Source organism: Pituophis catenifer, unplaced genomic scaffold, assembly GCF_029215685.1.
Source record: "Pituophis catenifer annectens isolate HBS135680 unplaced genomic scaffold, rPitCat1.0.hap2 SCAF_6, whole genome shotgun sequence".
NCBI classification, from domain to species: Eukaryota; Metazoa; Chordata; class Lepidosauria; order Squamata; family Colubridae; genus Pituophis; species Pituophis catenifer.
This window is the reverse complement of record NW_027256886.1, coordinates 2,205,723-2,340,636: the sequence shown is the minus strand read 5'-3', so window position 1 is coordinate 2,340,636 and position 134,914 is coordinate 2,205,723. Positions and strand designations below refer to the sequence as shown.

The window sequence follows — 134,914 nt, the reverse complement described above, 5'->3', positions numbered from 1 at the left end:
TATTTAAGATAGCAACGAAACCTGACAGTATTTTCCAAAGCACCAGAAGGCAAAAGAAGCAATGGATGGAAACTGAACAAAGAGAGAAACAACGTAAAACTAAGGAGAAACTTCCTGACAGTGAGAGCCAATATAGGTGCAGAAATATTTCAGTCATAATTTCACATATAAAATAGCCATTCGTGTAATACAACCTGCCTATTGTTCAAAAGAGTCATTAGTATGATGGCTGATGTTTGACAGCAAGCCTAAAAGTTAAAGATCACAAGAGTGCTTCTTTCTCTGTATGTATACAAAACATCCACATACCAGGAATAGCATATTAAGATGGACTTATATACAACCTGATATACAAAATAAACACATACATATTTATGCTCTGGACTATAGACATTGAATGCATGTAAATACCTGAAAAATATGTGGTAGCCCTGGGCAAAAGAAAGGCAGTAAAATCATTCTAGGTGTAGGGACAGTGTAAAATATTAACACATGATAAATAATGGAACAATTAAAAATAATAGCACAGAGGTTTTTTTTCTTTCTCCCTCCTTCTTTCTCTTCTCTCTCTCCTTCCCTCTTTCTTTCTTTCTTTCTCTTTCTTCTCTCTCTCACATACACACACACTTCCTCTTTCTTTCTTTCTTTCTTTCGTTCTTTTTCTTCTCTCTCCCTCTCCATCTCTCTCTCACACACACACACACACACACACTCACGCACGCACACACACCTGGTCTGGGCACAAAGTATCTGTTGTTACAGAAGTTCTCATTTCTCTCTATAATACACCTGATACTAATCGATACCCTATCTCTCAACTACGTAAAGCCTATGCATGTTTACTTGGCAGTAAGGCTACTTTCTTTCAGTGGGATTTACTCCTAATCAGTGGTGGGTTGCCCCCAGTTCAGACTGGTTCGCAAGAACCGGTAGTAAAACTGGTGGGAGTCTCTGCCTACCGCCCTGGATGTCTGGCGATCTGTGCATCAGTGGTGGGTTGCTCCTGGTTCGCACCAGTTCGCAAGAAACGGTAGTAAAAATTTGTAGTAGTTCAGAGAACCAGTAATAACATTGGCTGGCCATGCCCCTGAATCGGTCCCTGGCCCGGTCGCCGCTCGCTTATCCCGCCCACCTTATCAGAGGCTTTATTATTATTATTTTTAAAAGCATTTTTTCTACAACCTCTTCGGCCAAAAAAATGCTTTTAAAAGTAAAAAAAAAAAAAGCCTCTGATAAGCGCGTGTCTCAGCTGGGATCGTCAGAGGCTTTTAAAAGCAACCTCTTCAGGTGAAGAGGTTGTAGGGAAAAAAATGCCTTTAAAAGCCTCTGGCGATCCCAGCTGAGTGGCCTGATCGTCAGAGGCTTCTAAAAGCATTTTTTCTGCAACCTCTGAAGGTTATAGAAAAAATGCTTTTAAAAGTTAAAAAAAAAAAACGTTGGCCACGCCCACCCAGTCACATTACCCCCCCACCAAGCCACGCCCACCAAATAAGCCACGCCCACAGAACTGGTAGTAAAAAAAATTAGAACCCACCCCTGCTGCACATGCGCAGAAGCTTCCCATTGCGAACCAGTAGTGAAGGTAAGTAGAACCCACCCCTGCTCCTAATAGATACACATGATTGCAGGCAGCCAGCTAGCTCCGTTGTTTAATAGGCTGTAAGTAAAATTTCCACATTAACAAAATTTATTTATTTATTTATTTAAATTTCTATACCGCCCTTCTCCAGAATAGGACTCAGGGCGGTGAACAGCCAGAGTAAAAAACAATACATACAAAATTTAAAAACAATTTAAAATAATTAAATATTATTGGCCGTAAATTAAAATAACCCAATTTAAAATCAATTTAAAATTAACTCAGGCCAGCCTAAACAACAATATAGAAGCAAAAAATCATAGCAATAGTCTGAGTTATGCTTTTGTTCTTTTGTTCTTTAAATGGAAATATTACCCATTTTTAACCAGACATTAAGACTAATTGGTGGCCTTCCGGGTGTGATTCAAGGTGTTGGTCACCACCTTTAAAGCGCTCCATGGCTTAGGACCGGGGTATATACAAGACCGCCTTCTGCCACCGACAGCCTCCCACCGGCCAATACGCTCCCACAGAGAGGGGCTCCTCAGGGTGCCGTCGGCCAAACAATGCCGATTGGCGACACCCAGGGGGAGAGCCTTCTCTGTGGGGGCACCAGCCCTCTGGAATGAGCTGCCCCTAGAGGTTCGTATGATCCCCGACCTGCGTACCTTTCCCCGCGCCCTGAAGACTCTTTTATTCCAACAAGCCAGGCTGGCCTAATAGGAATTTTATAATGGGCGTATGTTAGTTTTTTAATTCTGTGGGCCAAATTTTCATATATTCGGTTTTAAATTGTTTTTAATTTATTTATTTTTTTTAATTTGATTTATATGCCGCCCTTCTCCGGAGACTCAGGGCGGCTTACAAGGCGCTAAGCAATAGCCTTCATACTTTTGTATATTTTATATAAAGTCAGCTTATTGCCCCCACAACTGGGTCCTCAATTTACCTACCTTAGAAAGGATGGAAGGCTAAATTTAAATTTTGTAAATCTATATGTGTTTTAATATGGCTGTACACCGCCCTGAGTCCTTTGGGAGAAGGGCGGTATAGAAGTCCAAGAAATCTAATCTAATCTAATCATTATTTTGGAATACTAGTACGGCTTGCACTGAACCTTGGCAGTACTTGTTTTCCTTACAAACGAGCTCAACTTTGTTTCCTTTAAATCTTGCTTTCATTACACACTGCCCGCTTCGGACCAAGAGCTCCGTTTTTAGGGAAAGAATGGACCGGGGGTGGGGGGGGGGGGTGTCTTTGGAAATAAAAGCACAGCAAGAGAAAAGGGGAAAGACGCGCTCTGGATTCCGGACTCTGAGCCTTCCCTCAGCCGGGAAGCCCTCCTCGTTCTCATACTTTTTTTTATTTTTTTTTTAATTTGATTTATATGCCGCCCTTCTCCGAAGACTCAGGGCGGCTTACAATGTGCTCAGCAATAGCCTTCATCCTTTTGTATATTTTTACAAAGTCAGCTTATTGCCCCCACAAACTGGGCCCTTAATTTACCTACCTTAGAAAGGATGGAAGGCTGAGTCAACCTTGAGCCTTGGCGAGATTCGAACCCTGCAGTAATTGCAGGCAGCTGGTCTTAATAACCAGCTTAATAACAGGGTGCCTTAAACCCCTGTACTACCAAGGCTTACTTCCCAATCCCTTCCCACTCCCGGATCCTTCTCCCCCCCTCCCTTTCCTCCCCCCCCCCGCTTCCTTTTGCTTGAAACTCCTTTCAGGGTGAGAGGGAAAACCAAATAAAAACGGCTGAAGAGGTTGTAGAAAAAATGCTTTTAAAAGTTAAAAAAAAAAAAAAGTTGGCCACGCCCACCCAGTCACATTACCCACCACCACCAAGCCACGCCCACCAAATAAGCCACACCCACAGAACCGGTAGTAACAAATTTTACATTTCACCCCTGCTTTGAACAGTCACGGACTGAACTGTTGTAAGTGGGGGACTAGCTACAACATTCTCCTGCCCTTCTGACTTTCTAACCCTAGCATCTGTGGTAGAGCTTACGCTACACGTGCATTTCTCTGTGGATTTTTTGCTTTCTTCAGAGATGTTTCAGAGCTCAAAACATCTTTGCTACCACGCCTTCCGTATTCTTTCAAAATTAACATCTCAGTTAAACATCTGTGGAGATTCTCAGGTCATGGTTGCCCTAAAGGTGCAAAAGGCGACTGGATTTTGTTTTTCCTTTTTTTTTTTTTTTTTTGCATAATTTTGAAGGGAAACAATAATAAGGATATAATAAATAATGCTAGGATATGATATACTGGTATTCTAGATTCTGTAACCATTAGGTCCTTGTAATACACATATGCCTTTGTATTTGTATCACATATATTATGCCTTTATATTTGTATCTCCTGTAACAAACATATTCTGTTATTAGGCCTGTAATGTATCTGGTATTTGTCAGACATATGTCCCTGCCATTTGACCTGAACCCATATTAATCTTCTCCCTGTTTCTTTCTTGTGCCATCTAAGAGCATGGTACTATCTCAGTCTTAATTTATGTTGATCTGGATAGACTCCTACTTTCCAGGGCCAGGGGGCCTAAGTGGCCAATTGAGTAAACAAAGAAATGCTCAAGATGACTAATTGGGAAGTTTCTATTCCCCCTTGCAGGGCAACAAGGAATGCACGGGCCTGGATTGGGAGGCCAGAGTTGGGTACTAAGCTGACGTCTCTGAGGGTATAAAAGGACGCCATACCTTCCCCAAGGTGTGGCTATCTCCTCGCATGCATTGTATCTGTATGTTCTGGATATAGTTCCACCCAGTATTTTGTTTTTGGCCATAAATAAAATCTGTTTTTTTGCAAGCCTCGTCTTGAGTCTCTCTCTTTGGCATTCTGGTGACTCAAGTGTATTTTGGGACCTTACATTTCTGGTGCCCGAACAGGGACTTGAAGGCAAAGTTTCTTCAAGGTGGCTGCATTCAGCTTCCCACAAACTGAGCCGCTTTGAGGCTTGGTGGCCTTCATTAAAGGCAGACGGAAGAAACCAGCTTGGACCAGTACTGAAGTCAAGAGCGCTCCTGGAAAAATTTATCCAGTGACTTTGATCTGGTCATTTGCTGGCAGGCTCCGATCCTGCCTGTCCTGAACGCCTAACAAAGAGGCTTGCACTGTGGGGGGGGTATGGAACTGAGCTCTTCTGGGTGAGTATATTTTTTTTTTCTCTTGGGAAGGGGAGTGTTGCTTTGTGAGTGTGTGAATGAGATGAGGGAAATTCCTCAGAGGTTTGCCCTCGAAGCGATGTGCGGAGATCCAATCTGCGTTTCTGATTATCCGAGAGGAGATCAGCCAGAGAAGATCGCTTTGAAAGGAGTGTGACTGTTGGAATAAGAATCTGTAGTGCAGGAGAGGGCTCTGACCAAACTTCGGACCCGCAGGGGAGGTCTGGGAAATCTCTTAGGGAAAAAGAGATGGTTTGGTTAGGCTTCGCACCGACGGAAAGGTGTGGGAAATCTCCTCAGGAAGAAAGAGAGTCTAGTCAGGCTTCGAGCTGACAGAAAGGAATCCTCTGCGAAAAATGGGCAACCATGCTGGTAGCCTGTTTGGAACAAATAACTAGTAACAAGAATTGGGCCGTGTTCTCCATTTGGCTATGTTAGCCCACTGGAACACGTTACAAACAAGTTGTGAAAAAACAAAACAAAAAAAAGAGTATAAAAAAAAATGAATGAAAAATGTTGTGGCAGTAAAAGTTGTCTGTAAAAAGAAAAGTGGAGTTCAAACTTGCTCATGAGAGCCCTGGCTAAATGCAAACGATGTGTATACCTCTTATACATCTTGATCTTTAAAATGGGCCAGCGATTGCTGAGAGGTCCAAGTTAGAATGAGAACACACAGAACACCCCCAGGGCAGAGGCACGTAGTAACAATCTAGTGTCTAAAGAGAGATCTATGGGTGGCAAAGAAATATTGCAATGTTATAAAGATCTTGATAATTTACCATTCTCAAAAGAGCCAGAGAAGTCTGAAAGAACTAAGATGTAGAATTGATTGTGATATGTCTGGCCAGCCTGCAAATTAAGTAAACATCTCGGCTTGGAGCTGTGGGAAACGGAAAGTAGTTAGGGCCCACAATCATATTTATGATTTAAACTGCTCTCTGAGTTTTCCCACTTCTTTAAGAATAAGCTATAGGTTGCCCAAGGAAATAAAATTAAAACAAAAAACAAAAAAATAACCTCCACAGGTCTGGAAATGTTTGATGGTATGTGTGTGTATGTGTATGTATGTAATCATTTCCAAACCTGCAGGAGACCCTCTAACAACAGTACACAAAAAGCTATTTAGAAAATGGAGCGCATTGGCTTGTGAAAAGCTCCCTGAAATAATTTGGTTTGCATGGAGGAAGCATTAAATGAAATTTTTGTATGTGAAATTGATGTATACAAAAAGTCTGATTGCAGTACAAATGTGAATGTGTGTGTGTGAGATGTCCCGAAGCTCATAAAGTAAAGTGATCCTGAGACCTGTGAATGCCTGTGTGTTGAGGTTACAGAGAAATGCAGAGGGTTGTTTTGTTGAAAGGATGCTGAGAGATGAAAGGAGGAGAGAAGCAGGAAAAAGGGGAGCTGCGGGCTGGTTCTCTGCTGAACCAGCCTGAAAAAGGCAGGATAAAGGGTGATATCTGATACCAGCCTTTGCAGTTTCACTGTTTTTGGCTCGGAATGCAATTTTGACAAGGTGCTCTATCCTATCCGTTTGTTTGCTTGTTTGCTTGCTTGCTTGCTTGCTTGCTTGCTTGCTTGTTTGTTAGCAGCACAAGTTGCTGCCTTTTTAGGAATTGTTACAGAGATGAGTTAGAAATTACAATATGTAGTAAGAGAGAGTCAGTGGCATTTTTGTCTAAAATGTTAGATCCTGCCTGTTAAGGATTTCCAGTTTGTGTTCAAGCAGTGGCAGCTATGGCAGTGTTAATGAAGGAAAGCAGAAAGTTGACTTTTAGAGGAGCCCTAGTGCTCCTAGTTAATTTGTTTATAGATGGGAAGAGAAAGTGGTAGCAGGTAAGAGAAGACATTTAGGTAAGTTGGTTTGCACAGGCTTGTGAAATCAAGCTTTGAATTTCTTTGAAGCTTGGAAGCCAGGAGGGCAGCTGCAGAAAGAACTGAATGTTTAGTGTTAGGTGAGAAGTACTAGTTAAAGAAAATGTGAGCAGTAGAAAGAGAAGGTAGGGCTACTTTAGTGTGAGACCATTTCAATGCATTTGAGTTGATTTCATTAGACTAACTTAAGTGGGGAGACTTAGATATTTATTGGTGATAGTGGGTCACATGACTGGATGGGTTGAGGCTTATCCAGCCATGAGAGCCACTCAGCAGTAGTCACCAAAATTAACAGATAATACCTATATTATACCTATACCTATATATACCTATATAGTAGAAGTAGAAGCTATAGACAGCAACCAAGAGACTCATTTTATTGCAAAAGTGCTTCAATTAATAATGGAGGCAGTGGGAATGTCATGTTCCATGGAATGCAAAATCATCTCTGCTGTGAACCAAAACTTTACCCTTGCCTTGCCTTGCCAAATGATGTTTGGATTACCACGTTTGGACAGAATGGGGGAAATTCCACAATATGAAACTAAAGACATGTTTGTAAAGAACTGTATACTTGGCCTCTATTCTTCTTTATCTTACCTCAGAATCAAAGGACTCCTAGCTCAAACCCTACCTCTCGATTTTGCTGTTCATAAGTTCCAGCCTGGTGATTGGGTCCTGATAAAACCTGATGTGAGGACAAACTTAGCCAAGCCTGGGACAGGTCCTACCAAGTCCTGCTGACTACTGAAACAGCAGTCCAACCTAAAGACAAAGGGTGGACCGTGTAAAAGGACCAGTGGAAGAACTTAAAGAGTGGCAAGTGATTCCTGAAGAAGACCTGCTGAGAATAAACTTTTCCAAAAACTGCTGTGGTCATTGTGGTATGAATGGGTTTTGTTTGTGATTTTTCTTGTTGCAGGAGTAGCAACTTTTTGGACTTTCCAGCCTGAGTGGTGGCCTCTCTTATTCCGTCTGAAGATCCCAACAGCAGCTGTGCAACTTCACACTCTCCAGATTGTGTTGGTCCCGTGATTGTAACTCTATCACTGAATGTTATTGTTACTCTTGTTGTAATTGTGAACTTATACACACCTGTGGGGAATAATAGGACACTGTGCTTGTGTAAATGTGCAAGGGATTGCTCCCCATAGAAACTCTATTCCTATGTATATATCTATCCTACACTGGAGAATTGAGACGTTGAATCAGGTCAATCTGACTTGAACACAGTAGTCCTAGGAGATAGTGATATCATGATCCCTGAAGATATAGATATCAATTCTATATTTGATTTAATGCAATGGTTCAATATTTGGGACTAATTTTCTTATGCATAGGACTAATATGAGGAGAATATAATGCAATGATCAGTGTGAAAAATCATTTTACATGTAAGGGTGTTTTCTTTGCTTATTGTTACTTTTCAGTCTGGAATTAACCTGACACAACCTAGTAACCCATTTGAAAATATACCTAGACTGAGTGGGTTATGGACGGATGTGGTAACTCTTAATTGGCATGCTCCAGATGGCTTATATTGGATAAATGGAAAATTTGCCTATGTGCAATTGCCTAGCCGATGGTATGAAGCATGTGTATTAGGAACTGTGAAATCTATTTTTCTTCCTTTTTCTACTGACAATACAACAAGGTGAAAAACTGGGTATACCTATTTATGTGGATGTAGGCCATAGAAAGATGAGTGGCCTCCAGAAATAATAGTTCAGGTATACGGACCAGCCACCTGGGCAAAAGATGGTATAGAACTCCCTTTATATGCTGAATAGAATTGTAAGGTTACAGCCAATGATTGCAATGATACCTAATACAACTGCTAGTGCTCTAAATTTCTTAGTTAAACAGCACTCTCTGTTTAAAACAACACTCTGTTGAAAACAGCAATATCCCAGAATAGACTTGCTGTTCACTATTTCTTAGCAAAAGTAGGTGTGTATGGAAAAATTATTTCCACAAATTTTGTTTGCAAAATTGATGATTGTTAACCCTTGGAGGTTTCCTTCTTCTCCCTTGTCTCATTCCTTTAATCCAAAGAATAGTCACATGATTCCCGCGATGGAAAGCATTCCATCATTTAAATAAAAAGTGTGGAATGAAGGGAAACAATAATAAGGATATAATAAATAATGCTAGGATATGATATACTGGTATACTAGATTCTGTAACCATTAGGTTCTTGTAATACACATATGCCTTTGTATTTGTATCACATATATTATGCCTTTGTATTTGTATCTCCTGTAACAAACATATTCTGTTATTAGGCCTGTAATGTATCTGGTATTTGTCAGACATATGTCCCTGCCATTTGACCTGAACCCATATTAATCTTCTCCCTGTTTCTTTCTTGTGCCATCTAAGAGCATGGTACTATCTCAGTCTTAATTTATGTTGATCTGGATAGACTCCTACTTTCCAGGGCCAGGGGGCCTAAGTGGCCAATTGAGTAAACAAAGAAATGCTCAAGATGACTAATTGGGAAGTTTCTATTCCCCCTTGCAGGGCAACAAGGAATGCACGGGCCTGGATTGGGAGGCCAGAGTTGGGTACTAAGCTGACGTCTCTGAGGGTATAAAAGGACGCCATACCTTCCCCAAGGTGTGGCTATCTCCTCGCATGCATTGTATCTGTATGTTCTGGATATAGTTCCACCCAGTATTTTGTTTTTGGCCATAAATAAAATCTGTTTTTTTGCAAGCCTCGTCTTGAGTCTCTCTCTTTGGCATTCTGGTGACTCAAGTGTATTTTGGGACCTTACAATTTTTTTAAAATTTTATAAACAAACAAACATACAATACATAATCAATTCTTCAGTGTAACTAGAGGATGCTTAAGAACTCAATGCATTGCCCCACAGTCCCAAAGGCCAAGTGAAACACACCCTATTCTCACATGCCTTCCACAACATCAAAAACTACACAAGAAAAGACTGTACTTTGAAGAATAATTTTGTTCTTACCCGGAGGCCTCAAAACAGCACATCCTATTCTTGCACGGTTTATGCAGCGTGCAAAACTCCTGCAAGAACAGTATGTGCTTTCAGGAATAATTATTATTTGATGTTAGGGTATCAACACTAAATATCCTGGCATTGTCACCTTTGGTGGGTGAGTCATAGGATCGTCCAGTAGTAATGAAGTATAAGGCCTAAGATACTCATTGCTGGAGTCTCCCTTTCTATTTTGGATGTGTTTCTTCTATTGTTCCCCCAGTGCCAAAAATGGCATTTGGAAACTGGACAAGTATTAATCTCTCTCCATTAAGATCCTTTAAGAAAGCACTTAGAGGCCTCTCCTTGTTATATGACACTAGCTTTCCCAGCTAGGTTCATTTCAGACCCCTTGAACTACAACTCCCACTAACCCCTGACATCGAGGTCAAAGTCCTCTCCTTCTGCACAACTCCAATCTGGAGAAAAATTACAGGTAGTCCTCACTTTATGACCATAATTGAGCCCAAAATTTGTGCTAATATTCGAGACAGGTATTAAGTGAATTTTGCCCCATTTTACAACTTTCTTTACCATCGCTGTTAACCGATAGTTAAAATAGTTGTTAAGTGAATCTGGCTTCCCCATTGACATTGCTTGTTAGATGGTTCACAAAGGGGATCACATGACCCCGGGACACTGCAACTGTCATAAATATGAACCAATTACCAAGGATCTAAATTTTTGTCATCTGACCATGGGCATGCTGCAACGGTTGTATGTGTGAAACAGGTTGAAGTCACTTTTTTCAATGCCACTGTAACTTTGAATGGTTGCTAAATGAACTAGGTAAGTCAAGGATTACTTGTACTTATGGGGTCACTAGAGGTCGAAAGCAACAATATTCTCTGCAGTCTTAACTCTGATTTAATTCAGAAATAACAATCATAAGTGTAAAAAATGATCATTAGACACTTTTTCAGTGCCGTTGTAACTTCCATCACTAAACGAATGGTTGTAAGTTGAGGACTACCTGGACCCATGTGGTTGCTAGGAGTCGAAAACAAAAATATTCTCAGGAGTCTTAATTCTCACTTAATTGCATTGAAGCATTCATGGGAATGCTGCAACAGTTGTAAAAAAACAGTCATAAGTCACTTCTTTTCAGTGTCGTAACTTCAGCCACTAAACAAATGGTTGTAAGTCGAGGACTACCTGTATTTATGCTGAGAGACAAAGCAAATTGGAGATGAAGCCTGTCAGGGTAATGATTTAAGAGCTGACCGGGTGCTATGATGATGTATTGCTGGGAATGAGTCAGCAAGTTTTTTGGGCTGATATCACTTTAAGAGCCTGTAATAAGAAGAGGCCCTCTCTATCTCTCTCTCTCTCTTGTGTGTGCTTAATTGCTGTAATTGCTGATTGCTCTTTGTTTGAGGTCTGACTAAAGTACGTGTATGTATATATTCCTTGTAGATAAAACCACTATTTAAATACAAACCTCTGTTTATTGTATTTGCTCCTGGGTTGTCTCACATAGTCACACTGTGCGCACTCTGACAAAGCCATACGTAACGCTCACGACTCTTCCTGTTGCCTTTCTTCCTGCCACTCTGGTGTAGGTCAGCGAGCCTGCTTGGGAGAAAACCTGGTCAGAATGGATTTTTTTCTCCTCTTCGCCAACCTGCTGAGAAGGTTCCATTTCCGGCTGCCTGAAGGAGTGACCTAAGTGAACACAAAATAAATTAAAGGCATGACATTGCAACCACCTCCGCAACTCCTCTGTGCTCTCCCTCGCTAGCTGAATTTTGCCTTGCGGGTGACTTAAAAACCCACTGTGGTGGTCACGTACTCATCGGTAGGTGGTGTCACCATAATAGAATAATAACAGAGTTGGGAGGGACAGAGTTGTAGGTCATCGAGACCAACCCCATGCTCACATAGGAGATCCTACACCATTTCTGTCCAGTCTCTTCTTGAAAGCCTCCAGCGATGAAGCGCCCACAACTTTTGAAGGCAACATCTGTTCCGTGGGTTGATGGTTCTCCCTGTCAGAAAATTTCTCCTTATTTCTAGTTTGAATCTCTCCTTGATCAATGTCTATGGAGATCCTCAGTCATCCAGGTCATGGTTATCCCATAGTTGTGCTTTTTTAGAGTCAGCTCTGAAGAAGTTTCTTAGATGTGAAGCGAAACATCTTCAAAGAAAAACCAGAAAGTCCAGATGCCTCTTGAAAAAAAGCACCTTTTAGGATTCTCCTTGATCAGTTTCCATCCATTGTTTCTTATCTGGCCTCCGGAAAAATAGCTGGACCCTCTCCTCTCTGTGACAGCCCCTCAAATATTGGAAGACTGCTATCCTGTCTCCCCTGGTCCTTCTCTTCACTAGATTAGCCATGCCCGGTTCTTGAATGGGCTGGACTGGAGATTGATATTTGGACATAGATCTTTTTAACATTTGTATTTTATTGTGTTTGCTAGATAAAATTATTAACATGTAGCTAATCCAAGTATGATGTGCCATACACTAAATAAATAAATCTAAGGTATCTTGGATTATCTCTTCTATTATCTATTAAGATCATCTCTTCTTTCTTTGTCTACCTGTTTGGCATCCTCTGGGAGGAAGTCTCATATTCAAGGTGTTAGTTATCACCTTTAAAGCGCTCCATGGCTTAGGACCTGGGTATCTACAAGACCGTCTTTTGCCACCAATAGCCTCCCACCAACCAGTTCGTTCTCACAGGGAGGGACTACTCAGGGTACCGTCAGTCAAATTATGTCGACTGGCGACTCCCAGTGGGAGGGCCTTCTCTGTGAGGGCTCCAACCCTTTGGAATGAACTGCCCCCGGAGATACGGAATATCCCTGATCTCCGTGCTTTCCGCTGTGCCCTCAAGACCCTGATGTTCCAACAGGCGGGGCTAAACATATGAACATGTGAATGAATTTTTTAAATGTTATCTAATTCTGGGTTTTATTTAATTGACCAAACTAAGTAATAATTTTAATTAGCAATTTTATGATGTTTGTGTGTCTATATTTTTCTTGACTGTACACCGCCTTGAGTCCTATGGGAGAAAGGCGGTATAGAAATATAATAAATAAATAAATAAAATAAAATATAAATATGAGATGAGATTCAAGGTTCTGGTGATGACCTATAAAGCCCTACATGGCTTAGATCCAGGATATTTGTCGGACCATCTGCAACCAGCAACAGCTCCCCATCGCCCGGTGCATTCTCACAGGGAGGGCCTACTCAGGGTGCCGTCGGCTAAACAGTGTCAACTGGCAACCCCTAGAGGCAGAGCTTTCTCTGTGGGTGCTCCCACCTTCTGGAACCAACTTCCTCTGAGGCTCCGGTTGGCTCCTGACCTCCGCACCTTCCGCCACGACTTAAAGACATGGCTGTTCAGCCTGGACTGGGGGGGGGGGGTAACGTATATTTTAACACGCTTTTATTCGGATATTTTATTGTTGTGAGCTGCCCTGAGTCCTATGGAGATAGGGTGGCATATAAATCAAATCAAATAAATAAATAAATAAGTATGTAAACAATAAACACCTTAAAAAGAAACCAACAGAAAACAAGATTCTTACTATGAAACACTCAAAGGCATTTATCAAAGTTCTGATGGCTGCATAGACACCCCGCAGTTCACCCGATCTCATTTGGGGGGAGAGGCTTGGCAACTGGCTCGCTTTTATGGCCGTTTGCAGCATTCTCCTGTCAGTCTGTAGAAATTCTCCATCATCTAAGTCATGGTTGTCCCAAAGGTGCTTTCTCAGGAGGCAACTGGACTTTCTTGTTTTTTCTTTCGAAGACATTTCGCTTCTCATCCAAGAAGCTTCTTCAGCTCTGACTGTATGGTGGGGAACGGAAGGATTGATGCTCCTTGCAGACAGCTGGTCATCTGCATCCTTTTAGAGGGTCGTTGAGGCCATTTGGAGGTTTACCTGCTGCTACCGACGACCTCCCATCGTCCCGTGCGCTCCCACAGAGAGGGCCTCCTCAGGGTGCCATCAGCCAATCAATGTAGGCTGGTGACCCCCAGGGGGAGGGCCTTCTCTGTGGGGGCACCTACCCTCTGGAATCAGTTGCCCCCAGAGATAAGGAGAATCCAAGACTTTAGTGCCTTCCACCGTGCCCTTAAAACCCACTTTTTCCAGCAAGCCGGGCTGGCTTAAGAAGAAATTTTAAATGTTTTAATTGGTTTGTATTTTTAATTTTGGGCCAAATTTATATATATTTTAATTGTTTTTTAATATTTGTATTTTATGTTTTTTAATTCTGGCTGTACGCCGCCCTGAGTTCTCAGAGAGAAGGGCGGTATATAAATTTTAAATAAATAAATAAATAAATAAATAAATAAATAAACAGCTGCAGTGATTCGCTTAACAACTGTGACAAGAAAGGTTGTAAACTTTCACTTAATAACTGTCCCAGTTAGCAACAGAAATTTTGGTTTGAATTGTGGTCATAAGTCGAGGACTACCTGTGGTCATAAGTCGAGGACTACCTGTGCGGATAATGTAGCTGATATTTTAATTCTGTTAGTGTCTAACAGAAATATTTTATTTCTGTTAATGTCTCTCTTCCCTTTTAAGGGACCTGCACCCTCTAGTGGCATTTCTTATACATTACAGTAAATAAGAATATTAATATATTGGAAGCTGTGGGGTCCTTTGTCCCAATGTTGGTCTAATATTGGAGTTTTCATCACATCTTCTGACTGCTAGTTGGTATTCATGGTTCGTACATGAAAACAGCTTAACTTCACAACACTTGACCATAATTTCATTTGGGAAACTCTGAGCATCCTAGACCAGGGATCAGCAACCTGCAGCTCTGGAGCCGCATGTGGCTCTTTCACCCCTCTGCTGTAGCTCCCTGTCACTCAAAATATGCGTCACAACCGCCAATGTGCGACACCCACCAGCATGTGATTTATTGAGCTTTTCAACCCCCGGTAGGCCAACCGTGGATAAATCCAAGAAAAGAAAAGTTTCAGAAGAAAACAGAACATTTAATTAATAATAATAATAATAATAATAATTTTATTTCTATACCGCCTTCTCCCGAAGGACTCAGGGCGGTGTACAGCCAATTTAAAAACACAAGACACAACAATGATTAAAAATTAAAATAATTAAATAGATTTGGCCGATTTAAAACCCCAGAAATTTAAAATACCCCAATTTAAAATTATTATGTTGATAGCCCTGCCTGGCGGAACAACAGGGTCTTCAATGCGCAACGAAACACCCGGAGGTCGGAGATCTTACGTTCTAATTCAACTACATATGCTAGTTTTTGTGGCCGCTCACGAAATAGTCAGGCACGGGAAGGGTTTTGTGGCTCCCGGCGTTTTCTTTTCTGTGGTGAAACAGGTCCAAATGGCTCTTTGAGCGTTTAAGGTTGCTGACCCCTGTCCTAGACCAAGCCAAGTCCAAAAACGTTAGAAGCCTGGCACTCAGACAAATCGGCCATCAACAGGCACATAGACATCAGCAATGTGTACGCGCCATTCAAAAGAGACAATCAAAAGGCTGAAAAAGAAACAAAGAGGCCAAAACACTTCTCCCACCAGCAGTCAACAACTAGATGAGCACCAAGACTAACATTAGAGCAACAATCAAGAGGCAAATCCAATCAAGGAACTGCCAATCAGGCTAAAGCAAATAACAGCCCAATCAAGAAACCACACGGACCACACCCACTAACAGTGGTTTGGCAAGCCGCTAGTATATAAATTGAGAGGAAACCCCACTCCCTTCTAGCACTGATGATGTTACCTAGTTGGGTAATGAAATGTCTTCAAGAAAACAACCACGCTCTGAGCACCAAAGATCCCATGGTCCTTATCTTCCTCTTCCTAATAGAATCCTTGGTTGTATAAGGAGAGGCATGAGCCAAGGTGGCGCAGTGGTTAGGGTGCAGTACTGCAGCTACTTCAGCTGACTGCTCATTCAGCAGATCAGCGGATCAAATCTCACCGGCTCAAGGTTGACTCAGCCTTCCCTCCTTCCGAGGTGGGTAAAATGAGGACCCAGATTGTTGGAGGGCAATATGCTATTTAGTATACTGTCTTTGGTGTAAGCCGCCCAGAGTCCTCGAAGAGTGGGCGGCATAGAAATATGACTAATAAATAAATAAATAAAATAAAATAAATAAATAGAATCAAAATCACGTGAAGTATTCGTACCGCTTTATAAAACCTTAGTAAGGCCACACCGGAAATACTGCATTTAGTTTTGGTCACCATAATGTAAATGAAGCGGGCTCTGATAGATGACCACTGGATAACTTTCTATTCACTCTATTCTAAAAAGCAGAAAATGCATCCGGTTGGAAAAAGTACAAATTCAGCCAAAATCCTTTTGGTACCTCTAGGAGGCCTCTAGGTTGTCAGAAGAAAGGAACATTCTAATGACATAAAGCTTAAAGGTTGGTTAGGTCAAGGGGATCCACATGAGTTAAAAGTTGTCTATCGTCAGAAGATGATTTGAGTCTATGCTTCAGTACAGAAAAGATGTTGAGACTTTGGAAACAGCGCAGAGAAGAGCAACTAAGATGACTAAAGGCCTGGAGACTAAAACATATGAAGAACAGTTGCAGGATTTGGATTTGGCTAGTCTAGAGAAAGGATAGACTTAAGGGTGACACAATAGCAGTATTCCAGTATTTGAGAGGCTGCCACAAAGAAGAGGGGGTCAATTTATTTTCCAAAGCACGTGAAGCAGTGGTCGGTTGCTACCGGTTCGCCCCGGATCCGGCCGGATGCTTCTCAGCATGCGTAAAAGCGGGGCATGCATGCCCATGAGCAAACCAGTAACGACGGATTTTATTTATTTATTTATTTTATTTATTTATTTATTATATTTCTATACCGCCTTTCTCCCGTAGGACTCAAGGCGGTGTACAGTCAAGAAAAATATAGACACACAAACATCATAAAATTGCTAATTAAAATTATTACTTAGTTTGGTCAATTAAATAAAACCCAGAATTAGATCACATTTAAAAAATCATTCACATGTTCGTATGTTTAGCCCCGCCTGTTGGAACATCAGGGTCTTGAGGGCACGGCGGAAAGCACGAAGATCAGGGATATTCCGTATCTCCGGGGGCAGTTCATTCCAAAGGGTTGGAGCCCCCACAGAGAAGGCCCTCCCCCTGGGAGTCGCCAGTCGACATAATTTGACTGACAGTATGGTGGGACAGGTAACAAATAAAATAAAATAAAATAAATAAAAACACGAATCCAGTTAGATAGTCACTGAAGGGCCCTCTTTGTTCTTAATATTGTAAGAGAGAAATTGCTTGCAATTATATTAGAACACAGGCAGGGACATTCCTTTGCAAGGATGCTTACTTCAAGGCCTCTCAGTTGTCACAGATAAGAACAGTCTACGTGATTTACACCTTGAGGTTAAAGTGACAGAGATGTCCACTTTGTTGTTTCAACAAAAGATAAAAGATATGCTTCAGTAATCTACAAAAAGAATTATGACTGTTTTGCAAAGAAACTCTGTAATGTCAACTAAAATTGATAAATGTATAGGACCATATGAACTGCTGACTTCAAAGAATCCTTTGTCTAGAAGGGTATAAAACCATTGTACCTAATTCCTGTCTTTGTTCAACGCTTCATGTACAGAGCCTTGAACCTATTGCGCAATATATAAAATCTGTCTCTGATTAACCCAAAAGTTGTGTTTGTCTTATTAAATCCACAACAACGGTACCCTGAGTAGTCCCTCCCTGTGAGAATGAACTGGTCGGTGGGAGGCTATTGGTGGCAAAAGACGGTCTCGTAGGTACCCAGATCCTAAGCCATGGAGCGCTTTAAAGGTGATGACTAACACCTTGAATCGCACCCGGAAGACCTCAAGAAGAACATGATTTTGAAACTTGCCCCTGACATGAAGACGAGACAAGAAACAATGAATGGAAACTAATCAAGGAGCGAAGCAACCTGGAACTAAGGAGAAATTTTCTGATAGTTAGAACAATTCATCAGTGGAACAACTTGCCTCCAGAAGTTGTGAATGCTCCAACACTGGAGGTTTTTAAGAAGATGTTGGATAACCTTTTGTCTGAAATGGTGTAGGGTTTCCTGCCTGAGAAGGGGGTTGGACTAGAAGACCTCCAAGCAGTGGTGAAATGTAAAATTTGTTACTACCAGTTCTGGGGGGGGGGGGGTGTTAATATGACTGAGTGGGTGTGGCCAACTTTTTTTTTTTTAACTTTTAAAACCATTTTTTCTACAACCAAGAGGTTGTAAAAAAATGCTTTTAAAAGCCTCTGACAATCACTGCTGTCTTGCCTGATCGGCAGAGGCTTTCTTTTTTTAAAAAAAAAGCCTCTGACGATCCCAGCTGACTTGCCTGATCGGCAGAGGCTTTTTTTCCTTTTAAAAACATTTTTTCTACAACCTCCTTGGCTGAAGAGGTTGTTTAAAAAAATGCTTCTAAAAGCCTCTGACAATCACTGCTGTCTTGCCTGATCGGCAGAGGCTTTCTTTTTTTAAAAAAAAAAGCCTCTGACGATCCCAGCTGACTTGCCTGATCGGCAGAGGCTTTTTTTCCTTTTAAAAACATTTTTTCTACAACCTCCTTGGCTGAAGAGGTTGTTTAAAAAAATGCTTTTAAAAGCCTCTGACAATCACTGCTGTCTTGCCTGATCGGCAGAGGCTTTCTTTTTTTAAAAAAAAGCCTCTGACGATCCCAGCTGACTTGCCTGATCGGCAGAGGCTTTTTTTCCTTTTAAAAACATTTTTTCTACAACCTCCTTGGCTGAAGAGGTTGTTTAAAAAAATGCTTTTAAAAGCCTCTGACAATCACTGCTGTCTTGCCTGATCGGCAGAGGCTTTCTTTTTTTTAAAAAAAAAGCCTCTGACGATCCCAGCTGACTTGCCTGATCGGCAGAAACTTTTTTTCCTTTTAAAAACATTTTTTCTACAACCTCCTTGGCTGAAGAGATTGTTTAAAAAATGCTTTTAAAAGCCTCTGACAATCACTGCTGTCTTGCCTGATCGGCAGAGGCTTTCTTTTTTTAAAAAAAAGCCTCTGACGATCCCAGCTGACTTGCCTGATCGGCAGAGGCTTTTTTTCCTTTTAAAAACATTTTTTCTACAACCTCCTTGGCTGAAGAGGTTGTTTAAAAAAATGCTTTTAAAAGCCTCTGACAATCACTGCTGTCTTGCCTGATCGGCAGAGGCTTTCTTTTTTTTTAAAAAAAAGCCTCTGACGATCCCAGCTGACTTGCCTGATCGGCAGAGGCTTTTTTTCCTTTTAAAAACATTTTTTCTACAACCTCCTTGGCTGAAGAGGTTGTAGAAAAAAATGCTTTTAAAAGCCTCTGATGATCCCAGCTGAGCCGCGCGATTATCAGAGGCTTTTTTTTTTGTTGTTACTTTTAAAAGCATTTTTTCGGCCAAAGAGGTTGTAGAAAAAATGCTTTTAAAAATAATAAAAAAAAACCTCTGATGATTGCGCAGCTCAACTGGGCATGGGGGGGGGTGGGCAGGGATTTTTGCTACCGGTTCTCCGAACCGCCCGCCTCCATCGCTACTGGATCGGGTGATCCGGTCCGAACCGGGAGCATTTCACCCCTGCCTTCAAGGTCTGTTGCACAACCCCATCCCAGGGAGCAGCCCCCCCCCCTCCCACACACGCGTTATTCCTTGATGGATTGCGGGATGTTCTGCCTGAAGGTTTGAAATGTGGACATTCCTTGGAGTAGCAGGACCATCTGCTACTACTTCTCTTGCCGATGCAACACTCTTAAATGTCACAAGTTTTGCTGATGGATGGTGGGAAAGCATGAGGGCGTGCTGAAATTTGTTTCAGGGGTTCCTGAGCTCCAGATGTATTCATAAGTCTCCTACCGAACGGCAACTCCACTAAAAGGGAATAGGCTGTCATCCATGACGGATATTCCAAAGCTTCCTGGCATAAGGGGTTTTAATGGGAATTTTAGATTCTTTTATTGTTTGAATTTTAATTTGGACTTGTTGTTGCTTATTGCTGAGACCCGCCCTGAGTCCTTGTGGAGAAGCCATGTGATCCTGTGCACCATTAAACCATCTTTCCAAGCAGTCTCCATGTTTCCAGTGTCTGTTTCCCCACTTGGAGCAGAACCTAGAAGGATGTTTCTTCCAACAATACCTACCGTGCTCTTAGACGGCACAAGAAAAAACAGGAAGGAGATTGATATGGGTTCAGAACAAATGGCAGGAACATACGTTTGACAAATAGCAGAGACATTACAGAGGCCTAATAACAGAATATGTTTGTTACAGGAGAAACAAATATAAAGGCATAATATATGTGAATACAAATACAAAGGCATATATGCATTACAGGAACCTAATGGTTACAGAATCTAGTATACCAGTATATCATATTCTAGTATTATTTATTATATCCTTATTATTGTTTCCCTTCACTGGTAACCACCTTAACAATTGCAGTGATTCACTTAACAACTGTGTCAGGAAAGGTCATAAAATGGGGCAAAGCTCTCTTGACGAATGTTTCGCTTAACAACAGAAATGTGGGGCTCCATTGTGGTCGTAAGTCGAGGACTACCTGTATCTGCCAGCAAGAAAGCTTTATTTCTGTTTATTTTCTAAGCCCGTGTCCCTGTAAACATACGTAAGCCGCTCAGGGAAAGCCCTGTCAAATGGCCCAAAGATGCACCGGTGATGCTATCTAGCCCACAAATATCAAAATATCAGCAGGAAGAAGACTAAGAATCCCAACTAGCAGGTGTATTTGTACAACGTGCTAAGCTTGGCTACTGTCTGGTGAAAACTGCTCCTCTGATTATCCTCAAGCATATTTTGTGTGCTCAGAATGTGAGTTCGTTCAGGGGTTGGACTAGAAGACCTCCCAAGGTCCCTTCCGACTCTGATGTTTAATGTTCTATATAGTCTAATTCAGGGACCAGGTTAAGCGGGCGTGTGGTGCTCTAAAATGCCCGCAAGGACAGCTTTAGCTGACTGAGCCACGTAGGAATATAGAATCACAGAGGCCGAAAGGACCTCGGAAGTCATCTAGTCTAACCCCCTGCTCGAACAGGAGAGCTTATCCAGGCGTGGGCAATTGTGGCTCTTTTACAACCTGTGGACTTCAACTCCCAGAATTCCTGAGACAGCCAAGCTGTCTCAGGAATTCTGGGAGTTGAAGTCCGTAGGTTGTAAAAGAGCCACAATTGCCCTGCAGTGTTAACCACAATTTCTGAAGCCACACTCAGCCTTCAGCTTCCCAGCCCTCCCCACGTAGCGCAAAACCTGCTTTAAAGAATTGCGCATATCAGCATTGCCTTGATTTCTACGTTCTCAGATTTTGAAACACGCGACCCCGGAAACAACCTATCCGCTCAAACGGAGGCGGCTCCTCTTCTAACTTTGCTCTACGAGACTTCACAGCACAAGGGATGACGAGAGCTAGAGGGACCAACCATAGAGCGCCGCAGTCAAGAAAGTCCCGAGGAGCCGGAGTGCTACCGGCTTCTCGGGCCGAGCAGAACCCGCCGGCCTAAGGACAAAGGTTCCGCCGGGCCGGAAGTGGGGGAAGACTGCGAATGGAAGAGAGGAGGCAGGCCGCTGAACGGAAGTCGTGCGGCTGAGGGGAAGCGAAGCGGCTTCGAGTGACGGAGCGAGGAGGATGAACAACAAATTCGACGCGTGAGTGAGTCGGGACGCCGCGGCATTGCGGGGCAAGGGCCGAGGGGGAGATCTTCGCGTCGGCCTCCCGGTCTCGGAGGGGGGGGCGTGTGGGGGGGGAGGCCGCGGCGCGTGCGCAGTTGGTCCCCGGAGCGGGTGGGGGGGAGGGGAAAGCGGGGTTCGCCGAAATAACCCCCCCCCCTTTGCTCCGGGCTCCCAAAGACGCTAAAACCTGACAGGCTTCGGCTTCCTCAAGCCAGAGCCAAGGTTCTAGTCCTCATTGTCATAAATAAAGACACCCCCCCCCCCCAAAGCCAGCAGGAATGTCAAAGCAGCTGTTTCCGGAATGTGGGGGAGGGGGAGGAGGGTACAGGTAGTCCTCGACTTACGACCCCAACGGAGCCCCACATTTCTGCTGTTAAGGGAGACGTTTGTCAGGTGGGCCTTGCCTCATGTTACGACCTTCCTAGCCACGGCTGTTAAAGTGAATCGCCGCAGTTGATAAAAAGTCAGTAACCCGGTTGTTAAGTGAATCTGACTTCTCCCTTGACTTTGCTTATCAGGAGGTCACACACGTCTCATAAATATGACAACAAACGGTCATAAACACGAACCGTTTGCCAAGCACCTGATTTCTGATCACGTGGCCGCGGGGGATGCTGCAAAGGTCGTAACTGTGAAAAATGGTCATAGGTCACCTTTTTTCAGTGTCGTCGTAACTTTGACCATGATACGAACTGATGTAAGTTGAGGACTTACCTATATGGAAGCCAAATCGCAGCTCCTCCCCAGGAACCCTCAGAAGGGAGACCACCAGGAAATCCCGGGGGGGTGGGGGGAACAACTCGAACCGCATGGCCAGAAAAGGCAGTGAGGGGGCCCTTCTCTCTCATGGCTGAAGGCAGTCTTGGCTTTCTCCATGGACATACAGGTAATCCTCACCTTACGACAACAATAGACTCCAAAATTGATGTTCCTAAGTGGGACATGTGTTAAGTGAGTTTTGCCCCATGTTACGACTTTTCTTGCCACAGTCGTTAAGCGAATCGCTGCACTTGTTGTTAAATCTTGGTTGGGAAATTGTTACATCATGGTTGTGAAGCGAATCTGGCTTCCCCGTTGACTTTGCTTGTCGGAAGGTCGCAAAAGGGGATCATAGTACAGGCAGTCCTCGAGTTACAATGGTTCACTTAAGTGACCGTTCAAAGTGACGACGTCGCTGAAAAAAGTGACTTAACGACCGTTTTTCACAGTTACGGCCTTTGTAGCCTCCCCATGGTGACGTGGTCAAAATTCAGAATGCTTGGCAATTGATTCATATTTATGGCCGTTCGAAGTCATGGGGTTCTCTTTTGCAACCTTTTGATTCACTTAACCCTGTTGCCAACTTAACGGCTGTGATTCATTTAACGGTCGTAAAATGGGACAACAGTCACTTAACTGTCTCACTTAACAACATAAATGTTGCGCTCAATTGGGGTTGTACGTCGAGGACTATCTGTACCTTGGGACACTGCAGCCATCATAAATGTGAATCAGTTGTCAAGCATCCACATCAGTGGTGAAATCTAAAATTTGTTACTACCGGTTCTGTGGGTGTGGCTTGGTGGAGGTAATGTGACTGGGTGGGCGTGGCCAATTTTTATTTATTTTTTTTTTACTTTTAAAACCATTTTTTCTACAACCTCTTCGGCAAAGAGGTTGTTAAAAAATGCTTTCAAAAGACTCTGATGATCCCAGCTGAGTTGCCTGATCAGCAGAGGCTTTTTTAAAAACTCAGCTGGGATCGTCGGAGGCATTTAAAAGAAAAAAAGGGTTTTTTTTCTTTTAAAAGCCTTTGAAGATCCTAGCTGAGCTGCGCGATCATCAGAGGCTTTTTTAAAAAAACTTTTAAAAGCATTTTTTGGCCCAAGAGGTTGTAGAAAAAATGCTTTTAAAAGTTAAAAAAAAAAAGCCTCTGATGATTGTGCGGCTCAGCTGGGCATGGGGGAGGGGGGGAGCAGGGATTTTTGCTACCGGTTCTCCGAACCACCTGTCTCCATCACTACCGGATCGAGCGATCCGGTCCGAACCGGGAGCATTTCACCCCTGATCCACATGTAAATCGCATGATCATGGGGGATGCTGCAACGGTCATAAGTGTGAAAAATAGTCATCGGTCGCTTTTTTCAGTGCCGTTGTAAGTTCGAATGGACTCTAAGCAAACTGTTGTAAGTCAAGGGATACCTGTGGCTGGTCAGAGTCATATGAAGCTCATGGCAGCCTTGGGGTCCCCGCAGGTGGATGGCTGTCAGAGGGTCTGCAGGAGTCAATTTTCCCAAGCCTGGGACAGCTTTTATTTGGGTGGGGAGTCTTGCCAGAAGGCCTGGATTCAAGTCCTGGATCTTTGCAGCTCCTTCCTCCCCCCTGAGCAGCCTTCAAGAGCTGCCTCCAAGGTCCCTCCTGTCATTGTCTTGCCCATCAAGAGGGTCTTGGGTGAGTCCACAGCTTCTGCTGTCTATGGAGATTCTTAGACATCCATATCATGCTTGTCTCAAAGGTTGTTTTTTTTTTTCAAAATGACTCCCCTCCAGAAGTTGTGGGTGCTCCAACACTGGAGGTTTTTAAGAAGAGATTGGACAACCGTTTGTCTGAAATGGTGAAGGATCTCCTGCTCGAGCAGGGGGTTGGACTAGAAGACCTCTGAGGTCCCTTCCAACTTTGGCATTCTGTTAAAAGGCAACTGGGTTATGTGTTTCCTTGAAGGAGGAGGAGACATTTCATTTCTCGTCCAAGAAGCTTCACAATCCTTCCACTCTCCCCCACCCCCCACATCCATCCAGACCTGATGAAGCTTCTTGGATGAGAAGAGAAACATCTACCACTTCTTCTTCCTCGAGGAAAAACAGTCCAGTTGCCTTTTGAAAAAACACCTTTGAGACAGCTCTGCTGTTTCCTAGTGGTCTCCTTTCCAAGGACTCGAAAAGTCCTGGCCTTTTGAGGTCAACCGAGGACCAAGTACGGGTAGTCCTCGATTTACAACCACAATTGAGCACAACATTTATGTTGCTAAGTGAGAAATTTGTTAAGTGGGGTCTTGCCCTGTTTTACGACTTTTCTTGCCACCTTTGCTAAGTGAATCACTGCAGTTTTTTAAATTAGTCATACGGTTGTTAAGTGAATCTGGCTTCCCCATTGTCAGAAGGTCGTAAAAGGGGATCACGTGCCCCCCTACCCAGGAGACTGCAACTGTCATAAATGTGAGTCGGTTGTCGAGCAATCCGAATGTAAATCACGTGACCATGGGGATGCTACAAGGGTCGTAAGTGTGAAAAATGGTCATCAGTCAGTTTCTTCAGTGCTGTTGTAACTTCAAACGGTCACTAAGCGAACAATTGTAAATGGAGGACTCCCTGTATCAGGGGATGCAAAAGAGCTCAAGCCCAGCCCAGCCATAAGAGAGAAATTGTCAGGCTTAATTTACTATATTTATGTCAGCTGGCATTAACACAGCTTCTTTCCTCGTGGTCCTTGTTAAATACCATATTTTTCGGAGTATAAAACGCACCGGAATATAAGACGCACCTACCTTTTTTGGTGAGGAAAAGAAGAAAAAGAAATCTCCCTCTGCCTCTGAGCAATTTTGCCTCATTGCAGCAAACAGCCTGCTTTACTTTCAGTTTCGTTTTCAGCATAGCTTGATTAGCACAAGGGAAAAAAAATCTGCTCCAGCAATTTACCTCTTTGCAGCAAGCAGCAGAGCCCTGTGCAAAACAGCTGAGAGCAAAACAGCTGAGAGTCGGGAGGCGATCCAATCAACTTGTGCTAATTAGGCTGTGCTGAAGCTGAAAGGAGCTGTTTCTTCTTGCTGTTTGCTTGCAAGGAGGTAAACTGCTGGGAGGCATAGGCCAAAGGGTGGGGGCCAGTGGGTGGGTGGGGCTACATTCGGTGTATAACATGCACCTAAATTTTCACCCCCTTTTAGGGAGGAAAAAGGTGTGTCTTAACTTTAAGGGGTAACAGATGCCAAAGAACCTTTTCTTCTTAATAACTATTGTGCATCAAAGAGAGATTTTTATAGTTATGCCTATTGAAACTACTACTTCCACTAGTTCCTTTATCTACCACAACAAATATTTATTTGCTGTGTCTTTCAGTTGTCAAGCTTTCCATTTTTAATTTCGTAACCCTGATGTATTATTATGATCCAAATTGAGAGAGTAGAGCGTTGTTTTTTTTAAAACGTTTGCTTGTTCAGGTAAATTCAGATTTACCACTTAAAGAAGGAACCTGTTTGGGAATGGATGCATCTGCTTTAAAATTAGATGCTGCTTTAAAGTTAAATTTCCCTTGCTGACATCCTCCGGCTGTGTTGGACTACTGTGCCCATCGTCTCTGTTAAGCAGAACAGGATATCTGTGGACTTGCTGATGGGAATGAGATGAAATCAAGCATGGTCTTAAATATTGGAGACATATATATATATATATATGTATATACAGGCAAATCTGACATTTTTAACATAAAATATCCCCAAAGAAGAGAGACAAAGGAATGTAAAACTAAACTTAAAATAATCTTTATTTTTTTTTCCTTCATAAATTAGGCAACTAAGTAGGCTGGTACATATACAATAAGGCTATGTAGGGCTCAGGGTGGATTTGATTTAAATCACGATTTAAATCACTAGCAAAAAGGCTTCATTTAAATCAACTCGATTTAAATCATAATTTTTAAAGAGCAACTGTCATCTCTCCTCTGACTCGCTGTTGACTTACTGATAGTCCCAATATTACAGAATATACAGCCTCAGCTACATACCTTCATGCTGAATAAACTAAATTATGTATCTTAAATAGAAAACTATCTTTAGATAGATTTTTACTCCAAAATCATTTTATTAAAATAAATCTGATAAAAATAAAAAAAATCCAATTTAAATTTTTTAAAAAATCCAATTTTTAATTTTTTTTTTTATTTTTAAAAAAATCAATTTTTATCCACCCTGGTAAAGTTTCATATTTGAGAGCTAGCTTGGCCCAGGGATTAAAGCATCAGGCTAGAAACCAGAAAGCTGTGGGTTCTAATCCTGCCTTAGGCATGAAAGCCGGCTGGGTGGCTTTGGGGCCACTCCTTTTTCCCTCAGCCCATGATGTGAGACTTGAGTGACAAATTGGTCGATCAATCCCTGTCACAATCAAAGGTTTAACACTCGGTTAATCTGAAGAAGAAGGGAAAAAAGCACAGCCTATATACTTTTAGGGGAAACACTAGCTGCTTTGTGTTTGATACGCTTTGAGTGCTGCCAACATATTAACTATCTAAAGCAGATGTGTATGTGGCTGATCTTTGCAGGTGCTCTGTGATCTTTGAATATACAGCTGCTGTGAAATATTGTGACAGGTGCTGAGCCAAGTCTTCAAAGGATCTCTGGAATCAACTGCGAAGGATTTCACAGTCCTAACAGGCTGGTCCAGCCTTTGAAGCTTAAAGTAGCATCTGGTTGCAGAGACAGAATATAGGAGAACGATCCGTCACAGATCTTCATTGGAAGCGCGATCTCTAGCAGCCTGCCTTTTATGAATTGGGGGACTATCAGTACAGCTAGTCCTCGATTTACGACTAAAATGGAGCCCAGCGTTTCTCTTGCTAAGCAAGACAGTTAAATGACTTTTGCCCCCATTTTACCACCTTTCTTGCCAAAGTCGTTAAAGCGAATCACACCGTTGCTAAGTTAGTCACACGGTTGTTAAGTCCACAAGTCTTACGGTTTTGCTGGCTGAGGAATTCTGGGATTTGAAGTCCACAAGTCTTAAAGTGGCCAAGGTTGGAGACCCCCGATAATGATAAAAGGAGAAGCTTGTTGATTTTTTAAAATACCTTTTAACCATTACCTTAATGATTTATAATCAGCAGCTAGCTCAGTTTGCATTCTCAGGTCCAGCCATAAGAGTCATGTGAAGAAGAGGGGGGAAAATAGGCTTAGATGGAATAATTTGTCCGTCAACGAAGGCCAATCTCTAAATTTCACTCCGCTTGTCAGGATTGTGGGAATAAATTCATTTAGCTCTTGGACAGCGGCTTTGAACCAGCTCTTCTTGAACAGAAGTTATTATTGTCATTCACTCTTCTTGTTTTTCTCAATACAGGACATATAGTCCCCCTTGTCTTTCTCAAAGTCCTGTTAGGTAAGTTACGAAGGTCAGTGAAAAAAGCTTTCACTGAGTAGAGATTCCAACAGAACTGGTTTTTTTTTTTCCTCCTTCACTCCACCAGACTTCCAAGTCGGGCATGTAATTGTCACCTGTGTGAAATTAACGCCTTGCAACGAATGCCTTGGCCCATGCTTGTAATTTTTTTTAAAAAAATGGAAATGATGCTAAAATAATCTCTCCTTCCTCTCCCTTCCACCTCCCTCTCACGGTGATGGGTATTTTCTTGCCTTGGAGAAAATAAAAACGCTGCTTGATATAACCACGGGAAAACAATTCTACTTGGTCCAGGAAAAAGGTTTCTCAAAAAAACCTACACACCTCCGATTGTTCCTCTGTCGTTCACATTCACCCCTCTCTTCTGCACTTAGAAATAAATAAGGAAGCTTGGATAAAGTTGAGACAGATAGCTAAATTATTGCTTTAAAGCAGAGGTCTTCAAACTTGGCAGCTTTAAGACTTGTGGACTTCAACTCCCAGAATTCTCCAGCCAGCTATGTTATGCTGGCTGGAGAATTCTGGGAGTTGAAGTCCACAAGTCTTAAAGCTGCCAAGTTTGGGGAGCCTTGCTTTAGAGACTTATGAATTTAACCCTCTCTGCCTTGAGAAGGGAACGTCCGCAGTTTCTCCCCTAAGTGGCATTGATTAGCTTCTGAAGTTGGGAAATAATTTGACCGAAAAGTTGAAAGATGAAACGGGTTGGTGCTTTCCCGCTGTGTAGGATGACAAGCCCTCTAATGAAACCCAGGAATCCTTTTTTTATTTTATTTTTTAATATCTAAGGCCATCAGACAAAGTTATTATTTTTTGGCTTTGACTCCGTGTATCACCGGAACACATGTATTTATTAATGCATTGTAAGCCGCCCTGAGCCTCCGGAGAAGGGCGGCATATAAATCGAACTAATAAATAAAATAAATAAAAAAAAAAATTTTTTTTTAAATCAAACAAAGCACACTGGGTGGTATACCTCCTGTAGCTTATCCAACCATCCCTGAACTCAAAGTCACAAAGGCTTTTTTTTTTTTTTTCAATCTCGAAGCAGAAGCAGGACTTCTCCCTTTCAAGCTACTTTTTCTTTCTTTCCTTTCCTTTTTTTTTGCTAGTTTGAAGGATGACGACAGTGGCGATCATGACCAGAATGAAGAGAACAGCACACAGAAAGATGGTGAGAAGGAAAAAAACGATAAAGACAAACCCCAAAACAGCACCAAGAGGAAGGTATGTCCCTGTCTTTTCTCTAGAGACTATAGATCAGAGATCAGTGGATTACAGTTCTCAGAAGGTGATCCTTCATCCCCAAGCTGGGGCCCTCCAGATCAGTGGGAATTGCAACCCTCAGCCCTTCTAACCAGCTCCTGGATCATAGTCTGATAGATTTGGAGGAGCTTCAGCTAAACTCTTAGAAGGGTCTGCATCAACTGTGGGCAAAATACAGGGAGTCCTCAACTTACGACCCAAATGTTGAGCCCAACATTTCTGTTCCTATGTGAGATGGTTGTTAAGCGAGTTTTGCCCCCATTTTGTACGACCTTTCTTGCCACAGTTGTAAAATGAATCACTTGCCGCTGTTAAGTTAGTAACGCGGTTGTTAAGTGAATCTGGTTTCCCAGACACCGATTTAAACTCAAACCCCATCACCATGAAGGTGGCTGTTTTGTGAGCACTGCAGGGAAGATAGGATTTCAGGCTTCCAAAAAAAAAAAAAAGTCATTATCATGGTGGAAAGAAAAAGGCTTCTCTCCGGGAGCTTTTACTTGGCCTACGTTTTGGGAAAGAATTTATAGCAGATCTTGAGCCATGGTGGCGCAGCGGTTAGAATGCAACATTGCAGGCTCACTCCGCCCACTGCCAGGAGTTTGATCGTGACCAGCTCAAGGTCGACTCAAGTCTCCCAGCCTTCCCAGGTCGGTAAAATGAAAACCCTGATTGTTGGGGGCAATAGGCTGACTTTGAAATAAAAAACTTCCAGTTTTTTATGTTTGATTAATAGTAGTAGAGCTGTGGTGGCGCAGTGGTTAGAACGTAGTATGGCAAGCAAACTCTGTCCACTGCCAGCAGTTCAGTTCTGACCGGCTCAAAGTTGACTTCCTTCCAAGGTCGGTAAAATAACGACCCAAATTATTGGAAATGGAATGGAATGGAGTGGAGTGGAGTGGAGTGGAATGGAATGGAATGGAATAGAAGAATAGGATAGGATAGGATAGGATAGGATAGGATAGGATAGGATAGGATAGGATAGAATAGAATAGAATAGAATAGAATAGAATAGAATAGAATAGAATAGAATAGAATAGAATAGAATAGAATAGAATAGAATAGAAAATATGGAATGGAATAGGATAGAATAGAATAGAATTCAATTCAATTCAATTCAATAGAATTCAACAGAATAGAATTCAATTCTTTATTGGCCAAGTGTGATTGGACATACAAGGAATTTGTCTTTGGTGCATATGCTCTCAGTGTACATAAAGAAAAAACAAAATATATACAACACTTAGTGATGGTCATAGGATACTAATAAGCAATCAAATCATACTAGGAAACGATAAAACAATATAAATTGTAAATGTTAAGGATATTGTTGTGTTAACCAAACAGCAGAGCGTAGAGCACAGGGAAACGGTGCTGAGAGCAATAAATAAAATACATTCAAACTGGTTTATCAAAGTTTTTACTTTGTAGCGAAAAACAATCTCATAGTCTTTAATCAATCCAAGTCTTTGCCAGTCAAATCAGTCCAGTGATACAAAAGTCTTCTTACCATACAAAACAGCAGTAGGTAATAAACAGCAACACATTCACGCTGGTAACAGGTCACGCTGGTAACATATCCACCCACGATGATAGCATATCCACCCACGATGGTAGCATATCCACCCACGATGATAGCATGTCATCAATGACTACATTTCAGCTCCCTTCTTAAATACAGTTACAACAGAGCTTACCAATCAGGATGCAATGACTCAGCATTACAATGACTCAGCAGTACTTCTTAAAGTCATAGAATACATATTCATGTTAAAGTCATAGAACACATATATTGTCCATATATTGCCTGGACAACCTGTTAGGCTTACACCATATCCTAACAGTAAAGATACAAGCAAGATGGATATAGCCATAAGTGATAGGGAAGAGATAGGTACTAGGAAGGATGAGAACAAGAACAGTAATACAGTCTTAGTAGTTAATTTGACAGTGTTGTGGGAATTAGTTGTTTAGCAGAATGATGGCATTCGGGAACAAACTGTCCTTGTGTCTTGTTGTTCTGGTGTGCAGAGCCCTATAAGCGTCGTTTTGAGGGTAGAAATTGAAACAATTTATACGCTGATTCTGTAAACCGCTTAGAGAGGGCTGTAAAGCACCGTGAAGCGGTATATAAGTCTAAGTGCCATTGCTATTGCAGGCTAACTCTGTTCACTGCCAGAAGTTCAGTCCTGACCAGCTCAAGGTTAACTCAGCCTTCCATCCTTTCAAGGTCGGTAAAATGGGGACCCAGATTGTTGGGGGGCAATATGCTGACTCCGTAAACCGCTTAGAGAGGGCTGTAAAAGCACTGCGAAGCGGTATATAAATCTTAAGCACTATTACTATCGCTATTTTTGATTCCCCCTTTATTCGTTGGGAGCTATACTTCTGACTTGGCCTATTCAGGAAATCTAAAAAACCGAGCAAGTTGTTAACCGTGGTTTGCTTAAAAACCTCCTGTGGCGTTTGTCAGAGCAACTCAATTCCATCTGCTCCCTTACGCCAAGGCAGGGAAACAAATTCCTCGTTGCCTCGCAAGGTTGTTTTCATTTAAGAGCTGTTCTCCTCCAACCAGAGGCACATAAAGGCGTGTAAGCAGAGTTCGTGAACTGGCCTTGTGCAACGAGCCACTTTTAAGATGCCTCTCAGGAGCCTCGTCCGCTGCCAATTTGGAGAAACTCCAGCAAAGCACCCCGTGCCGCTAATCTCCGACTTGAAATATAGTCAGTTTCTGGCAGACTAAATGGTCTGTTTCGAGCTAGCAAGAGAGATGGAATTTCAGGAAGAAAATGAAGCTAAAACCGGCAGGGAACAAGGCAGGTTGCTAATGCTTGCCAATGTCTCTTTTGAGAAAGGCGTCGGGTTAAATGAGTGCTTTGAATTTCACCCGCAGGCTGCGGTTCCAGGACCGGCTGAGCACCCTCTGCAGTATAACTACACCTTCTGGTACTCCAGACGGACACCGGGAAGGCCCACCAGCTCTCAGAGTTACGAACAGAACATCAAGCAAATTGGCACCTTTGCCTCCGTGAGTGCATTTCGGTTGTGTGGTTCCGACAAAGCTTGAATGGGTGGGATAGGCGTACCAAGAAGAGAATCAAGGGATACGCTGTGACTGTTTGGGTTGTCATGATGTAAAAAAGATGTTGAGATTCTAGAAAGAGTACAGAAAAGAGCAACAAAGAGAATTAGTGGACTGGAGGCTAAAACATATGAAAAACGGTTGCTGGAATTGGGTATGTCCAGTCTAGAGAAAAGAAGGACTAGGGGTGACATGATAGCAGTATTCCAGTATTTGAGAGGTTGCCCCAAAGAAGAGGGAGTCAAGCTATTCTCCAAAGCACCTGAGGGCAGGACAAGAAGCAATGGGTGGAAACTAATCAAGGAGAGAAGCAACTTAGAACTAAGGAGAAATTTCCTGACAATGGGAACAATTAACCAGTGGAACAACTTGCCTCCGGAAGTTGTGAATGCTCCAACACTGGAAATTTGAAAGAAGAGATTGGACAACCATTTGTCTGAAGTGATGTAGGGTTTCCTGCCTGGGCAGGGGGTTGGACTAGAAGACCTCCAAGGTCCCTTCCAACTCTGTTACTCTATACCAGCCTTAGATATAAAGTCTTTTCTTCCAAGATGAGACTCCAGTGAGCCATTACCAGTTAAAAGGGAAAGTCTGACCCTGGAAACAATTTAAATATTGTATTCCCAGGCTACATCAGATCGTTTATATCTTACAGTCTCCTTTTATGGTACAGGCAGTCCTCAACTTACAACTGTTAATTTAGTGACCGTTCTAAATTACAACAGCAGGGGGAAAAGCAACGTATGGCCATTTTTCACACACACCACCGTTGCAGCATCCTCATGGTTGTCCCAAAGGTGCTTTTTCCAAGCGGCAACTGGACTTTCTTTGTTTTTCTTTGAAGACGTTTCTCTTCTCATTCGAGAAGCTTCTTCAGCTCTGACTGGATGGTGGAGAATGGAAGACAGGAAAGTCCACATTCTGGACAGGAGAGGACCGCTGGTTTGAAAGAGGGGTCAAAGAAATGGTATAGGGTTTCCTGCCTAACCAGGGGGTTGGATTAGAAGACTCCCAAGGTCCCTTCCAACTCTACTCTACTCTACTCTACTATTCTATCTATTCTATTCTATTCTATTCTATTCTATGGCCATCTGTATCCAAATTGAACAGCCCTCTCTCAACAGAGGGGGAGGGATACGACATCATCTATCTCCAGTCTACAACATGTGTCAAGTTTTGTGGTCGTCTCGAATAAAATGCATTTCAAACAAAATCTTTGAAGAAAAAACTCCTTTTTATTGAGCACGACATCCTAACCTGACTCAAAACGAAGCCAACACTGACGTCCAGCCCCAAAACCCCCCCTTTCTGTTCCCCACTCCCCTGCACTCATTGGCCATCTTCCAAGTCATTCTACCCCTAATCTACTCCAACTCAAAGGAATTCCCCCCTCCCATCCCATCTCCTATGGGACATTATCTCCAGGGAAAATAAGTAGGTGAAAAGTCAGCTGTCCCTTTCCAGACGCCTTCGCTTCTCCTTCTTATGTCAGCACTAGAGTGAATGCAGGTTGAAGTGCTGACAACATGGTCCTTTCAGCAGCTCCAAGAAGGCTCCACACCCATTTGCACCACTCAGGTAACCCTGAGGACACAGACAAACCTCCAAGCGGCCTCAACGACTCTCTAAAAAGGATGCAAATGACCAGCTGTCTGCAAGGAGTATAAGTCCTCTTCCCCACCATCCACTCAGAGTGGAAGAAGCTTCTTGGATGAGAAGCGAAACATCTTCAAAGAAAAACCAGAAAGTCCAGTTGCCTCTTGAAAAAAAGTACCTTTGGGACAGTCATGACCTGGATAATTGAGACTCTCCATAAATATTCACCATCTCCTGGTTTCTACGCCGATGTCTTAACCAGAAAGCCAAACTGGCTCTCACATATGAAGCACTTCATAACCCAACCTATATGCAAATGGGTTTCTCCTCTTATAGGAGAGCCCTGTTAATCTGGGAAAAAAATAATCAGGAGTCTGGTAGCATTTTTTCCGACAAACTAATTTTTATTAAAAGGTACTACTTCAGTGTTTTTTTCCCTTTACAGCTTTTATGGAGTTTTATCTGTGCAAGATGCTCAATTTTATTTTATAAATGAATATTAAATTGATGGGTAAAATCTTTCATTTGAGTTCTTATTTGTTGCCTTTAAATTGTAAATTTTTATTTTAGCTGACAAAGAAATGTTTCTGCGGTGTGCCCAACCAATGTGGGCTGTTCCAGCGTCGATAAACTCCACAACCTCTCAGCTTTAGCTTGCATAATCAGCTTATACAGATCCCATCAGACAGGATAGGTTCTGTAGTCCAACAACTTTTGTTTCCTCTGATGTGAAGTATCCAGAAAAGTTTTGTGTCACAAACATGATGTGAATTTTCAGAGGATAAGGATAAGCATAATTTTTATTTCTATACCGCCCCTCTCCCGAAGGACTCGGGGCGGTGTACAGCCAGGTAAAAACACAATACAAATCACAATTTAAATTTAAAAAAGAGATTAGTTTGACCAATTCAGGTTTCTCTTTGTATACAAATAAATATAAATACCCTGTTTCCCCGAAAATAAGACATCCCCTGATAATAAGCCCAATCAGGCTTTTGAGCGCATGTGCTAAAATAAGCCTCCCCCCGAAAATAAACCCTCCCCAAAAATATTTAAACACAGAGCTGGAAATCAGGTAAGACGGCAAGAGGAGCCCCGTCTTGCTTCACGCACCCCAAAACAAGACTTCCCCAAAACTAAGGCCAAGTGCTTATTTCGGGTTCAAAAAAATATAAGACGGGGTCTTATTTTTGGGGAAACGTGGTATATGTACCAGGGCCTGGTGGCTCAGCAGACTAAAAGCATTGTGATTAACACCAGCTGTCTGCAATTACTGTAAGTTCGAATCTCGCCAGGCTCAAGGTTGACTCAGCCTTCCATCCTTTCTAAGGTAGGTAAAATGAGGACCCAGTTTGTGGGGGCAATAAGCTGACTTTGTATAAATATATATACAAAAGTATGAAGGCTATTGCTTAATGCACTGTAAGCTGCCCTGAGTCTCCGGAGAAGGGCGACATATAAATCAAATAAAAATAAAATAAATAAATATATTAACATATTGTGATACATGATCATAAATACTGTACAGATACTCCTCGACTTACTACCACAATGGAGTCCAAAATTCCTGTTGTTAAGTGAGACATTTTCCCCACTGTACGACCTATCTTCCTGCAGTTGTTAAGTGAATCACTGCAGTTGATAAATTAGCAACCCGGTTGTTCAGTGAATCCGGCTTCCCCATTGACTTTGCTTGTCAGAAGGTTGTAAAAGGGGATCATGTGACCCCAGGACACAGCAGAGGTCATAAATACGAGCCAATTGCCAAGCGTCCGAATTCTGATGGCATTCGAGTTCATAAGTAGGCCGTAAGTATGAAAAACTGTCCTAAGTCACCTTTTTCAGTGCCGTCGTAAAACTTCGAACGGTCACTAAACAAACTTGTAATTCGAGGTTTGTAGTTTGTGTTATAAGCAAGATGAGAGTTTGAGTAGGAAAGATGAGTTTGCCTGTTGCAGTTTGAATTGGCAAGATGAGAAGGAAGGAAGGAAGGAAGGAAGGAAGGAAGGAAGGAAGGAAGAAAGAAAGAAAGAAAGAAAGAAAGAAAGAAAGAAAGAAAGAAAGAAAGAAAGAAGAGAAAGAGAGAGAGAAAGAAAGAAGAAAGAAAGAAAGAAAGAAAGAAAGAAAAGAAGAAAAGAAGAAAGAAGAAAGAAAATCTTACCAAACCAGTTTGATTCACCGAAATGCCACATTAGACAGTAGAAGTAGAAGGTTACGTAAATACTGTTTGGGAGGTTTACCGGGCAACCTTCTTAAGATTTAATCAGAAATAAGATTTGGTCCCTAGAGGGCAGCAGGACTCTCTGGAACGGCTGGCAGATGCTTGCAACATCTGCTGAAGACCCCGGCAGCAGGAGTCTTTTTAACGATGAAGGAAGGCGAATAATAGACGTGTCCCAGGGTAATGTTCCAGGATCCGATCTGGGTGGGTCACCAGGACAAGAGGTTTTATCTTCCCAGCCTTTGGACTGCTGCTGGAGCCCATCCTCAGGGAACTTTTCTCTCCAGCAATAGAATAGGAGATGGATAGGATAGGATAGGATAGGATAGGATAGGATAGGATAGGATAGGATAGGATAGGATAGGATAGGATAGGATAGGATAGGATAGGATAGGATAGGATAGATAGATAGATAGATAGATAGATAGATAGATAGATAGATAGATAGATAGATAGATAGACAGATGATTGATTGAGAGAGAGAGAGAGAGAGAGAGAGAGAGAGAGAGAGAGAGATGGATAGATAGAGAGATAGAGATACCGTAGATAGATAGATAGATAGATAGATAGATAGATAGACAGACAGACAGATAGATGATTGATTGAGAGAGAGAGAGAGAGAGAGATGATAGAGATGGATAGATAGAGAGAGATACCGTAGATAGATAGATAGATAGGTAGATAGATAGATGGATGGATGGATGGATGGATGGATGGATGGATGGATGGATGGAAGGAAGGAAGGAAGGAAGGAAAGGATAGGATAGGATAGGATAGGATAGGATAGGATAGGGCAGGGGTCAGCAACCCGCAGCTCTGGAGCCACATGTGGCTCTTTCATCCCTCTGCTGCAGCTCCCTGTCGCTGGTTGGCTCCACAATTGATAGGACTTTTGGTTAGGACAGGTAGAGGAAAAAGGACGCCGTGCTAGGAGGAGACTCTATGGTGGGGGAACCGGGACTTCCGGTTGGCTCCAGAATTGAATGGGGGGGGGGGCTTCCAGTTAGGACTTTTGTGGCTCTTTGAGTGTTTAAGGTTGCCGACCCCTGGGATAGGGTGTAGAAGATAGGATAGGATAGGATATAGGATAGGAGTGGATAGGATATAGTGGATAGGATATAGGATAGGACAGTGATGGCTAACCTTTTTGCCATCGCGTGCCAAAAGCGGGGGGGGGGAGCACGGGGGGGTCATGCACGCGCGTGCCCACACCCATCATTCTATGCACCCCGCCACCCCTCTCGCTCTCCCCGTTTTTGGCACGTGATGGCAGGGTGGGCCCATTTTTCGCCTTCCCCATACTCTTTCTAGGAGCCTGGGGAGGGCGAAAACAGCCTTCCCCACTCCCCCGGAGGCCGGAAACAGCCCGTTTGCCAACTTCCGGCCATTGATCATGTGACCTCAGGGACGCTACAACACTTGTAAGTGTGAAAAAAAGGGTCCTAAGATACTTTTTCCAATGCCATTGTAACTCTGAACGGTCACTAAATGAACTGTTGAAAGCCGAGGACTGCCTGTATTCCAACTCGACAAGCCCATCACGGGCAGGACTGCTCTGGGCAGGACGCTTGAATGGATCATTGAATATCAAGCATGATATTTCATAATACATTCATAGGTCCTGCCCAGAACAAATGTCAAGCGGACACGACTTATTATCTTCTCTCTCCTGGAGGTAGGATCATCCTCCTTCTCTCCCAGTTTTTTTGTGGCTTTGTCATCTTTCAGGAATCCTCCAAGTTTAGTAGAAGGGGTCCTGTTCGTTCCTTCCGTATTCTGTAATCCATCTGGCCCTGTTCATTCAATCCCTTCATTCTTCTTTATTTTATTTTATTATATAAAATGCAAAAAAAGAAAAGAAAAGAGGAAATTAAGGGAGGGAAAGGGAACGGGGAAAAGGGGGTGTGAGATATAAGGGGGAAGAGAAAAAGAAAGAAAAGGGGGCATTGACTTCCAACTCTTATTTATTTATTTATTTATTTATTTATTTATTTATTTATTTATTTATTTATTTATTTATTTATTTATTAAATTTATATCCCGCCCTTCTCCCTGAAGGGACTCAGGGCGGTGAACAGCCAAGAATTAAAATAACATACAGTATAAAAGTTAAAAAAATTAAAAATAAATTAAATTAAACGGCCGCCCCAATTTAAGACCCCTAGCGATACAATTAAAAAACCCCTAAAACCTATTCAGGCCAGGCCGGCTTGCTGAAATAAAAACGTCTTCAGGGCCTTACGGAAAGTGCGGAGATCCAGAATCAGCCGTATTCCGGGAGGTAGCTCGTTCCAGAGGGCGGGTGCTCCCACAGAGAAGGCTCTCTTCCTAGCACAGCACAAGATACACGCGCTCCGACCTCAACTTTTTGCTTTTACACATTAATATATAACCAGCCATTTCTATAACACCAAATCTTTCTAATCAACAAAAACCAAGATCAAAGTTTCATATATATTTTTTTTTGCTTCTTCACAAGCACAAATTCCAGAAGCGATATCCAAATAAGAACCTATTTTCCTCTTTAAATAAAGTAATCAACTTAACCATTCCTGCTTTATCTTCCTTGCTAGGGAAAGAATGTGTACTTCTACTTGCACCGAGTAATCTTTATGAGCTGTCACGCATTTTTATTTGCAAAATTTATTATTTTCTTTCAAATTCTTTAGCCTTACTGAGAAAAAAAAAATGAATGGGGGGTGGGAAACCTTTCTTTCTCACTCTCCTCTAGCCCTGTTCATTTAAATTAACCTCATTTAAATTAGAACAATTAATCAGTGGAACAACTTGCCTCCAGAAGCTATGAATGCTCCAACACTGGAAGTTTTTAAGAAGATGTTGGATAACCATTTGTCTGAAGTGGAGTAGGGCAAAGCAAAGCTGGCTGAGGAATTCTGGGAGTTGAAGTCACACGTCTTCAAGTTGCCATGGTTGGAGACCCCTGATGTAGAGTATCCTGCCTAAGCAGGGGGTTGGGCTAGAAGACCTCCAAGGTCCCTTCCAACTCTGCTATTCTATTCTATTCTATTCTATCTACTCTACTCTACTCTAACTCTACTCTACTCTACTCTAACCCTTAACTTGTCCTCCTTCCTTAGGGACAAGGGCTACATTTCCTTTCTGAGAGACATAAAATAAGATTTAAGCAGTTCTGCCTTTTTACCGATTTGCCCTTTTTCCTCGCAGTGGATCTATGCTGTCTTTTATTCTGAACGTATCCAAAGTAATCCTTTATATTGGTTTGGTATCCTCAGCTTTTTTTAGCGCTTTTACCTTTCCTGACGGGGTTTCCTACAGTTTCTGGTGATTTATCTTATAGGACTTTTTTTTTTTTTTTTTTGGGATGATGTGCCTCCCCTTCCATATCCCAGTCACGTTTCATTTTTTCTCTTCATTTTATTTATTTATTATTTATTTATTTTTAAAAAATTTTATACCGCCCCCTTTCCCGAAGGACTCGGGGTAGTGAACAGCCAAAATTAAAAAACATACAATATAAACATTAAAATACTATAAAAACAAAATTAAATTTATATTGGCTTCCCCCAATTTAAAACCCCTTACCCATAAAATTCAACAATTAAAAGATTTTTAACCCAGCCCGGCTTGCTGAAATAAAAAAGTCTTCAGAGCCCGGCGAAAGGTCCGGAGGTCCGGGATCAGTCGTATCCCTGGGGGTAGCTCATTCCAGAGGGCGGGTGCCCCCACAGAGAAGGCTCTTCCCCGGGGGGTCGCCAGCCGACATTGCCTGACCGACGGCACCCTGAGGAGACCCTCTCTGTGGGAGCGTATTGGCTGGTGGGAGGTTATCGGTGGCAGAAGGTGATCTTGTAAATAACCGGGCCCTAAGCCATGGAGCGCTTTGAAGATGAGAACCAATACCTTGAAGCGCACCTGGAAGACCACCGGAAGCCAATGCAGCTCGCGCAGAGGAGAGGTGTAATTTTAGAGAGCGCAGTATATATCCCTGCTGGACTCTAGATTTTTCCCCTTTTTCCTTCTTTTAGGAATTGATTGGGATTCAGAAATAATGGAATAACACAGTTGGAAGATCTTCTAGTCCAACCCTCTGCACAAGCAAGAAATTCTATACCACTTCAGACAAATGGTTGTCCAATCTCATCTTAAAATTCTCCAGTGTTGGAGCATCCACAACTTCTGGAGGGAACTGTCCCACTGATTCATTGTTCTCGCTGTCAGGAAATTTCTCCTTAGTACTAAGTTGCTTCTCTCCTTGGTTAATTTCCACCCATTGCTTCTTGTCCTGAATAGATTGACCCCCCTCTTTTTTGTGCCAGCCCCTCAAATACTGGAAGATTGTTATCGTATCTCCCCTAGTCCTTCTTTTCCTTAAACTAGACATACACAATTCCTGCAACCATTCTTCATATGTTTTAGCCTCCCGTCCCCTAATCATCTGTTGCTCATTTGTTGCTCTTCTCTGCACTTTTTCCAGAGTCCCAACATCTTTTTTGTATCGTGGTGACCAAAACTGGATGCGTGTATTCCAGATGTGGCCTTACTAAGGTTTTATAGAGCAGTACTAATACTTCACATGATCTGTGCCTCTGTTTATACAACCAAGGATTGTATTACGTTTTTTTGGCTGCTGCCCAGGGGTGAAATCCAGCAGGTTCTGACAGGTTCTGGAGAACCGGTAGCGGAAATTTTGAGCAGTTTGGAGAACCGGTAGCAGAAATTTTGAGTAGTTCGGAGAACCGGCAAATACCACCTCTGGTACCACCTCTGTCACGCCCACCAAGCCACAGCCACAGAACCGGTAGTAAAAAAATTTGGATTTCACCACTGCTGCTGTCACCCACTGCTGGCTCAGGTTTAAGGGATTTGTTAGGTTTCGATGTCATCTCAAATAAATTGCACTCCCAAACAATTAATCTTTGCTGAAATATTCCATTTATTGAGTACGACAGATCTGGCCCCCTACGACTTTGTCGTAGCCGATACTAACCCTCTGACCCCCAAACCCTTCCCTTTCCGTTCCCCAATTCTCATCTTCTCATTGGCCATCTTCCAAGTCAGTTTCCCCAGCTTCTGACCTTACCCCACAGGAATGTTCCCCCCACCATCCCATCTCCTAGGAGATATTATCTACAGAGAAAATAAGTAGGTGAAAAGTCAAGCCTTGTCTTTTTATGGCAGCATCAGAATGCTGACAGGATTGTCCACTAGGACTCTGAGGTCCCTCTCACAATTCCTATTTTTGAGCCAGGTTTCGCCTAATCTGTACTTGTACTTTTGATTTTTCCTGCCCAGGTGTAAAACCTTGCCTCAATTTGTCCTCAACTTACACCCGCAATCGGTACCAGGATTTCTGTTAACTAAGCAAGGAAATCAGTTGTGCCTGATTTTACAGCCTTTTTGCCACTCTTAAGCAAATCACTGCAGTTGTTAAGTGAATCATCTGGTCATTAAGCAAATCCAGCTTCCCCCAGTGACTTTGCTTGTTGGAAGCCAGCCAAGGGAAGTTTGCAGTGGTGATCACATGATCCTGGGAACTGTCATACATGCTGCAGCTGTAGTAAGTGCGAGGAATGGTCATCCTCAGTCACTTTTTTCCCCACTGCCGTCATAACTTTGAAAGGTGGCTATGTGAATGGTTGTAAATCAAGGACTATCTGTACCATATTTTGACATATTAACCATGGACAATTCCAGAGGGCAGATCCAGGAAGGTAGTTGCTTACAGAATCAGAATTCTGTGGAGCTAAACAGTTCAGTCACTTGCTCCTACCCAGCCATATTGTGATATTTTTTATGGAGATTCTTATCATAGATCGATGGCGATGCTGATGAAACCAGATGAATTCTGCATCTGTTATCTTTTTTCGTCTGGCTGGGATAACAGATTCGTTATTTAAAGCAGCCAGATTGTCTGTGATAGTTTGTAGAATGGGACTGCAATTAACCATTGATTAATTTTCAGTGTTTTATGTGGGTTGTGTAATAATAATAATAATAATGTTGATTTGTTCCTTTTTCTTGGATTGCTTTTAGTCCAAATTATGGAGGAAATTGCACTGTTCCTTCATGATTGGTGTAATCTTTAAACCCAGTAAAATAAAATAAAATAAAATAAAATAAAATTATAAAATAAAATCAATAATAATAATAAAGAATTCCTCTTTGATGATCTTAGTAACTTTTGGTCATGATATGATTTGTGCATATTGGCTTGATGTTTAAGTTTCTCTCTCTGACCATGTAAACTGATTAGATTTATTTTCATTTATTTATTTTCATTTATTTATTTAATTTATTTATTTTAGTTGTCACATTAGCCAATGACAAAAGTGAAGAGAAATAAATAAGAGCATCATTTGCCCCTACAGTGACCCCCAATACAGGTGATCCTCGACTTATGACCCACAAATGAACCCAAAATATCAGTTGCTGAGACCTTTGTTAAGTGAATTTTGCCCCAATTTACGACCTTTCTAGCCGCCGTTGTTAAGCGAATTGTTGCACTTGTTAAATTAGTAACACAGTTGTTAAGTGAATCTGGCTTCCCCATGGACTTCGCTTGTCAGAAAGTCACAAAAGGTGATCACAGGACCCCGGGACACCGCAACCGTCATAACTATGAGTCAGTTGCCAAGCGTCTGAATTTTGATCATGTGACCTCAGGATGCTGCAACGGTTGCAAGTGTGAAAAACTTGTCACATTTTTCCAGTGCCACTGTAACTTTGAACGCTCACTAAATGAAACGTCTGTCAGCACTCCAAACTACATTCGTTCCAGTGCTGACATGAGGAGGAGAAGAGGGGGGGCAGCTGGCAAGAGGACGTTTGACTTTTCACCTACTTATTTTCCCTGAAGATAATATCCCCTAGGAGATGAGATGGGAGGGAGAACATTCCTGGGAGCTGAAGTAGTAGATATGGGGAGAGTGATTTGGAAGATGGCCAATGAGACGCAGAGAATTGGGGAACAGAAAGGGAAGGTTTGGGGTCAGGAAGTCAATGTTGGCTACGATATGATCAGGGACAGATTGTCGTGCTTAATAAATGAAAGATTTCATCAAAGATTCATCAAATTGTTTGGAAATGCAATTTATTTTGAGACGACACTGAAACCTGACAATGTCGTAAGTCGAGGACTTGCCTGTATTAACTTACCAACTGTAGCGATTGACTTAAACAACTTTGGCGAGAAAGGTCGTAAAATGGGGTTAAACCCCACTCAACAGCTGTCTCACTTAGCTGTAGGTATTGCAAGTCCATATGTACGATATGCCATGTGCTAAATAAGGTAAAGGTAAAAGTTCCCCTCGCACGTACGTGCTAGTCGTTCCTGAGTCTAGGGGGTGGTGCTCATCTCCATTTCAAAGCCGAAGAGCCAGCGCTGTCCGAATACATCTCCGTGGTCATGTGGCCGGCATGACTCAACACCAAAGGCGCACGGAAAGCTGTTCCCTTCCCACCAAAAGTGGTCCCTATTTTTCTACTTGCATTTTTTACCTGCTTTCGAACTGCTAGGTTGGCAGAAGCTGAGACAAGGAACAGGAGCTCACCCCGTTACGTGGCACTAGGGTTTCGAACCACTGAACTGCCGGCCGACCTTCCGATCGACAAGCTCAGCGTCTTAGCCACTGAGCCACCGCGTCCCTATATGCACTAAATAAATATATACAAATGAATGTCTTCCAGGTGGAACAGTTCTGGCGGTTTTACAGCCACATGGTCCGTCCTGGGGACCTGACAGGCCACAGCGACTTCCATCTTTTCAAAGAAGGGATTAAGCCGATGTGGGAGGTGAGTCTGAGGCGAGCTTTGCTTGCTTCCTGGGACTGACATTTCTGCTGTGGAAGTAAGCCGGGCTCAAACCCATTCTGTAGTCTGTCGGGATGCTCTCGCTGTTCCCCGTTGTTCATCCGTTTTTCACCCATTTTCTTTGGTGGGAAGGGGGAGCCTTTGGCCAACGATCCTGCCAAGGTTTCCACACTGCATTGGTTCAGAATGCTCTGGCCTATAAATTATTGGTTCGATTTTTCATCTACCTTCATTTACTTTATCAGGAAGTCAAGATGGCGGACATTACCTAATACTCTTTCCTCCCTCTTATTTTCCCCTCAACAACAACCCGGTGAGGTGGATTGGGCTGAGAGAGAGGGACTGGCCCAAAGTCACCCAGCCAGCTTTCGTATCCAAGACGGGACTAGAACTCACCACCTCCTAGTGATTGGCTCAAAGTCACCCTGCCAGTTTTTCCCGCTAAGGCGGGACTAGAATTCACCATCTCCTAGCGATTGGCCCACAGTGATCCCGTTGGCTTTTATGCCTGAGGCAGGACTAGAACTCACCACCTCCTGGTGATGGGCCTAAAATCACCCAGCTGGGATTCATACCTAAGGCAGGACTAGAACTCACCCTCTCTGAGTGATTGGCCCACAGTCACACTGCCGGTTTTTGTGCCGAAAACGGGACTAAAACTCAACGGTTTCCTGGCTTCTCAGCCAGCAGCTTAACCGCTGCACCAAACCGGCTCTCCGTAAACAGGTGCTGTTTATAGGAACTGCCGCCCACTTTCACACGTCAAGTTTGCAAAAGAGGGAATAGACACGTCTTCTGTTGAAGAATAGAATAGAGTGAATGAGCTGGAAGGGATATTGGAAGTCGTCTAGTCCGTCCCTCTATTCAAATAGTGACCCTATACCAGTGGTGGGTTCCTCCCGGTTCGGTCCGGTTCGGCCGAGCCAGTAGAGGTGACGATATGATGTCACCAAATCGGTTCTCGTCCCCCCCTGCCCTCCCACTCCCCCACCCCGCCACGTTATTCTTACCTTTTATTTGGTCCCACCCCCAATCTATTGCTGCCTCCTGAGTCCCAGCTGATGACTAGAGGGAAAAAAACTGTTTAAACTCTTGCCGCGGGGCTTCAAAGAGCCGTCCTCAGTGTTAAAAGCAAACAAATGAGTCGGGTCGTAAGTGCGAGGACTGGTTGTAAGTGTGAGGACCTTCCAGAAATGATCCTGACCAGCTAGCCACGCCTACCTAGTCACATGACCTCCAAGCCACACCCACAAAATAAGCCACATCCACAGAACCAGTAGTAAAAAAAATTAGAACCCACCCCTGCCCTATACCCGTGATGGCGAACCTATGGCACACATGCCAGAGGTGGCATATAGAGCCGGTTTCTAGCTGGTCTTCACGGGCGCCGGGGCGCCGGAAAACAGCTCAAAAAAACGGACCAAAACAGCAAAAAAATAGGCTGCTTTCAGGCAATTTTCAGGCTGTTTTTCGAGCCGTTTTTCGGGCTGTTTTTGGCCCAAAAACGGCTTTAAAAATGGCCTAAAATGGCCAAAAAACAGGCATGCGCATGCCAGCCAGCTGGTTTTTGGGTTTCTGGCGCTCTGGTGCATGCACATGCACATTCCGGCTTGGGCACTCGGTGCCGAAAAGATCTGCCATCACTGCCCTATACAAATGGATGTCCAGTCTCTTCTCAAAAGCCTCCAGTGATGAAGCACCCACAACTTCTGGTGGCAAGCTGTTCCACTGGTTAGTTGTCCTCACTGTTAGGAAGTTTCTCCTTAATTCCAGGTTGCTTCTCTCCTTGATTAGTTTCCAGCCGTTGTTTCTTGTCCTGCCCACTGTCAGAAGAATTGTCTTCTTTTGTCACAGACCCCCCCACCCCATCAGTACAGCATCCTTGCTCTCTGCAACCTTAACCCTCAAGCCCTTGTTAAGTTGACCATTAATTTTCTCCTTCTCCCTCTTCCCAGGACGATGCCAACAAGAACGGGGGCAAGTGGATTATCCGCCTGCGAAAGGGCCTCGCATCTCGGTGCTGGGAGAACCTCATTCTGGCCATGCTGGGAGAACAATTTATGGTGGGGGAAGAAATCTGCGGGGCCGTCGTCTCCGTCCGTTTCCAGGTGAGTCGCCGGGGGGTTAACGGGGGATGGCTGCCAATCTTGACCACAGGGCTGTCCTGTCCCAAAGGTGCTTTTTCAAGAGGCAACTGGACTTCCTTGTTTTTTTTTTCTGCTTCTCATCCAAGAAGCTTCTTCGGCTCTGTGTCAGTTTTGGAAACTATATTAAGCCGGAAGCTTCCATGCTGCCACCTTCTCATGTGCGGGAAAGTAGGAGGGGGGATTTATTTGAGGGTTTTGAATTTAGACAGAATATCATTCTTCCTGTCGGTCAAGGTCAGGCCGATCCTGCATCTGGAGAAGGAGTGGTCGGAGTGCTGAGTCGAGAAGGGACGGACGTTGATTGGAGCATGCGATCGACTGAGGAGAAGGGGAATGGTTTTGGGGAGGGTTGACTTACTGAAGGAAAACCCGGACCTCTCAAGATTCGGGTTTTCCCAGATGTGCCAGTTTACCTATTCTAGTAAATACCGTGTTTCCCCGAAAATAAGACCCTGTCTTATATTTTTTTGAACCCCGGAATAAGCGCTTGGCCTTATTTTCAGGGAGGTCTTATTATTTTGGGGCGCGTGGAGGAAACCAGAGTAAATGGCAGGGACTGGCTGCACATGCGTTTAAATATTTTCAGGGAGGGCTTATTTTCAGGGGGGGCTTATTTTAATGCATGTACTCAAAAGCCCAATTGGCCTTATTTTTTTTTATTTTTTATTTTTTTAATTTGATTTATATGCCACCCTTCTCCGGAGACTCAGGGCGGCTTACAATGCTTTAAGCAATAGCCTTCATTCTTTTGTATATTTTATACAAAGTCAGCTTATTGCCCCCACAAACTGGGTCCTCATTTCACCTACCTTAGAAAGGATGGAAGGCTGAGTCAACCTTGAGCCTTGGAGAGATTCGAACCAGCAGAAATTGCAGGCAGCTGTGTTAATAACAGGGTGCACTAAACCCTTGTACTATCAATATTATCAGGGGATGTCTTATTTTAGGGGAAACAGGGTAGAACTTTGAAAAATGCTTGCGTCAGAGTCTTTACTTGGAGTTGGGGTTTTTCTGGAATGCTGACTCTCTGACTGGATGGCGGGGAATGGAAGGATTTATATTCTTTGCAGACAACTGGTCATTGGCATCCTTTAAGAGAGTTGTTGAGGCCACTTGGAGTCTCAAAGGAGCTTTTTCAGGAGGCAGCTGGACTTTCTTTTGTTGTTTCTCTGAAGACGTTTCGCTTCTCATCCAAGAAGCTTCTTCAGCTCTGACCGGATGGTGGGGGAATGGAAGGATTTATCTACTCCTTGCAGACAGCTGGTCATTTGCATCCTTTTTAGAGAGTCATTGAAGCACCTGGAAGTTTACCTGTGTCCTCGGGGTCACCTGAGTGGTGCAAATTTCATTTCATTTCATTTCATTTTTCATTTTATTTAATTTGTATACCGCCCTACTCCCGAAGGACTCAGGGCGGTGAACAGGCACAAGATAAAACACATAGAATACAAAAATTTAAGAGCAGAAGTAAAATCAAATTAAATCAATTTAGCCCAAGACAAATTTAAAACCCCAGGTTAAGAACAAATTAAAATTTACATTAAAAAGAGAATGGGAGAGGTTAGGCCAGACCAGCCTGGTGAAATAAAAAGGTCTTGAGAGCGCGGCGGAAGGTGCGCAGATCCGGGATCCTCCGTATCTCCGGGGGGAGCTCATTCCAGATCGTCGGTGCCCCCACAGAGAAGGCTCTCCCCCTGGGGGCCGCCAGCCGACATTGTTTGGCCGACGGCACCCAGAGGAGTCCCTCTCTGTGAGAGCGTACCAGCCGGTGGGAGGCCGTTTGCGGCAGGAGGTGGTCCCGTAAATAACCAGGCCCTAAGCCATGGAGCGCTCTAAAGGTGGTAACCAAAACCTTGAAGTGAACCCGGGAGAAGACCACCAGGAGCCAGTGCAGCTCGCGCAGGAGAGGTGTTACATGGGAGCGCCACGTTGCTCCCATAACCACCTGCGCGGCCGCACTCTGCGCCAGTTGGAGCCTCCAAGTGCTCCTCAAGGGGAGCCCCATGTAGAGAGCGTTACAATAGTCCAGGCGGGAAGTGACGAGGGCATGAGTGACCGTGTTTAAGGAGTCAAATGGTTCCTGTCGTCTGCAATTTTTCCTCTGGAAATCCATTCCTACTCCCACATCATTCCAAGGGTCCCAAATTTTATAGCTAAAAGTCTGTAGAGATTCTCAGCCATCCAGGTCATGGTCGCCCCAAAGGCTGTCCTCTTTTCATCGTCTCCTGACGGTTCTCCCTGCAGGAGGACATCATCTCCATATGGAACAAGACGGCCAGCGACCAGGCCACCACGGCCCGGATCAGGGACACCTTACGACGAGTCCTCAACCTTCCCCCCAACACCATCATGGAGTACAAAACGCACACGGACAGCATCAAGTACGTGCTGCGGCGAGGGGGGAGGGCTGGCGGGTTGCTGGAATGCGCTTGGTTCTGTGTCCTTACGGGCCGAAGGTTGCTTGAACCCAAAAACGTAATGTGTGCATGTTCTGTTGCGGGGGGGGGGATGTCTCGTCAGGGCTGTGAACCCCCTAGCTCAGCAATTTGCAAGCTCTGTATCCTGAAGAGCAGAACTGTGACTGCTCCCCTCAGGAATGTGCTCTGCCCCAGAGATCCTAGGACAGTGATAGCTAACCTTTTTCTCGTTGTGTGCCGAAAGCGCACGTGCCGGCACCCATAATGCAAGGCGCGCACTGCTCCCCTGCCCCCCCACGCACGCAAACCCCCCCCGCTCCACCACCACCCCCGTGGATGCGTGCACGACCATCCATGCCACCTCTGTGCATGCACACAGGATACCCCCCCCCGCCGCCGCCAGGGATGGGTTCTACTTACCTTTACTACCGGCTCGCACGCATGCGCAGAAGCGTTTTGATGACGTTGGAGTGGGTGGGCGGAGCCTCCCTCCGGTTTTACTACCGGTTCTATAGAAGCGGTCCAAACCGGGGGCAACCCACCACTGCCCCCCGCTCCCCCCAGCCCCAAGTGCATGCACATGTGACACCCCCCGCCCCCCGTTTTGGGCCTAGCAGGCCTTCCTACAGCCTTCTGGGCCCAAAAATGGGATGGGGGGTACGCCCCTGCCCCCGTGCACTATCCCTGCCCTGCCACGCATACACGAGTCCCCCCTGCACATGTTTGCACATCTCCTGCGTGTGCCCCACACATCCCAAAAATCAGCTGGCCAGTGGGAGGTGCACACACACGCATGTGCGGTGGAGCTGAGCTGGGCGACGGCTTGCATGCCCGCAGAGAGGGCTCTGCGTGCCAGCCGTGGCACAATTGCCATAAGTTCGCCATCACGGTCCTAGGACAACTTTTTCTGAATTCTCCTTCACTTCTTTCTGACTGACAGGCAGGGAATCGGTTATGGCCTTTCATACCATCAGGAACTTGACATTTATACAGATAGTCTCTGACTTAACGACCACGATGGAGCCCGAAATTTGTGTCGCTAAGCAAGACAGTTGTTAAATTGCCCCATTTTACGACCTTGCTTGCCACAATCATTTAAGTGAATCACTGCAGTTGTTAAGTCGGTAAACACGGTTGTTAAGTGAATCTGGCTTCTCCCTTGACTTGGCTTGTCAGAAGGTCGCAAAAGGGGATCACATGACACCCCCCCCCCCGAGGACACTGCAACCGTCATAAATATGAATCAGTTGCCAAGTGTGTGAATTTTGATCACGTGACCGCGGGGATGCTGCAACGGTCGTAAGTGTGAAAAATGGCCATAAGTCACTTTTCTCAGTGTCGTCATAACTTCGAATGGTCACTAAATGAACTGCTGTAGGTCGAGGGCTATCTGCATTAAGCTATCTCTAAGCCAGCATTTCACAACTTCGGCACTTTTAAGATAAGCTTGGCCGCTTGAAGACTTGTGGACTTCAACTCCCAGAATTCTCCAGCCAGCTCTGCTCTATGTCAGAGGCCTTCAAACATGGCCGCTTTAAGACTTGTGGACTTCAACTCCCAGAATTCTCCAGCCAGCTATGCTCTATGTCAGAGGCCTTCAAACATGGCAGCTTTAAGATTTGTGGACTTCAACTCCCAGAATTCTCCAGCCAGCTATGCTCTATGTCAGAGGCCTTCAAACATGGCAGCTTTAAGACTTGTGGACTTCAACTCCCAGAATTCTCCAGCCAGCTATGCTCTATGTCAGAGGCCTTCAAACTTGGCCGCTTTGAGACTTGTGGACTTCAACTCCCAGAATTCTCCAGCCAGCTCTGCTTTTTTGGACATGCTGGCTGGAGAATTCTGGGAGTTGAAGTCCACAAGTCTCAAAGCGGCCAAGTTTGAAGGCCTCTGCCTTACACAACTCGAATTTCCCATAGTCACCAGGCTGGCAACTTTTAACATTCTTCGCGTTTGGGAGGCAAAAACGGCAAGAGAAAAAAAAAATAACGTAGCGTGACCACCGCTCTGCATTCCTGGAGGAAATTGAAATACAAAAAACTAACGAGGATTTATAAGCCCATTAAGATTTATAAATGCTCTCAAGAAGGCACTATGTAAATTGACTTGCGCCGGCACAAATGATTTCTGAGCGTTACAAATGCTGTATATTAAATTTCCCCCAGCTCCTTCAGTGACAAGGGCTCTTTAACCAGAACAGAGGATAGTAATATATGGAGGAGACGGCGGTATTTTAAAAGAAGGCTGTTCTGGTTTACCAGAGGAGACCATTCAAGATGACGTTTATTTTCTCGCCAAATGATAAAAGATTGCCACTTATTCAAGAGCTTGGCGTGAAAAATGTGAAAAACACCTCAATGCTCTGTAAGCAAAAGAGGCCGGTCGGATCATGAGGACTGACGTTAAAAAAAGAAAAAAAATACTAATCGGAGTAAAAGAGACAAAACAGGACCGAAAATAAAATTCAACCCTGAGGAGAGTAAAATGGGGTAGAATCTTCTCCCTGACAGGACGCTTCCCTCACGTCCAAAAAGAATTTTCCGGTAAGATCAGATCAAAAGCCCTCAACTTACCGTAACCGGGTTACAGGTAGTCCTCGGCTTACGACCACACAATGGAGTCCAAAAGTGACACTGCTCAGTGAAACGTTTGTTAAGTGACTTTTGCCCTGCCACCATCGTTTCCTGCCACCGTCGTTAAGTGAATCATTGTGACTGTTAAGTTAGTCACACGGTGGTGAAGCGAACCTGGCTTCCCCGTTGACTTTGCTTGTCAGAAGGGTAGCCAAAGGGGATGATGGCATGACCCCCCCCCCCCCCGGGACACTGCGACCGTCATAAATATGAACCGGTCAGCCCAGCATTTGAATTTTGATCATGTGACCACGGGGAAGGCTGCGACGGTTGTAAGTGTGAAAAACGGTCCTAAATCATTTCATTGCCGTTATAACTTTGAATGGCCATTAAATGAGCTGTTGTAAGCCGAGGACTACTTGTATTAACAGTGGCAGCAATTTGTATAATGATGGTGGCAAGTAAAGTTGTAAAACGGGTCAAAATTCACTTAACAACAGTCTGGCTTAGCAATGGAAATGTTGGGCTCAATTGTTTAGGGAGATTCTCATGGTTGTCCCAAAAATGCTTTTTTTTTTTTTTTTTTTTTTTTTTTCAAAAGGCAACTGGACTATGTTTTTTTTCTTGAAGATGTTTAGCTTCTCATCCAAGAAGCTTCTTCAGCTCCGACCGGACTCCGGGGTCGTAAATCGAGGACTACTTGTAATTATATTGATTGGTTGACTAATCATCAGGTCATTTTTGACACTTAGCAACCACATAGATAGATTTTCTCCAGGACTCTCTGTCCCTAACCAGGTCCACTATAACTGAGTCCATCTGCCTTGGGGCTGATCGTCTTCTTCTGTTTCCTTACACGGGAGGAGGAAAATGCTGGCCAAGCGTTGGTCACTGGGTTAGATTTCCACCTGGGGGTTTGGCAATCTAGCTGAACCCCCAAATTCCAGTGAGAGAAATTCCTTTCTTCCTTCCTTCCTTCCTTCCTTCCTTCCTTCCTTCCTTCCTTCCTTCCTTCCTTCTCCGTCCCTCCCTCCCTTCCTAACTCACTCACTCCCTTCCTTCCATTTCCCTCCCTCCCTCCCTTCCTTCTCCATCCCTCTGTCCCTAACTCCTTCCCTCCCTCCCTTTCTTCCTTCCCTCATCTCCCTTCCTTCCTTCCTTCTCTGTCTCTCCCTCCTGCCGTCTTTTCCTTCCTAACTCACTCGCTCCTTCCTTCCCCCAATCTCCCTCCCTTCCTTTCTTCCTTCCTTCTCCATCCCTCCCTCCCTTCCTAACTCACTCCCTCCCTTCCTTCCATTTTCCTCCCTCCCTTCCTTCTCCGTCCCTCCGTCCCTAACTCCTTCCCTCCCTCCCTTTCTTCCTTCCTTCCCTCATCTCCCTTCCTTCCTTCCTTCTCTGTCCCTCCTCTCTTCCTCCCTTCCTTCCTAACTCACTCACCTCTTCTTTCCTTCCATAGTCCTCCCTCCCTTCCTTCATAACTCCTTCCTCCTCCTTCCCTTCCTAACTCCCTCCCTCCCTCCCTCCCTTCCTTCCTTCCTAACTCACTCACTTCTTCCTTCTTTCCTTCCTTCCATACCCCTCCCCCCCTTCCTTCATAACTCCTCCCTCCCTCCCTTCCTTACTCACTCACTTCTTCCTTCCTTCCTTCCTTCCTTCCTTCCTTCCTTCCTTCCTTCCTTCCTTCCTTCTATACCCTCCCTCCCTCCCTTCCTTCATAATTCCTTCCTCCCTCCTTCCCTTCCTAACTCCCTCCCTCCCTTCCTTCCTTACTCACTCACTTCTTCCTTCCTTCCTTCCATATTCCTCCCTCCCTTCCTAACTCCTTCCCTCCCTCCCTCCCTTCTTTCTCCCATCTCCTTCCCTTCCTTCCTCTTTCCTCCCTCCCTCCCTCCTGCTTGCCTGCCTTCCTCCCTCTCTCCCTCTCCCTCCCTTCCCTTGCAATGACTCACCAGCAGAAATTAGGCACCGGTGCGGTGGAGGAAGGGGGTAGGTAGGTCCCTCTTGGTTCTCTCCATCCGCTCCACTAGACATTGTGTTCAAGGTTCCCCCAGCTAATGATGATGACACCCCTGGAGGTCGCCGTACACTGAGAGCAGTTGCAATGGTGTTTTGTTTTGTTTTTTTCCCCAGACTGAGGAGGCTTGTGCAGACAAAGCAGGAATTCCGTCCACATTTGGGGTTTTATGGTTTTATACCTTTTATTATTCTCTCTGCTGCAATCCGGCATCCATCCCAGATTTTGCAGCCTAGTTTATTCATGGGGGGGGGCACGTATATGTCGTACAACGGTATATATTATTTTAGGGAGACGCGGTATCGGCAAATTTGGGGTGTCAAACCAAAGGTAGGCAGACCATTGGAAGGTAGAGCCGAACTGAATGTTCCTTTGTTTCTTCCATTTCCTGGGCTTTTTAGATCAATGGTGAAATGCACACAGGCACACACTATTTCCTGCTTTCAATGCAGCCGCAGGCTCTTTGCAGCATCCCCTTGCGCCGGAGAAACAGATTGAAAATGGAGCAAATCCCCCCCCCCCATAATACTTCATAAATAACCTAAGCATAGCTGCAGACTTCTGGTTGTCTGAAGGGAGATTTGAGAGGGATGCTCAGAAACGGAGGGAAACTGCCTACTTAACAGGAAAGGAGATTTATTAACGGATCGGTTACTGGCAGCTCAGAACATTTGGGTGCTCGGCCACCACTCCGGTGGCGCCCACCTGTTCAAGCCTTCCCCAGCCGTGCGCTCCCCGAACGCCTGCGGGTGGCTGAAGCCATCCTGCCTGCATAGGATGCGCATCGCTTTCTAGCACATCTGGAACAGCCCAGCCGACATGTGTTCGGCAAAATGCCATCAAATAAATAACCAGCGCGGAAATCAGTGCACGGAGAGGCTCATCGCCCGGAAAGCGAATTTGGCTGTGCAGCTGGCTGTGCCCGAGATATCCCCCGTCCCCCCATGGCTGATTATAACTGTCAGCCTCCCTTTTCAGCCGTGTAATTCTAGCCGCTTTCAGCACGGAACCAATTTGGCCCCCAAATAAGGAAACACTGAAGGAAAAAAAAGAGCACCAGGACAAGAAGGGAGTCAATTGGACTTGCTCCTTTTAGGTCTGTAGAGCCTCCGGAATTTCCTCGGAACGGTCGGCTTCAGAGAAATCCCAATTCCGCGGTTAATTCGGGAAGAAAAATTGGCTGAATGTGTAGAAAATGCTCCGTAGATCATTTTAATGGGCTCTTCAGCTGCTGGCTTTCTAATCCCCAATCCTTCCACCACGTCCTGATTTATACCTTGAATGCAGGTAGTCCTCGACGTACGACCACAGTTATGAGCCCAAAATTTCTCTTGCTGAGCGAGAAATTTGTGAAGTGACTTTTGCCCCGTTTGACGACCTTTTCTTGCTACGGCCGTTAAGCGAATCACTGCAGTAATTTAAGTTAGTGATGCGGTTGTTAAAGGAATCTGGCTTCCCCCGTTGATGTTGCTTGTCAGAAGGTCGCAAAAGGGGATCTCGTGACCCCCGGGACTTTGCCACCGTCATAAATGTGAGTCAAGCATCTGAATGTAAATCACGTGACCATGGGGATGCTACAACGGTCGTAAGTGTGAAAAACGGTCATCGCTCACTTTTGCCAGTCCCGTCGTAATTTTGAACTGTTAAATGAACTGTTGTAATGTACCTGTATTAAGTAGAATCACCACCGTTGTTAAGTTAGTAACACGGTTGTTAAGTGAATCGGAACTCCTCCATTGACTTCGCTCGTCAGAAGGTCGCAAAAGGGGGATCGCATGCCGCGACCGTCATAAACGTGAGCGCGTGCTCCGAATTTTGACCACACGACCCTGGAGATGCTACCGCGGTCGCAAGGGTGAAAAATGGCCATAAGTCACTTTTTTTTTCCCGGTACCGTTGTAACTTTGAACAGTCACTAAACAAACGGCTGTAAGTTGAGGACTACCTGTGCCCGTAGCTGCTGTGTGTCTCAGGAATTCCTCACCTGTACGTCCACCCCACTCCAAGTGGCTTTCTAATCATTTCTGCTCTGCTTTGGAAGGCTAGCTCAGAGGCAAGGAATCTGCGGGACGTTCCCTGTGGCGGGCCAGGCTTCCCGGGTGCTTATGGGGTTCGTAGTCCCCCTTCGACTTGCCAGTGCCCCCCCTTCCCCCAATGCCGCCTTTGCAAAATCCAAATTAAAGCGGTTATTGCAATCTTAAAAACCAATGGCCCAGCCAGGACAGATGGACACCCACTTTGTATGGTGAGGCTTTATAATGTGTGCCAAGTTCACCCAGAGATTTACAACCCAGACATTATGGTCATCTGTCTGTAGTGGAGAGTTAGTTTTTCATTTGCCCTCCTCCCCACGCCTCCTCCTTTCCCCATCTCCCCCTCCCCCTGGCAAATTGTCCCAAGTTATTTGTGTCGCTAGCTTAACCACTGCAGAGATTCACTTAACAACTGCGGCAAGGAAGGTCGTAAAACGGGGCAAAGCTCCCTGAACCACTGTCTCAGTTAGCCGCAGACATGTGGGGCTCAATTGCGGTCGTACGTCGAGGACTTCCTGTACAGCAACGGGAGCTCTGTTGCTGTTGGGAAGGGAGCGTTTAGCCTGCAAGCAAGGAGACAGCCGGGAGTCTGCGACAACTCGCCACGGGACAAGAGTTACATTAATCTCAAGGAAAATGTTGAGATCGAATCACGAACGAAAAGATACAAGAGGAAGGACGCGAGGGAATGCGGATGTCAAAAATGAAAAGAGTTTTTTAAAAAATATGTTAATTCTTTAAAATAATTGAAAAACTTTTTATTTTTGTGACATTCACAGGTCGCTGTGTGTCAATTCCATTTAGTTAATTTGTTGGATTTAATTGGCCGTGGCTAGTTGGCAAGTTGTGCCATCCCACTCCAGGAGACTGGAGGCTAAAACATATGAAGAACGGTTCCTGGAATTGTGTATGTCTAGTTCAGGGGTCAGCAACCTGCGGCTCCAGAGCTGCATGCGGCTCTTTGGGCCCTCTGCTGTGGCTCCCTGTCAGGTGATCCCACCACTGGCTGGCCCCGTCCCTCCCAGTCATTCCTCGCCTGGCCTGAGAAGGTTTTTAAGAAGAGACTGGACAACCATTTGTTTGAAATGGTATAGGGCCGTGATGGCGAACCTATGGCACGTGTGCCAGAGGTGGCACGCTGAGCCCTCTCTGTGGACACACGCACCGTCACCAGCTGGTTTCTGGAAAATGGCCCTGAAAATGGCCTGAAAATGGCCCAAGAAACAGCTGGAAAACAGTCCTCAAAATGGCCTGAAAATGGCCCAAAAATGGCTTGAAAACAGCTTGAAAAATGGCCCAGAAAACAGCCCCAAAACGGCCTGAAAACAACCCAAAAATGGCCTAGAAAAAAAGGCCCCAAAATGACCTGAAAATGGCCCCAAAACAGCCTGAAAACGGCCCAAAAACAGCCCAAATAAGGCCTGAAAATGGCCCAGGTTAACAACCCCAAAAATGGCCTGAAAACACCCCAAAAATGGTCTGAAAATGGCCCCAAAACAGCCTGAAAACAGCCCCAAAACGGCCTGAAAACGGCCCAAAAATGGCCTGAAAAATGGCCCAGAAAAAAGCCCCCAAAATGACCTGAAAATGGCCCCAAAATTGCCTGAAAACGGCCCCAAAACAGCCCAAATAAGGCCTGAAAAATGGCCCAGGTAACAACCCCCAAAATGGCCTGAAAACACCCCAAAATGGTCTGAAAATGGCCCCAAAACGGCCTGAAAACGGCCCAAAAATGGCCTGAAAAATGGCCCAGAAAAAAGGCCCAAAATGACCTGAAAATGGCCCAAAAATTGCCTGAAAACGGCCCAAAAACAGCCCAAATAAGGCCTGAAAAATGGCCCAGGTAACAACCCCAAAAATGGCCTGAAAACACCCCCAAAATGGTCTGTAAATGGCCCCAAAACAGCTTGTAAACGGCCCAAAAATGGCCTGAAAACACCCCCAAAATGGTCTGTAAATGGCCCCAAAACAGCTTGAAAACGGCCCAAAAATGGCCTGAAAACGGCCCAAAAAATGGCCCAGAAAACAGCCCTCAAAATGGCCCCAAAACAGCCTGAAAACGGCCCAAAAAAACCCATCCGGGAAATGGCCCAAAAAACGGCCCGAAAACAGCCTGGAAAATGCCCCCAAAACAGGTATGTGTGGTCCGACCAGCTAGTCTTCGGATTTCCGGCACTCCAGCGCACATACATGCACGCACGTTCCGGTTTGGGCATTCGGTGCCGAAAAGGTTTGCCATCACTGGTATAGGGTTTCCCTGCCTGAGCAGGGGGTTGGACTAGAAGACCTCCAAGGTCCCACCCGTAACTTTGTTACGTTCTATTCCTTCCGCAACCAGAAGAAACTGACCCAGGAGATGAAGAAAGATGACCAGGAGTGATCAGTGGAGACCATCTCCGGTGCCTCCCTCTCCCATTTGTCTAGCTTTGCTAAGCAGGCAGGCTGGATCTCATCCTCCCCCCCCCCACCTCCTTTCCTTTTCCCCATCAGCAAGAAAAATAGCCCCAGCAGCCGCCCCATTAGACCCATTCCCTGAGATTTATCGGAAAGCACTTTGGCGGTACATAGCCGGAGCGCATTTTTATGTTTATTGTGGGTGTCATTAGCAAAGCAGATTTAAAGCAAGCCGTGACTGGTAGCAATTGGCTTTTTTTTTTTTTTCTTCTCCCCTTCCCAATCAAAAAATGGCTCTATTAACGGATTTGTGTGCAGCTTGCAAAATGATGCATTGGCCCAGGTTGTGCCAAGCCTTGGAGGGGTCAGAAAACATGGATTTTTTTTTTTTTTTTTTTGGGGTGTGTGTGTCTGGTTAACAGCCTGCATGTTGCACCAGCTTAGGAAACATAAGAGGGCAGTTTATATTCAGACAGAATTGACAGTATTGGTCGGAGAGGTGATAGGCAACCAATTTTCCTTTTCCTCAACTTTGGAAAGTTGCAAGGCTGCCACAAAGAAGAGGTGGTGGGGGGGTTTCAACCTGTTCTCCAAAGCACCAGAAGGCAGGAGAAGAAGCAACGGATGGAAACTTAACCAAGGAGAGAAGCAACCTGGAACTAAGAAGGAATTTCCTGACAGTTAGAACAATTCATCAGTGGAACAGCTTGCCACCAGAAGTTGTGGCTGCTCCATCAATGGAGGCTTTTAAGAAGAGACCGGACAAGCCCTTGTCTGGAATGATATAGGGTCTCCTGCTTGAGCAGGGGGTGGGACTAGAAGACCTCCAAGGCCCCTTCCAACTATGTTACTCTTTTATTCTGTAGAATAATAGTTATTCTGAGACGGTAGAAGGATTTCAGAGAAGAGCAACCAAGACGATGAGGGGACTGGAGGCTAAAACATATGAAGAACAGTTGCAAGAACTGGGCATGGCTAGTCTATAGCTAGTCTGATAGCAGTCTTCCAATATTTGAGGGGCTGTCAGAGAGAGTAAAGGGGTTCATCCTATCCTCCAAAGCACCAGAAGGCAGGACAAGAAGCAATGGATGGAAACCAATTAAGGAGAGAAGCAACATGGAATTGAGAAAATTCCTGTCAGTGAGGACAATTAACCAGTGGAACTGTTTACCTCCAGAAGTTGTGGGTGCTCCATCAATGGAGGCTTTTAAGAAGAGACTGGACAAGCCCTTGTCTGGAATGATATAGGGTCTCCTGCTTGAGCAGGGGGTGGGACTAGAAGACCTCCAAGGTCCCTTCCAACTATGTTACTCTTTTATTCTGTAGAATAACAGTTATTCTGAGACAGTAGAAGGATTTCAGAGAAATCTGAAATTTCTCCATTGCTGGAGGTTTTTAAGAAGAGACTGGACAGCCATTTGTCAGGTGTTCTGTCCCCGTCTCACACACGCACACAAACAGACAGCCGGGGGTTAAATAAACTGGCAGACAACCAATTCTTTCGATAAGAGGATTGGCAGCAACCCAGTAGCTGCTTGCCAAGAACTTTACTCATAAACAAAATACACACAGTTCAAGAATTGTCAAGTCCAGTCCGTAATTAAATCCAAGGCAGATAATGTTGTTTCCAAAGATGCAATGTGACTCGATAGTAGTTAGTTTTGTCCGTCACAGAGTCTGAATGGCCACCTCATCCCCTTTTATACCCTGTGGGGTGTGGTCCAGTGACTCAGCTTAATCTCTGGCACGCCTCTTCTTCTGTTGCACGCGCTTATCTCTGCGACGCTGCCGAGGGTCCAGCCAAGACTCATCTCCCTCATTACTGTCCACCTATGGCTGCATGGACATGCTTGGCCCCGGGCCTATCTCTTGACCTTCGGCGGACACCGAAGGCATTGCCAGAGAGGAGGGTCCTGGAGAGGGAGGCCTTGCCAACTCCCCTCCTTCACTCTCGGAGTCCTCTCCTGCCGATGACACAGGCTCAGGTAACGGAGCCACAACATCAGGGATGGTACAGGTAGCCCTCGACTTACGACCACAATTGAGCCCCAAATTTAAGTTGCTAAACGAGACATTTGTTAACGGAGGTTTTTGCCCCATTTTGTGACCTTCCTTGCCACGGTTGTTAAGTGAATCCCTGCAATTGATAAGTGAGTAACCCGGTGGTTAAGTGAATCTGGCTTCCTCATGGACTTCGCTCATTCAGACGGTCACCAAACACAGCAATGGTCGTAAAGATGAACCAGTTGCCAAGCGTCTGAATTTTGATCACCTGAACACGGGGGGTGCTTCAAAGGTTGTAACTGTGAAAAAGGGTCCTACGTCGCTTTTTTCAGGGCCGTTGTAACTTTGAACGGTCACTAAACGAACTGTTGTAAGTCGAGGACTACCTGTATAGGAGATTGGACTAGAAGACCTCTAAGGTCCCTTCCAACTTTATTCTGTAGGAAAGTGTGTGGTGGTCCTGTCCCCTGATATCACTGAGGAGGAGACTTGGGGGGGTGTCACCCTTTGTTCTTGCATTAGGACAATGTTGTGTGTGTGTGTGTGTGTGTGTGTGTGTGTGTGTGTGTGTGTGTGTGTGTATTTTGGGACCTCTTCTCATGCAAATGCATCTGGATTTGGCTTATACTAAAATAGCATAAAAGCAAGCATTTCATCACCCTTTGTTCACTGATATACAATTTCCAGTTGTATGGCTGATTCAGACCACGAAACACTTAAACCAGGATTCCCATGGCCATACCAGAAGGGCATGGGGGAACACAATGCAGGTATTCTTACGACCGCAATTGAGCCCAACATTTCTGTTGCTAAGCGAGACAGCTGTTAAGTCAGTTGTCGAGCCTCCAAGTAACATGTCCCCAAAAAATAAAAAGTCCAAGGCATCCATCTTCCTTTTCAAATCCATTTATTAGGAACACATTAAATTGGCAAGGACTTGGTGCAGGGGTGGGCTGCTCGTATTTATGACGGTCGCAGTGTCCCGGGGTCACGCGATTCGCTTTTGCGACCTTCTGACAAGCAAAATCAATGGTGGGGGAGGGGGGGAGCCCGATTCGCTGCCGTGATTCATTTAACAACTGCGGTAAGGAAGGTGGTAAAGTTGGGGCAGAACCCAAACTTGACCACTCACCGGTTTAAGCCCCAGAAACGTTGGGCTCAATGGTGGTCGTAAGTGGAGGACCCCCCCTGTATCCCAAAGACCCTTGCTCCAAGTCTTGTCGTGAACGACCGGCCTTAGGTCTGTCCTTCAAGGCAAGCATTGTTGAGGCTGTGCACACTTTGGTGGTGGTGGGGGACGATGTTGTTTCATCGGCAGCAACAACACAACTGTCGGTCCAGCTTCTTGGTGGGGTGGGGTGGAGGGACACGGGGGTCCTTCACAGCCAGGTAAAAAGGTAGGCGTGCGAAGAAGGACTTTGCAGTCCAATTCCTGGAAAGGTGGGGGGAGCTTACAAGGATGGGGGGCAGAGGAGAAGGGAGATGAGGAACTAAGCAAAGGGTGGGTGTGAGCCAGATCCCCCTGCTTCATGTGGGGTGGGCAAGGGGGGGCCATCCCGGCACCCAACTTAGAAAATTTTCCCCTTTTTTAAAGCAAAAAAATTGCTTTAAAACAGGAGTCTCCAAGCTTGGCCACTTTAAGCCTGGTGGACTCCAACTCCCAGAATTCCTCAGCCAGCTTTGCTTTAAGACTTGTGGACTCCAACTCCCAGAATTCCTCAGCCAGCTTTGCTTTTAAGACTTGTGGACTCCAACTCCCAGAATTCCTCAGCCAGCTTTGCTTTTAAGACTCGTGGACTCCAACTCCCAGAATTCCTCAGCCAGCTTTGCTTTTAAGATTTGTGGACTCCAACTCCCAGAATTCCTCAGCCAGCTTTGCTTTTAAGACTTGTGGACTCCAACTCCCAGAATTCCTCAGCCAGCTTTGCTTTTAAGACTTGTGGACTCCAACTCCCAGAATTCCTCAGCCAGCTTTGCTTTAAGACTTGTGGACTCCAACTCCCAGAATTCCTCAGCCAGCTTTGCTTTTAAGACTTGTGGACTCCAACTCCCAGAATTCCTCAGCCAGCTTTGCTTTTAAGACTTGTGGACTCCCAACTCCCAGAATTCCTCAGCCAGCTTTGCTTTTAAGACTTGTGGACTCCAACTCCCAGAATTCCTCAGCCAGCTTTGCTGACTAGGGAATTCTAGGAGTTGAAGTCCGCCACGCTTTAAAGTGGCCAAGCTTGGAGACCCCTGCTTTGAAAACCATCCGTGATTATCTTTTCTCTTATTCGGAGTTAAACTTTTGGTTTGAAGTGCTTGTGTTCTTTTTCTTTTCTTTTGTGTGTATGTTTCCCCCCCCCTTCTTCCTTCTTCCCCCCACCCCACTGGTTTTCTCCCACCCCCCCCTGCCCCCCCCCTCTGGCTTGCCAGGGCCTGGGAAGACTTTCATGGCCTGGTGAACAACAGCGGCCGCTGAATGAGCGTCCTCCCTCCCTCTCTCACAGGCCCAGGGTAGGGCACCATCTTTCTTCTTAACCATTATGGGATGTACCTCTCGGCCAGAGTTCTGACCTCTCTCTCTCCTGCCCCCCCTCCCTCCTCCTCCTCTGGCACCATTCGCACTCACACCCGCTCCAAAGGAGCAGCAGTTCGTCATCTTCAGGCTGGTGTTCTCGGCTTCGTGCTTCTAGGAGCAATTGCTCCTAGAAGCACGAAGCCGAGAACACCAGCCTGAAGATGACGAATGAGACTTCGTCGAAACGTTGCCAAGAAACCTCCAATTTTACGCAGGAGAAAACCCGAATAACCAAAGACCTACATACAAACACCCGCGAAAACCTCAGAAAATATATATGATCCTTTATGGGGGTCTCATGCAAGAGGAGGTTATTTGGGGGGGAGCCCATGCTAAATTCTGGGGGTGTCCAGGCCCCTTAAACACCTTACCTGCCCCCCCTCCCCCTTTGAGAGAGCGCCTGGCCTGTTGCCGAGGCCCTTCTTGAGGCCGAGAGGTATATCCTTAGCTTGCTTGTGTTGTGTGGATGTGGGGCCCATCGAGTGCGGAGGGAGGAGGGCCCCCAATCCAGCCAGCTTGCCACCTCACCCGCCAACACAGCTGGCAGACTGGCAGTCCGGACACAACCCGCCAGCTCCAAATTACCCCTTCTCGGCTTCTAAAAACACCACACCACAAACTGGGAAGGGCTTCTGGCAGGGGTGTGACCACGTCGTCCCAGCGTCTTCCATCCAATTTGGCTCTTTGACTTGCTGCAAAAGCCCAACTTTGCTGCCACGAAAACGTGTCCATCTCTGTAGAACTGAGGCCCAGCGAAAGAATAGCAATAGCACTTAGACTTACATACCGCTTTATAGTGTTTTACAGCCCTCTCTAAGCGGTTTACAGAATCGGCGTATCGCCTCCAACAATCTGGGTCCTCATTTGGGAAGGACGGTAAGGCTGAGTCAACCTTGGACGGGATTGAACTGCTGGCAGCGAGCAGAGCCAGAATTGCCTTCTAACCACTGCGCCACCCCGTGGTTTAAAGAGGGAGGGAAGAAGAAACAGGGTGCTTAGAGGAGCTGTGGTGGCACGTGGGGTTACAAGGCAGCATTGCAGGCTGACTCTGCCCACAGCAAAGAGTTCGATCCTGACCGGCTCAAGGTCGACTCAGCCTTCCAGCCATCCGAGGCGGGTAAAATGAGGACCCACATTGTTGGGAGACAATATGCTGACTCCATAAACCACTTACAGAGGGGTGTAAAGCACTATGAAGCGTATAAGTCTGTTCTTGCTATTAAATGACTATGCCCCGAAGACGGAGGGGGCCAGAGAGCATCGTCAGCGCCCATTGAGGGTCACCCAATGGTGGTCCTCCCCCCTCAAGTTTCAGGAAGGAGGAGGACCAGGGGACCATCCCAAAACAAAATTAGCCAGGACAAACCCACTGGGCTGCTCCGGGGCTCCCTTTGATTTCATGTTGTTTTTTTAATTTAATGTTTTCTTCATTTCATGTTGCTGCTGTTGCTGTTGTGAACGCATGTGCTGCCTGTGGCAAGGTGCTCGCGACGCAGGGCGAGTTGGGGGGCCGGGCTCATCCCTGATCCTGAGGAGCAAATTCCCAAGCTAGCTTTGATCTGCCTTCGTGGTTGGCTTTGACGTTCCAACTACGAAGATCTTCCTCCCGGGTGCAATTGACGGGCCTTTCCTTCTCTGCGGTCGCTGCGTGTGTTTCATTTCTAAGCGTCCGGCCGGTCATAATGGGAGGAAGAAGGAAGACCCCACTTAGAAAAGTTTTGTATCAGGAGTGCCTACAACAGGGTTCAACCAGGAGTGAAATGCTCCCGGTTCGGACCGGATCGCTCGATCCGGTAGCGATGGAGGCGGGTGGTTCGGAGAACCGGTAGCAAAAATCCCTGCCACCCCCCATGCCCAGCTGAGCCGCGCAATCATCAGAGGCTTTTTTTTTTAATTTTTAAAAGCATTTATTTTACAACCTCTTCGGCTGAAAAAATGCTTTTAAAAGCCTCTGATGATCGCACGGCTCAGCTGGGATCGTCAGAGGCTTTTAAAAGCATTTTTTCTACAACCTCTTCAGAGGTTGTAAAAAAAATGCTTTTAAAAGCCTCTGACGATCCCAGCTGAGTTGCCTGATCGGCAGAGGCTTTTAAAAGAAAAAAACCCCTTTTTTTTCGTTTAAATCCCTCTGACAATCTAAGCAGAGTTGCCTGATCGGCAGAGGCTTCTAAAAGAAAAAAAACCTCTGCCGATCAGGGAACTCAGCTGGGATCGTCAGAGCCTTTTGAAAGCATTTTTTTACCACCTCTTCACCAAGGAGGTTATAGAAAAAATGGTTTTAAAAGTTTTTTAAAAAAATTGTCCATGCCTACCCAGTCACATTACCCCCCCACACACACCAAGCCACGCCCACAGAACCGGTAGTAACACATTTTAGATTTCACCACTGGGTTCAACCTTGGCAACTTGAAGACTTGTGGACTTCAACTCCCAGAATTCCCCAGCCAGCCCAGTCCAATTTAAGCCCCTCCCTCCCCGGGTTTTATACACATCATACACGAACGTTATGCTATTGTGACCGCTGTCCGCCATCTTGACTTTCATTTGCCTTGCCTTGTGGGCTCCCCTGCTTTTTCCGATCGCTAGTTAATCTCTGAACCATAGATTGCAGGAACGAGCAACTCAGCTGACAAAACGACAAAGCTCTTGAGGGGGAGGGGGGGAGTGAGGATGCCTGGAACAACAACAACAACACACACACACACACACACACACACACACACACACACACACACACACAAAAGAGCAGACCTCCCAAGGCAGTCCAGGAAGAGAGCCTGACCAGGTGTTGGTTTTATTACCTTCCATCAGTAACAAGCTTTGTTGGCATTGTGCAACAATTACACAGGAACTCAAATCACCTTTTATGAGTGAAATGTTTGGTTGCCCACGTATCTGCTCCTCTTTTTTTTTTTTTTTTTTAGCAGTCACAGCGCAAGGTTGCCTTGAGATGAGCTCCAGCCTTACCTTTTTTTTGAAGAAGAAAAATATATTATTTCCCTCCCAGTGTTCCCTCTTATCCAGCTGTTGCCTTTGAAGTCAGCGGAAGGAGACAGCTCACTCCCCGATAACTCGCTGCAGAACAATTTCGACAATTCTGTTTTAATTATTTGAAATCATTTTAAAAAATACTTTGAATTTTTGTCATTCCCATTTCGTTTTGTCCTTCCTTTGGCCTCCTTTTTATTTATTTATTTATTTATTTATTTATTTATTTATTTATTTATTTATTTATTTATTTATTTATTATTTATTTATTTATTTATTTATTTATTTATTTATTTATTTATTTATTTATTTGATTTGATTTATATGCCGCCCTTCTCCGGAGACTCAGGGCGACTTACAATGCTTTTAAGCAATAGCCTTCATACTTTTGTATATACCTGCTTAGTAGGGCTTTTTGGCCCCCCCTAAACGGTGTTCTTTTTTATACAAAGTCAGCTTATTGCCCCCACAAACCGGGTCCTCATTTGACCTACCTCGAAAGGATGGAAGGCGGAGTCAACCTTGAGCCTGGTGAGATTCGAACTCGCAGTAATTGCAGGCAGCTGGCAGCTAAATACTACTTTAACAGTAGTTTAGTCCACTGCACCACCAGGCTAGCTAATAGCACTTAGACTTGTATGCCGCTTCATAGAGCTTTACAGCCCTCTCTAAGCAGTCTATAACAAAGGTCCCTAACCTCTGGGCCACGGCCCACTACCGAGCCACTGCCTATTTGCAACTGAGCCACGTGAGTCGCAGGCCGGCATTTACCTGTGTACACGCAGCTCGACTCGCACAACTTGAGTTGCACATTCATGTGCGTGCCGGCTCGGCGAATCAAGCTACACACACATATGCGCCGGCCCGATGCTCATGCAGCCCAGTTCCCCTCTCCTGCCCCCCTCCCAAACTGGGCTGCCAAACTGCAAAGTTTGGGGACCGCTGGTCTACACACTCAGCATATTGCTCCCCCAACAATGTGGGTCCTCATTTTACTGACCTCAGAAGAATGGAAAGCTGAGTCAACCTTGAGCCGGTTAGGATCGAACTGCTGGCAATCGGCAGAGTCAGCCTGCAATACTGCATCCTAACCACTGAGCCACTTTGGCTCTTTAATGATTCTATTCCATCATTTCTTCAATATTGGTAATAACTCTGGTCTGGCGGCGAGTTGTCCTGCAGCGAGTTGGCCATGGCAAGGTGTCACAGAGCAGGGATCTCAAACTCAAGGCCCGGGGGCCGGATCCAGCTCATGGGGTGCTTAGATTTGGCCCGTGGGGCAGTCCTGAAAACAGTGAAGGCCTCTGTGGGGCCTCTGCCAGTGAAAACGGAGCTCAGGACGGCCGCAGGTGACCTTGCAGAAGGCTATCGCAGTCGAAAATGGAGCTGGGGAGCCCGTTTTCGCTGGCAGAGCGCTTGGCCCGCCACAGGCGGCCCCAACAGAAGTGATGTCGAGCTGGCCACGCCCACGCTGGTCCCCCCCCCCGAGGTCAAACACAACCCTGATGCGGCCCTCAGTGAAATCGAGTTTTGACACCCCTGTCCTAGACCCTGAAGTCTCGTAGTCTCACCCAGGCCAACCACATTGGATGCCCCAAGCACTGTGCCACCCTGCAGCCAGGCCAAGGAAAATGGATCCTTTGGAGTGGGGGGGGGGTGCTTTCTGGGTTTGGGGAAAACGATTGGCACCCTTCCGGCCGCCTGCAGGCTGCTGAGGCTGGCTGGCAAAGGGCTCCGTGTCTATGTGAGGACTTAGCCTGCTACACGCATCGTCCCTTCCTCCCGTAGGGAGCCGTGAGTTACGTCTGCTCTGCTGTTTCAAAGAGAGACCCTCTGGATAGAAGTCGCAAGGCAGGAATGGGCCAGGAATGGGCGGATGTGCACAAAAGAGAGAAAGATGAAACCAGAGTGGTCAGCTTCATTGGGGAAACGGGGGGGGGGGGAATTCAGTCCCAGGAAAGGAGAGTTTGCAGGCTGACCGTTTTGACGTGGCAGATGCCTCCCAGATCTCTCACCCCAGAGTTCCCCCACATTTCTGGCTTTTTGGAGCAGGGGGAAGATGGTTCCGTGCGAGCAACTGGCAAGTGCACACACGTGTGCAGCTCCATTTACTCGAACGGCACGCACACCACTCACTTGACCGGAGCGCACACGCTCGCCCGCTTCTCGCACAAATGAGGGTGTCTGTGCATGACACGCGTGCTCTTACCAATCATTTCTGCGGTCCTGTTGCAAACCCATCCCGGCCTCCTAGTGGGGCCACCGTCCACAGGTTGGGGACCCCTCTCTTAAGACCACCATCACCCACACACCCCGTTCTTCCATCCAGCAGAACCACAAGAGAGATGATGCTCTGCGAGGCTTGGAGGGCATCCAAATTGGGGGAACAGTTAGCCGCCTCCTTCCCGCCTCGCATCAAAGCCAGTTCGGCACTCCCATCATCTCGTTTGCGCCGGGACTCTCTTTATCATGCAAAAGGCCATCAACTCTTAACAAGCCGGCTGGCCGGCAATTTCCCTGCCCTTAATGGGCTGTTAGCTGCATTCATGCACCCTCAGGGTCCGAGCAGAAAGAGCCGCTTGGCAGTGTGTAGCACACCCTCGACAGGCGGTCTCCCCGGCGGGGCCTAATGGGTTCCAGGAAGTATTTTGCTGCTTCTGCGAGGGAGAGACCCCCCCCCTCTTCCCCCCCACCGCACCCCCAAGCATAGCTCATTAGTTGCTTGGCGCTCACAAACTCGGTTGCGGCTGCTATGTCTTAGCGGGAAGCCTTACGGTCTGTTTTCCTCCTCCTCTGTGTTGCAGGGATAACTCCAGCTTCCGAAACACCAAGATTACATTGTGACAAGGAAGTGAGGATGCACCACCAACCAGCTCCTCCTCGGTCCGGCCTGGAGACGGAGGGAAGGCGCCACCCTCGACGCCCTGCAGTCAAAGCTTGCGGGACGGCCTGGACCCTTGACCCTTCAAGATGTCCTTTACACCCGTGTCAAAGACTGACCTTCCGGCAGACCAGGGACCTGCCAGACCGAGCAGGGAAACTGTCCTCGGCGTTCCTCAGGACCCTTCCCACCCGGCTTCTCTCCGGGCAGCTCCTCTTGTTAAGGGCCCACGTCTGCCCGGAGGGTTTCCAGTATTATGAGGGTCTCCGCTGCGGCAGAGGCTGTCGGAGAATTGGCACCCCTTCCTCTGCCAATAAACCATTAGGCTCCTACTTGGTGGTTCTCCTCCTCCTCCTTGCGTCTTGTTTATGAAATGGGGCGTGTGGGAATCTGGTTTAGAAAGCTGGCCGAGCTCGCGACGGAAGCCCCTTCTTGGATTTGCAGCAGATCAGACCGGCGAATGCAAATGAGGGGCCAGGCTGCATTAATTTGGAATTAATTGTCAAGAGCCCTGGTGGCCCAGTGGTTAGAGTGCAGCATTGCAGGCAAATTCTGCCCACAGCTAGGAGTTCGATCCTGACCGGCTCAAGGTTGACTCAGCCTTCCATCCTTCTGAGGTCGGTAAATTGAGGACCCCAATTGTTGGGGGCAAGAGGCTGACTCTGTAAACCGCTTAGAAAGAGCTGTAAAGCACTGTAAAGCAGTATATAAATCTTAAGTGCTAATGTTAGTGCTATTTGGCCACAGCAGGGGTCCTCAAACTACAGCCCGTGGGCCGCATACGGCCCGCCGAAGCTGGCCCACGCAGGATCACAAGGCTGCCCCGCCCACATCGCCCCACCAACCCTTCGGCTGAGCGCAGGACTTGCCTTCGCGAGCCCCGCGGGCTGGAACTGGAAGGTAAGGCCAACTTTTTTGGCCTGCAGAATGCTTCTGGAGGTGGGGGAGGTGATAAACAGGGCGCACGGAGGCAGATAGACAGAGAGAGAGAGGGAAAGAGAGAGACGAGATGCAGAGAGAGGGGAAGAGAGAGAGAGAGAGACGAGACACAGAGATAGAGAGATAGGGAGGGAGGGAAAGAAATTGAGATCTCCAGTGATGGAGCACCCACCACTCCTGAAGGCAACTTCTGTTCCACTGGTTAATTGTCCTCACTTAGGAAGCTTCTCTCTTTGATTAGTTTCCATCCATCGTTTCTTATCCTGCCCTCAGGTGCTTTGGAGAACAATTTGACCCCCTCTTCTTTGTGGCAGCCCCTCAAGTACTGGAATATTGAGGAGTCTGAGTGGCGTAGGAGGCTAATGCCTCCTAAGGCAGCATTTAACATCCAGCTGCCTGCAATTACTGCGAGTTCAAATCTCACCAGGCTCAAGGTCGACTCAGCCTTCCATCCTTTCTAAGGTGGGTAAAATGAGGACCCAGTTTGTGGGGGCAATAAGCTGACTTTGTATAAAATATATAAAAAGTATGAAGGCTATTGCTTAACGCATTGTAAGCTGCCCTGAGTCTCCGGAGAAAGGCAACATATAAATCAAATTAAAAAAAAAAATACTGCTATCATGTCACCCAGGAATGAAATCCAGCAGGTTCTGACAGGTTCTGGTAGCAGAAAGTTTGAGCAGTTTGGAGAACCGGCAAATACTATCTCTAGTTGGCCCCAGAGTGGGGTGGGAATGGAGATTTTGCTGTATCCTTCCCCTGCCACGCCCACCAAGCCACGCCCACAGAACCGGTAGTAAAAAAAATTGGATTTCACCACTGATGTCACCCCTAATTCTTCTTTTCTTTAGACTAGCCAGACCCAAAACCTATAGCCATTCTTCATACGGTTTAGTCTCCAGGCCTTTGATCATCTTTTTTTAATTTGATTTATATGCCGCCCTTCTCCGGAGACTCAGGGCAGCTTACAATGCGTTAAGCAATAGCCTTCATCCTTTTGTATATATTTATACAAAGTCAGCTTATTTCCCCCACAACTGGGTCCTCAATTTACCTACCTTAGAAAGGATGGAAGGCTGAGTCGACCTTGAGCCTGGTGAGGTTCGAACTTACAGTAATTGCAGACAGCTGGTGTTAATCGCAATGCTATCAGTCTGCTGAGCCACCAGGCCCCTTTTAAAGTTTTATCTTAGTTTTAAAGTTGCCAAGGTTGAGAAAGACGGCTCTGGTGTCCCTTATTAAAAGAAGCCATTGTCAGAGTTAGGAGCCAGCAAGTCTTGACCGAATTTCCTTCTCGTAATTTAAATGTGCCGAGCATCCGAAAGACGCTCAGAGCAAAGAGCCTAGCAAAACGCCATTGATTTTTCTTTCCTCTTTTTTGTTATTGCTTATCTATTTGGTGGTATGTGTCTGCCTGCAGAATCACACAATCATTACACAATTGTAATGGGAGGGGGGGGTTGGTTTCTTTGCCATTATTCCCCTGCTCCCCTGAGAAATGCCCGACGCATCTCCGATGCCTTTTTTCTGCGACTCAGGCTCACGGTGACCAATGGAAGGAAAGTGAAGCTTGATCGGTTGTTAACCATGACAAGGATGGAGAGGCAGACAAGGAGCTGGGAAAGCGTGGGAAAGAAGGGCTTTGCAAGAGACGGGGGCCAGGCATCCAGCAGTGGGCCAGGTGCCAATGTAAGCCACAAGAGAAGAGAAGAAAGAAAAGGAGGGAGGGAGGGAGGGAGGAGTGAGGAAGGAAAGGAAAGAAAGAAAAAGAGGAAAGAAAGAAAGAAAGGAAGAAAGAAAAGCCCATTTAGAAGACGGAAGATTGGAATTGTTATATGATTACTGGGTAAGAGAGAAAGAGGGAAGGGAAGGGAAGGAAGGAAGGAAGGAAGGAAGGAAAAAAGGAAAAAAGGAAAAAGAAATAAAAAAGCCCATTTAGAACACGGAGGAATGGTATTGTAAGGTTATGATTACTGGGTAAGAGAAAGAGAGAGAGAGAAAGAAAGAAAAAGAAAAGGGGAAAAAAAGGAAAGAAAGAAGACTTTCTTTAGAAAGTCTTTGAAATTTAGAAGACTTTAGAAGACGGAGGAATGGTATTGTAAGGTTATATGATTACTGGGTAAGAGAAAGAGAGAGAGAGAAAGAAAGGAAAAGGAAAAGAAAAAAAAGGAAAGAAAGAAAGAAGCCCATTTAGAAGACGGAGGAATGGTATTATAAGGTTATATGATTACTGGGTAAGAGAGAAAGAAAGGAAGGAAGGAAAGAAAGAAAGAAAGAAAAAGAAAAAGAAAGAAAGAAAGAAAGAAAGAAAAAGAGAAAAAAGGAAAAGAAAAAAAAGGAAAGAAAGAAGCCCATTTAGAGGACGGAGGAATGGTATTGTAAGGTTATATGATTACTGGGTAAGAGAGAGAAAGAAAGAAAGAAAGAAGAAAGAAAGAAAGAAGCAAGCCCATTTAGAAGACGGAGGAATGGTATTGTAGGGTTATATGATTACTGGATAAGAGAGAAAGAAAGAGAGAGAAGGAAAGAAAGAAAGAAAAAAGAAAAGCCCATTTAGAAGATGGAGGAATGGTATTGTAAGGTTATATGATTACTGGGTAAGAGAGAAAGAGAGAAAGAAAGAAAAAGGAAAAGGAAAAGAAAAAAAAGGAAAGAAAGAAGCCCATTTAGAAGACGGAGGAATGGTATTATAAGGTTATATGATTACTGGGTAAGAGAGAGAGAAAGAAAGAGAAAGAAAGAAGAAAGAAAGAGAAAGAAAAAAGGAAAAGAAAAGGAAAGAAAGAAGCCCATTTAGAAGACGGAGGAATGCTATTGTAAGGTTATATGATTACTGGCTAAGAGAGAAAGAAAAAGAAGGAAAGAAAGAAAGATGGCCACCACTGAATCGCTCTCCCTCCATCCTGCTCTCTCTTTAATACAAACAACCAAAGTAAAAGCAAACTTGACTCACGCACCCATCTCTGAAATAAAGTTGCAGAAAAATCTCAGAAACGGCTTTGATTAAGGGAGCCGCAGAGTTTGCCAGCCCTCCAGCTCTTGGGATCAAAGGACCATCGCCTTACCCACCCCGAGACTTTTATCTCTGCTTCAATGGTGGTTCTACTCTTTGTGGTGAAAGCTTCCCACGAACCAGGAGCAGCTGAAGAAAGTAACGAGGGAGATGAAAACAAGGTTTTTCATCATATGTATACAAATATCCTAGCCGCCTTTTGACACGGCATCCTGAGCTCGTTCATTTGCGGTGTGCAAACATCGCTCAGTTTTGGACTCCCCTGGATCAGCCCTGGATTCAGTGGGGGGTTTCAAATTTTTTTACTACCGGTTCTGTGGGCGTGGCTTGGTGGGTGTGGCAGGGGAAGGATACTGTAAAATCTCCATTCCCTCCCCAATCCAGGGGAAGGATACTGCAAAATCCCCATTTCCTCCCGATCAGCTGGGACTCGGGAGGCAGAGAATAGATGGGGGCAGGGCCAGTCAGAATTTTTACTACCGGTTCTCCGAACCGCTCAAAATTTCCGCTACCAGTTCGCCAGAACTGGTCAGAACCTGCTGAAACCCACCTCTGCCTGGATTGCTTTAGCATCCATGGATTGGGATGCTACGCAACCGAATATACTCAACATCAGGCCAATGAAACCCATACACGGCTAACGCTAAGCAAGCATCACTTGTGAGTACAGGAAGTCCTCGACTTATGATCACAACGGAGCCCAACATTTCCATTGCAAAGCCACTCGGTTGTTAAGTGAGTTTTGCCCCCATTTTACAAACGTTCTTGTTAAGTTAGTAACACGGTTGTTAAGGGAATCTGACTCCCCCATTGACTTGGCTTGTCAGGAGATCCCAAAAGGGGATCATGTGATCCCCCCAGGACTGCCTGTAATTTGATGCACCCGTAGGGTATGGAATGAATAAATTTGTTTCTTTGTAAGGTGAGCAATATGTGCCAGGATCCCGTGAGCCCCTGTTAAGCCTAAACTAGATCTGGGAGGGAGAATGTGGACCCACCACCACCACCTGCACCTCAACCACCAAAAAAAGCCACCGCAGCAGTTCATCAACAGAGGGATAGATCGAGAGGTGGTATTCAGCCGGTTCGAACTGGTTCGCCCGAGCCGGTAGCGAAGATCACAGGTGGTCTAGTCCACCCACCCTGGCACTCAGTGGTGGGTTTCAAATTTTTTTATTACCGGTTGTGTGGGCGTGGTTTGGTGGGCGTGGCATGGCATGGCTTGGTGGGCGTGGCTTGGTGGGCATGGCAGAGGAAGGATACTGTAAAATCTCCATTCCCACCCCACTCCAGTGGAAGGTTACTGCAAAATCCCCATTCCCTCCCGATCAGCTGGGACTCGGGAGGCAGAGAATAGATGGGGGCAGGGCCAGTCAGAAGTTTTACTACCAGTTCTCTGAACTACTCAAAATTTACGCTACTGGTTCTCCAGAACTGATCAGAACCTGCTGAAACCCACCTCTGCTAGCACTATGCCGTCCTATTTAGCCAAGTTTCCGAGGCCGGGCGCATGCACGGAAGGCGCGCACGCGAGCAAAACGCATGCGTGGAAGGTGCACGCATGTAGCGAGCATGTGGGGAGGAGGCGAACCAGTGGTAACAATATCTGAAACCCGCCACTGCATAGATCCCGTGAAGATGATTCCATGAGGTGTTAATATCACTTTATAGTGGCCTTGGTAAGGCCATACTTGGAATATTACATCCAGTTTTTAATTATTGCAATATAAAATTAATGTCGAGACTCTAGAAAGAGTGCAGAAAAGAGCAACAAAGATGATTAGCGGGTTGGAGCAGGGGTGAAATGCTCCTGGTTCACACCGGATCAGCCGAACCGGTAGCGATAGCAGCCGGTGGTTCAGAGAACTGGTAGCGATGGCGCGAGGTTCCACCCACCTATCCGGTCATCGTTACTTTCTGGTTTTAATCAGGAAGTTACCTGTTTTTTACCCTCTCCGCATGTACAGAAGGATTTGCACACATGCAGAGGGTCCACGCCCGCAAGGGATACGCGCAAGCGAGCAAAGCACACATGACGCACGCACGCACTTCCGAACCGGTTGGGAAGGTAAGTAGATTTCGCCCCTGGGCTGGAGGATAAAACATACAAAGAAGATTCCTCACCATCCAGTCAGAACTGAAGAAGCTTCTTGGCTGAGAAGCGAAACAAATTCAAAGAAAAACCAGAAAGTCCAGTTGCCTCTTGAATAAAAAAAGCACTTTGGGATACGAAGAAGAGTTGCAGGAATTGGGGATGTCTAGTTCAGGGGTCTCCAACCTTGGCAACTTTAAGACTTGTGGACTTCAACTCCCAGAATTCCTCAGCCAGCAAAACTGTAAGACTTGTGGACTTCAACTCCCAGAATTCTTCAACCAGCAAAACTGTAAGACTTGTGGACTTCAACTCCCAGAATTCCTCAACCAGCAAAACTGTAAGCCTTGGGGACTTCAACTCCCAGAATTCCTCAGCCAGCAAAGACTTGTGGACTTCAACTCCCAGAATTCCTCAGCCAGCAAAGACTTGTGGACTTCAACTTCCAGAATTCCTCAGCCAGCAAAACTTTTAAGACTTGTGGACTTCAACTCCCAGAATTCCTCAGCCAGCAAAGCTTGAAGACTTGTGGACTTCAACTCCCAGAATTCCTCAGCCAGCAAAACTGTAAGACTTGGGGACTTCAACTCCCAGAATTCCTCAGCCAGCAAAGACTTGTGGACTTCAACTTCCAGAATTCCTCAGCCAGCAAAACTTTTAAGACTTGTGGACTTCAACTCCCAGAATTCCTCAGCCAGCAAAGCTTGAAGACTTGGGGACTTCAACTCCCAGAATTCCTCAGCCAGCAAAACTGTAAGACTTGTGGACTTCAACTCCCAGAATTCTGGGATTTGAAGTCCCCAAGTCTTAAAGTTGCCAAGTTTGGAGACCCCTGGTCTAGTTTAATGAAAAGAAGGACCGGGGGGACATGATAGCAATCTTCCCATATCTGAGGGGCTTCTACAAAGATGAGGGCTCAATTTACGACAGCCGTTAAAGTAAAGATATGTTATTACTGAAAAGAAAGACTGTTTAATGAAAAGAAGGACTAGGAGTGACGTAACAGCAGTCTTCCAGTATTTGAGGGGTTGCCCCAAAGAAGAGGGAGTCAAGCTATTCTCCAAAGCACCTGAAGGCAGGACAAGAAGCAACGGATGGAAACTAACCAAGGAGAGAAGCAAACTAGAACCAAGGAGGAATTTTATGACAGGGAGAATTAACCAGTGGAACAACTTGCCACCAGAAGTTGTGGGTTGCTCCATCGCTGGAGGCTTTTAAGAAGAGACTGGACTGCCATTTGTCTGGAATGGGATAGGGTCTCCTGCTTGAGCAGGGGGTCGGACTAGATGACCTCCAAGGCCCCTGCCAAGTCTGCTACTCTGTAATATTCTGCAACAGCCTCCTGCACCCTTAACTGCACCCCTCGCCCCATCCCGATGCAGGATGTGGTGTTTTTTTTTTCCATGCTCTTCGCCACTGCAGCATTTCGGCATTTATTATTCAGCTAAACACACGACCCCCGCTGTCTCCAATATCGGTTATGGTGAGATTTGCGTTCCGCTTATAATAGCGCTCCGGTGCTGTAAGCCGACGAAATACCCATGTAAAAGCGGCCTGATGCTGCCAGCTGTGCTCCCTTTCCCGCCACCGTTGCATTAATTGTTTTGCAAATGATGGCATTTAAGGCTTTAGTCTCGCTCCCGAGCCCAGCTGTGCGCTGAACAAGTTTGCTGCTGCTTCATTTGCTCCCTCGCCAACTCGGCGTAGCAGCTCATCCCAAGCTCAACACGAGCAATCCCGTTCCTGCTGAGCCTGGTAAGGAAAAGGAGGGTTTGTCTCCATTCGCTTCTCGTCTGAGCCCCTTGTAGACTTCAGGCTGGCTGCATCTTAATTTCCCTTAAAAAAGAAAAAAAGAAAAGGAATGAAAAATGATTTTCTTTCTAACGTCAAATCTGGCGTTGAAGGAGGCTGGAGTCCTTGGTGCTGTCTGAGCTGGGTTGTGTTTCTTGCAGACGTTGCACGCCGTGGTGGGATTCAAATAATTTAACAACCGGTTCTCTGCCTTAATGACCAGCTGGGTAGGCGTGGCTCGATGGTCATGTGACCGTGTGGGCGTGGCCAACTCAACGTCACTCACGTCGATGGGCGCTTCGCCTTAGCTGTTACAATGTAACAAGGGTTAACCAGAGAGGCAGTTTCTGTAAGCAGGGCAATAAAGATTAGGCTAGAAATAACACCAGAATGTTTCCTTCATGCCTTCCTTACAGGATTAGCCCTGCAAAGTGGGGAAAAAACAAAATAAGATTTCTTCCAACAACCGGTTCTCCGAACTGCTTAGAAAGTAATATTTTAAAATTTAATATTTTAATATTTTTAATATCTTTATACTCAAAGTTTAAATTTGTTTCAAATTGATTGGGGTTTTAATCTGTCTGGGCCAAACTATTTAATTCGATTTTATTTCTGCTTTTTAAGTTTTGTATGTCTGTATTTTATTGCTGGCTGTTCACCGCCCAGAGTCCTTCGCGAGTAGGGGGGTATACAAATCAAATAAAAGTAAAAAGTAAAGTAAAAAGTAAAGTTAACAACCAGTTCTCCCAAATAGGTGCGAACCGGCTGAATCCCACCACTGGTTGCATGACCCAACTAGGTAACATCATCAGGGCTAGATGGAGGGGTGCTATTCAGCAGGTTCTGACAGGTTCTGGAGAACCGGTAGCGGAAATTTTGAGTAGTTCAGAGAACCGGCAAATATCACTTCTGGCTGGCCCCAGAGTGGGATGGGAATGGAGATTTTGCAGTATCCTTTCCCTGCCACGCTCACCAAGCCACGCCCATAGAACCGGTAGTAAAAAAAATGTAAATTCCACCACTGGCTAGATGGGAGTGGAGTTTGCCAAGTGGAGGAGGATTGTGGGTCCTTGGTGCTCTCTGAGCTTGGTTGTTTTCTTGCAGACATAACCCAACTAGGTAACATCATCAGTGCTGCAAGGGAGTGGGGTTTGCAGGGAGCAGGAGGAGGAAGAGGAAGAGGACGACTGTGGAGTCCTTGGTGCTCTCTGAGCTTGGTTGTTTTCTTGCAAATATTTCATTACCCAACTAGGTAACATCATCAATCCTAGAAGGAGGAGGGACAGTCTAGTACATATTATCCATCCACCTTTCCTCAAATTCTGGGTGACTCAAGGACTGGTATAGTTCAGCTAGAAGCTTTGCAGAGAACTCTTTGCATGGCCAAGGGTTAGGCCTAGCTGAAGGTGCAGGGGCCAATCTGGGCTCGACCAGACTTTAGACTAATTCGTGGGAGTTGAAGGCCACACGTCTTAAAATTCCCAAGGTTGGGAAACAAAGATTGAAAGCGTCAAGGTAGAAACCAGGAACGAGCCAGCTACAAATCATCTGGGTGACTTTGGGCCAGCCTCTCTCTCGAAGCCCTGGGGAAGATGGCAATGGCAAGCTAGCTACTTCTGAACACCTTGCCAAGAGAACTGCAGAGTCTTTCCCAGGCTGTTGCCAAGAGTCGGCAAGACTGGCTTGACTCCAAAAAGCTTGGATTTGAGCCTTAGCAAGATTCCCAAAGCAGTCAGCAGAGGGAGCTGTTGCACCACACCTGTGAAATGGACTGTTCCCAAGTATCACTGGAGACCATCAGTTCTTTTGGGAATAATCCAGTGCCCATTTCTGTTTCTCCCTTCCAAACGCATATCTTTCCAGGTTGGGAAGGAACTGGAAAGGGGAGGGGAAGAGAATTAAATTTGGGAAAATCAATTTAAATCATCGGAGGCTTTTAAACAAGCCCATTGCAGGTAGTCCTCGATTTACAATGTTCATTTAGTGACCTTTTGAAGTGACAACAGCCCTAACGAAAGTGACCGGTCCTCGTACTTACAACCGTCGCAGCTTCCCAATGGTCATGTGATCAAAATTTGAGCGCTTGGTGTGTTTACGACGGTGGCAGCCTCCTGGAGGTCATGTGATCACTAGTTGCGACCTTTCCCACCGTCTTCTGACCAGCAAAAATCAATGAGGGGGACACTGGATTTGTTTAACGACTGCCTAATTCATTTAATAACCGCAGTGGTTTTACTTTAACCACCACGGCAAAAATGCTGTCAAATCAGGTGCGGTTCAACAAAATGCCTTGCTTAGCAACAGAAATTGTGGTCTCAATTACGGTCGTAGGCTGAGGACTACCTGTAGCAGGATGTAACGAAGGGGAAGCTGCCCCACTCCTTTTCTTTCTGTATTGCTGTGGCTGCCTTCCGAATACTGATACAGGTGGTCCTCGCCTTACAACGGTTCGTTTTGTGACCATTCGAAGTTACAACGGCACCAAAAAAAAGGGGCTTATGACCATTTTTTCACACTTACGACCGTGGCATCATCCTGATCATGGTCACCTGCTCAAAATTCAGACTGGCTCATATTTATGACGGTTGCAGTGTCCCAGGGTCATGTGATCACATTTTGCCAATGAAAGTCAACGGGGAATGCCAGATTCACTTAACAACGGCATTACTCATTTAACAACGGCAGCGATTCACTCAAATGTGGCAAGAAAAATCGTAAAAGGGGGAGAAACTCACTTAACCAATTTCTCGCTTAGCGACATAAATTGGGGGTTCAATCGTGGTCATAACTCAAGGACTACCTGTACAGGACCAGCTACCTGAATCTTTTCCATAATCTATTCTGTAATCTCTTGCGGAAGCCTGGAATTCCGGTTCATTCCGTTTTCCAGCAAAAATAAAAAACAGACCGTGGAGAACAATTTGTTTAATGACCTTGGTGTTTGCTTTTGACTACCGTCTTTGCTTAATGACCGCTGCAAAAATAAGGTCATAAAATCGGATCAGCGCACGATGATCTGCAAGTCCTATCTAATTACTTTAGGGTCCAATCCAGTGCATCCGTGTTATATGCTTCATAAGAATGCATCCGTGACTTTCTCTGCCTTGCTTTTCTAAACGCTTCAGGAGTTTAGTCTGTACCAAATCTGCCTGCAATTCTTTATTGACTTTTAAATTTCCTAACGCAGCCAATAATGAAATTCGTTTCTGCAGATTAGAAAGTTACTTTAAAACATGGAAAGTTTCTAAGATGTAAACAATTAAAAGGGGGGGGCGTGGGGGGAAAGAGAGAAAAACCAGCCTAACAACAACAGGCTGCTAATGAATAGCAAAGCATTAAAAGCTATTATTCCAGCGTAGAGCGAACTATTAAAATGGAATCGAGTCGGAAATTATAGAAATATCAGCGAGGGATGGAAAGTTATTGCGACGCACTAAAGATGTGCAAAAAAAAAAAATTCAAGCTGGGTGGGAGGAAAAAAAAATATTCCGGAGAATTCACGACATTCTGTTTCTCCTCTGGGGAATTTCCCAGAACTTCATCCTTCAAAGCAGAATCAGTTTGATATATTTGAGAAGGTCTCCGCTCGGCTTTGCCAAAACACCAGCTGAGAACACATGAACCGTTCCTAACATGAGGTTTTACAACACCTATGTCAGATCTGGGCCTTTGATGCCCCCTCCCCCAGGTCACATCAGACCCTGTGACTGTCCCTGTCCGGCCCCCATGAGGTCAGTTGGAAATGTACCAGAGCAGGGGTGTTCTGTCCCCAACCCCACGCACACACACCAACAGACGTTCAAGAGTTAAAGACCAAACCAGCCGGCAAAATCCTTTTCCTTATGATAACGGAACTTGGCAACAACCTAGTGGCTGCCTGCCAAGAGTTTATTATTTACGAAGAGGAGAGATAACTTCTCCCCACTTCTGGTACATCAAAAGAAACAGCTCAATAATTACGGAGTCAATCAAGTCCAGAGATAATCCAGCAAAGTCTATAGCAAAAGTCCAGCAATGCAGAATGGCGTGGAAGCTTTCAGCTTTCTTCATCATAAGGTTTGACTGGCCATCACGTTCCCTTTTATATCCTGTGGGGTGTGGTCCAGTGACTCAGCTTAATCTCGGGCACGCCTTTTCTTCTGTTGCGCGCGCTTATCTCTGCGACTCTGGCGTGGATCCAGCCAAGACTCATTACCCTCATCACTGTCCCTCTGTGGCTGCGTGGACGTGCTTGGCCCCGGCCCTATCTCTTGCCCTTCGGCGGACACCAAAGGCATTGCCAGAGAGGAGGGAGAGGGAGGCCTTGCCAACTCCTCTCCTTCACTCTCGGAGTCCTCTCCTGCCGATGACACAGGCTCAGGTAACGGAGCCACAACAAGGGGTCTCCAACCTTGGCAACTTTAAACCTGGCGGACTTCAACTCCCAGAATTCCCCAGCCAGCTCCCATTCTGGGAGTTGAAGTCTGCCAGGCTTAAAGTTGTCAAGGTTCAGAGGTAGTTTTCAGCCGGTTCAAACCGGTTCGCCAGAACCGGTAGCAGAAATCATGGATGGTCACTGCAGCTCTATGTCATCCTATTTAGGCATGTTTTTGAGGTTGGGCATATGCACTGAAGGCGTGCGAACAAAGCACATGCCAGAAGACCGAGCGCATGTCCGGAAGGCAGGCATGCGTGCAAACCGGGGGCGCACGTACAGGGCAAACTGGTAGTAACATAATGTGAAACCCACCACTGCCAAGGTTGGAGACCCCTGTATTTATTTATTTATTTATTGGTTCGATTTATATGCTGCCCTTCTCCGGAGACTCAGGGCGGCTTACAATGCATTAAGCAATAGCCTTCATACTTTTGTATATACCTGCTTAGTAGGGCTTTGGCCCCCCCTAAGCGGTGTTCTTTTTTATATACAAAGTCAGCTTATTGCCCCCACAATCCGGGTCCTCATTTTACCTACCTCGGAAGGATGGAAGGCTGAGTCAACCTTGAGCCTGGTGAGATTTGAACTCGCAGTAATTGCAGGCAGCTGGCAGCTAAGTGCTACTTTAACAGCACTTTAGTCCGCTGCGCTACCAAGGCTCCTACACCTGTACTAGAGAGCGTCCCCTTAAATATGAGCCAGCAGTGTGCAGCAGCCGCCAAACAAAGCTAATACAATCCTTCGTTGTATAAACAGAGACGTAGAATCAAAATAAGGCGAAGTATTAGTACCACTTTGTAAAGTCTTTGTGAGGCCACACCTGGGATACGGAATCCAGTTTTGGTCACCACGTTACCAAAAAGATGTTGAGATTTTGGAAAGAGTGCAGAGAAGAGCAACAAAGATGATTAAAGGCCTGGAGACTAAAACATATGAAGAACGGTTGCAGGAATTGGGTATGGTTAGTCTGGAGAAAAGAAAGACTGGAGGGTGGCGTGGGGGGACATGATAGCAGTATTCCCGTATGTCGTGGCCCGTACACGGCCTGTGTGGCTGGTGGCTGATTCGGACAGTGAGGAGGCTGGTGTGGTGCTGCACCAGCAGCCTGTGCAGCTGGCACTCGAGTCGGACAATGAGGAGGCTGGAGAAGATGTGGTGCCAGAGGCAGGGATTCAGCCAGGGCCTTCAGAACCTCCAGAAGCTCCCTTAAGTGAAGAGGACGAAGAGGAGGAGCCTCTTCTCGATGCACGGGCACGCAGACAGAGCTGCCAAAAGGCAGGAGTGGCTCCTCAGGAGGAGGTCTCCTCGAGAGTAAGGCTTGGGGCTAATTGGCCACTCCCTTAGCCTATTTAAGGAGGAATGCCGACTGAGGCAATTTTCAGGGAACAACTTCGTTCACTCTCCTTCACGTCCTGATCTTAGTTCTCTGCAAATTGCTTCTGGGCTTTCTGCCAATCATAGTAAGATTAAGATTAAGATTATTTATTCTTTGGATTTTTGTAGGCTGTTAAGAAAGTTAATTAACGGCCTTTGTTTGGAAAAAAAACCCTTATTTAATTTAGTAAACTAAGGTTTGTACAGACTTTGTGTGTGCTGCGTTCTTTGGGGTCCGTAGCTGGGGCAGAACACCGTGTTTGAGGGGCTGCCACAAAGAAGAGTTTATTTTCCAAAACACCTGAAGGCAGGACAAGAAACATGGAAACTCATCAAGGAGAGAAACAACCTGGAATTAAGGAGAAATTTCCTAATAGTGAGAACAATTAACCAGTGGAACAACTTGCCACCAGAAATCATGGGCACTCCATCACTGGATGTTTTTAAGAAGAGGCTAGATAGTTACTTATCTGAAATAGTATAGGTTCTCCTGCTTGAGCAGGGGGCTGGACTAGAAGACCTCCAAGGTCCCTTCCGGCTCATTCATTCTATTCGTCAGTGGAACAACTTGCCTCCAGAAGTTGTGGGTGCTTCAACCCTGGAAGTTTTTAAGAAGAGACTGGACAGCCGCTTGTCTGAAATGGTATAGGGCAGGGGTCAGCAACCTGCAGCTCCAGAGCCACATGAGGCTCTTTGGGCCCTCTGCTCTGGCTCCCTGTCGGGTGATCCCACCACTGGCTGGCCCCGCCTCTCGCCCTTCCCTCCCAGGCACTCCTCTCCTGGCCTGAGAAGGTAAGGGTGATGGCAGGGGATGGAGAAGCGGCCAGGGCAGAGACAGAGAGATACAGAGAGAGGGGGAGAGAGAGAGACATAGAGAGATACAGAGAGAGAGGGAGGGGAGAGAGAGACATAGAGAGATACAGAGAGAGAGAGAGAGCAGGGGAGAGAGAGAGGGAGGGGGGAGAGAGACATAGAGAGATACAGAGAGAGAGGAAGAGCGGGGGAGAGAGGGAGGGGAGAGAGAGACAGAGATACAGAGAGAGAGGGAGAGCAGGGGAGAGAGAGGGAGGGGAGAGAGAGACATAGATACAGAGAGAGGGAGGGGAGAGAGAGACAGAGAGATACAGAGAGAGAGAGCGGGGGAGAGAGAGAGGGAGGGGAGAGAGAGAGATAGATACAGAGAGAGCGGGAGAGCGGGGGAGGGAGAGAGGGACATAGAGAGATACAGAGAGAGCCGGAGAGCGGGGGAGGGAGAGAGGGAGGGGAGAGAGGGACATAGAGAGATACAGAGAGAGAGGGAGACCAGGGGAGAGAGAGAGGGAGGGGAGAGAGAGACATAGAGAGGTACAGAGAGAGAGGGAGGAGAAAGAGAGATATGTCAAACGGTTTTTGTGGTTCCCGGTGTTTTTTTAACAACTGGTTCTCTGCCCTAATGACCAGCTGGGTAGGTGTGGCTAAGGAGGGGGGTCATGTGACTGGTGGAAGTGAGTGACATCGAGTTGGCCACGCCCACCCAGGTTTTGTGGCTCCCGGTGTTTTCTTTTCTGTGGGAAACGGATCCAAATGGCTCTTTTGAGTGCTTAAGGTTGCAGACCCCTGGCGTAAGGTCTCCCGCTTGAGCAGGGGGCTGGACTAGAAGACCTCCAGAGTCCCTTCCAGCTGTATACTGATCGAAATTAAATGTAAATAAGTGCACCATGCATGCAATTCATCTCTATAGCTTTTATTTTGAAGGCAACTGCTCCTTTTTTTCAGCTTATGTATGTTCGTGCGTGCGGTGCCTACACACTTTCACGGCCTTATTAGTCTGCTCTCCAGAACAGTCCGGGTTTCTCATTGTAGCCCGTTGGGAAATTTAATTGCACCCCCCCCTCCAAGTTATGTAGTACCCCAGAAGGATTAACATGGATCCCAGGCTAGGCTCCTTGGCAGAGGTGGTATTCAGCAGGTTCTAACCAGTTCTGCAGAACCGGTAGCGGAAATTTTGAGTAGTTTGGAGAACCGGTAAATACGATTTCTGACTGGCCCCACCCCCAATCTATTCACTGCCTCCTGAGAGGAAATTGGGATTTTGCAGTATCTTTCCCCTGGAGTGGGGAGGGAATGGAGATTTTACAATATCCTTCCCACCAAGCCACACCCACCAAGCCATGCCACGCCCACCAAGCCACACCCACAGAAAGTAGTAAAAAAAAATTTGAATCCCGCCACTGCTCCCTGAGGAAGAGATTTCCCACACCAAAAAGCCTTCAAATTCTTTTAACTCCCCCCCCCGACAGACATTTTTTATTTGATTTTTCTCCTTTTTGAAATAATATAATTTATAGTATCTTTATCAATAGGAAATGAATCCTGCCTCCTTTTGGGATAAAACACCCTTAGAAACCCTTGCAATAAATCACCTGAGGGCATTTTAAAGAAAACCCTCTTTTCAAAAACGTCCGTAAGAATTATTATTGTGATAGGCCGCACCGTCAGCCAGATGTCGAACTTCGATTTGGCATTTTTATCCGCCTGTCGAGTCTTTCCTACGGATCTGGGACAGGCAGATGTTATGTAATGATATTAAAAGGATCCCTTGCCGGATATAAGCTGTTTCATATTACAAGTTGTCCTCGATTTACAACAGTTCACTTAGTGACCATTTGAGGTTACCACGGCCCCAAAAAAGTGACGACTGTTTTTCACACCCATGACCCTCACAGCATCCCCCAAGGTCTCCTGATAAAAATTCAGATGCTTGGCAACTGACTCACATTGTGACAGTTGCAGTGTTCCTGGGGGGGTCCCATTGACAAGCAAAGTCAATGGGGAAGCCAGATTCACTTAACAACCTGTTGTGGCCCGTCAGCGGCCTGTGCAGCTAGTAGCTGATTCCGACAGCGAGGAGGCTGGTGCGGTGCTGTGCCAGCAGCCTGTGCAGCTGGCGCTCGAGTCGGACAGTGAGGAGGCTGGAGAAGATGTGGTGACAGAGGCGGGGATTCAGCCAGGGCCTTCAGGACCTCCAGAAGCTCGCTTAAGTGAAGAGGACGAAGAGGAGGAGCCTCTTCTCGATGCACGGGCGCACAGAGCTGCCAAAAGGCAGGAGTGGCTCCTCAGGAGGAGGTCTCCTCGAGAGTAAGGCTTGGGGCTAATTGGCCACTCCCTTAGCCTATTTAAGGAGGAAGGCCGACTGAAGCAATTTGCAGGGAACAACTTCGTTCACATACCTTCGTGTCTTGTCTTGCTTATCTTATCAGCTTCCTGCAAATAGCTTCTGGGCATTCTGCCAACCACAGTAAGCTTTCAGTTATTCTTCTTTGAATTCTTGGCGGCTGTTAATGCAATTAATTAACAGCCGTTGTTATAAAAGACTGGTTTATTCAGTAAACTAAGGTTTGAACGGACTTTGTGTGTGCTGCGTTCTTTGGGGTCCGTAGCCGGGGCAGAACACAACTGTGTTATACTAACTTAACAACTGTGGCAAGAAAGGTCAAAAAATTGGAACAAGCCCATTGTGAAAAAGCCATTGTGAATTTTGCCCGCTATTACGACTTTTATTGCAAGAGTGGTTAAATGAATTCACTGCACTTGCTAAGTTAGTAATGCGGTTGTTAAGTGAATCTGGCTTCCCCATCGACTTTGCTTGCCAGAAGGTCGCAGAAGCTGATCACATGATTCCCCCCCCAAGGCACCCCAACCGTCATAAATATGAGTCAGTGGCCAAGCATCTGAATGTTGATCATGTGAGCAACAATGGGTTTCACATTTTGTTGCCACCGGTTCGCCGCACGCATGCTCACTCGCTTCGTGTGCACGCGCAGTTTCCATACATGTCCCCAGCCTTCCACGCATGTGTTTTGCTCATGCACGCGCCTTCCATGCATGCGCCCATCCTCAAAACCGTGCCTAAATAGGGCAGCGTAGAGCCGGGAGGGGTGAGCGGGCCCACCTGAGATCTCCGCTACAGGTTCGCCTGAACTGGTACAAACCGGCTGAATATCACCTCTGCACCAGGGGTGAAATCCAGCAGGTTCTGACAGGTTCTGGAGAACCAGTAGTGGAAATTTTGAGTAGTTTGGAGAAACGGCAAATACCACCTCTGGCTGGCCCCCGAGTGGGATGGGAATGGAGAGTTTGCAATATCCTTACCCCAGGAGTGGGGTGGGAATGGAGAGTTTACAATATCCTTCCCCTGGAGTGGGAAGGTAATGGGGATTTTGCAGTATCCTTTCCCTGGAGTGGGGAGGAAATGGAAATTTTGCAATATCCTTCCCCTGGAGTGGGGAGGGAATGGAGATTTTGCAGTATCCTTCCCCTGGAGTGGGGAGGGAATGGAGATTTTGCAGTATCCTTCCCCTGGAGTGGGGAGGTAATGGGGATTTTGCAGTATCCTTCCCCTGGAGTGGGGTGGGAATGGAGATTTTGCAGTATCCTTTCCCTGCCACGCCCACCAAGCCACGCCCACCGAACCGGTAGTATAAAAATTTGGATTTTCACCACGCAAGCCCGGGAATGCAGCAATGGTTTGTAAGTGTGAAAAATGGTCATAAGTCGCTTTTTTCAGTGTCGTCGTAATTTTGAATGGTGACTAAATGAATTGTTGTAAGTCAAGGATTACCTGTATTTCTGCAAGATGGCGGAAGTCCAGAGTTCCTAGGTTAGACTCCCCCCCGCCCCCCAAGCCTTGCATTGCAGCCTAGCTCTCTGTATGAAATTCCTCCAAGGAGAGGACCCAACTGAGATCTCTGGATCTAGTTCCTGGCTCACTCCTAGGGCAGGAATAGCCTTGGATCTCCCACAAAAGGCGCTGCCGGAGGTTGGTTGAAATGCGCCATCAGGAAGACGCCAATGGTGCCGAAGATAAAAACGGAGGCCATGATGAGGAAACAGACACGGTCAATGACTCTGCCCACCAGGATCCATTCTTCGTTTTCCTGGAAAGAAAGAAAGAAAAATAAATAAATCGAGGGAACCCAAAGGAAAAGTTTATTTATTTATTTATTTATTTATTTATTTATTTATTTATTTATTCATTCATTCATTCATTCATTCATTCATTCATTCATTCATTCAATTTGTATCCCGCCCTTCTCCTAGTGGACTCAGGGCGGTGCACAGCCAGAACTAAAACACATACCAATACAAAATTTAAAATTATTAAAAGAATGATATAACTGTGGCCCAAAATTTAAAACATTGAAACTAAAACCCATTTGACAATTTAAAAAGCTAAAAAAAGCTTTAAAAAGGGGGGGGGGGGTTTCACGCCAGCCCTGCTTGATGGAAAAGAAAAGTTTTCAGGGCACGGCGAAACACCCGGAGATCCGATATCCTTCGTATCTCCGGGGGCAAATCGTTCCAGAGGGCAGGAGCTGCCACAGAGAAGGCCCTCCCCCTGGGGGTCGCCAGCCGACATTGCCTTGCTGACAGCACCCTGAGGAGTCCCTCTCTGTGGGAGCGTACTGGTCAGTGGGAGGCTATCGGCGGCAGAAGGCGGTCCCGCAAATACCCAGGTCCTATGCCATGGAGCGCTCTAAAGGTGGTAACCAAAATCTTGAAGCCCACCCGGAAGATCACCGGAAGCCAATGCAGCTCATGCAGGAGAGGCGTCACATGGGAGCGCCCCCTCGCTCCCATAATCCCCCGCGCGGCCGCATTCTGCACCAGCTGGAGCCTCCGGGTGCTCCTCAAGGGGAGCCCCATGTAGAGAGCATTGCAGTAGTCCAGGCGGGAAGTGACGAGCGCCTGAGTGACTGTGTGTAAGGAGTCCTGATCCAGAAAGGGACGCAACTGGCGAATCAGGCGAACCTGATGAAAAGCCCCCCTGGCCACGGCCGTCATATGCTCTTCTAAAGACAGCCATGCATCCAGGAGGACACCCAAGTTGCGAGCCCTGTCCGTGGGGGCCAATAACTCGCCTCCAATAGCCAGCGATGGCACCAGCTGGCTATATCGGGATGCCGGAAGCCACAGCCACTCGGTCTTGGAAGGGTTGAGTCGAAGCCTGTTACTCCCCATCCAGGCCCGCACGGCCTCCAGGCACTGGGACATCACTTCAAGGGCATCGTTGGGGTGGCCTGGGGTGAAGATGTACAGCTGCGTATCATCAGCGTACTGATGGAACTCCACCCCAAAGCCACGGATGATCTCACCCAGCGGCTTCACATAAATGTTGAACAGAAGGGGAGAGAGGACCGACCCCACAAACAAGGAGCCTCGGGGTCGACCTCTGCCCCCCTGCCAACACCGACTGCGACCGGTCGGAGAGATAGGAGGAGAACCACCGCAAAACGGTTAATTTTCCTGGAAGGGAGGAAAAGTCAGGGGAACCGCAAGGCGGAAGTTCTCCGAATGTTGGGGTGGAGAAGAATGGTAGGCCCTGGAGAAATCCTTATAACCATGGTTGTATAATGTCGAACCATAGTTGTATGCCATCCAAGGCTTTCTGGTCCTTTCGAAAAAAAACTTTCCGAAGACTCAGATGCAACTCAAATTCTGCCTCCCCGCAGAAGAGTCAAAAAAGTCAAGATGGCAGCCACGTATGTACGACACAAGTAAAACCTAGAGTAGAATTTCCATCATGGTGGCAGCTCCCATCGTTTTTTGACACACACACATACACACACAGGAAGATCCAGCTTTTTTCCTCACATATGTGGGCTTCACAGCATGGACCTGTGTGGACTTCAACTCCCAGAATTCCCCAACCAGCTATGAATTCTGGGAGCTGAAGTCCATGCCATCTTAAAGTTGCTTAAAGTTGAGAAATAAGGCTGAGAAATAAGGCTAAGAAATTCTGAGCTAGAGGCTATCTTTGGAGGATTTTTGAGAAGATACAATAAGAGTTATTTCATTTATTTAAAATTTAGCAGGAGAATCTATTAATTTATGAAATTTATCTGCCATCCATCTCATTTCGAAATGACTCTAGATGGCTTTGTACGGGAGGAAGGAAGCCGGATTACGGTAATATCTCAGTTGTCTCCGTCTTAAATTCAGATGAATTTCTGTTAATTCTGCCTCTTTTCCTTCCCAGCTCATCCTCATCCTGCCCCCTTTTGCCATATTCTGGGCACCCTTTCTGAAAACACCCAAAGATTGATACACACATTTCCTATAATTTTTACTCACATTTTCTGCTAAGGTGTATGATATTTAAATCTGGCGGGTGCCTTTTTAAATCTGCTAGTTTCTTAAAACTCACGACATTTTGCGTTTCTTAAAAGAGTGGTCCTAGGACATCTGGGAGACACCCCCCCCTCCCGAGACTCCCCCCGAGAACCTCCATTTTGGCCTGCAACGTGCCGGGGGGAGGCCTGCGGAGGTCCGAACGGAGCGTCGGAGGGGCGGGCACGGCTAAGAGGCTAGAAAGGAGACTTCTTGCTAGATCTTCACATGGTAAGTGACCTGGCGCGGCAGATTGGGTGGGTGGGGGAAGCAATTGTGGGGGAGCATGAGATATTTCAGTAGGTTGGGGAGGCCTTGGGTGGTCTTAGGCAGGTGGCCTAATCTATCATTAGCCCTCCCCCACCCCCATGGCCTTCCCCACCCTGAAATACTTCATGTGCACTTAACGAACTTCGTATTCGATTAGCGAATATGTGGGTAAAGGAGGGAGTGATCCCCTTCAAGGTACGAGATTCACTCCCACCAATCCTTGGGTTATGAACGGACTGGGCAGGCTCCATTACATTCGTAACTCCAGGGCTATCTGTGTTCTGTTCTGTTCTGTTCTGTTCTGGGCATTTTCTCTACTCTACTCTACTCTACTCTACTCTACTCTACTCTACTCTACTCTACTCTACTCTACTCTACTCTACTCTTGTTACATAACCAACTGGTAAAGAATCACCTTAGCCCATCAGAACTCCCCCAGTTGACCAATAGGAGAGCTAAGAGCCACAAGGTCCCACCTCCTGAGGTACCATAGCACCTGAAGGTGCAAAACTCTTATCGCTTTGACTCCACTGCAAAGAAGACAACCTTTGGTACACCCAGCACTGGCTCCCAGTGGTCTTCCGGGTGCGCTTCAAGGTGCTGGTTATCACCTTTAAAGCGCTCCATGGCATCGGGCCTAGCTATCTTCGAGACCGCCTGCTGCTACCAACGGCCTCCCATCGTCCCGTGCACTCCCACAGAGAGGGCCTCCTCAGGGTGCCATCAGCCAATCAATGTAGGCTGGTGACCCCCAGGGGGAGGGCCTTCTCTGTGGGGGCACCTACCCTCTGGAATCAGTTGCCCCCAGAGATAAGGAGAATCCAAGACCTTAGTGCCTTCCGCCGTGCCCTTAAAACCCACTTTTTCCAGCAAGCCGGGCTGGCTTAAGAAGAAATTTTAAATGTTTTAATTGGTTTGTATTTTTAATTTTGGGCCAAATTTATATATATATTAATTGTTTTTTTTAATATTTGTATTTTATGTTTTTTAATTCTGGCTGTACACCGCCCTGAGTCCTCAGGGAGAAGGGCGGTATATAAATTTAAAATAAATAATAAAAAAAAATGTGCGCAAGAGAGGTGGGGCTTCGATCGTGACAATGCACCCCTCATCTTTCCAATTTTGACACACGCACACACCCTCCACAATGTCATTGTTGGAGAAAGAGATAGCCAGTGGTGGGATTCAGCCGGTTCGGGCAAACCGGTAGTTAAATTGCTGGCTGGCCCCTCCCCTTACTGCCCCACCCTTTCCAGGAGTCTCCCCGCAGCCCGTTTTTGCTCCCAGGGGGCTGCAGGAGGCCGGGTGCTGACTGTTACACACCCTTGGCCATGCCCACTATCAGTGGTGGGTTTCAAAAATTTTTACTACTGGTTCTGTGGGTGTGGCATTGTTTGGTGGGTGTGGCTTGGTGGGTGTGGCAGGAGAAGGATACTGTAAAATCTTCATGCCCACCCCACTCCAGGGGAAGGTTACTGCAAAATCCCCTTTTCCTCCCGATCAGCTAGGACTCGGGAGACAGAGAATAGATGGGGACGGGGCCAGTCAGAATTTTTACTACCGGTTCTCTGAACTACTCAAAATTTCCGCTACCGGTTCTGCAGAACTGGTCAGAACCTGCTGAAACCCACCTCTGCCACCATGGCCACACCCACCCAGCCGGTCATTAGGGCAGAGAACCGGCTGTTAAATTATTTGAATCCCACCACTGGAGACAGCTAACCAAAGTTTCCACGGGCTGGAAAACTTTGTAAGGAAGAAAGCGGGATGGGGAAAACCTTTCTTTTTACAGAGAAAAAACTAATATTTTTTTCAGGGGCTGTGAAACAGCCGACAATTTGGACACCTTTCCTGCACAAAAAACACGAAACAAAATAAGTTTCCCCGCTGAACAATTTGTTTTCCAGCACTTTAAATCTAACTTATTTATGAAGTCCAAATGGGGGGAAAAAACTGCTGAGGGAAATAAGGAGAGAGAGGTTGAAAATACAATCTGATGATCAATTTCGGCTTGCCAGAGAGAATAGATGAATGTGGTTTCTGATTGCTTTCTCCGATTCGGGTCTAAGAGAAATGCTGATAAATGTCTATTTTCTTTCCAAAGGAATGAAGCCGAATGGCGAGATTTCCAGTTTTCCTTTCTTTTTTTTTTTCCAAAGATTTTTTAACCTGCCTCTCAAGAAAACATGGAAGGACAGGCGGTGAAGCTCCAGACGTGAGAATCAATCTTCATAAACATAAAAATCAGGGGTGAAATGCTCCCGGTTCGGACCGGATCACCCGATCCGGTAGCGATGGAGGCGGGTGGTTCGGAGAACCAGTAGCAAAAATCCCTGCCCCCCCCATGCCCAGCTGAGCTGTGCGATCATCAGAGGCTTTTTTTCTTTTAAATGGTTCTGACAATCCAAGCTGAGTTGCCTGATCAGCAGAGGCATTTTTTCTTTTAAATGCCTCTGACGATCCCAGCTGAGTTGCCTGATCAGCAGAGGCATTTTTTCTTTTAAATGCCTCTGACGATCCCAGCTGAGTTGCCTGATCAGCAGAGGCATTTTTTCTTTTAAATGCCTCTGACGATCCCAGCTGAGTTGCCTGATCAGCAGAGGCATTTTTTCTTTTAAATGCCTCTGACGATCCCAGCTGAGTTGCCTGATCAGCAGAGGCATTTTTTCTTTTAAATGCCTCTGACGATCCCAGCTGAGTTGCCTGATCGTCAGAGGCTTTTAAAAGAAAAAAAAGCCTCTGCCAATCAGGCAACGCAGCTGGGATCGTCAGAGCCTTTTGAAAGCATTTTTTTACAACCTCTTCGCTGAAGAAGTTGTAGAAAAAATGGTTTTAAAAGTAAAAAAAAAAAAAATTGGCCACACCCACCCAGTCACATTCCCCCACCACCACCAAGCCACGTCCATAGAACCGGTAGTAACAAATTTTACATTTCACCACTGGTGGTGACCAAAACTGGATATGGTCTTACTAAGGCTTTATAGAGTGGTATTAGTATCTCACTTGATCTTGATTGTATCCGTCTGTTAATGCAATTTAGGATTGTTGTTAATACAACTTAGGAAGTTGAACCTGCTCCAGTGAACGTGGCTTTCCCTCTTTCCGTGGCACTTACGCTATCAAAATCATTCTTCTCTCTCAAAGTCTTGGTGATGTGGTTGCAGGCCTTCACACAAGACTGGATTTCCGGAGCGGCGTGGCGTAGGCTGTTGCAGAAGTCCTGGGGGCCTCCATTCTCCAAGCCTTCTCCTTGAAATGGAAATCAAAGTAGAGAAAACATCAAAGACGAAGAACAAGGAGTAGCTCCGAAGAGTTGGCAATTTCTGCCTGAACGTCTAATACGCTTCTGTCGGCGCAGCACTTGCGTTGACACCATGCTCGATGTGCGACCACAATGGCGGCTGGAATCGCCATCGCTAATGGAGGCAACGGGTGGAAACTAACAGGGGTAGGACTCACTTACTTTCCCTAACGGTTCGCAAATGTGAGGCGTGCGCGCATGCACACGTGCTTCTGCGCATGTGTTTGCTCATGTGTGCACCTTCCAATCTCAAAAACATGCCTAAATAGGACGGCATAGAGGTGGGGCGGGTGGGTGCCGAAAGTGCATGTGTGCGCCCTATTGCACACGTGTGTGTGCCTACACCCATAATCCAATGCCCCCCCATGTGCCTGCCCCATTCACATGCATGCACGACCCCCCCGTGCGCTCTCCCACACATGTGCACACCCGTTTTGGGCCTAGCAGGCCTCCCTGAAGCCTCAGGAGGCCAGAAACGGCCCATTTCCAGACTTCCGGTAGGCCCATTTTTCGCCGTCCCCAGGCTCCAGAGCAGGGGTGAAATGTAAAATTTGTTACTACTGGTTCTGTGGGCGTGGCTTGGTGGGGGGGGGTAATGTGACTGGGTGGGCGTGGCCAACTTTTTTTTTTTTAACTTTTCAAAGCATTTTTTCTAATGCTTTGAAAAGCCTCTGCCGATCAGGCAACTCAGCTGGGATCATCAGAGACGTTTCAAAGCATTTTTTTTACCACCTCTTCGGCCAAGAGGTTGCAGAAAAAAATGCTTTGAAAAGCCTCTGACGATCCCAGCTGAGCCACGCGATCATCAGAGGCTTTTTTTTAACTTTTAAAAGCATTTTTTCGTCAGAAGAAGTTGTAGAAAAAATGCTTTTAAAAGTAAAAAAAAAAAGCCTCTGATGATCGTGCGGCTCAGCTGGGCACAGGGGGTTGGGGGCCCGCAGGGATTTTTCCTACCTGTTCTCTGAACTACCCGCCACCATTGCTACCGGATCGAGCGAACCGGGAGCATTTCACCCCTGCACCAGAGGCTTCTCTTGAAGCCTGGGAAGGGCAAAAACAGCCTCTCCCTCTCCCCCAGAGGCCCTCCGCAGGCCGAAAACGCCCTCCTGGAGCCTCCGCGCGAGCCCTGTACTTACCTGGCATCCAAAACGGGCCGCGTGGAGACTCCTGGGAGGGGAGGAGTGTCGTCAGTGTGACCAGCTAAAAATCAGCTGGCCAGGGCACGCATGCGCGCTGGAGCTGAGCTAGGGCAACGGCACGCGTGCCATAGGTTCGCCGTCATGGGTATAGGGCAGGGGTGGGTTCTAAATTTTTTTACTACTGGTTCTGTGGGCATGGTTTATTTTGTGGGTGTGGCTTGGAGTTCATGTGGCTAGGTGGGTGTGGCTAGCTGGTCAGAGTCATTTCTGGAAGGTCCTCGCACTTACAACCAGTCCTCGCACTTACAACCCGACTCATTTGTTTGCTTTTAACACTGATCAGCTGTAGGGCGGCCCTTTGAAGCCCCGCGGCAAAAGTTTAAACAGTTTTTTTCCCTCTAGTCATCAGCTGGGACTCAGGAGGCAGCAATAGATTGGGGGTGGGACCAAATAAAAGGTAAGAATAACGTGAGGGGGGGTGGGAGGGCAGGGGGGGGAGAACCGGTTCGGTGACATCATATCGTCACCACTACCGGCTCTGCCGAACCGGACCGAACCGGGAGGAACCCACCACTGGTATAGGGTTTCCTGTCTGAGCAGGGAGTTGGACTAGAAGACTTCCAAGGTACTTTCCCGCCCTTTTTGTAAGATCTATTCTGATCTTCCCAAACCGTTGCCCGTTAACCCAGCCAGGCTCCCCTCCGGCCTGCCACAAGCTCACCGATCTTGGCCAGGAGGATCTTCATCAACCCGTCCCGTTCCTTCTGCCTCTCAAACAGGAGTTCGCTTCGGGCTTTCCACAGCATGTATTCCTCGGCTTTGGCCATCAGCCCCAGGGAGCTCCGTCGCCGCGCGAGCCGATTCCCAGCGGGGAGCGAGATGCGTCTCATGTGCATGCCCAGGTAATGGGGCACCAGGTGCAGGAAGACCTACAGAGCCAGGCGCTAAAACACGTTGGGAAGCGGGAGCAGAAAGGAACGCCAGGAAAACTTTCCATTTGTTCACGGGAGGGAGGGGGGGGCAGGGAAGAGACCAAATACAGGTAGTCCTCGACTTACAACAGTTCGTTTAGTGACCGTTCAAAGTTACAACGGCCCTGAAAAAAAGTGATTTATGACTGTTTTTCACACTTGTTGCATCCCCCTGGTCACAGCATGGCTGGCTGGGGAATTCTGGGAATTGAAGTCCACAAGTCTTAAAGTCACCAAAGTTGGACATCTCTGGTCTAGACGGTCGTTTAGAATCGGGGGACTTCTAAATTAGATCGATGAATGTAAATTAATCAACCCCTTATTTAAAAAAAAAAAACACGCCGCCAAGCTTGAGTCAAAGGTACCAAAACTAAAACCAAACCTCGGGGGAAAATGGAGGAGAAGGCCCAACACTCATCCCTTGCAGGTGGAAAGCAGAGCCTCCTTCGGACTCACCTGCCGGATTCGCTTGGACATCGAATGGGTGTTGGGCGTGCGCAGAGAAACGTTGAGGACAATCACGGCGTTCACCACGATAGCAATGGTCACCACCAGAAGGAAGGTTAAGTACCTTTCAATGGAAATGGGATTGTGCTGTTTATCTTATTGATATCTATCTTCATCTATCCATCCATCTCTATCTCTATCTATCTATCTATCTATCTATCTATCTATCTATCTATCTATCTATGGTATTTCCCTCTCTCTCTCTCTCTATCCATCGCTCTCTCTCGATCTGTCTATCTGTCCATCTCTCTCTCTCTGTCTCTCTCTATATATATCTATCTCTATCTCTCTATCTCTCTATTATCTATCTATCTATTTATCTATCTATCATCTATCTATCTATCTATGGTATCTCTCTCTCTTTCTCTATCCATCTCTCTCTCTCTCCATCATCTATCATCTCTCTCTCTATCTATCCATCTCTATCTCTCTCTCTTTATCTCTAGTTATCTATTATCTATCTATCTATCTATCTATCTATCTATCTATCTATCTCTATCTATCTATCTATCTATCTATCTATCTACGGTATTTCTCTCTCTCTCTCTCTCTCTCTCTCTCTCTCCATCGCTCTCTTTCGATCTATCTGTCCAGCTCTCTCTCTCTGTCTCTCTCTCTATATATATATATCTATCTCTCTATCTCTCTATTATCTATCTATCTATCTATCTATCATCTATCTATCTATCTATCTATCTATCTATCTACGGTATCTCTCTCTCTATATATATCCATCTCTCTCTCTCTCTATCCATCATCTATCATCTCTCTCTCTGTCTATCTATCCATCTCTCTCTCTCTCTCTTTCTCTATCTCTAGCTATCTATTATCTATCTATCTATCTATCTATCTATCTATCTATCTATCTATCTATCTATCTATCATCTATATCTATCTATCTATCTGTCAATCTATCATCTATCTTTCTTTGGTATCTCTCTATCCATCTCTCTATCTCTATCATCTCTCTCCATCATCTATCATCTCTCTCTCTATCTATCTATCTATCTCTATATATATATCTATCATCTATCTATCTACGGTATCTCTCTATCCATCTCTCTCTCTCTATCATCTCTCTCTCTCCATCATCTATCATCTATCTATCTATCTATCTATCTATCTATCTATCTATCTATCTATCTATGGTATCTATCTATCTATCTATCTATCTATCTATCTATCTATCTATCATCTATCTATCTATTTATCTATCTATCATCTATCTATCTATCTATCTATCTATCTACGGTATCTATCTATCTATCTATCTATCTATCTATCTATCTATCATCTATCTATCTATCTATCTATCTATCTATCTATCTATCATCTATCTATCTATCATCTATCTATCTATCTATCTATCTATCTATCTATCTATCTATCGATCATCTATCTATCTATCATTCACTTCCTGCTCCAGTATCCAAATTTTGTCCATGTTGCAAAACACTCACTTTCCAATGAGAGGCACCGACTGAGATGTTTCCGGCACCTTTTTTGCAATCAGGAAAAGGAAGACGGTCTGGGCTAAGAGGACGTTGATGGAGACCGTGCACTTCTGCCCACCGGCTGCAGAAATAAGAGAGCGTTGGTTCTTCTTGGAAGAGGGAAGGGAAGAAGGAAAGAGGAAGGAGAGAAGGGAAGGGAAGGGGAAAGGGGGAAGGCAGAAGGCAGAAGGTGGAAAGTGGAAGAGGATAGGAGAAAGGAGGAAAGGAAAGGAAAAAGAAAAGGAAAAGGAAAAAGAAAAAGAAAAAGAGAAAAAGAAAGGAAAGGAAAAAGGAAGGAAACAGAAAAAAGGAAACAGAAAAGGAAAAAAGGAAAAGGGAAAGGGAAAAAGGAAAAAGGGAAGGGAAAAAGGGAAGGGAAGGGGAAGGAAAAAGGAAAGGAAAAAGAAAAGGAAAAAAGGAAAAGGAAAAAGAAGGAAAAAAAGAAATGAAAAAGGAAAGGAAACAGAAAAGGAAAAAAGGAAAAGGAAAAAGAAGGAAAAAAAGAAAGGAAAAAGGAAAGGAAAGGAGAAAGGAAAAGGAAAAAGGAAAGGAAAGGAAAGCAAAAGAAGAAAGGAAAAAGGAAAAAGAAAAGGGAAAAAGGAAAAAGGAAAAAGGAAAGGAAAGGAAACGGGAAAGGCAAGGGAAGGGAAGGGAAGGATTATACTATCCCAATATTCTCATTCTCTGTTACGCTGAGACAAAATATTTGGGAAATTGGACCAGGGATCCCTTCCAATCGTATCCTGCTCTGCCACTGAACCCCAGCAATTTTAGAAGAGGCCCCGATGGACCCCAATTCATGCTGTCTCAATACTACAGTATTTTTAAACTTTTCCTCCCCTGCTTCATTAGGGGATCTCCAGGTTTCCCCTCTGTCTGATGATTCCAAGGACTTCTTCCACGAGGCCACCAGGACGCTGACCTTTGGCAGGCAGGAAGTAGACCAGCAGGGCCACAGAGGAAATGAGCACGCAGGGGATGATGATGTTGACCACGTAGAAGAGAGGCTTCCTCTGGATGATCAAGAAGAAGACAATTTGCTGGTACCCGATGTCGCTCGGGGTGGAGCGTTCGGCATTCACAACTTTCTTGGCCGGCCGGTGTTTGATCGCCCACTCGCCATTCTCTGCAGGAAGGAGAATCGGATCAGCCGTAGCACATCTCACGCCCTGGAAGGTCTAGGAAAACTCACCGCGTACAACTTACAGCATACAACTCACCACAGCCAACTAAGAGCCTTGGTACTACAGAGGTTTAATGCACCCTGTTATTAACACAGCTGCCTGCAATTTCTGCAGGTTCGATTCTTACCAGGCTCAAGGTTGACTCAGCCTTCCATCCTTTCTAAGGTAGGTTAAATGAGGACCCAGTTGTGGGGGCAATAAGCTGACTTTGTATAAATATACAAAAGGATGAAGGCTATTGCTTAACGCATTGTAAGCCGCCCTGAGTCTCCGGAGAAGGGTGGCATATAAATCAAATTAAAAAAAAAAAAAAAAAACTCACCACAGCCAACTCACCACAGCCAACTCACCACGACCAACTCACCACAACCAACTCACCACGGCCAACTCACCATGGCCAATTCACCAGGGTCAACTCACCACAACCAACTCACCATGGCCAACTCACCATGACCAACTCACCATGGCCAACTCACTATGGCCATCTCACCACAGCCAACTCACCATGGCCAACTCACCATGGCCAACTCACCATGGCCAACTCACTATGGCCATCTCACCACTGCCAACTCACCATGGCCAATTCACCAGGGCCAACTCACCACAACCAACTCACCATGGCCAACTCACCATGACCAACTCACCATGGCCAACTCACTATGGCCATCTCACCACAGCCAACTCACCATGGCCAACTCACCATGGCCAACTCACCACATACAACTCACCATTGCTAACTCACCATGGCCAACTCACCACGGCCAACTCACCACGGCCAACTCACCATGACCAACTCACCATGACCAACTCACCATGGCCAACTCACTCACCACAACCAACTCACCATGGTCAACACACCATGACCAACTCACCATGGCCAACTCACCACGGCCAACTCACCACGGCCAACTCACCATGGCCAACTCACCATGGCCAACTCACCATGGCCAACTCACCATGGCCAACTCACCATGACCAACTCACCATGGCCAACTCACCATGGTCAACTCACCATGGCCAACTCACCACGGCCAACTCACCACAGCCAACTCACCACGGCCAACTCACCATGGCCAACTCACCATGGCCATGACCAACTCACCACGACCAACTCACCATGGCCAACTCACCACGGCCAACTCACCACAGCCAACTCACCACAGCCAACTCACCACGGCCAACTCACCATGGCCAACTCACCACGGCCAACTCACCACAGCCAACTCACCACGGCCAACTCACCACAGCCAACTTACCACGGCCAACTCACCACGGCCAACTCACCACAGCCAACTCACCACAGCCAACTCACCACAGCCAACTCACCACAGCCAACTCACCACAGCCAACTCACCACAGCCAACTCACCATGGCCAACTCACCACAGCCAACTCACCACGGCCAACTCACCACAGCCAACTCACCACAGCCAACTCACCACGGCCAACTCACCACAGCCAACTCACCACGGCCAACTCACCATGGCCAACTCACCACAGCCAACTCACCATGGCCAACTCACCACAGCCAACTCACCGCAGCCTGAAATTTTGTCTCAAATAGTACAGGGTTTCCTGGCTGAGCAGGGGGATGGACTGGAAGGCCTCCCAAGGTCCCTTTCAGCCCTACCATTCTATGTTCTATAAGAAAGGCTGAAGCAGAAGCCCGCTTGGGGTCTTGAATGAAGGATCCCAAAGCGAGAAGCGAGAACCCGAATTCGGATTCTAGAAGGACTCCTCCCTGAAAGGGGATTTCAGCCAAGCGCTGGGCTGAGATGCAACATGGAAGCTGCAGAGCCCCCAAAATACATCATCAGTCTATTCATAATGTTACCTAGTTGGGTAATGAAACGTCTGCAAGAAAACCACCAAGCTCAGAGAGCACCAAGGACCCCACAGTCCTCCTCCTCCTCCTCCTCCTCCTCCTCCTCCTCCTCCTCTTCTTTCTCCTCCTCTTCCTCCTCCTCTTCATTCTCTTCCTCTTCCTCCTCCTCCTCCTCTTCCTTCTTTCTCCTCCTTTTCCTCCTTCTTCTCTTCCTCCTCCTTTTCCTCCTCCTCCTCTTCATTCTCTTCCTCTTCCTCCTCCTTTTCCTCCTTCTTCTCTTCCTCCTCCTTTTCCTCCTTCTCCTCTTCCTCCTCCTTTTCCTCCTCCTCCTCCTCCTCCTCCTCCTCTTCATTCTCTTCCTCTTCCTCCTCCTCCTCCTCTTCCTTCTTTCTCCTCCTTTTCCTCCTTCTTCTCTTCCTCCTCCTTTTCCTCCTTCTCCTCTTCCTCCTCCTTTTCCTCCTCCTCCTCCTCCTCCTCCTCCTCCTGTTCATTCTCTTCCTCCTCCTCCTCCTCTTCTTTCTCCTCCTTTTCCTCCTTCTTCTCTTCCTCCTCCTTTTCCTCCTTCTCCTCCTCCTTCTCCTCCTCCTCCTCCTCTTCATTCTCTTCCTCCTCCTCTTCCTTCTTTCTCCTCCTTTTCCTCCTTCTTCTCTTCCTCCTCCTTTTCCTCCTTCTCCTCCTCCTTCTCCTCCTCCTCCTCCTCTTCATTCTCTTCCTCCTCCTCTTCCTTCTTTCTCCTCCTTTTCCTCCTTCTTCTCTTCCTCCTCCTTTTCCTCCTTCTCCTCCTCCTTCTCCTCCTCCTCCTCCTCCTTTCTGCAAACCCCACTCCCTTCCACCACTGATGATGTTACCTAGTTGGGTAATAAAACCTTTGCAAGAGAACCTCCAAGCTCAACCCCTCGTGTCAACCCTGAGCTACAAACATTTTGCTTTATTGTTCCACGAGATCTCCAAGGTGTCTCTTAGGAAAAAAAAAAAACCCCAAAACCTCTCTTTTCTTTCCATCTCTCAGCTGCGGTGCCAACACCAGGCGGAAACGTATTATTAAGCTGATGGTTTCCTGCGTTGTGTCTCCCAGCCCATGTCATCTGCTGGAGCGACAGCTTTTTAACAGGGCGAAATGACTGGCTTGTAATAAAAAAATAAAAATAAAAACCTCTCGTTGCCAGAAGACGCGGCTTGGGTTTTCAATCTGCTATTAACACATGACGGAGCCTCTGCAGGGGCTCAGAATTTGGGGAGGGGGAGAGGGAGGCCCCTGAGAAAGCAGCGTCAACCTCGCCATCAGCTCTAGGAGCAAAGGGAAATCAAGCCTCTTGCTGCAGAGACTTATTAAGATGCAGCAGATTCACACACGCCAAGGAGATTTTGTCAATCTCTTTAACCAGCTGGGGTAAGGACCTACCAGCTGTACTAACATGACAGCCAAAGTCTGCCGAACTCTAAATCTTGGTTGGCCGCAGAAATGTGTGGATTATGCGTGTGGTTGAAGATACTGCACCAATCCAACAGCGCAGGATTTTTTGCACTCGGCAAGGGTCGGGCTAGATAACGGAAGAACAGAACCACAGAGGTGGAAGGGACCTTGGAGGTCATCTAGTCCAACCCTCTCCCCCCCAGGCAGGAGACCCTACACCATTTCTGACAAATGACAGTCTGGTCTCTTCTTGAAAGCTTCCAGTGATGAAGCTCCCACAACTTCCGAAGGCAATTTCTGTTCCATTGAATATAGAATAACAGAGTTGGAAGGGACCTTGGAGGTCATCTAGTCCAAACCTCTTCCCCCCCCTTAAGCAGGAGACCCTACACCATTTCTGACCGATGGCAGTCCCGTCTCTTCTTGAAAGCTTCCAGGGATGAAGCTCCCACAACTTCCGAAGGCAACTTCTGTTCCATGGGTTGATTGTTCTCACTGTCAGAAAATTTCTCCTTATTTCCAGGTTGAATCTCTCCTTGGTCAGTTTCCATCCATTCTTCCTTGTCTGGCCTTCCGGTGCTTTGGAAAATAGGCTGACCCCCTTCCTCCTCTCTGGGGCAGCCCCTCAAATATTGGAAGATGCTCTCCTGTCTCCCCTGGTCCTTCTCTTCACTAGACTAGCCATGTCTTCTGTCCATCTATGGTTTACTCAGATGTCTGTCTTTCTTTTTCTTTCTTTCTTTCTTTCTTTCTTTCTTTCTTTCTTTCTTTCTTTCTTTCTTTCCTTCCTTCCTTCCTTCCTTCTTTTCTTTCTTTCTTGTGCTTTGGAAAATAGCTTGACCCACTTCCTCTCTGGGGCAGCCCCTCAAATATTGGAAGATGCTATCCTGTCTCCCCTGGTCCTTCTCTTCACTAGACTAGCCATGTCTTCTGTCCATCGATGGTTCACTCAGATGTCTGTCTTTCTTTTTCTTTCTTTCTTTCTTTCTTTCTTTCTTTCTTTCTTTCTTTCCTTCCTTCCTTCCTTCCTTCCTTCCTTCCTTCCTTCCTTCCTTCCTTCCTTCTTTTCTTTCTTTCTTGTGCTTTGGAAAATAGCTTGACCCCCTTTCTCCTCTCTGTGGCAGCCCCTCAAATATTGGAAGATGCTATCCTGTCTCCCGTGGTCCTTCTCTTCACTAGACTAGCCAGGCCCAGTTCCTGCAACCGTTCTTCATATGTTTTAGCCTCCAGTCCCCTCATCATCCTGGTTGCTCTTCTCTGCACTCTTTCTAGAGTCTCCACATCTTTTTTACATCGTGGTGACCAAAACTGGATGCAGTACTCTAGGTGTGGTCTTACTAAGGCTTTATAGAGTGGTACCTCCCATTATTTTGATTGTATCCTTTGGTTAATGCCATTTATTTATTTATTTATTTATTTATTTATTTATTTATTTATTTATTTATTTCCATTTTTATACCGCCCTTCTCCCGAAGGACTCAGGGCAGGTGCACAGCCGACATTAAAACACACATATACAAAAAAATTTAAAAGCAATTTTAAACTATATTAAATAATTTGGCCCCAATATTATTAAAAAACTAAAACGACCATTAAAATTCATGTTTAGGCCAGCCCAGCTTGTTGGAACAATAACATCTTGAGGGCACGACGAAAGGCACGTAGGTCAGGGATCATCCGTATCTCCGGGGGCAATTCGTTCCAGAGGGCAGGTGCCCCCACAGAGAAGGCTCTCCCCCTGGGGGTCACCAGTTGACATTGTTTATTTAGGATTGCATTGGCATTTAGATGTTTAGAGAAACACGGTGCCTTCCGCCGTGCCCTTAAAACTTTCTTTTTTCAGCAAGCCGGGCTGGCCTAACACTTTTTAAAAATGTTTTTAATTGTTTTGTCATTGCTTTTAATTATGGGGCCAAATATATATATATTTATATCTTTTTAATTGTATTTTAATGTTTGTAGTTTATGTTTTTACTTTGGCTGTACACCGCCCTGAGTCCTCAGGGAGAAGGGCGGTAAATAAATTTGATATAAAATAAAATAAAAAAATAAAATCTCAAATGTCCCTCTCAACCCATGCATTCTATGATGCCATGATAGAAGAGGCTGGATCAGAAGAAGCAAAGGTATTACAGACCATCCCGCAAATATCTGGTAGGTGATGAAAGAGGCAGGGAAGAGGCTTATTTTGGTCTTATTGATTAGAGGTAATCCTTGATTTATTAGAGGACTGCAGGCTAAGACATATGAAGAACGGTTACAGGAACTGGGTATGTCCAGTCTAGAGAAAAGAAGGACCAGGGGTGACATGATAGCAGTCTTCCAACATCTCAGGGGCTGCCCCAAAGAAGAGGGAGTCAAGCTATTCTCCAAAGCACCTGAAGGCAGGACAAGAAGCAATGGGTGGAAACTAATCAAGGAGAGAAGCAACCTAGAACGAAGGAGAAATTTCCTAAAAGTTAGAGCAATTAATCAGTGGAACAGCTTGCCACCAGAAGTTGTGTGAATGCTCCAACACTGGAGGTTTTACAGATGAGGTTGGAGAACCATTTGTGTGGAGTGGGACAGGGTTTCCTGCTTGAGAAGGGGGTTGGACTAGAAGACCTCCAAGGCCCCTTCGATTATTCTCCTCTCCTCTTATTCTGTTATGACTGCAATTGAGCCCAATAGTTTCGATGCTAAGCAAGAAAGTGGCTAGGTGAAGTTTGCCCTATTTTACAGCCGGTCTTGCCCCAATCACTGCACTTGTGATTGATTTGATCATTTGGTCATTAAGCGAATCTGGCCACCCCCATTGACTTTGCTTGTTGGAAGCCGGCTCGAGAAGTTATAAAAAGTGATGCCCATGACCCCAGGATATTGCAACCGTCATAAATACAGACCAGTTGCTAAAGATCTGAATATTTTGATCACGTGACCGCAGGGGAATGTTGCAACGGTCGTAAGTGTGAAAAACGGTCATGAGTCACTTTTTCGGTGCTGTCGTAACTTTGAACAGTCGCTAAATGAATGGTCGCTAAATGAACGGTTGCAAGTCGAGGACTTTGGGCTCTGTAGATCGCAGCAAATTGCGGCTAACGTTTATTGAGTTATTTTATTTGCCCTTGGGGGAGGATTTATCGGAGGCCAGGAAGCTGCAGTTAGAAGAGAATAAGGAGCAACTAAACAGTTCAAAATTGGGGAAAGAGTGTGTTAGGGGCTATATATCCATCCCTTGATTGATTTAATTTCTATGTAATGAAATCTAAATGCTGTTTAGTTTATTGATTTCTAAAAGAGATGAGACGCACGCTAGACTGGGAGAAAAATGGAATTGAAAGGGCTGCGAGAAACATCCGCCACCTCAAATACGCTGCGGATAAGAAGGAAGCGAAGATGACTTCAACACCAAAAAAATAAAATAAAAAGGGAGACAATACAATAGCCCATCTGCTCCTCCATATTAAAAAAAAAAAATTACAATTATGCCACAGATAATGAAACCCAGCGCAGAGAGGCGGAGGAAAAAGTAGGAGCAGTTTTATCTTCCTAGCCTCCAAAACCCAGAGAGATTGGGCCAAGCGATGCTAAAATAAAAGAAAAACGCATTTCTACTAGTGAGGAGAAAGACTTTTGAAAAATCGCGACGAACGATTAAAATGCAGAGACGTTGCATTCCCCGACAAAGGGATGTATTGTCAAAATTTGGATTCTTCCAGCTGGAGCATCTGCCTATGGAAACCTGCCAATCAGAAAAGCTGAGCAAAGGGCAGCAAGGATGAAGAACCTTCCTCCGAAATCTCTGGACCACCGGAAGATCAACTAATTCAGGACTACAGTAGATAAGGAGATGCTAATGGAAACACAAGGAATGCTGACACGTCGTGGATCCCCTGCGAAGAACTAGAGGCCGGTTTGATGGAGTAGAATAAAAAAAAATAACAGAGTTGGATGGAAGGGACCTTGGAGGTCTTCTAGTCCAACCCCCTGCTTAGGCAGGAGACCCCATATTATTCCAGACAAGGGCTTGTCCAGTCTCTTCTTAAAAGCCTCCATTGGTGGACACCCACAACTTCTAGTGGCAAGCTGTTCCACTGATGAATTGTTCTAACTGCCAGGAAATTTCTCCTTCGTTCTAGGTTGCTTCTCTCCTTGATTAGTTTCCATCCATTGCTTCTTGTCCTGCCTTCAGGTGCTTTGGAGAATAGCTTGACTCCCTCTTCTGAGATATTGGAACACTGCTATCACGTCACCCCTAGTCCTCCTTTTCTAAAACATATCAAGAACTGGTTGCAAGAACCGGGCATGGCCAGTCTAGTGAAGAGAAGGACCAGGGGAGACAGGATAGCAGTCTTCCAATATTTGAGAGGCTGCCCCAGAGAGGAGGAAGGGGGTCAAGCTATTTTCCAAAGCAAAAGGAAGGATGGAAGGAAGGAAGGAAGGAAGGAAGGAAGGAAGGAAGGAGGGAGGGAGGGAGGGAGGGAGGGAGGGAGGGAAGGAAGGAAGGAAGGAAGGAAAGAAAAAGAGAAGAAAAGAAAGGAAGGAAGAGAGAAAGAAAGAAAGAAGAAAGAAAGAAAGAAAGAAAGAAAGAAAGAAAGAAAGAAAGAAAGAAAGAAAGAAAGAAGAAAGAAAGAAAGGAAAGAAAGAAAGAAAAAGACAGACATCTCAGTGAACCATGGATGGACAGAAGACATGGCTAGTCTAGTGAAGAGAAGGACCAGGGGAGACAGGATAGCATCTTCCAATATTTGAGAGGCTGCCCCAGAGAGGAGGGGGTCAAGCTGTTTTCCAAAGCAAAAGGAAGGATGGAAGGAAGGAAGGAAGGAAGGAGGGAGGGAGAGAGGGAGGGAAGGAAGGAAGGAAAGAAAAAGAGAAGAAAAGAAAGAAAGAAAGAAAGAAAGAAAGAAAGAAAGAAAGAAAGAAAGAAAGAAAGAAAGAAAGGAGAAAGACAGACATCTGAGTGAACCATGGATGGACAGAAGACATGGCTAGTCTAGTGAAGAGAAGGACCAGGGGAGACAGGAGAGCATCTTCCAATATTTGAGGGGCTGCCACAGAAAGGAGGGGGTCAAGCTGTTTTCCAAAGCACCTGAAGGCCAGACAAGGAATGATGGATGGAAACTAATCAAGGAGAGATTCAACCTGGAAATAAGGAGGAATTTCCTGACAGTGAGAACAATCAATCCATGGAACAGAAGTTGCCTTCAGAAGTTGTGGGAGCTTCATCACTGGAGGCTTTCAAGAAGAGACTGGACTGCCCTCTGTCAGAAATGGCACAGAGGACAGAGAACAAGGAGGAAAGTGACTTTCGACAAGAGGCATCAGGTCGATCACTAATGGTACTAATGCTAGGATGACATTCCGGATGTTGCAAGATCCGAGTCATATCACGCAATCCTTCCTCCCACCTGCTTACCTGTGAAAGCTTTGGTATCGATATAAATCCATTCAATGGTTTTTCCGTCTTCGGTGGTCAACAAGAGGTTGATTTCAAGGGCATTGTAGGTCTGAGATCTTGCAAGGAGAAGACACACAACTAGGATCAATTCATGGCATTGGTGCTGCTGGAGTAAGGTTGTAAACTCCTCCTCCTCCAACTTCTCCTCCTCCTCCTCCTCCTCCTCCTCCTCCTCCTCCTCTAACAATTCCAACTCCTCCTCCTCCTCCTCTAACTCCTCCAACTCCAACTCCTCCTCCTCTAACTCCTCCACCTCCTCCTCCTCCACCTCCTCTAACTCCTCCAACTCCAACTTCTCCTCCTCCACCTCCTCCTCCTCTAACTCCTCCAACTCCAACTCCAACTCCTCCTCCTCCAACTCCACCTCCACCTCCTCCACCTCCTCCTCCTTTAACTCCAACTTCTCCTCCTCCTCCAACTCCTCCTCCTCCTCCTCCAGCTCTTCCTCCTCCAACTCCTCCTTCTCCACCACCCCCATCACCTACCCCAGCCCTTCTTCCTCCTCTCCTCTCTATGATCTGGACCACTCAGCCAATGGCAGCATTGGAAGGGACTACCTGAAAGTCCCACCGGATTTGAAAGTCCCACCAAGTGTAGCCCTGTTTTAATGGCCATGCTTTAATCTGGAGACCTTCGCCCAAGGCCACCGAGAAGCTCTTGAAGGCAACTCACATGAGGCTTCCCTTCCCCATCCTACTCCTTCCTTCCTCCCCATCCTCCCCCCCACCACAAAGGGAGCACTCACTGGAACACCATGGAGCAATTTTGCCAATCGAAGGGGAAGTAGGTGACGAAAACGGAGCAGACGCTCCGATAAATAGCTGGGGGCAGCCAAGTGATGCTCCCATCAGGAGACACCAAAGCGTTGGTGTACAAGGTGACGTCAAAGACCCCGTTGATGCTGCAAGAAAAGAAGGGTGGAAGGAGATCGGAAATGAGGGGCCCTTGGTGCTCTCCGAGCTTGCTTGTTTTCTTGGAGATGTTTCATGACCCAACTAGGTAACATCATCAGTGCTACCGATAGTAAGGAGTGCTATTTGCTGTCAGTTTTGATTCTGATGACTTGTCTGTGGGGGTGGGGGTGGTCTTAGGGATTCTTTGACTGGGCTGTTTACTGACAGTTTCTTATTTGGGGTATCGTTTACTTAATTGTTGGTCTGAAGCAGTGGTGGGATTCAGCCGGTTCGGCTGGCTCAGGCGAACTGGTAGTTAAATTGCTGGCTGGCCCCGCCCTGCCTCACCCCGCCCCTTCCAGGAGTCCCCACATGCCCCATTTTGGCTCCCAGGTAGGTGCAGGGAGGCCTCCTAGGCCCAAAATGGGGCCTATTATTTGAATCCCACCACTAGTCTGAAGTTGACCTTGGAGTTAATCTATACTGATCTGGATGCTGATTACTGGTGGAGAGGTACTGGAGCAGGGGTGTCAAACTCAAGGATGTGGCTTAGATCTGGCCCGCAGGGCCGCCCTAGAAACAGCAAAGGACCGTCCCGTGGTGCCTCTGCCAGCGAAAACGGAGCTCGTGGCCCTCTCAGGCTCCGTTTTCGCTGGCAGAGGGAAAGGAAAACAAACTCAAAACAAAGCAAAAAGAGAAACGGTTCCCCTTTTTGCATTTGAGCATGCAAGAAGGGACAGGAGAGGAGCCTGGATAGCTCAACAGACTAAGCACTGTAATTTAACACCAGCTGTCTGCGATTGCGTCCCTTTCTGGATCGGGACTCGTTACGCACAGTCACTCACGCCCTTGTCACCTCCCGCCTGGACTATTGTAATGCTCTCTACATGGGGCTCCCCTTGAGGAGCACCCGGAGGCTCCAACTGGCGCAGAGTGCGGCCACGCGGGTGGTAATGGGAGCGTCATGGCGCTCCCATGTGACACCTCTCCTGCGTGAGCTGCACTGGCTCCCGGTGGTCTTCCGGGTGCGCTTCAAGGTTTTGGTTACCACCTTTAAAGCGCTCCATGGCTTAGGACCTGGTTATTTATGGGACCGCCTACTACCACCAATAGCCTCCCACCGGCCAGTACGCTCTCATAGAGAGGGACTCCTCCGGGTGCCGTCGGTCAAACAATGTCGGCTGGCGACCCCTAGGGGGAGAGCCTTCTCTGTGGGGGCACCTACCGTCTGGAATGAGCTCCCCCCAGAGATACGGAGGATCCCGGATCTGCGCACCTTCCGCCGCGCTGTGAAGACTCTTTTATTCCATCAAGCAGGCTTGGCCTGATCTCTTCCCTTTTTAAATATATAAATTTTAAATCTGTTCTTAAATTATTGGGGTGTTTTAATTTGTCTGGGCCAAAAAATGATTTAATTCGATTTTAACTGGTTTTTTAAATTTTTGTATTTATGTATCTTATTGCTTGGCTGTTCACCGCCCTGAGTCCTTCGGGAGTAGGGCGGTATACAAATCAAATAAAACAAAAACAAACAATAAAACAAACAAATTAAAGTAAGATCGAATCTCGCCAGGCTCAAGGTCGACTCAGCCTTCCATCCTTTCTAAGGTGGGTAAATTGAGGACCCAGTTTGTGGGGGCAATAAGCTGACTGTATAAAATATACAAAAGGATGAAGGCTATTGCTTAACGCATTGTAAGCCGCCCTGAGTCTCCGGAGAAGGGCGGCATATAAATCAAATTAAAAAAAAAAAAAAAGGGGAAAGAGGAAAGACAAAGATGCGAAGATGGGAAGAGAGCAAAGAAGGAAAAAATAAGGAAAGAGGGGAAGGAAGAAGAAAGGAGAAGGAAGACGGAAGGAAAAAGAGAAGGAAGGAAGGAAGGAAGGAAGGAAGGAAGGAAGGAAGGAAGGAAGGAAGGAAGGAAGGAAGGAAGGAAGATTTTAAAGAGAATCTTTCTGAGGGAAGTCCTGCCTTAGCACTTGGCCACCAGAACTGCCCCCAACACCAGTGATGTCGAGCTGGCCACACCCATCCAGGCCATGCCCCCAGCCTCCCCCCCCCCAAAAAAATCAAACATAACCCTGATGCGGCCAGCAATGAAATCGAGTTTGACACCCCTGTACTAGAGTCTTTTTTCTCTTTTGGGCTGGTTGATTGGCTCTTTTGCATAGTCTGTAGATGTCATTCATGTCTATGTGTCTGTTGATGGCTGATTTGTCAGAGTGCCAGGCTTCTAGAAATTCCCTGGCGTTTTTGGGACTTGGCTCGTCTAGGATGGTCACATTTTCCCCATTGAAACTGTGGTTTAAATCGGTCTATATGTTGTGAAATTAAAGGGTTTCCATCATGTTTATTTATTTATTTATTTATTTATTTATTTATTTATTTATTTATTTATTTATTTTATTTTTAATTAGATTTATATGCCGCCCTTCTCCGGAAACTCAGGGCGGCTTACAATGCGTTAAGCAATAGCCTTCATACTTTTGTATATTTTATACAAAGTCAGCTTATTGCCCCCACAACCTGGGGTCTCAATTTACTTACCTTAGAAAGGATGGAAGGCTGAGTCAACCTTGAGCCTGGGGAGATTTGAACTTGCAATAATTGCAGACAGCTGAATGTTAATAACAGGCTTTTAGTCTGTTGAGCTATCCAGGCTCCTTGTGTTCATGGATGTGTTCTGTTTGTCCTACATAGAGATTGTTGTAGTTCTTACATTGTATAAGAACTCCTTTAAGAGAACAGAAAGGTTTGGGGGCTTCCGTTTTCTGTCCAGCTGGCCTCACTGAGGAGACAGCTGGTTTTCTCCATTTCATCTCTCTGTCATCTTCTTTTAACAACTCCATAATCCCTTGCGGGGTGGGGTTCTGGGCAACTGAATGGAGCTAGCTGAGTGTTTACTGGCCAGATGCCCTTCCTGTCACCAATGCGGAGTTTTGTTCAGCAGATATTTTCTCATTCTGCCCAGAGAGAGAAAAATATCTGCCTCTACCTAGGATTGAACTCATAGCCTCCTGATTGTGAGGCGAGAGCTCCACCTCTAGGACGCAGTCACTCATGCCCTCGTCACTTCCCACCTGGACTACTGTAACACTCTCTACATGGGGCTCCCCTCGAGGAGCACCTGGAGGCTCCAACTGGCGCAGAGTGAGGCCGTGCTGGTGGTTATGGGAACAACATGGCGCTCCCGTGTGACACCTCTCCTGCGCGAGCTGCACTGGCTCCCGGTGGTCTTCCGGGTGCGCTTCAAGGTTTTGGTTACCACCTTTAGAGCCCTCCATGGCTTAGGACCTGGTTATTTACGGGACCGCCTACTACCACAAACAGCCTCCCACTGGCCAGTACGCTCTCATAGAGAGGGGCTCCTCCGGGTGCCGTCAGCTAAACAATGTCGACTGGCGGCCCCCAGGGGGAGGGCCTTCTCTGTGGGGGCACCCACTATCTGGAATGAGCTCCCCCCCCCCCCGGAGATACGGAGGATCCCGGATCTACGCACTTTCCGCCATGCTCTTAAAACTCTCCTATTCCAGCAAGCCGGCCTGGCCTAATTTTCTCCCCTGTTTTAAAATTCTTTTAAATCAAAATTTTTAATCTGTTTTTAAATTATTGGGATTTTTAATTGTCTCGGGCTAAATTATTTAATCTGGTTTTAATTATGTTCTTAACTTTTGTATCTATGTATTTTATTTTGTGCCTGTTCCCCGCCCTGAGTCCTTCGGGAGTAGGGCGGTATATAAATCTAATCAAACAAACAAACAAATCGCACCACTCATTTCATCTCTCTGTCCCTCAAACCATTTGGTTCCTTTCTAACAAATGCCCTCAGGGATGCCCTGAACGCGTCACCCAGTGAGGGATTGATCCCCTATGGATCCATGGAAGGCTCCAACTAGATTATGACATATATTACACAAAGGGCTGCCATCAGAGGGAAAATGGAAAGCAAAACCAACTTTTGCAGACTACTGACTTGTTCTCCAGGACTATATCTGGCAGCCAGATCAACGTCGAAGGGATCCGTAAACAGCTGATGTTGCCATACTCTTCTGGGTCCCACTGCAGACGGTAATCTCTCCATTTCTGGCAACAACAAACTTGATTACTCATATTGGCTTGGCAAATATCGACAAGATCGATATTTTAAAAAGTTAAAAAAAAAAAAAAGCCTCTGATGAGGTGGGCGGGGTAAGCGAGCAGCAACCGGGCCGGGGACCAGTTCGGGGGCGTGGCCAGCCAATGTTATTACCAGGTACGTATGGAATTCCACCTTTGCGTTCACAATCAAACATTCTGGGGTCATTCTCAAAAGTCCTGTGCGGTTTTAAATTTATTTGGGGGCCGGAGATAACCGGGAACTGCAGTTAAGGTGCCTGTTTAATAGGAGTCAGCAACATTCCCACAAGAACACGTATTAATCCTGGGTCTTTACTTACCATCTCTACCCATACATTTGTTGTGAGAGCTTCGTCGATCTCGTTCTGGAAAAGCACACAAAAAAAATTGGGATTACAGCTAGTCCTTGATTTACGACCATTCACTTAATAACGGTTCAAAGTTACGACGGTTTCAGCAAGAGTGACTCATGAACCATCTGTCAAATTGCAACCATCGCAAAATAACCCCTGCGGCCACGTCTTCATAACTGGGGCACGGCCACGGGTTCGAATTTACGACGGTTGCCGCGTCGTGCGGTCACGACCTGATTTGCGACCTTCCCAGCTGGCTTCTGACAAGCAAAGCCAATCGAGGAATCTGGACTTGCTTAAGGACCAGGTGGCTCGCTTAACAACCATGCAATTTGCTTAATGACTGCAGTGATCTGGTTAAGAACCACAGTAAAAATTCCGTCCACAACCACTTCTGGAATCTTGCCAAGAACATTGCAGCGACGTCTCCTGGCAATCACCAGGCTTCAAAACTGATTGGATGACTTTGGGCCAATCACCAGGAGACGATGAGTTCTAGCCCCGCCTTAGGCATGCAACTTGGCTGAGTGACTTTAGGCAATCACCAGGAGACGGTAAGTTCTAGTCCTGCCTTAGGCATGAAAGGCAGCTGGGGGACTTTGGGCCAATCACCAGGAGACTGGGAGTTCTAGTCCTGTTTTGGTAATGAAAGCCAGGTGGGTGATTTTGGACCGGTCGCTCACTCATTCTCTCAACCCAATCCATTGTAGGAAGTATGCACCCACCCCTTTCCTGAAAGAATGAAATATTTTAGGAAATATTAAAAAGGCAGAATATTATGTTTTCCTGGTTGAGAAATGGAGAAACATATTTTAAAGACAAAGCAGCTCCCACCTCCCTGCCTCCCAACCCCCTTTGTTAATGGGCCAGAGGCAGAAACTCAATCTTTGTGAATGGACCATCATCTGCAACACAATAGGACCCATCTAGCAACAGAAACTCACCACACGGCACCTGGGAAGATTACATCAGCCAGCAAGGCTAGCTAAGACCCCCACCCCCTGGGAGTCTGACAACCAATCAGGATACTCTTTCTGGGCCCCAGGAAGTTCAAAGCCAGAGAGAGCATAAAACCCGGGGACTTGCTGTATCTCGCCCCTTTTTCTGTTCAGGAACTCAAGCCATGTGATCCTGTCCACCATTAAACCATCTTTCTAAGCAGTCTCCATGTCTCCAGTGTCTTTTTCCCCACTTGGAGCTGAACCCAGAAGGATATTTCTTCCAATACCACCTCACAGAGTTGTTGTTGTGGGAAAGTAGCAGTAGAGGCTTTGTTGGATATGTTTGCCATCTTGAGTGATTTATAAAATATAATAAAGATGGGACATAAATGAATAAAACAATTAGTGTGTAGAACTTCAAGGAAGAAAATGAAAATGAAAACCTCCAACTGATATGCAGGAAGTATACATTCTCCAGCCGTGTAGAACATCCGGTGTTTCTGTTTTCCTCCTTAGACCGGGGCAGGGGGGCGAAATGGTGAAATGCTACCAGCTCACGCCGGTTTGGGCAAACCGGTAGTTTAAAAAAGCTACCAGTTTGTCTGAACCGGTATTTCCGACGATCAGCTGTGCCGCACGGTTTATATTAGCTAGAAAGCAGGAAATCCTGCTTTCTAGCAAAACTATATTACGCAGCATAGCTGTTCCCCCACCCTTGCTGTTCTACTTACTTAGTGAAGTCTTCTTTTTCTGCACGAAGCACGCATTTGTTTGTTTGTTTGTTTGTTTGTTTGTTTATATTTATATACCACCCTTCTCCTGAAGGACTCGGGGCGGTGAACAGCCAACAGATAAAACACAAGAAATACAAAATTTAGAAACAGTATTAAAATCCAATTAAATTAATTTGGCCCACATATATTAAGACCAATAATTAACAATTTAAGAATTAAAACAATTTAAAAGAGTTAGGCCAGCCCGGCTTGCTGGAATAAAAACGTCTTTAGGGAACGGCAAAAGGTGCGAAGATCCGGGATCCGCCGTATCTCCGGGGGCAGCTCATTCCAGAGGGCAGGTGCCCCCACAGAGAAGGCTCTCCCCCTGGGGGCCGCCAGTCCACATTGTTTGACCGACGGCACCCAGAGGAGCCCCTCTCTGTGGGAGCGTACTGGCCGGTGGGAGGCTATCGGTGGCAGAAGGCGTCTCGTAAATACCCAGGTCCTAAGCCATGGAGCGCTCTAAAGGTGGTAACTGTTGGAAGAAACATCCTTCTAGGTTCTGCTCCAAGTGGGGAAACAGACACTGGAAACATGGAGACTGCTTGGAAAGATGGTTTAATGGTGGACAGGATCACATGCTTTGAGTTCCTGAACAGAAAAAGGGCAGATACAGTAAATCCTTGAGTTTTTATGCTCTCTCTGGCTTTGAACTTCCTGGGGCCCAGAAAGAGTACTCTGATTGGTTGTCAGACTCCCAGGGGGTGGGGGCCTTGCTGGCTGATGGTCACATGTGCTTCCCAGGCCACATGTGGTGAGTTTCTGCTGCTATTGTGTAGAGGGCTAATCCTATCTTTGTTGAATCTTTGGCAATTCCTACTATGGCTCTGCCTGAAGGAGGCAGATCTTTGTTATGTAGAATAGACTGGCCCAGGCCTTAATGGCCCATTGACAAAGAGTGGGGGCAGGAAGATGGGAGCTGCTTTGTCTGTAAAATATGCTTCTCCATTTCTTATCCAGGGAAATATAATATTCTGCCTTTTTCATATTTCCTAAAATATTTCACTCTTCCAGGAAAGGCGTAGGTGCTAACTTCCTACATAACCAATACCTTGAAGCGCACCCGGAAGTGCGTGCGTGCTTTTGGTGCGTGCTTTTGGCGCACACTGTGCATGTGTGTGTGTAGCATGCGCTTAGTGCGCACCGCACATGTGCCAGCAGCGAACCAGTGGTGATCCACAGAGGATTTCACCACTGGGGGAGAACAATGGTCCTTTTATGACCCGTGGACTTCAACTCCCACAATTCCTGAGCCATCATGGCTCCAGTTGAAGTCCACGGGTCATAAAGCGGCTCTTTCTGGAGACTTTGAAGACGGAAAAGGGTGGGACATTCTTGGCCCATCCTGAAAGCCCACGAGAAGGGATGACAACCCCGTTCCTTACCAGGGAGATCAAGTTGGTGAGGGTAACCTTGAGAGAAACATTTACAATGTCCCCCTTGTCTGAAGCTGGGCGAAAATTCCGGTCATAATCGACCATCAGATCGTTGAAAAGATGTTCCTCCTGATTCCGGGTCAGGACGACTGGAAAGAAAGGAAGAAAGAAAGAGGGATATGAACAACATCACCGGGAGACGGGGAGTTCTAGCTTCACCTGAGGCATGAAAGCTGGCGAGGTGACTTCGGGCCAGTCACCAGGAGATGGGGAGTTCAAGTCCTGCTTTAGTCATGGTAAGCTGACTAGGTGACTTTGGGCCAATCACCAGGAGACTGTGAATTCTAGTCTCACTTTACATATGAAAGTCAACTGGGCCAATCACCAGGAGATGATGAGTTCTAGCCCCGCCTTAGGCATGCAACTTGGCTGAGTGACTTTGGGGCAATCACCAGGAGACTGTGAGTTCTAGTCCCGCCTTAGACATGAAAGCCAGCTGGATGACTTTGTGTTCTGCCCCAACTACGGATCCCAAAGAATGTACCACACACAAACTCCAAACAAAACTCAGTTTACTTCAAAACAGTCTTTTGCAAATGCAGGCTGTTAATAAAACATTCTTAACAACCTGCCAGAAATTCCACAGATAAGATAGAGTCTTACAAGAGTTGGCAGAAAGCCCAGAAACCAGGTTTGCAGAGAAAATCCAAACTCAATGATCAGCGAACAAACGAACATTGTTTCCTGCAGCTTTTTACAAGCTGTATGCAAACTTAAATAGGCTAAGGGAGTGGCCAATTAGCCCCAAGCTTTACTCTCGAGGAGACCGCCTCCTGAGTAACCACTCCTGCTCTGCGTGCTCGTGCATTGAGAAGAGTCTCCTCCACTTCATCCTCTGCACTTAAAGGAGCCTCTGAAGGTTCTGAAGGCCCTGGCTGAATCCCTGCCTCTGGCACCACATCTTCTTCAGCCTCCTCGCTATCCGACTCGAGCGCCCGCTGCACAGGCTGCTGGTGCGACACCACACCAGCCTCCTCGTCGTCAGGATCAGCAACAATCCACGCAGGCCACTGGCGGGCCACAACACTTTGAGCCAATCACCAGGAGACGGTGAGTTCTAGTCCCGCCTTAGACATGAAAGCCAGCTGGGTGACTTTGTGCCAATCACCAGGAGACTGTGAGTTCTAGTCCCGCCTTAGACATGAAAGCCAGCTGGGTGACTTTATACCAATCACCAGGAGACGGTGAGTTCTAGTCCCGCCTTAGACATGAAAGCCAGCTGGGTGACTTTGTGCCAATCACCAGGAGACTATGAGTTCTAGTCCCGCCTTAGACATGAAAGCCAGCTGGGTGATTTTGGACCAATCCCTGTACACCCAACCCACCTCACAGGGTTGTTGTTGTGGGAAATATAGGAGGAGGAAGAAGTATGTTCACCACCTTGAGGTGCTTAAAAAAGGTAAAGGTTCACCTCACAGATATGTGCTAGTCGTTCCCGATTGGACTCTAGAAAATCCAGTTGCCTCTTGAAAAAAACCCCACTTTTGGGACAACCATGTGGATGACTGAGAAACTCCACAGACACTTAACTTGGTTACTGGATTAACCTAACTTGCAATTCCCCAGACCTTAAACCAACCAAACAATCTAAGTTGGGAGACCATATGAAGCCCCCTCCACCAAAACAACCTTAATAATAAGGCAAGATAACTAAGTTGAACAAACGTCATGGCCAGGTCTTAAACCTGGATTGAAGATAATGTCTGAACACATTTTTTTTTTTTAATTTGATTTACATGCTGCCCTTCTCCGGAGACTCTGGGCGGCTTACAATGTGCTAAGCAATAACCTTCATACTTTTGTATATTTTATAGAAAGTCAGCTTATTGCCCCCACAATCCGGGTCCTCATTTTACCCACCTTAGAAAGGATGGAAGGCTGAGTCGACCTTGAGCCTGGTGAGAATTGAACTCGCAGTAATTGCAGGCAGCTGGATGTTAAATGCTGCCTTAGTAGGAGGCATTAGCCTCCTACGCCACTCAGGCTCCCATTAAACTAATCCTGATGCATTTTAGGAAAACGGTGTTCTACATTTAGAATAACAGAGTTGGAAGGGACCTTGGAGGTCTTCTAGTCCAACCCCGTGCCCAGGCAGGAAACCCTACACCACTTCAAACAAATGGTTATCCAACATCTTCTTAAAAACTTCCAGTGTTGGAGCATTCACAACTTCTGCAGGCAAGTTGTTCAACTGATCAATTGTTCTCACTGTCAGGAAGTTTCTCCTTAGTTCTAAGTTGCTTCTCTCCTTGATTAGTTTCCACCCATTGCTTCTTGTCCTGCCTTCAGGGGCTTTGGAGAATAGCTTGGCTCCCTCTTCTTTGTGGCTGTTGTGGCTCCGTTACCTGAGCCTGTGTCATCGGCAGGAGAGGACTCTGAGAGTGAAGGAGAGGAGTTGGCAAGGCCTCCCTCTCCAGGACCCTCCTCTCTGGCAATGCCTTCGGTGTCCGCCGAAGGGCAAGAGATAGGGCCGGGGCCAAGCACGTCCACGCAGCCACAGGTGGACAGTGATGAGATTAATGAGTCTTGGCTGGATCCTCGACAACGTCGCAGAGATAAGCACGCGCAACAAAAGAAAAGGCGTGCCTGAGATTAGGCTGAGTCACTGGACCACACCCCACAGGGTATAAAAGGGAGCGTGGTGGCCAGTCAAGCCTTGTGACGAACAAAGCTGAAAGCTTCCACGCCATTCTGCATTGCCGGACTTTTGCTATAGACTTTGCTGGATTATATTTGGACTTAAGTTACTCTGTAATTATTGAACATTTTACTTTGATGTACCAGAAGTGGAGAGAAGTTATCTCTTCCCTTTGTGAGTAATAAACTCTTGGCAGGCAGCCACTAGGTTGCTGCCAAGTTCCGTTATCATAAGGAAAAGGATTTTGTCAGCTGGTTTGGTTTTTAACTTTTGGACGTCTGTTGATATGTGTGCGTGTGGGACAGGGACAGAACAGTGGCGGCCCCTGAGATATTGGAAGACTGCTGTCAGGTCTCCCCAGTCCTTCTTTTCATTAAACTAGACATACCCAGTTCCTGCATCTCTCAGGAAAGCCTACATCTGCCAACATCTGCTGCCCCTCCCAAATTTTTGTATTCTGACATGAATGCATTTTTGCCAAGTTTTTACCTGATCTATCTATTGCAGGTGCTATCTTAAATATGGGAAAAGGTGTTTTTCTTTTTATGAAAAACTCATCCGCATCATCCGCTCTCTCTCTCTCTGATGCATTGCTGCTTGATCATGTTTGGTCTGCGTTAAAATACAAGCACAACAACAGATTAACTTCTGGGCCATTTCAGGTCTACAAATGAGCATTTAATTAGGTAAGCGGCCAGTTTGTTTTCGGTCCAAATTGATTACTAATAAACAGTGCTCCGGTTTTGTGCCCGAAAATCCCTCCCTATCGGGTGCACAGTTCGTTGCCTGGCTAATGACTTTTTTTTTTTTTTTAATCCTTTCCATTATCAAATTATTTGGGAACAGCAAACCACCCAATAAATGGTAAGGACTCGGCCTGGGGAGAAACTTTGACAGATTAACCTCCATTAGGATAATTGCCTCTGCTTGGCATGGGTGCGTGGGAGTCCAAATTTTGATGCGGGCGAATGCCACCGCAGGTTTACCACCCACACTCTGGCATTCTCTCTGATGATAGTCACGTTAAGGCAGAGTTTCTCAATTTTGGCACCTTTTAAGATGATCTTTTAAGTGGGATGCGGTGGCTCAGTGGCTAAGACGCTGAGCTTGTCGATCGAAAGGTCGGCAGTTCAGCGGTTCGAATCCCTAGTGCCGCGTAACGGGGTGAGCTCCCGTTCCTTGTCCCAGCTTCTGCCAACCTAGCAGTTCGAAAGCAGGTAAAAAATGCAAGTAGAAAAATAGGGACCACCTTTGGTGGGAAGGGAACAGCGTTCCGTGCGCCTTTGGCGTTGAGTCATGCCGGCCACATGACCACGGAGACGTCTTCGGACAGCGCTGGCTCTTCGGCTTTGAAATGGAGATGAGCACTGCCCCCTAGAGTCGGGAACGACTAGCACATATGTGCGAGGGGAACCTTTACCTTTAAAATGGTGGTGGACTTCAACTCCCAGAATTCCCCAGCCAGCACAATACAGGTGGTCCTTGACTTACAACAGCGCTGAAAAAAAGTGATTTAGGACTGTTTTTCAAAGTGGCAACCCCCTTGATTAAAATTGAGATGGTTGGCAACTGGTGGCGCTGCAGACTAAAAAGCATTGTGATTAACACCAGCTGTCTGCAATTACTGTAAGTTCGAATCTCACCAGGCTCAAGGTTGACTCAGCCTTCCATCCTTTCTAAGGTAGGTTAAATGAGGACCCAGTTTGTGGGGGCAATAAGCTGACTTTGTATAAAATATACAAAAGGATGAAGGCTATTGCTTAACGCATTGTAAGCTGCCCTGAGTCTCCGGAGAAGGGCGGCATATAAATCAAATTTTAAAAAAAATTGGTTCATACTTATGACGGTTGTAGAGTCCTGGGCTCACGTGATTATTTTTTGCAACCTTCTGACAAGCAAAGTCCATGGGCAAGCCAGATTCCCTTAACAACCGGGTTACTCTCTTATCAACTGCAACGATTCGCTTAACAACTGAGGCAGGAAAGGTTGTAAAATGGAGTAACAATTGTCTCGCTTGACAACAGAAATTTTGGATTCAACTGTGGTCGTAAGTCGAGGACTACCAATAGAGGACTTACTTTAGTGACCGTTCAAAGTTACAACGGCCTTGGAAAACAGGGACTTATGATAGTTTTTCACACTTTCGACCATTCCAGCATCCCGGTAGTCATGTGATCAAAATTTGGGTCCTTGGCAACTGGCGGTTGCGGTATCTTGGGGTCACATGACCCCCTCTTGCGACCTTCTGACAAGCAAAATCAATGGGGAAAGCCAGATTCACTTAACAATCGTATTGCTAACTTAAATCATCTAAGTCAGGGGTCTCCAACCTTGGCAACTTTACGACTTGTGGACTTCAACTCCCAGAATTCCTCAGTCAGCAAAGCTGACTGAGGAATTCTGGGAGTTGAAGTCCACAAGTCATAAAGTTGCCAAGGTTGGAGACCCCTGATCTAAGTGATTGTTGTGACCAAGGCTTACTGAGTCATTACAAGACACAATTAGTCCCAAACAAACCTATTTTATTGTAACATCTGAGAATTACGTTCATTCCCAGTTGAGTCCCAATTAGTTGCAAAACAAGTCCTTCAGAAGAAGTCCTTCGGGATAATCACCAACCTTTATCTTCTTTGACACCCTGCCAAAGCCCTTACTTGGCAAAGCCCCAGGGAGTTCAGAAACAAACAAGAGATGCCGACTGGAAACAGAGTTAGCAACGTTGCTTTCCTGAAAAAAGGCCCCAAGTGCCTTTGTTTCTCTTTTAAGCCTCATGGGAGGGGCCAATCATCTCCTGGCCTTACTCCTGAGTCGTCCCTTTTGCTTTAGTTGCTCTTGCCTTCTGGCAGCTCTGCGCATGCGTGCACTAGGAACAGGCTCCTCCTGTTCCTCTGCCTCTCTGCTGTCCAACTCTGGAGGCTCCGGAGTCTGTGCATCACTCCCAGATGGCCTTGGCCCCATCTCTGCCTCCGACGCAGAGCCCTTGTTTGGGCCTTCCCCAGACTCCAGGACTGGCCCATGTTCCTCCCCAGCCTCCTCACTGTCCGACTCCGCTGCCAGCTCCGCAGGCTGCTGGCGGACCACAAACATGGCAAGAAAAGTGGGGCGAAACTCACTTAACAAATGTCTCACTTATCCCCATACATTTTGGGTTCGAACATTGAGGCCTGTCGGTAGACGTCTGCCTCTGAGTGTAAATTTAGGCTGATCAAGTGTTGCCTTCCAAGCGGTTTTGCTGGGTCATGTCAGTCACGATTCAAAGTTCAGCTGGAAACCATCGGAAAGAAATCTTATCCTCGGGAAGAGGAAACTCTTAAATGGCAGAGTGAATTGATCACGGGCTGTGTGCAAACAATGAACTGTCCAAGTGTTAAGATAGACGAGCAGGCGTTATAAATAGCAACGGCGAAGGAGACGCATGAGATTAGCAACAGCAATAGCACTTAGACTTATATACCGCTTCACCGTGCTTTATGGCCCTCTCTAAGCAGTTTTACAGAGTCAGCCTCTCGCCCCCAAACAATCTGGGTCCTCATTTTACCGACCTCAGAAGGACAGAAGGCTGAGTCAACCTTGAACCGGTCAGGATTGAACTGCTGGCAGTGGGCAGAGTCAGCCTGCAATGCTGCATTCTAACCATTGGGAAGGAAGGAAGGAAGGAAAGGAAGGAAGGAAGGAAGGAAGGAAGGAAGGAAGGAAGGAAGGAAGGAAGGAAGGAAGGAAGGAAGGAAGGGCAGGCAATAGCACTTAATATACTGCTTTACATTGCTTTACAGCCAACTCTAAGCAGTTTATAGAGTCAGCATATTGCCTCGAACAATCTAGATCCTCATTTTACCGAGCTCAGAAGGATGGAAGACTGAGTCAACCTTGAGCCGGTTAAAATCGAACTTCTGGCAGTCGGCAGAGTCAGCCTGCAATGCTGCATTCTAATCATTGTAAAGGGAGGGAGGGAGGGAGGGAGATGGGAGAAGGAAGGAAGGAAGGAAGGAAGGAAGGAAGGAAGGAAGGAAGGAAGGAAGGAAGGAAGGAAGGAAGGAAGGAAGGAAGGAAGGAAGGAAGGAGGGAGGGAGGGAGGGAGAGAGGGAGAGCGGGCAGTAGTACTTAGACACATACCACTTCACTGTGCTTTATAACTCTCTCTGAGTGGTTTACAGAAACTGGGGCAAGAAAGGTCATAAAATGAGTCAAAACACACCTAAGACATGTCTCGCTTAGCAACGGAAAATTTGGACTCGGTTTTAGTCGTAAGTCGAGGATTACTTAAAAAAGCTTCCTCTTCAGCTCCTCTTTAAGGGTATCTTTCTCACCCAAAATGGTGGACAGAAATTTCCTCCTTGGTGTCAAATGTGCTCTTTGTCCGACTTCCCCAAAGAGTTGAAATCGTACGAGAAATGGGGACGAAGCCGAGATTTAAAAAAATTCCAGATTCAATAAATCTTGCGAAATCCAAGAATTGCCCCTGAAAGGCTGAGTTCGCACAGCACCGTTTAACCCAGTGGTGGGTTTCACATTGTTTTACCACCAGTTCTGTGGGTGTGGTTTGATGGGTGTGGCATGGCTTGGTGGGCGTGGCAGGGGAAGGATACTGCAAAATCTCCATTCCCTCCCCAATCCAGGGGAAGGATACTACAAAATCCCCATTTCCTCCCGATCAGCTGGGACTTGGGAGGCAGAGAATAGATGGGGGCGGGGCTAGTCAGAATTTTTACTACCGGTTCTCCGAACTACTCAAAATTTCCGCTACCGGTTCTCCAGAACTGGTCAGAACCTGCTGAAACTCATCTCTGGTTTAACCCCTAGCAAATTGTACCAACCGCATCCCCAAAGAGGTTAAACTTGGTTATTTTTAACTAGGAGGTTTGTTTTTTTTTCTTTTTCTTTTTTTGCTTCTCTGGGTTTAAGTGTCGCAGGGGAATCGAGAGAGGGTATGGATCTAAACCTGAGTTAATCAATAATCAGATTAAATATGCTGTGTGAATGCAGGCAGAGGTTATTAAAAAAAAAAAAATAATAAATCCTGGGAGATATTTATCAAGAAACCTCAAAAACATCAATCGAGAATGTGAAAGGATGCGCAGAATAGATGCAGAGATGCACACAGGGAGAAGGTTAAAAAAAAAATCAACAGATCTTAAAAGGCGGAGGGGCTTTAATTGTGTTGCTGTAGCTGCCTCTTAACTCTTTTGACCTTGTAGAATATTAGGATCCACCCCACTCCTAGAACAGTGATGGCTAACCTTTTTGCCATCATGTGCCAAAAGCGGGGATCGCGCGCGTGTGTGCCCACACCCATAATTCTATGTGCCCTGCCCCCCCCATGCACGCGTGCGTGATCCACCCGAATTCCCCCCGCTTTTGGCACATGATGGCACAGTGGACCAGTAGGCCTGTTTTTTTCGCCCTCCCCAGGCTCCAGAGGCTTTCTAGAAGCCTGGGGAGGGCAAAAACGGTCTTCCCCACCGACCCCCCGGAGGCCCTCCGGAGTCCGGAAATGGCCTGTTTCCCTACTTCTGGTGGGCCCAGAAGGCCCAAAAATTGGCTGGCCGGCGTGCACATGTGCGCTGGAACTGAGCTTGCGTGCCCACCGATATGGCACCATGTGCCACCTGTGGTACGCGTGCCATTGGTTCCCCATCACGGTCCTAGAAGAATGAAATATTTTGAGAAATATTAAAAAGGCAGGATATTATACTTCCCTGGATGAGAAATGGAGAAACATGCTCTTGGAAAGCAGCCCCCACCTTTGTTAATAGCCCTCAGCAGATTATTATTATTATTATTATTATTATTATTATTATTATTATTATTATTATTATTATTATTTATTGGTTAATCTTTAGTGAGATTCACAGCCTTTGAGGCTGGTTAATAGCTCAGCAGCTCGAGTCCTAACCAAGGACCTAGGAACTGTTAAGGTATCGTCGGAGGATGTAAGCTGTTCCGAGTAAGGTGGTTTTTTGTAGAGTCAAAATGTTCAAGTCCGGCAAATTTAGAATTTCTAAATAGCGGGGTAGCCCTTTGGGTATTGCTCCGAGGGCTCCAATTACAATCGGGACAACACACGATTTCTTTTTCCACAGTCACTCAACTTCAATTTGTAAGTCCCGGTACTTTGTGATTTTTTCTTGCTGCTTATCTTCAATCCGTGCATCTATCTTCAATCCATGCATCTATCTTCAATCCGTGCATATTATTATTATTATTATTATTATTATTATTATTATTATTATTATTATTATTATTTATGTATTTATTTATTTATTGAATTTGTATACCGCCATACTCCCGAAAGACTCAGGGCAGTGAACAGCCGAATAAAATACATATAATATAAATGTTAAAAAACCATTAAAATACAATTAAATAATTGTATGTCAGCACTTAAGATGTCAGCACTTAAGAGATAAAGAGCTAGCTAGCTCTATTCATAAGCAAATGCCCTCACCCAAGATCCATCAAAGGTAGAATTGGCCCTCAGCCACAATAGGAATTTTCTTTTTTTAATTTGATTTATATGCCGCCCTTCTCCGGAGACTCAGGGCGGCTTACAATGCATTAAGCAATAGCCCAGCTATTGTCCAGCAAGAATTGCCCAGTGCCCCTTCGTTGCATCATCTCAGTTCCGCAGTTACCCCCAGCAGTTCAAACTTCAACCAAACGTAGCTCAGACAAACTGCAGAGCCAGCTATGACCTCCACATAACCCTCTACAACAGCCAATAGAATACATGTCCTTGCACAGGAACAGGAAGTTCAAATGCAAAGCCCGAGAGAAGGTTAAAAGAAAACCCTTCACTCTCAATTCCATGTGGTCAGCTGTCCAGAATCACATTTTATTTATTTATTTATTTATTTATTTTATTGAATTTCTATACCGCCCTACTCCCGAAGGACTCAGGGCGGTGTACAGCCATGAAATAAAACACATAGATATACAAAATTTAAAATCAAATAAAATGAATTAAATAAATTTGGCTGAATTAATACCCATAATTTAAAATACCCATAATTTTAAAATACATTAAAAATTTAAAATTTTTAATGTGCTTGGCAGTGGTGGAATGCTGCTAGTTTAACAACCGGTTCGGTGAATGCATGCGCCTAAGACACTTGCGCACAGCACTGAAAATGGAGCATTTAGAAGCTCAGCTGCTTACCTTCCAAGTCAGCAACGTTAAGTAGAATAGCGAGGGGGACGGGAAATCAGCTGTGCCACGCAATTGAGATGAGCTACAAAGCAGGATATAAAGGACAGGATAGAGCGGGGGCGGGTGGGTGGGGCCAACTGATCATCGGCATTATCACCTGAATACCTCTGGTGCATGGTGGCTCTACTTCATCAATAAATGGACCCTCTTTCCAATCAGCCTCCATTTTGTCTCCAGTGTCTTTCTCCCAGCTTGGAACGGAACTAGTGTTGTGGTCCGTACGCGGCCTGTGCGGCTGGTGGCTGATTTGGACAGCGAGGAGGCTGGTGTGGTGCTGCCCCAGCAGCCTGGTACTCGAGTTAGACAGTGAGGAGGCTGGAGAAGATGTGGTGCCAGAGCCGGGGATTCAGCCAGGGCCTTCAGAACCTCCAGAAGCTCCTTTAAGTGAAGAGGACGAAGAGGAGGAGCCTCTTCTCGATGCACGGGCACGCAGAGCTGCCCAAAGGCAGGAGTGGCTCCTCAGGAGGAGGTCTCCTCGAGAGTAAGGCTTGGGGCTAATGGGCCGCTCCCTTAGCCTATTTAAGGAGGAATGCCGACTGAAGCAATTTGCAGGGAACAACTTCGTTCACTCTCCTTCGTGCCTCGATCTTGGTTCTTTGCAAATTCTTCTGGGCTTTCTGCCAACATACGCAGCCAGCAAACCAGGGGTGAAATGCTCCTGATTCAGACCGGATCGCCCGATCTGGTAGCGATGGAGGCGGATGGCTCGGAGAACTGGTAGCAAAAATCCCTGCCCCACACCCCCATGCCCAGCTGAGCCGTGCAATCATCAGAGGCTTTTTCTTTATTTTTAAAATCATTTTTTCTACAACCTCTTTGGTGGAAAAAATGCTTTTCAAAGTAAAAAAAAAAAAAACTCTGATGATCGCGTGGCTCAGCTGAGATCGTCAGAGGCTTTTAAAAGCATTTTTTTTTACAACCTCTTCGGCTGAAGAGGTTGTAGAAAAAATGTTTTTAAAAGAAAAAAAGCCTCTGCCGATCAGGCAACTCAGCTGGGATCGTCAGAGGCTTTTAAAAGCATTTTTTTACAACCTCTTCGGCCAAAGAAGTTGTAGAAAAAATGTTTTTAAAAGAAAAAAAGCCTCTGCTGATCAGGCAACTCAGCTGGGATCGTCAGAGGCTTTTAAAAGCAATTTTTTACAACCTCTTCGGCCGAAGAGGTTGTAGAAAAAAGGGTTTTAAAAGTAAAAAAAAAAAAGTTGGACACCCCCACCCAGTTACATTACCCCCACCACCAAGCCATGCCCACAGAACCGGTAGTAATAAAATTTACATTTCACTATTGCAGCGAACCAGTAGTAAACTGGTTCAGATTTCACCACTGCCCTGAACCGGTAGTAAAATAGGTTCCTAAGGACAAGTAATGACAAGCCGTGACAGAGACGATGTGAAAAAAGGCTTCAAAAGAAGCAAATGATATTGCGAGGGAGAAGACAAGGTTTTCTTGCATTCTTTCGTTCTTTAGATATGTTCAGGAGAAAGGGAGGAGAAAGGAACCCCATCTGTTCAGCAAAGATGCTGGGATGCCAACAGGTGACCAAAGAAAAAAGAAAAAAACCCCAGAGCCCTGCCTACTCTTCCGTCTCTCTGACAGGGAATTCCGCAGGGAGATGAGGAAAAACGAAATAAAGAGACGTGATTGAAGTGCCAGACTTACAGAAATAGGCTCAGAGAAAATCTTTTTTTTAGAATGATTTTGAATCTCCAAGGAACAGAGGAATTGTATCCGAAGATGCTGAATGAGCTAATGAAATGTTAAATCTTGGTTAAAATATCAGATGCAAAACCAAATGCACAGATGGCAACTGGCTCAATAGTAGTAACTGGGAGAGGGATCTTAACAGAATAACAATTCTGGAAGGGAGCCTGGAGGTCTTCCAGTCCAACCCCCTAATCAGGCAGGAAACCCTCGTTCATTTTAGACAAATGGCTCTCCAATCTCTTCTTTAAAACCTTCAGTATCAGAGCACCAAAACCTCCAGTATCGGAGAACCAAAACCTCCAGTATCGGAGAACCAAAATCTCCAGTATCGGAGCACCAAAACCTCCAGTATCGGAGCACCAAAACCTCCAGTATCGGAGAACCAAAACCTCCAGTATCGGAGCACCAAAACCTCCAGTATCGGAGCACCGAAACCTCCAGTATCGGAGAACCAAAACCTCCAATATTGGAGAAACAAAACCTCCAGTATTGGATCTTGGAGTCCTAGTGGACAATCACATAAATATGAGTCAGCAGTGTGCTGCAGCCACCAAAAAAGCCAACCGAATCCTAGGCTGCATTAACCGAGGAATAGAATCAAGATTACGTGAAGTGTAAACACTTTATAAGGCCTTGATAAGGCCACACTTGGGATGTTGTAGGGGTGAAATCCAGCAGGTTCTGACAGGTTCTGGAGAACCGGTAGCGGAAATTTTGAGCAGTTTGGAGAAACGGCAAATACCACCTCTGGCTGGCTCCAGAGTGGGGTGGGAATGGAGATTTTGAAGTATCCTTCTCCCTGGAATGGGGAGGGAATGGGGATTTTGCAGTATCTTTCCCCTGGAGTGGGGAGGGAATGGGGATTTTGCAGTATCCTTCCCCTGCCACATCCACCAAGCCACACCCACAGAACCCACAGATAGTAAAAAAAATTGGATTTCACCACTGGGCTGTTGCATCCAGTTTTGGTTGCGATGATATACAATAGATGCTGAGACTTTAGAAAGGAGGATGCTACATTTAACAGGGTCTCTTACTTCTTTCAATTTTCTTGTACAGTTTTCAGGGAGCTAGACCAATGCGACCTCTGGTTCTCAGATAGATAGATAGATAGATAGAGAGAGAGAGAGAGAGAGAGAGAGAGAGAGAGAGAGAGAGAGAGACAGAGACAGAGACAGAGACAGAGATAGATGATAGATGGATAGAGATAGATAGATAGTTGATAGATAGAGATAGACATGGATGATAGATAGATATAGATAAAGAAAGAGAGAGAGAGAGAGAGAGAGAGAGAGATGATAGATGGATAGAGATAGATAGACAGAGATAGATGATAGATGGATAGAGATAGATAGATAGATGATAGATAGAGATAGACATGGATGATAGATAGAGATAGATAGATAGATAGATAGATAGATAGATAGATAGATAGATAGATAGAATTCTTTATTGGCCAAGTGTGATTGGACACACAAGAAATTTGTCTTGGTGCATACGCTCTCAGTGTACATAAAAGAAAAGATACATTCGTCAAGAATCATAAGGTACAACACTTAATGATAGTCATAGGGTACAAATAAGCATTACAAATAAGATTATGTGTGAAGGGTGGAGAGAACTCGACTCTAAATTTTTTTCCAAATATGTCTGTGTTCACACAACATGCCAAGCCCAGAGGCATTGACAGCTTTCTTAGCCTGAAGCTCGCACGGACCGGTTAGCCTTCAACTTAGATTCTTGGTGGCTTTTCAGTGAATCCAATTCATCGAGTAAGCTAATGCTGTAAACGCCTTTCCCAAGCAAGAAAATCAATCCATTCGGTAGGCAAGCAAATTGTGTCGTGTGAACCCGTGCGATTTCCCCTAGGAAGTCAACTCATCTTCAAACGTTAACGCATCGTTCAGTCACTACATCTGTATGGGGAAAAAACCCGATGCTAATTCCCATGCTAATTTGTGGCAAGTTTAAAGGCACAGTTGGAAACGCTTAGGTGCCCTTTTGTTATGTATTTTTGCCACATTTGCTTGAAAATGATAGAACGATTTTGTTTTTCCTGAGTCCTTTTTCGAGTCCATAGATACATGGAAGAAAAGGGTAGGATTGCTCACTCTGCTGCTCTCTTACAGGTAGTCCTTGTACTTAATGACTGTAACGGAGCCTGCTCATCATGGTCATAACCAGTGGTGGGATTCAACCACTTCGCACCACTTTGGCCGAACTGGTTGTTAAATTGCTGGCTGGCCCCACCCCGCCCCTTCCAGGAGTCCCCACATGCCCCGTTTTTGTTCCCAGGTAAGTGCAGGGAGCAGGGGTGGGTTCTAAATTTTTTTACTACCGGTTCTGTGGGCGTGGCTTATTTTGTGGGTGTGGCTTGGAGGTCATGTGACTAGGTGGGCGTGGCTGGCTGGCCAGAGTCATTTCTGGAAGGTCCTCGCACTTACGACCAGTCCTCGCACTTACGACCCGACTCATTTGTTTGCTTTTAACACTGATCAGCTGTAGGACAGCCCTTTGAAGCCCCGCGGCAAGAGTTTAAACAGTTTTTTGCCCTCTAGTCATCAGCTGGGACTCAGGAGGCAGCAATAGTTTGGGGGTGGGACCAAATAAAAGGTAAGAATAACGTGGGTGGGGGGGGGAGGGCGGTGGGGAGAACTGGTTCGGTGACCTCATATCGTCACCACTACCGGTTCGGCCGAATCGGACCTAACCGGGAGGAACCCACCACTGGCAGGGAGGTCTACTAGGCCCGAAAAGGGGCATGGGGGGGTGCGGTGCGGCCCCCCCGGCCCGTTTTTGCTCCCAGGAGGCTGTAGGGAGGCCTCCTAAGCCCAAAACGGGGCATGGTGGGGCGAGGCCCCCCCACAGCCCGTTTTTCCTCCTGCAGGAGGCCGAGTGCTGCCTGTCACATCCCATGGCCACGCCCACCATGGCTACACACACCCAGCCTGTCATTAGGGTATTACCACCATCCACTTGCGATCTATGGGAGCCCTTCGTTTCTTGCCACCCCTTCAAGGTGACGTTTGGCCCCTAGGAGCTCCTAGGCGCCTCCAGGTAGGCAGAAATCAGCTGAACTTCTCAGAGCTCCGCAAGTCATAGCTGTCACACTCTGGCGCATGGCCACGCCCACCCAGTCAGTCATTAGGGCAGAGAACCGGTTGTTAAATTATTTGAATCCCACTGCTGGTCGTAACTCATGATGGTCGTACAGTGGGTGGGTCATGTGATCCACCCAACTTTAAGGCCTCTCTTGCGGTTGACGTTAAGCGAATGCCGTGGACAGAAAACGAATCAATGGTTTTCTATGGGCACAGTTTTGCTGAAAACTGGAAGAAAATTGTGGTTTTCTGCAAAGCCATCATAAAATGCAGTCACGTGTCCAGCAGGCACTACAAAAAGCAGCACAGATAGTCCTCGACTTACAACCATTCGTTTAGCAACCGTTCAAAGTTACAACGGCCCTGAAATAAGTGCCTTATGACCATAAGATTCATAATCTGAATCTGAATCTGAATCTGAATCTGAATCTGAATCTGAATCGAACTAAACTAAACTAAACTAAACTAAACTAAACTAAACTAAACTAAACTAAACTAAACTAAGCCTTGATAGTACAGTGGTCTACGCACCCTGTTATTAACACAGCTGCCTGCAATTTACTGCTGGTTCGAATCTCACCAGGCTCAAGGTTGACTCAGCCTTCCATCCTTTCTAAGGTAGGTTAAATGAGGACCCACTTTGTGGGGGCAATAAGCTGACTTTGTATAAATATACAAAAGTATGAAGGCTATTGCTTAACACATTGTAAGCCGCCCTGAGTCTCCGGAGAAGGGCGGCATATAAATCAAATTAAAAAAAAGAAAAAAACTAAACTAAACTAAACTAAACTAAACTAAACTAAACTAAACTAAACTAAACTAAACTAAACTAAACTAAATATCCTGTTTTCCTCAAAATAAGACATCCCCTGATAATAAGTCCAATCGGGCTTTTGAGCGCATGGCAATAAGGCCAAGCGCTTATTTCAGGGTTCAAAAAAACATAAGACAGGGTCTTATTTTCGGGGAAACACATTATTAAATTAAATTAAATCTCCTATCCCACCTTATCTTCCCATCGACCACTAATTATCTGCAGCGATTCTAACTTACCGGCAAGGAAGTTGAATATAAAAGCTAAACTTGAGCATCTGGTCCTCATGTTATATGCCTGCATACTGTTCTTTCTTTGTTCCTCGGCAGCAGTGCGGCCCCTGATGTAAGCTGGAGGGTCTGGGACGTTATTTTGAGCAATAGCCCGGCCCCTCCCACCTTCCCTCCCTCCCTTCCATCACCCACCCTCATGGCAACCCGCTCCCCCCCCCATTTCCAAGATAGTTGTGGCTCAGCTGTTATGCTGGGCATTGTCAGCTGTTTTGGGGAGTTGGCAGCCCATCGCTGGGAACAATGCCTTGGGCTGAAGAGGGAGGGGTCCTTTTTTAATGACTGCCTGTTCTCATCCCCTTCCTGAATACCGGAAAACTGTAAGCCCTCATTGTGATATGGGGAGGTGATCAAATTTCTAGGTTCTACCATATCGCAAGATCTAAAATGGGCAGCTAACATCCAAAACGTCATCAAAAGAGCTCAACAAAGAATGTTCTTTCTGCACCAACTCAGGAAGCTCAAACTGCCCAAGGAGCTGCTGATCCACTTCTACAGAGGAATCACTGAGTCTGTCAACTGCACCTCTATAACTGTCTGGTTTGGTTCTGCAACCCAACAAGAGAGACAGAGACTTCAGAGGATAATTAGAACTGCAGAAAAAAACAACGGCTACCAACCTGCCTTCCATGGAGGACCTGTATGCTGCACGAGTCAAAAAGAGGGCTGTGAAAATATTTACAGACCCCTCGCATCCTGGACACAAACTCTTTCAACTCCTACCCTCAAAACGACGCTATAGAGCACTGCACACCAGAACAACTAGACACAAGGACAGTTTTTCCCCAACGCCATCACTCTGCTAAACAAATAATTCCCTCAACACTGTCAAACTATTCACTAAGTCTGCACTACTATTAATCTTCTCATCGTTCCCACCACCCATCTCCTTCCACTTATGACTGCATGACTGTAACCTTGTTGCTGGTATCCTTAAGATTTATATTGATATTGTTTCCTGATTGCTTATTTGTACCCTATGACTATCATTAAGTGTTGTACCTTATGATTCTTGATGAACGTATCTTTTCCTTTTATGTACACTGAGAGCCTATGCACCAAAGACAAATTCCTTGTATGTCCAATCACACTTGGCCAATAAAAAATTCTATTCTATTCTATTCTGTTCTGTTCTGTTCTGTTCTGTTCTGTTCTGTTCCGTTCCGTTCCGTTCCGTTCCGTTCCGTTCCATTCCATTCCATTCCATTCCATTCCATTCCATTCTATCTGCCCTGGAGAGGGAAAGGTTGAGAAAATACCAAGGCTAACTTCGTTAAGCCATGAATGAGCCAAGTTAGCAATGTATTGAGCCTGAGTGGCGTAGGAGGCTAATGCCTCCTACTAAGGCAGCATTTAACATCCAGCTGCCTGCAATTACTGCGAGTTCAATTCTCCCCAGGCTCAAGGTCGACTCAGTCTTCCATCCTTTGTAAGGTGGGCAAAATGAGAACCCGGTTTGTGGGGGCAATAAGCTGACTTTGTATAAAATATACAAAAGTATGAAGGCTATTGCTTAATGCATTGTAAGCCGCCCTGAGTCTCCGGAGAAGGGCGGCATATAAAAATGAATGAATGAATGAATGAATGAATGAATGAATGAATGAATGAATGAATGAATGAATGTCAGAAAGTGCCATGTTAGTCTCTGGTGGGGAAAAAAAGGATCAGAATTCCTATAGCCCCTTCTTTGACGGACAGATTTTAAACCAAGCTCAAACTTTCGTAATTTAGGGTTAAAATTTGTCCGCTGGAAAAGGCGCAACCAGATTACCAGATTTTTCACCCTGACGACCGTTGCAGCATCTCTGTGGACACGTGATCAAAATTCGGACGCTTGGCAACTGACTCATATTTATGACGGTTGCAGTGTGTGTGGGGGGGTCATGTGATTCCCCCTTTGTGACCTTCTGACAAGCCCAGTCAGTGGGGAAGCCAGATTCACTTAACAGCCACTTACTAACTTAATAGCTGCAGCGCTTCATTTAACAACCGTGGCAAGAAAGGTCGTAAAAGGGGGCAAAACTCACTTAACAACTGCCTTGCTTAGCCACGGAAATTGGCGGGGGGGGGTTAATTGTGGTCGTAAGTCGAGGACTAACTGTACTGATTCTTTGCCAAGTTGCCAAGACTGTCATTGTCCAATCCAGAAAAAAAAAACCCAACCGGTTTCCATTTTTGGAGGGATACAAACTGCCCACTCTTTAGAGGTTGCAAAAGGAGAAAGACTCGCTTGGCGTAATCGCTGCTACTCCTCAGTCTGCTGATCTGTAAAATGGGAACAAGGAATTGGTTTCCTTACAATGGGCAGAAAGAAAAACTGGTATGTCCGACTGCAAGTTCTCCGATAAGTTGAAACTCTCTTCCACGTGGCTTACACTTCAGAGCATTAGCCTCTGGAGAAGTGTGGCTAACTCACGCGTGTGGTAAGACCAAACTTGGGATATTGCATTCATTTGGGGTTGCCATAATGCAAAAAAGATGTTGAGAGTCTAGAAAGAGTGCAGAGAAGAGCAACGAAGATGATTAGGGGGCTGGAGGCTTAAACATGTGAAGAACAATTGCAGGAATTGGGTATGTCTGGTTTAATGAAGAGAAGGACCAGGGGGCACATGATAGCAGTACTCCAACATCTCAGGGGCTGCCACAAAGAAGAGGGAGTCAAGCTATTCTCCAAAGCACCTGAGGGCAGGAGAAGAAGCAATGGGTGGAAACTAATCAAGGAGAGAAGCAACTTAGAACTAAGGAGAAATTTCCTGACAGCGAGAACAATGAATCAGTGGAACTACTTGCCTCCAGAAGTCGTGAATGCTCCAACACTGGAAGATTTTAAGAAGATGTTGGATAACCATTTGTCTGAAGTGGTGTAGGGTTTCCTGCCTGGGCAGGGGGTTGGACTAGAAGACCTCTAAGGTCCCTTCCAACTCTGTTATTCTAAATGTAGAACACCATTTTCCTAAAATGCATCAGGATTAATTTAATGTGTTCAGACATGATCTTAAGCCGTGCAACAGCTTGCCTCCAGGAATTGTGGATGCTCCGACACCAGTGGTGGGATTCAACCAGTTCGCACCACTTCGGCCAGACCAGTTGTTGCTGGCCGGCCCCTCCCCTCCCCTTCCAGAAGTCCCCACGCACCCAGTTTTGGCTCCCAGGTAAGTGCAGGGAGGCCGACTAGGCCAAAACGGGGAGCAGGGGGGGTGCGGTGCATTCCCCCCCCACCGCCCACCGCAGCCCATTTTTGCTCTCAGGAGGCTGCAGGGAGGCCTACTAGGCCCAAAACAGGGTGCGGCGCCCCCACCTCACCCGCAGCCCGTTTTTGCTCCCAGGGGGGGTGCAGGAGACCAAGTGTTAGCTGTCACACCCTCTGGCCATGCCCACCCAACCGGTCATTAGGGCAGAGAACCGGTTATTAAATGATTTGAATCCCATCAATGTCCAACACGAGAAGTTTTTAAGAAGAGATTGGACAACCATTTGTATGAAATGGTATAGGGCAGTGATGGCTAACTTTTTTGCCATTGCGTGCCAAAAGCGGGGGGAGGGGGGGGTCGTGTGCGTGTGTGCCCACATCCATAATTCTATGCACCCCGCCCCCCCACGCATACATGCATGACCCCTCCGCACTCCTCCTGCTTTTGGCACGAGATGGCTCGGTGGGCCCAGTAGGCCTGTTTTTCGCCCTCCCCAGGCTCCAGAGACTTTCCTGGAGCCTGGGGAGGGCAAAAACAGCCTTCCCCACCAGTCGGAGGCCCTCCAGAAGTTTGCCAACTTCCGGTGAGCCCAGAAGGCCCGAAAACCAGCTGGCTGGCGCGCACATGAGTGCCAGAGCTGAGCTCGCGTGCCCACCGATATGGCTCTGCGTGCCACCTGTGGCACACGTGCCATAGGTTCGGCATCATGGGTATAGGGTTTCCTGCTGAAACAGGGGGTTGGACTAGAAGACCTTCAAGGTCCCTTCTGTTGTTCTGAGTGGTGCAAACCTCCTCAAAGAATGTAGAGGAGTACCCCAAATAAACCATCTTTTCTGACATTTAATTTCTGCAAAAAAAACAAACAAACCCCATCCAGCACCTGCTTACAAAGTATCTCTGTTGAATGAGGATCCTATTTCCCAACCTTGCAATATTGGGGGTGAATCTTTGCCCCCCACAGAGAGGGCTCGCAATCTGGGTGTCCTCCTGGACGCACGGCTGTCTTTAGAAGAGCATATGACGGCCGTGGCCAGGGGGGCCTTTTATCAGGTTCGCCTGATTCGCCAGTTGCAGCCCTTTCTGGATCGGGACGCCTTGCGCACGGTCACTCACGCCCTTGTCACCTCCCGGTTGGACTATTGTAATGCTCTCTACATGGGGCTCCCCTTGAAGAGCACTCGGAGGCTCCAACTGGTCCAGAATGCGGCCGCGCGGGTGGTTATGGGTGCAACCCGTTGTGCCCATGTGACACCCCTCCTGCGCGAGCTGCACTGGCTCCCAGTGGTCTTCCGGGTGCGATTCAAGGTGTTGGTTACCACCTTTAAAGCGCTCCATGGCATAGGACCCGGGTACCTTCGAGACCGACTTCTGCCACCAATAGCCTCCCACCGACCAGTTCGCTCCCACAGAGAGGGTCTCCTCCGGGTGCCATCAGCCAAGTTATGTCGGCTGGCGACACCCAGGGGGAGGGCCTTCTCTGTGGGAGCTCCAGCCCTGTGGAATGAATTGCCCCCCGAAATACGAAAGATTTCCGACCTCCGGGTGTTTCGCTGCGCTCTGAAGACCCTGTTGTTCCGCCAGGCAGGGCTATTAACATAATGTTTTAAATTGGGGTATTTTAAATTTCTGGGATTTTAATTGGAGCCTAATTATTTAATGATTTTAAATTTTAATTGTTGTCGTGTTTTTTGTGTTTTTAAATAGGCTGTACACCGCCCTGAGTCC

General features: G+C 46.1%; 2 protein-coding genes across 7 annotated transcripts; one reads left to right on the top strand and one right to left on the bottom strand.

Annotated features, from left to right (window-relative positions):
* The first annotated feature begins 21,184 nt into the window (after window positions 1-21,184).
* EIF4E2 (eukaryotic translation initiation factor 4E family member 2) lies at window positions 21,185-67,747 on the top strand. 6 transcript variants are annotated; one of them, XM_070944991.1, is made up of 10 exons: window positions 21,185-21,287; window positions 27,395-27,433; window positions 28,564-28,678; window positions 30,873-30,944; window positions 31,608-31,742; window positions 43,282-43,386; window positions 45,360-45,512; window positions 47,796-47,932; window positions 61,402-61,482; window positions 67,339-67,747. In XM_070944991.1, the coding sequence occupies exons 1-9, from the start codon at window positions 21,268-21,270 to the stop codon at window positions 61,445-61,447; spliced, it is 822 nt and encodes a 273-aa protein (XP_070801092.1). In that variant the 5' UTR covers window positions 21,185-21,267; the 3' UTR covers window positions 61,448-61,482; window positions 67,339-67,747. The 6 variants fall into 6 exon arrangements, with proteins under 6 accessions (XP_070801092.1, XP_070801094.1, XP_070801096.1 ...); XM_070944993.1 differs by lacking the exon at window positions 27,395-27,433; XM_070944995.1 differs by lacking the exon at window positions 30,873-30,944.
* An 18,045-nt stretch (window positions 67,748-85,792) lies between these two features.
* On the bottom strand, window positions 85,793-117,285 carry CHRNG (cholinergic receptor nicotinic gamma subunit). Its single transcript, XM_070945664.1, has 12 exons — window positions 117,273-117,285; window positions 114,196-114,335; window positions 111,061-111,105; window positions 110,598-110,707; window positions 106,476-106,631; window positions 105,689-105,786; window positions 96,794-96,997; window positions 95,839-95,953; window positions 94,328-94,442; window positions 93,622-93,829; window positions 91,576-91,709; window positions 85,793-85,957 (listed from the first exon to the last, which is right to left on the bottom strand). The coding sequence occupies exons 1-12, from the start codon at window positions 117,283-117,285 to the stop codon at window positions 85,793-85,795; spliced, it is 1,503 nt and encodes a 500-aa protein (XP_070801765.1).
* Between the last annotated feature and the right edge of the window lie 17,629 nt (window positions 117,286-134,914).

Coding starts and splice junctions, on each gene's coding strand:
- EIF4E2 (XM_070944991.1), top strand. CDS start 21,268: ATGAACAACAAATTCGACGC. Junction 21,288..27,394: donor ATGAACAACAAATTCGACGC/GTGAGTGAGTCG, acceptor TTCTCAATACAG/GACATATAGTCCCCCTTGTC. Junction 31,743..43,281: donor AAATTGGCACCTTTGCCTCC/GTGAGTGCATTT, acceptor AATGTCTTCCAG/GTGGAACAGTTCTGGCGGTT.
- CHRNG (XM_070945664.1), bottom strand. Junction 106,632..110,597: donor GATATAGTCCTGGAGAACAA/GTCAGTAGTCTG, acceptor CTTTTCTTGCAG/CATCAACGGGGTCTTTGACG. Junction 85,958..91,575: donor AGAAGAATGATTTTGATAGC/GTAAGTGCCACG, acceptor CTTTCTTTCCAG/GAAAACGAAGAATGGATCCT.